At 62.8% G+C, this 123,622-nt stretch overlaps 16 non-coding genes across 16 annotated transcripts; all 16 read left to right on the plus strand.

Annotated features, from left to right (window-relative positions):
• Positions 1 to 1,630: 1,630 nt before the first annotated feature.
• Positions 1,631 to 1,749, plus strand: LOC131871296 (5S ribosomal RNA). Its single transcript, XR_009369554.1, has one exon. It is a non-coding gene; the product is annotated as a 5S ribosomal RNA (ribosomal RNA).
• A 7,804-nt stretch (positions 1,750 to 9,553) lies between these two features.
• LOC131871297 (5S ribosomal RNA) lies at positions 9,554 to 9,672 on the plus strand. The gene has a single exon (XR_009369555.1). It is a non-coding gene; the product is annotated as a 5S ribosomal RNA (ribosomal RNA).
• A 7,804-nt stretch (positions 9,673 to 17,476) lies between these two features.
• LOC131871298 (5S ribosomal RNA) lies at positions 17,477 to 17,595 on the plus strand. The gene has a single exon (XR_009369556.1). It is a non-coding gene; the product is annotated as a 5S ribosomal RNA (ribosomal RNA).
• Positions 17,596 to 25,399: 7,804 nt separating this feature from the next.
• LOC131871282 (5S ribosomal RNA) lies at positions 25,400 to 25,518 on the plus strand. The gene has a single exon (XR_009369540.1). It is a non-coding gene; the product is annotated as a 5S ribosomal RNA (ribosomal RNA).
• Positions 25,519 to 33,325: 7,807 nt separating this feature from the next.
• LOC131871295 (5S ribosomal RNA) lies at positions 33,326 to 33,444 on the plus strand. Its single transcript, XR_009369553.1, has one exon. It is a non-coding gene; the product is annotated as a 5S ribosomal RNA (ribosomal RNA).
• A 7,810-nt stretch (positions 33,445 to 41,254) lies between these two features.
• On the plus strand, positions 41,255 to 41,373 carry LOC131871283 (5S ribosomal RNA). The gene has a single exon (XR_009369541.1). It is a non-coding gene; the product is annotated as a 5S ribosomal RNA (ribosomal RNA).
• Positions 41,374 to 49,179: 7,806 nt separating this feature from the next.
• On the plus strand, positions 49,180 to 49,298 carry LOC131871284 (5S ribosomal RNA). The gene has a single exon (XR_009369542.1). It is a non-coding gene; the product is annotated as a 5S ribosomal RNA (ribosomal RNA).
• Positions 49,299 to 57,102: 7,804 nt separating this feature from the next.
• On the plus strand, positions 57,103 to 57,221 carry LOC131871285 (5S ribosomal RNA). Its single transcript, XR_009369543.1, has one exon. It is a non-coding gene; the product is annotated as a 5S ribosomal RNA (ribosomal RNA).
• A 7,804-nt stretch (positions 57,222 to 65,025) lies between these two features.
• Positions 65,026 to 65,144, plus strand: LOC131871286 (5S ribosomal RNA). The gene has a single exon (XR_009369544.1). It is a non-coding gene; the product is annotated as a 5S ribosomal RNA (ribosomal RNA).
• A 7,792-nt stretch (positions 65,145 to 72,936) lies between these two features.
• On the plus strand, positions 72,937 to 73,055 carry LOC131871287 (5S ribosomal RNA). Its single transcript, XR_009369545.1, has one exon. It is a non-coding gene; the product is annotated as a 5S ribosomal RNA (ribosomal RNA).
• A 7,804-nt stretch (positions 73,056 to 80,859) lies between these two features.
• Positions 80,860 to 80,978, plus strand: LOC131871288 (5S ribosomal RNA). Its single transcript, XR_009369546.1, has one exon. It is a non-coding gene; the product is annotated as a 5S ribosomal RNA (ribosomal RNA).
• A 7,804-nt stretch (positions 80,979 to 88,782) lies between these two features.
• LOC131871289 (5S ribosomal RNA) lies at positions 88,783 to 88,901 on the plus strand. Its single transcript, XR_009369547.1, has one exon. It is a non-coding gene; the product is annotated as a 5S ribosomal RNA (ribosomal RNA).
• A 7,804-nt stretch (positions 88,902 to 96,705) lies between these two features.
• Positions 96,706 to 96,824, plus strand: LOC131871290 (5S ribosomal RNA). The gene has a single exon (XR_009369548.1). It is a non-coding gene; the product is annotated as a 5S ribosomal RNA (ribosomal RNA).
• A 7,805-nt stretch (positions 96,825 to 104,629) lies between these two features.
• LOC131871291 (5S ribosomal RNA) lies at positions 104,630 to 104,748 on the plus strand. Its single transcript, XR_009369549.1, has one exon. It is a non-coding gene; the product is annotated as a 5S ribosomal RNA (ribosomal RNA).
• Positions 104,749 to 112,552: 7,804 nt separating this feature from the next.
• Positions 112,553 to 112,671, plus strand: LOC131871293 (5S ribosomal RNA). Its single transcript, XR_009369551.1, has one exon. It is a non-coding gene; the product is annotated as a 5S ribosomal RNA (ribosomal RNA).
• A 7,804-nt stretch (positions 112,672 to 120,475) lies between these two features.
• On the plus strand, positions 120,476 to 120,594 carry LOC131871294 (5S ribosomal RNA). The gene has a single exon (XR_009369552.1). It is a non-coding gene; the product is annotated as a 5S ribosomal RNA (ribosomal RNA).
• The last annotated feature ends 3,028 nt before the right edge of the window (positions 120,595 to 123,622 follow it).

The following is a 123,622-nucleotide window of genomic DNA, read 5'->3' on the forward strand; positions in this document are numbered from 1 at the left end:
GGCAAACCGGGCTCCGACTTCGTGCACGCCGCACCTTGGAGCACACTTCAGAGCGCTCCTTGGTACGCACCAGGGCGCGCAACCCAGCCAAGGTGCTCACCCCGGCGAAGGTGCACGCGAGGTGCGCACCCGGGGCAAACCGGGCTCGGACTTCGTGCACGCCGCACCTTGGAGCACACATCGGAGCGCTCCCGGGTTCGCACCAGCATTGCGCACCTTTGATGCGCTGCCTTCACTAATTTCCAGAAAAGGCAAAAAAAAGAAAAAAATGAGATTTTAAAATTTCCGTTTTGAAAGATAGTGAAAAAAACGGAACGCGGGTGCCATCTTGAGCCCGCCCTGGTGTGCAGCCCAGGCAAGTTGTGCGCACCAAGGCACCCACCCTGGCCAAGGTGGGTCACGGGGTGGGTCCTAGGGTGGGTAACGGGGTGGGTACTAAGGTGCGTGCCAAGGTGGGTCATAGGGTGGGTGCCAAGGTGGGCACCAGGGTGGGTGTGCACCAACCCTAGCCAGGGTAGGTCACGGGGTGGTTGTCGGGGTGGGCGTCAAGGAGCCAAGGTGGGTGGCAAGTAGCCAAGTTGCGTGCCAAGGTGGGTGTCGGGGTGGGTGCCAAGGATCCAAGGTGGGTGCCAAGGAACCAAGGTGGGTGTCTGGGTGGGTGCCGAGGTGGGAGCCAGGGTGGGTCCCAAGGTGAGTGCAAAGGTGGGTGCCAGGGTCAAGGTGAGTGCCAATGTGGGTTCCAAGGTGCCAGGGTCAGGGTGAGTGCCAATGTGGGTTCAAAGGTGCTAAGTTGGGTGCGAGGTTGGGTGCGAGGGTGGGTGGGTGCCAAGGTGTGCTAGGTGGAAGCCCGGGTGGGTCGGCATCCCATGGGTGTCGAGTTGGGTGCCTGATGGGTGCTTCTTGTCAAGTTTTAGTCGTCGGGACTCATTTCGAGCCTTAGAGGTCGTTTCTTGTCCGGTTGCCCTGTCTTCGACCTGGGAACCCAATTTTGGTCCTCGGGTCCCATTTTTTTTTGTCTCGCATCCCACTTTTGGCCTGTGGCCTTTTCGGGGTCGATTCTCGTTTTGGGCATCAAGAGCATGTTTCTTCTCCTAAAACCCAATATTTGTTTATTAAGTCTCGGAACACATTTTTGTTCTCGTGGACCCATCATGGGTCTTGGAACGCATTTGTGGTCCTTGGGTCCCATTTTGCATCCCGAAACTTGTGTTTTGGTGCTTGATCCCTATTTTGGGTGCCCACCTTGCACCAAGTGCGCACCCGGGGCAAACCGAGCGCCTTGGTGCACCGGGGCAAGATCGAGCGTGCACCCGAGGCGCCCCGAACATGCACCAAGGTGCACTCGGCCCACATGTGAGCGCAGGTCGTTGCGCCCGAGGTGGTGTGTGGGCACCGCGTTGCAGACGGGACACTGCACGCACACGACGCCCCCTCCAGGTGCACGCACGTAGGCCGGGCCGGGTGCACACCCGACGCCCTAGCAAGGTGCGCGCACCCGGGCAGGGCTCACACTTGGCGAACGGGGCGCACTTCGCGAGGGAGGGTGTGCACCTCGACGGGGGTGGGTGGCCGGGGTGGATTCGCACGTGGGTCGCGGTTTGCTAAGTACACACTGCGACAAGCTCATAACGGGTGCGATCATACCAGCGTTAGTGCACCGGATCCCATCAGAACTCCGCAGTTAAGCGCGCTTGGGCCGGAGTAGTACTGGGATGGGTGACCTCCCGGGAAGTCCCGGTGTTGCACCCTTTTTTAGTTTTTCGCCGGGCGTCGCAATGCTATTTGAATAAACCTTTTGCCCGTTTGCGTTCTCGTCGGGGCCGGGCCGGGCCGGGGTGCGCTGCCCGCACTACCGCGCGCGCGGGGGCGACACCGAGCGCGCACCCGAGGCGCCCCGAGCACACAGGCCACGGTGCAACCCGGGCGTTGTGCGCGCACCCCGGTGCGCCCGAGGTGCTGCGCGCGCACCCAGGTGAAATCGGTGTGCACCTCGGCCAGTGCGCGCTCGGTCGAGTCGCGCACGTTGGCCAAGGTGCACGGTGATGTTTCTTACTCTAAGGTTCCGCACCAGACGCCCGGGACAGGTGAGCGAAGCTGGGCGGGGCCGGGTGCGCGGCCGGGGCAGGTGCACGCAGCTGGAGAGAGCTTTGGAGCACACTTCGGAGCGCACCAATGATGCGCTCCATTCAAAAGTTTCCTGAAAAGGCAAAAAAAGTTGAGATTATAGAATTTCCCACTTGAGAGATTGTAAAAAAAAAAAATTTAAAATGAAGGAAACGCGGGTGCCAAGGTGTGCGCAGCCCAGCCAAGGTGTGCGCACCAAGGCGCCCACCCTGGCGAAGGTGCACGCAAGGTGCGCACCCGAGGCAAACCGGACAATTAACCCAACTTTCGACTTCGCGCGCACCTTGGAGCGCACTTCGGAGCGCTCCTTGGTGCGCACCAATCTTGGGCACCTCGGAGTGCACCATGGCGCCCACCAAGGTGCGCACCCGGGGCAAACCGAGCTCCGACTTCGTGCGCACCTTGGAGCGCACGAAAGGTGCGCACCATGGCGCCCACCAAGGTGCGCAGCCCAGCCAAGGCGTGCGCATCAAGGTGCGCACCCTGGCGAAGGTGCGCACCCGGGGCAAACCGAGCTCCGACTTCGTGCGCACCTTGGAGCGCACAAAAGGTGCGCAACCCAGCCAAGGTGTGCGCACCCCGGTCAAACCGAGCTCCGAATCGTGCGCACCAGAGGTGCACGCCATCGTGCGCACCTTGGAGCACACTTCGGAGCCCTCCTTGGTGCGCGCCGATGTTGCGCACCTCGGAGCGCACCCGGGGAAAACAATGCAATTAACCCGACTTTCGACTTCGTGGGCACCTCGGAGCGCTCTCGGGTTCGCACCTCGGAGCACACCGAGGTGCGCACCTTTGATGCGCTGCCTTCACCAATTTCCAGAAAAGGCAAGAAAACATTGAGAAGGTGTGCGCACCGAGGTGCCCACCCTGGCGAAGGTGCACGCGAGGTGCGCACCCGGGGCAAACCGGGCTCCGACTTCGTGCACGCCGCACCTTGGAGCACACTTCGGAGCGCTCCTTGGTGCGCACCAGGGCGCGCAACCCAGCCGAGGTGCCCACCCCGGCGAAGGTGCACGCGAGGTGCGCACCCGGGGCAAACCGGGCTCCGACTTCGTGCACGCCATGGTGCCCACCGCGGCGAAGGTGCACGCGAGGTGCGCACCCGGGGCAAACCGGGCTCCGACTTCGTGCACGCCGCACCTTGGAGCACACTTCGGAGCGCTCCTTGGTGCGCACCATGGTGCCCACCAGGGCGCGCAACCCCGCCGAAGGTGCACGCGAGGTGCGCACCCGGGGCAAACCGGGCTCCGACTTCGTGCACGCCGCACCTTGGAGCACACTTCGGAGCGCTCCTTGGTGCGCACCATGGTGCCCACCAGGGCGCGCAACCCCGCCGAAGGTGCACGCGAGGTGCGCACCCGGGGCAAACCGGGCTCCGACTTCGTGCACGCCATGGTGCGCACCGCGGCGAAGGTGCGCACCCGGGGCAAACCGGGCTCCGACTTCGTGCACGCCGCACCTTGGAGCACACTTCGGAGCGCTCCTTGGTGCGCACCAGGGCGCGCAACCCAGCCGAGGTGCCCACCCCGGCGAAGGTGCACGCGAGGTGCGTACCCGGGGCAAACCGGGCTCCGACTTCGTGCACGCCGCACCTTGGAGCACACTTCGGAGCGCTCCTTGGTGCGCACCATGGTGCCCACCAGGCCGCGCAACCCAGCCAAGGTGTGCGCACCAAGGTGCACGCGAGGTGCGCACCCGGGGCAAACCGGGGTCCGACTTCGTGCACGCCGCACCTTGGAGCACACATCGGGGCGCTCCCGGGTTCGCACCGGCGTTGCGCACCGTGGTGGGCACCTCGGAGCACACCAAGGTGGGCAGCGAGGTGCGCACCTTTGATGCGATGCCTTCACTAATTTCCATAAAAGGCAAAAAAAAAACGAGATTTTAAAATTTCCGTTTTGAAAGATAGTGAGAAAAAGGGAATGCTGGTGCCATCTTGAGCCCGCCCTGGTGCGCAGCCCAGCCAAGGTGTGCGCACCAAGGTGCCCACCCTGGCGAAGGTGCGCGCCCGGGCAATTAACCCAACTTCCAACTTCGCGCGCGCCAGGGTGGGAGCGCACCCAACAACCGGGCCTGGGAAGAGCCAATGCGAGAAACCCCACCAAACGCTCTGACAAAAAAAGAGGGGGCGCTCCAGTAACCCCGCTTCGGAGCGCACCCTGGGCAAACCCAGCCAAGGTGCCCACCCCGGCCAAGGTGCAGGCGAGGTGCGCACCCGGGGCAAACCGGGCTCCGACAACGTGCACGCCGCACCTTGGAGCACACTTCGTAGCGCTCCCGGGTGCGCACCTCAGAGCACACCAAGGTGGGCAGCGAGGTGCGCACCTTTGATGCGCTGCCTTCACTAATTTCCAGAAAAGGCAAAAAAAAAAGGAGATTTTAAAATTTCCGTTTTGAAAGATAGTGAAAAAAACGGAACGCGCGTGCCATCTTGAGCCCGCCCTGGTGCGCAGCCCAGGTAAGGTGCCCACCCTGGCAAAGGTGCGCACCCGGGCAATTAACCCTACTTCCGACTTCGTGCGCGCCAGGGTGGCAACCGGGCCTCGGAAGAGCCAATGCGAGAAACCCCACCAAACGCTCCGACAAAAAAAGAGGCGGCGCTCCAATAACCCCGCTTCGGAGCGCAGCCGGGGCAAACCCAGCCAAGGTGCCCACCCCGACGAAGGTGCACGCGAGGTGCGCACCCGGGGCAAACCGGGCTCCGACAACGTGCACGCAGCACCTTGGAGCACACTTCGAAGCACTCCCGGGTGCCCACCGGCGTTGCGCACCGTGGTGGGCAGCGAGGTGCGCACCTTTGATGCGCTGCCTTCACTAATTTCCAGAAAAAGGCAAAAAAAAATGAGATTTTAAAATTTCCGTTTTGAAAGATAGTGAAAAAAAAGGAACGCGGGTGCCATCTTGAGCCCGCCCTGGTGCGCAGCCCAGGCAAGGCATGCGCACCAAGGTGCCCACCCGAGGTGCACACCCGGGGCAAACCGGGCTCCGACTTCGTGCAGGCCGCACCTTGGAGCACACTTCGGAGCGCTCCTTGGTGCGCACCATGGTGCCCACCAGGGCGCGCAACCCAGCCAAGGTCTGCACACTAAGGTGCCCACCCCGGCGAAGGTGCACGCGAGGTGCGCACCCGGGGCAAACCGGGCTCCGACTTCGTGCACGCCATGGTGCCCACCGCGGCGAAGGTGCACGCGAGGTGCGCACCCGGGGCAAACCGGGCTCCGACTTCGTGCACGCCGCACCTTGGAGCACACTTCGGAGCGCTCCTTGGTGCGCACCATGGTGCCCACCAGGGCGCGCAACCCAGCCAAGGTGTGCGCACCAAGGTGCACGCGAGGTGCGCACCCGGGGCAAACCGGGGTCCGACTTCGTGCACGCCGCACCTTGGAGCACACATCGGAGCGCTCCCAGGTTCGCACCAGCGTTGCGCACCTTTGATGCGCTGCCTTCACTAATTTCCAGAAAAGGCAAAAAAAAACGATATTTTAAAATTTCCGTTCTGAAAGATAGTGAAAAAAACGGAACGCGGGTGCCATCTTGAGCCCTTCCTGGTGCGCAGCCCAGGCAAGTTGTGCGCACCAAGGTGCCCACCCTGGCGGAGGTGCGCGCCCGGGGCAAACCGGGCTCCGACTTCGTGCACTGCATGGTGCCCACCAAGGCGCGCAACCCAGCCAAGGTGCCCACCGCAGCGAAGGTGCACGCGAGGTGCACACCCGGGGCAAACCGGGCTCCGACTTCGTGCACGCCGCACCTTGGAGCACACTTCAGAGCGCTCCTTGGTGCGCACCAGGGCGCGCAACCCAGCCGAGGTGCCCACCCCGGCGAAGGTGCACGCGAGGTGCGCACCCGGGGCAAACCGGGCTCCGACTTCGTGCACGCCATGGTGCCCACCGCGGCGAAGGTGCGCACCCGGGGCAAACCGGGCTCCGACTTCGTGCACGCCGCACCTTGGAGCACACTTCGGAGCGCTCCTTGGTGCGCACCATGGTGCCCACCAGGCCGCGCAACCCAGCCAAGGTGTGCGCACCAAGGTGCACGCGAGGTGCGCACCCGGGGCAAACCGGGGTCCGACTTCGTGCACGCCGCACCTTGGAGCACACATCGGGGCGCTCCCGGGTTCGCACCGGCGTTGCGCACCGTGGTGGGCACCTCGGAGCACACCAAGGTGGGCAGCGAGGTGCGCACCTTTGATGCGATGCCTTCACTAATTTCCATAAAAGGCAAAAAAAAAACGAGATTTTAAAATTTCCGTTTTGAAAGATAGTGAGAAAAAGGGAATGCTGGTGCCATCTTGAGCCCGCCCTGGTGCGCAGCCCAGCCAAGGTTTGCGCACCAAGGTGCCCACCCTGGCGAAGGTGCGCGCCCGGGCAATTAACCCAACTTCCAACTTCGCGCGCGCCAGGGTGGGAGCGCACCCAACAACCGGGCCTGGGAAGAGCCAATGCGAGAAACCCCACCAAACTCTCTGACAAAAAAAGAGGGGGCGCTCCAGTAACCCCGCTTCGGAGCGCACCCTGGGCAAACCCAGCCAAGGTGCCCACCCCGGCCAAGGTGCAGGCGAGGTGCGCACCCGGGGCAAACCGGGCTCCGACAACGTGCACGCCGCACCTTGGAGCACACTTCGTAGCGCTCCCGGGTGCGCACCTCAGAGCACACCAAGGTGGGCAGCGAGGTGCGCACCTTTGATGCGCTGCCTTCACTAATTTCCAGAAAAGGCAAAAAAAAAAGGAGATTTTAAAATTTCCGTTTTGAAAGATAGTGAAAAAAACGGAACGCGCGTGCCATCTTGAGCCCGCCCTGGTGCGCAGCCCAGGTAAGGTGCCACCCTGGCAAAGGTGCGCACCCGGGCAATTAACCCTACTTCCGACTTCGTGCGCGCCAGGGTGGCAACCGGGCCTCGGAAGAGCCAATGCGAGAAACCCCACCAAACGCTCCGACAAAAAAAGAGGCGGCGCTCCAATAACCCCGCTTCGGAGCGCAGCCGGGGCAAACCAAGCCAAGGTGCCCACCCCGACGAAGGTGCACGCGAGGTGCGCACCCGGGGCAAACCGGGCTCCGACAACGTGCACGCAGCACCTTGGAGCACACTTCGAAGCACTCCCGGGTGCCCACCGGCGTTGCGCACCGTGGTGGGCAGCGAGGTGCGCACCTTTGATGCGCTGCCTTCACTAATTTCCAGAAAAAGGCAAAAAAAAATGAGATTTTAAAATTTCCGTTTTGAAAGATAGTGAAAAAAAAGGAACGCGGGTGCCATCTTGAGCCCGCCCTGGTGCGCAGCCCAGGCAAGGCATGCGCACCAAGGTGCCCACCCGAGGTGCACACCCGGGGCAAACCGGGCTCCGACTTCGTGCAGGCCGCACCTTGGAGCACACTTCGGAGCGCTCCTTGGTGCGCACCATGGTGCCCACCAGGGCGCACCCGAGGCAAACCGGGCTCCGACTTCGTGCACGCCGCACCTTGGAGCACACATCGGAGCGCTCCCAGGTTCGCACCAGCGTTGCGCACCTTTGATGCGCTGCCTTCACTAATTTCCAGAAAAGGCAAAAAAAAACGATATTTTAAAATTTCCGTTCTGAAAGATAGTGAAAAAAACGGAACGCGGGTGCCATCTTGAGCCCTTCCTGATGCGCAGCCCAGGCAAGTTGTGCGCACCAAGGTGCCCACCCTGGCGGAGGTGCGCGCCCGGGGCAAACCGGGCTCCGACTTCGTGCACTGCATGGTGCCCACCAAGGCGCGCAACCCAGCCAAGGTGCCCACCGCAGCGAAGGTGCACGCGAGGTGCGCACCCGAGGTGCACACCCGGGGCAAACCGGGCTCCGACTTCGTGCACGCCGCACCTTGGAGCACACTTCAGAGCGCTCCTTGGTACGCACCAGGGCGCGCAACCCAGCCAAGGTGCTCACCCCGGCGAAGGTGCACGCGAGGTGCGCACCCGGGGCAAACCGGGCTCGGACTTCGTGCACGCCGCACCTTGGAGCACACATCGGAGCGCTCCCGGGTTCGCACCAGCATTGCGCACCTTTGATGCGCTGCCTTCACTAATTTCCAGAAAAGGCAAAAAAAAGAAAAAAATGAGATTTTAAAATTTCCGTTTTGAAAGATAGTGAAAAAAACGGAACGCGGGTGCCATCTTGAGCCCGCCCTGGTGTGCAGCCCAGGCAAGTTGTGCGCACCAAGGCACCCACCCTGGCCAAGGTGGGTCACGGGGTGGGTCCTAGGGTGGGTAACGGGGTGGGTACTAAGGTGCGTGCCAAGGTGGGTCATAGGGTGGGTGCCAAGGTGGGCACCAGGGTGGGTGTGCACCAACCCTAGCCAGGGTAGGTCACGGGGTGGTTGTCGGGGTGGGCGTCAAGGAGCCAAGGTGGGTGGCAAGTAGCCAAGTTGCGTGCCAAGGTGGGTGTCGGGGTGGGTGCCAAGGATCCAAGGTGGGTGCCAAGGAACCAAGGTGGGTGTCTGGGTGGGTGCCGAGGTGGGAGCCAGGGTGGGTCCCAAGGTGAGTGCAAAGGTGGGTGCCAGGGTCAAGGTGAGTGCCAATGTGGGTTCCAAGGTGCCAGGGTCAGGGTGAGTGCCAATGTGGGTTCAAAGGTGCTAAGTTGGGTGCGAGGTTGGGTGCGAGGGTGGGTGGGTGCCAAGGTGTGCTAGGTGGAAGCCCGGGTGGGTCGGCATCCCATGGGTGTCGAGTTGGGTGCCTGATGGGTGCTTCTTGTCAAGTTTTAGTCGTCGGGACTCATTTCGAGCCTTAGAGGTCGTTTCTTGTCCGGTTGCCCTGTCTTCGACCTGGGAACCCAATTTTGGTCCTCGGGTCCCATTTTTTTTTGTCTCGCATCCCACTTTTGGCCTGTGGCCTTTTCGGGGTCGATTCTCGTTTTGGGCATCAGAGCATGTTTCTTCTCCTAAAACCCAATATTTGTTTATTAAGTCTCGGAACACATTTTTGTTCTCGTGGACCCATCATGGGTCTTGGAACGCATTTGTGGTCCTTGGGTCCCATTTTGCATCCCGAAACTTGTGTTTTGGTGCTTGATCCCTATTTTGGGTGCCCACCTTGCACCAAGTGCGCACCCGGGGCAAACCGAGCGCCTTGGTGCACCGGGGCAAGATCGAGCGTGCACCCGAGGCGCCCCGAACATGCACCAAGGTGCACTCGGCCCACATGTGAGCGCAGGTCGTTGCGCCCGAGGTGGTGTGTGGGCACCGCGTTGCAGACGGGACACTGCACGCACACGACGCCCCCTCCAGGTGCACGCACGTAGGCCGGGCCGGGTGCACACCCGACGCCCTAGCAAGGTGCGCGCACCCGGGCAGGGCTCACACTTGGCGAACGGGGCGCACTTCGCGAGGGAGGGTGTGCACCTCGACGGGGGTGGGTGGCCGGGGTGGATTCGCACGTGGGTCGCGGTTTGCTAAGTACACACTGCGACAAGCTCATAACGGGTGCGATCATACCAGCGTTAGTGCACCGGATCCCATCAGAACTCCGCAGTTAAGCGCGCTTGGGCCGGAGTAGTACTGGGATGGGTGACCTCCCGGGAAGTCCCGGTGTTGCACCCTTTTTTAGTTTTTCGCCGGGCGTCGCAATGCTATTTGAATAAACCTTTTGCCCGTTTGCGTTCTCGTCGGGGCCGGGCCGGGCCGGGGTGCGCTGCCCGCACTACCGCGCGCGCGGGGGCGACACCGAGCGCGCACCCGAGGCGCCCCGAGCACACAGGCCACGGTGCAACCCGGGCGTTGTGCGCGCACCCCGGTGCGCCCGAGGTGCTGCGCGCGCACCCAGGTGAAATCGGTGTGCACCTCGGCCAGTGCGCGCTCGGTCGAGTCGCGCACGTTGGCCAAGGTGCACGGTGATGTTTCTTACTCTAAGGTTCCGCACCAGACGCCCGGGACAGGTGAGCGAAGCTGGGCGGGGCCGGGTGCGCGGCCGGGGCAGGTGCACGCAGCTGGAGAGAGCTTTGGAGCACACTTCGGAGCGCACCAATGATGCGCTCCATTCAAAAGTTTCCTGAAAAGGCAAAAAAAGTTGAGATTATAGAATTTCCCACTTGAGAGATTGTAAAAAAAAAAAATTTAAAATGAAGGAAACGCGGGTGCCAAGGTGTGCGCAGCCCAGCCAAGGTGTGCGCACCAAGGCGCCCACCCTGGCGAAGGTGCACGCAAGGTGCGCACCCGAGGCAAACCGGACAATTAACCCAACTTTCGACTTCGCGCGCACCTTGGAGCGCACTTCGGAGCGCTCCTTGGTGCGCACCAATCTTGGGCACCTCGGAGTGCACCATGGCGCCCACCAAGGTGCGCACCCGGGGCAAACCGAGCTCCGACTTCGTGCGCACCTTGGAGCGCACGAAAGGTGCGCACCATGGCGCCCACCAAGGTGCGCAGCCCAGCCAAGGCGTGCGCATCAAGGTGCGCACCCTGGCGAAGGTGCGCACCCGGGGCAAACCGAGCTCCGACTTCGTGCGCACCTTGGAGCGCACAAAAGGTGCGCAACCCAGCCAAGGTGTGCGCACCCCGGTCAAACCGAGCTCCGAATCGTGCGCACCAGAGGTGCACGCCATCGTGCGCACCTTGGAGCACACTTCGGAGCCCTCCTTGGTGCGCGCCGATGTTGCGCACCTCGGAGCGCACCCGGGGAAAACAATGCAATTAACCCGACTTTCGACTTCGTGGGCACCTCGGAGCGCTCTCGGGTTCGCACCTCGGAGCACACCGAGGTGCGCACCTTTGATGCGCTGCCTTCACCAATTTCCAGAAAAGGCAAGAAAACATTGAGAAGGTGTGCGCACCGAGGTGCCCACCCTGGCGAAGGTGCACGCGAGGTGCGCACCCGGGGCAAACCGGGCTCCGACTTCGTGCACGCCGCACCTTGGAGCACACTTCGGAGCGCTCCTTGGTGCGCACCAGGGCGCGCAACCCAGCCGAGGTGCCCACCCCGGCGAAGGTGCACGCGAGGTGCGCACCCGGGGCAAACCGGGCTCCGACTTCGTGCACGCCATGGTGCCCACCGCGGCGAAGGTGCACGCGAGGTGCGCACCCGGGGCAAACCGGGCTCCGACTTCGTGCACGCCGCACCTTGGAGCACACTTCGGAGCGCTCCTTGGTGCGCACCATGGTGCCCACCAGGGCGCGCAACCCCGCCGAAGGTGCACGCGAGGTGCGCACCCGGGGCAAACCGGGCTCCGACTTCGTGCACGCCGCACCTTGGAGCACACTTCGGAGCGCTCCTTGGTGCGCACCATGGTGCCCACCAGGGCGCGCAACCCCGCCGAAGGTGCACGCGAGGTGCGCACCCGGGGCAAACCGGGCTCCGACTTCGTGCACGCCATGGTGCGCACCGCGGCGAAGGTGCGCACCCGGGGCAAACCGGGCTCCGACTTCGTGCACGCCGCACCTTGGAGCACACTTCGGAGCGCTCCTTGGTGCGCACCAGGGCGCGCAACCCAGCCGAGGTGCCCACCCCGGCGAAGGTGCATGCGAGGTGCGTACCCGGGGCAAACCGGGCTCCGACTTCGTGCACGCCGCACCTTGGAGCACACTTCGGAGCGCTCCTTGGTGCGCACCATGGTGCCCACCAGGCCGCGCAACCCAGCCAAGGTGTGCGCACCAAGGTGCACGCGAGGTGCGCACCCGGGGCAAACCGGGGTCCGACTTCGTGCACGCCGCACCTTGGAGCACACATCGGGGCGCTCCCGGGTTCGCACCGGCGTTGCGCACCGTGGTGGGCACCTCGGAGCACACCAAGGTGGGCAGCGAGGTGCGCACCTTTGATGCGATGCCTTCACTAATTTCCATAAAAGGCAAAAAAAAAACGAGATTTTAAAATTTCCGTTTTGAAAGATAGTGAGAAAAAGGGAATGCTGGTGCCATCTTGAGCCCGCCCTGGTGCGCAGCCCAGCCAAGGTGTGCGCACCAAGGTGCCCACCCTGGCGAAGGTGCGCGCCCGGGCAATTAACCCAACTTCCAACTTCGCGCGCGCCAGGGTGGGAGCGCACCCAACAACCGGGCCTGGGAAGAGCCAATGCGAGAAACCCCACCAAACGCTCTGACAAAAAAAGAGGGGGCGCTCCAGTAACCCCGCTTCGGAGCGCACCCTGGGCAAACCCAGCCAAGGTGCCCACCCCGGCCAAGGTGCAGGCGAGGTGCGCACCCGGGGCAAACCGGGCTCCGACAACGTGCACGCCGCACCTTGGAGCACACTTCGTAGCGCTCCCGGGTGCGCACCTCAGAGCACACCAAGGTGGGCAGCGAGGTGCGCACCTTTGATGCGCTGCCTTCACTAATTTCCAGAAAAGGCAAAAAAAAAAGGAGATTTTAAAATTTCCGTTTTGAAAGATAGTGAAAAAAACGGAACGCGCGTGCCATCTTGAGCCCGCCCTGGTGCGCAGCCCAGGTAAGGTGCCCACCCTGGCAAAGGTGCGCACCCGGGCAATTAACCCTACTTCCGACTTCGTGCGCGCCAGGGTGGCAACCGGGCCTCGGAAGAGCCAATGCGAGAAACCCCACCAAACGCTCCGACAAAAAAAGAGGCGGCGCTCCAATAACCCCGCTTCGGAGCGCAGCCGGGGCAAACCCAGCCAAGGTGCCCACCCCGACGAAGGTGCACGCGAGGTGCGCACCCGGGGCAAACCGGGCTCCGACAACGTGCACGCAGCACCTTGGAGCACACTTCGAAGCACTCCCGGGTGCCCACCGGCGTTGCGCACCGTGGTGGGCAGCGAGGTGCGCACCTTTGATGCGCTGCCTTCACTAATTTCCAGAAAAAGGCAAAAAAAAATGAGATTTTAAAATTTCCGTTTTGAAAGATAGTGAAAAAAAAGGAACGCGGGTGCCATCTTGAGCCCGCCCTGGTGCGCAGCCCAGGCAAGGCATGCGCACCAAGGTGCCCACCCGAGGTGCACACCCGGGGCAAACCGGGCTCCGACTTCGTGCAGGCCGCACCTTGGAGCACACTTCGGAGCGCTCCTTGGTGCGCACCATGGTGCCCACCAGGGCGCGCAACCCAGCCAAGGTCTGCACACTAAGGTGCCCACCCCGGCGAAGGTGCACGCGAGGTGCGCACCCGGGGCAAACCGGGCTCCGACTTCGTGCACGCCATGGTGCCCACCGCGGCGAAGGTGCACGCGAGGTGCGCACCCGGGGCAAACCGGGCTCCGACTTCGTGCACGCCGCACCTTGGAGCACACTTCGGAGCGCTCCTTGGTGCGCACCATGGTGCCCACCAGGGCGCGCAACCCAGCCAAGGTGTGCGCACCAAGGTGCACGCGAGGTGCGCACCCGGGGCAAACCGGGGTCCGACTTCGTGCACGCCGCACCTTGGAGCACACATCGGAGCGCTCCCAGGTTCGCACCAGCGTTGCGCACCTTTGATGCGCTGCCTTCACTAATTTCCAGAAAAGGCAAAAAAAAACGATATTTTAAAATTTCCGTTCTGAAAGATAGTGAAAAAAACGGAACGCGGGTGCCATCTTGAGCCCTTCCTGGTGCGCAGCCCAGGCAAGTTGTGCGCACCAAGGTGCCCACCCTGGCGGAGGTGCGCGCCCGGGGCAAACCGGGCTCCGACTTCGTGCACTGCATGGTGCCCACCAAGGCGCGCAACCCAGCCAAGGTGCCCACCGCAGCGAAGGTGCACGCGAGGTGCACACCCGGGGCAAACCGGGCTCCGACTTCGTGCACGCCGCACCTTGGAGCACACTTCAGAGCGCTCCTTGGTGCGCACCAGGGCGCGCAACCCAGCCGAGGTGCCCACCCCGGCGAAGGTGCACGCGAGGTGCGCACCCGGGGCAAACCGGGCTCCGACTTCGTGCACGCCATGGTGCCCACCGCGGCGAAGGTGCGCACCCGGGGCAAACCGGGCTCCGACTTCGTGCACGCCGCACCTTGGAGCACACTTCGGAGCGCTCCTTGGTGCGCACCATGGTGCCCACCAGGCCGCGCAACCCAGCCAAGGTGTGCGCACCAAGGTGCACGCGAGGTGCGCACCCGGGGCAAACCGGGGTCCGACTTCGTGCACGCCGCACCTTGGAGCACACATCGGGGCGCTCCCGGGTTCGCACCGGCGTTGCGCACCGTGGTGGGCACCTCGGAGCACACCAAGGTGGGCAGCGAGGTGCGCACCTTTGATGCGATGCCTTCACTAATTTCCATAAAAGGCAAAAAAAAAACGAGATTTTAAAATTTCCGTTTTGAAAGATAGTGAGAAAAAGGGAATGCTGGTGCCATCTTGAGCCCGCCCTGGTGCGCAGCCCAGCCAAGGTTTGCGCACCAAGGTGCCCACCCTGGCGAAGGTGCGCGCCCGGGCAATTAACCCAACTTCCAACTTCGCGCGCGCCAGGGTGGGAGCGCACCCAACAACCGGGCCTGGGAAGAGCCAATGCGAGAAACCCCACCAAACTCTCTGACAAAAAAAGAGGGGGCGCTCCAGTAACCCCGCTTCGGAGCGCACCCTGGGCAAACCCAGCCAAGGTGCCCACCCCGGCCAAGGTGCAGGCGAGGTGCGCACCCGGGGCAAACCGGGCTCCGACAACGTGCACGCCGCACCTTGGAGCACACTTCGTAGCGCTCCCGGGTGCGCACCTCAGAGCACACCAAGGTGGGCAGCGAGGTGCGCACCTTTGATGCGCTGCCTTCACTAATTTCCAGAAAAGGCAAAAAAAAAAGGAGATTTTAAAATTTCCGTTTTGAAAGATAGTGAAAAAAACGGAACGCGCGTGCCATCTTGAGCCCGCCCTGGTGCGCAGCCCAGGTAAGGTGCCACCCTGGCAAAGGTGCGCACCCGGGCAATTAACCCTACTTCCGACTTCGTGCGCGCCAGGGTGGCAACCGGGCCTCGGAAGAGCCAATGCGAGAAACCCCACCAAACGCTCCGACAAAAAAAGAGGCGGCGCTCCAATAACCCCGCTTCGGAGCGCAGCCGGGGCAAACCAAGCCAAGGTGCCCACCCCGACGAAGGTGCACGCGAGGTGCGCACCCGGGGCAAACCGGGCTCCGACAACGTGCACGCAGCACCTTGGAGCACACTTCGAAGCACTCCCGGGTGCCCACCGGCGTTGCGCACCGTGGTGGGCAGCGAGGTGCGCACCTTTGATGCGCTGCCTTCACTAATTTCCAGAAAAAGGCAAAAAAAAATGAGATTTTAAAATTTCCGTTTTGAAAGATAGTGAAAAAAAAGGAACGCGGGTGCCATCTTGAGCCCGCCCTGGTGCGCAGCCCAGGCAAGGCATGCGCACCAAGGTGCCCACCCGAGGTGCACACCCGGGGCAAACCGGGCTCCGACTTCGTGCAGGCCGCACCTTGGAGCACACTTCGGAGCGCTCCTTGGTGCGCACCATGGTGCCCACCAGGGCGCACCCGAGGCAAACCGGGCTCCGACTTCGTGCACGCCGCACCTTGGAGCACACATCGGAGCGCTCCCAGGTTCGCACCAGCGTTGCGCACCTTTGATGCGCTGCCTTCACTAATTTCCAGAAAAGGCAAAAAAAAACGATATTTTAAAATTTCCGTTCTGAAAGATAGTGAAAAAAACGGAACGCGGGTGCCATCTTGAGCCCTTCCTGATGCGCAGCCCAGGCAAGTTGTGCGCACCAAGGTGCCCACCCTGGCGGAGGTGCGCGCCCGGGGCAAACCGGGCTCCGACTTCGTGCACTGCATGGTGCCCACCAAGGCGCGCAACCCAGCCAAGGTGCCCACCGCAGCGAAGGTGCACGCGAGGTGCGCACCCGAGGTGCACACCCGGGGCAAACCGGGCTCCGACTTCGTGCACGCCGCACCTTGGAGCACACTTCAGAGCGCTCCTTGGTACGCACCAGGGCGCGCAACCCAGCCAAGGTGCTCACCCCGGCGAAGGTGCACGCGAGGTGCGCACCCGGGGCAAACCGGGCTCGGACTTCGTGCACGCCGCACCTTGGAGCACACATCGGAGCGCTCCCGGGTTCGCACCAGCATTGCGCACCTTTGATGCGCTGCCTTCACTAATTTCCAGAAAAGGCAAAAAAAAGAAAAAAATGAGATTTTAAAATTTCCGTTTTGAAAGATAGTGAAAAAAACGGAACGCGGGTGCCATCTTGAGCCCGCCCTGGTGTGCAGCCCAGGCAAGTTGTGCGCACCAAGGCACCCACCCTGGCCAAGGTGGGTCACGGGGTGGGTCCTAGGGTGGGTAACGGGGTGGGTACTAAGGTGCGTGCCAAGGTGGGTCATAGGGTGGGTGCCAAGGTGGGCACCAGGGTGGGTGTGCACCAACCCTAGCCAGGGTAGGTCACGGGGTGGTTGTCGGGGTGGGCGTCAAGGAGCCAAGGTGGGTGGCAAGTAGCCAAGTTGCGTGCCAAGGTGGGTGTCGGGGTGGGTGCCAAGGATCCAAGGTGGGTGCCAAGGAACCAAGGTGGGTGTCTGGGTGGGTGCCGAGGTGGGAGCCAGGGTGGGTCCCAAGGTGAGTGCAAAGGTGGGTGCCAGGGTCAAGGTGAGTGCCAATGTGGGTTCCAAGGTGCCAGGGTCAGGGTGAGTGCCAATGTGGGTTCAAAGGTGCTAAGTTGGGTGCGAGGTTGGGTGCGAGGGTGGGTGGGTGCCAAGGTGTGCTAGGTGGAAGCCCGGGTGGGTCGGCATCCCATGGGTGTCGAGTTGGGTGCCTGATGGGTGCTTCTTGTCAAGTTTTAGTCGTCGGGACTCATTTCGAGCCTTAGAGGTCGTTTCTTGTCCGGTTGCCCTGTCTTCGACCTGGGAACCCAATTTTGGTCCTCGGGTCCCATTTTTTTTTGTCTCGCATCCCACTTTTGGCCTGTGGCCTTTTCGGGGTCGATTCTCGTTTTGGGCATCAGAGCATGTTTCTTCTCCTAAAACCCAATATTTGTTTATTAAGTCTCGGAACACATTTTTGTTCTCGTGGACCCATCATGGGTCTTGGAACGCATTTGTGGTCCTTGGGTCCCATTTTGCATCCCGAAACTTGTGTTTTGGTGCTTGATCCCTATTTTGGGTGCCCACCTTGCACCAAGTGCGCACCCGGGGCAAACCGAGTGCCTTGGTGCACCGGGGCAAGATCGAGCGTGCACCCGAGGCGCCCCGAACATGCACCAAGGTGCACTCGGCCCACATGTGAGCGCAGGTCGTTGCGCCCGAGGTGGTGTGTGGGCACCGCGTTGCAGACGGGACACTGCACGCACACGACGCCCCCTCCAGGTGCACGCACGTAGGCCGGGCCGGGTGCACACCCGACGCCCTAGCAAGGTGCGCGCACCCGGGCAGGGCTCACACTTGGCGAACGGGGCGCACTTCGCGAGGGAGGGTGTGCACCTCGACGGGGGTGGGTGGCCGGGGTGGATTCGCACGTGGGTCGCGGTTTGCTAAGTACACACTGCGACAAGCTCATAACGGGTGCGATCATACCAGCGTTAGTGCACCGGATCCCATCAGAACTCCGCAGTTAAGCGCGCTTGGGCCGGAGTAGTACTGGGATGGGTGACCTCCCGGGAAGTCCCGGTGTTGCACCCTTTTTTAGTTTTTCGCCGGGCGTCGCAATGCTATTTGAATAAACCTTTTGCCCGTTTGCGTTCTCGTCGGGGCCGGGCCGGGCCGGGGTGCGCTGCCCGCACTACCGCGCGCGCGGGGGCGACACCGAGCGCGCACCCGAGGCGCCCCGAGCACACAGGCCACGGTGCAACCCGGGCGTTGTGCGCGCACCCCGGTGCGCCCGAGGTGCTGCGCGCGCACCCAGGTGAAATCGGTGTGCACCTCGGCCAGTGCGCGCTCGGTCGAGTCGCGCACGTTGGCCAAGGTGCACGGTGATGTTTCTTACTCTAAGGTTCCGCACCAGACGCCCGGGACAGGTGAGCGAAGCTGGGCGGGGCCGGGTGCGCGGCCGGGGCAGGTGCACGCAGCTGGAGAGAGCTTTGGAGCACACTTCGGAGCGCACCAATGATGCGCTCCATTCAAAAGTTTCCTGAAAAGGCAAAAAAAGTTGAGATTATAGAATTTCCCACTTGAGAGATTGTAAAAAAAAAAAATTTAAAATGAAGGAAACGCGGGTGCCAAGGTGTGCGCAGCCCAGCCAAGGTGTGCGCACCAAGGCGCCCACCCTGGCGAAGGTGCACGCAAGGTGCGCACCCGAGGCAAACCGGACAATTAACCCAACTTTCGACTTCGCGCGCACCTTGGAGCGCACTTCGGAGCGCTCCTTGGTGCGCACCAATCTTGGGCACCTCGGAGTGCACCATGGCGCCCACCAAGGTGCGCACCCGGGGCAAACCGAGCTCCGACTTCGTGCGCACCTTGGAGCGCACGAAAGGTGCGCACCATGGCGCCCACCAAGGTGCGCAGCCCAGCCAAGGCGTGCGCATCAAGGTGCGCACCCTGGCGAAGGTGCGCACCCGGGGCAAACCGAGCTCCGACTTCGTGCGCACCTTGGAGCGCACAAAAGGTGCGCAACCCAGCCAAGGTGTGCGCACCCCGGTCAAACCGAGCTCCGAATCGTGCGCACCAGAGGTGCACGCCATCGTGCGCACCTTGGAGCACACTTCGGAGCCCTCCTTGGTGCGCGCCGATGTTGCGCACCTCGGAGCGCACCCGGGGAAAACAATGCAATTAACCCGACTTTCGACTTCGTGGGCACCTCGGAGCGCTCTCGGGTTCGCACCTCGGAGCACACCGAGGTGCGCACCTTTGATGCGCTGCCTTCACCAATTTCCAGAAAAGGCAAGAAAACATTGAGAAGGTGTGCGCACCGAGGTGCCCACCCTGGCGAAGGTGCACGCGAGGTGCGCACCCGGGGCAAACCGGGCTCCGACTTCGTGCACGCCGCACCTTGGAGCACACTTCGGAGCGCTCCTTGGTGCGCACCAGGGCGCGCAACCCAGCCGAGGTGCCCACCCCGGCGAAGGTGCACGCGAGGTGCGCACCCGGGGCAAACCGGGCTCCGACTTCGTGCACGCCATGGTGCCCACCGCGGCGAAGGTGCACGCGAGGTGCGCACCCGGGGCAAACCGGGCTCCGACTTCGTGCACACCGCACCTTGGAGCACACTTCGGAGCGCTCCTTGGTGCGCACCATGGTGCCCACCAGGGCGCGCAACCCCGCCGAAGGTGCACGCGAGGTGCGCACCCGGGGCAAACCGGGCTCCGACTTCGTGCACGCCGCACCTTGGAGCACACTTCGGAGCGCTCCTTGGTGCGCACCATGGTGCCCACCAGGGCGCGCAACCCCGCCGAAGGTGCACGCGAGGTGCGCACCCGGGGCAAACCGGGCTCCGACTTCGTGCACGCCATGGTGCGCACCGCGGCGAAGGTGCGCACCCGGGGCAAACCGGGCTCCGACTTCGTGCACGCCGCACCTTGGAGCACACTTCGGAGCGCTCCTTGGTGCGCACCAGGGCGCGCAACCCAGCCGAGGTGCCCACCCCGGCGAAGGTGCATGCGAGGTGCGTACCCGGGGCAAACCGGGCTCCGACTTCGTGCACGCCGCACCTTGGAGCACACTTCGGAGCGCTCCTTGGTGCGCACCATGGTGCCCACCAGGCCGCGCAACCCAGCCAAGGTGTGCGCACCAAGGTGCACGCGAGGTGCGCACCCGGGGCAAACCGGGGTCCGACTTCGTGCACGCCGCACCTTGGAGCACACATCGGGGCGCTCCCGGGTTCGCACCGGCGTTGCGCACCGTGGTGGGCACCTCGGAGCACACCAAGGTGGGCAGCGAGGTGCGCACCTTTGATGCGATGCCTTCACTAATTTCCATAAAAGGCAAAAAAAAAACGAGATTTTAAAATTTCCGTTTTGAAAGATAGTGAGAAAAAGGGAATGCTGGTGCCATCTTGAGCCCGCCCTGGTGCGCAGCCCAGCCAAGGTGTGCGCACCAAGGTGCCCACCCTGGCGAAGGTGCGCGCCCGGGCAATTAACCCAACTTCCAACTTCGCGCGCGCCAGGGTGGGAGCGCACCCAACAACCGGGCCTGGGAAGAGCCAATGCGAGAAACCCCACCAAACGCTCTGACAAAAAAAGAGGGGGCGCTCCAGTAACCCCGCTTCGGAGCGCACCCTGGGCAAACCCAGCCAAGGTGCCCACCCCGGCCAAGGTGCAGGCGAGGTGCGCACCCGGGGCAAACCGGGCTCCGACAACGTGCACGCCGCACCTTGGAGCACACTTCGTAGCGCTCCCGGGTGCGCACCTCAGAGCACACCAAGGTGGGCAGCGAGGTGCGCACCTTTGATGCGCTGCCTTCACTAATTTCCAGAAAAGGCAAAAAAAAAAGGAGATTTTAAAATTTCCGTTTTGAAAGATAGTGAAAAAAACGGAACGCGCGTGCCATCTTGAGCCCGCCCTGGTGCGCAGCCCAGGTAAGGTGCCCACCCTGGCAAAGGTGCGCACCCGGGCAATTAACCCTACTTCCGACTTCGTGCGCGCCAGGGTGGCAACCGGGCCTCGGAAGAGCCAATGCGAGAAACCCCACCAAACGCTCCGACAAAAAAAGAGGCGGCGCTCCAATAACCCCGCTTCGGAGCGCAGCCGGGGCAAACCCAGCCAAGGTGCCCACCCCGACGAAGGTGCACGCGAGGTGCGCACCCGGGGCAAACCGGGCTCCGACAACGTGCACGCAGCACCTTGGAGCACACTTCGAAGCACTCCCGGGTGCCCACCGGCGTTGCGCACCGTGGTGGGCAGCGAGGTGCGCACCTTTGATGCGCTGCCTTCACTAATTTCCAGAAAAAGGCAAAAAAAAATGAGATTTTAAAATTTCCGTTTTGAAAGATAGTGAAAAAAAAGGAACGCGGGTGCCATCTTGAGCCCGCCCTGGTGCGCAGCCCAGGCAAGGCATGCGCACCAAGGTGCCCACCCGAGGTGCACACCCGGGGCAAACCGGGCTCCGACTTCGTGCAGGCCGCACCTTGGAGCACACTTCGGAGCGCTCCTTGGTGCGCACCATGGTGCCCACCAGGGCGCGCAACCCAGCCAAGGTCTGCACACTAAGGTGCCCACCCCGGCGAAGGTGCACGCGAGGTGCGCACCCGGGGCAAACCGGGCTCCGACTTCGTGCACGCCATGGTGCCCACCGCGGCGAAGGTGCACGCGAGGTGCGCACCCGGGGCAAACCGGGCTCCGACTTCGTGCACGCCGCACCTTGGAGCACACTTCGGAGCGCTCCTTGGTGCGCACCATGGTGCCCACCAGGGCGCGCAACCCAGCCAAGGTGTGCGCACCAAGGTGCACGCGAGGTGCGCACCCGGGGCAAACCGGGGTCCGACTTCGTGCACGCCGCACCTTGGAGCACACATCGGAGCGCTCCCAGGTTCGCACCAGCGTTGCGCACCTTTGATGCGCTGCCTTCACTAATTTCCAGAAAAGGCAAAAAAAAACGATATTTTAAAATTTCCGTTCTGAAAGATAGTGAAAAAAACGGAACGCGGGTGCCATCTTGAGCCCTTCCTGGTGCGCAGCCCAGGCAAGTTGTGCGCACCAAGGTGCCCACCCTGGCGGAGGTGCGCGCCCGGGGCAAACCGGGCTCCGACTTCGTGCACTGCATGGTGCCCACCAAGGCGCGCAACCCAGCCAAGGTGCCCACCGCAGCGAAGGTGCACGCGAGGTGCACACCCGGGGCAAACCGGGCTCCGACTTCGTGCACGCCGCACCTTGGAGCACACTTCAGAGCGCTCCTTGGTGCGCACCAGGGCGCGCAACCCAGCCGAGGTGCCCACCCCGGCGAAGGTGCACGCGAGGTGCGCACCCGGGGCAAACCGGGCTCCGACTTCGTGCACGCCATGGTGCCCACCGCGGCGAAGGTGCGCACCCGGGGCAAACCGGGCTCCGACTTCGTGCACGCCGCACCTTGGAGCACACTTCGGAGCGCTCCTTGGTGCGCACCATGGTGCCCACCAGGCCGCGCAACCCAGCCAAGGTGTGCGCACCAAGGTGCACGCGAGGTGCGCACCCGGGGCAAACCGGGGTCCGACTTCGTGCACGCCGCACCTTGGAGCACACATCGGGGCGCTCCCGGGTTCGCACCGGCGTTGCGCACCGTGGTGGGCACCTCGGAGCACACCAAGGTGGGCAGCGAGGTGCGCACCTTTGATGCGATGCCTTCACTAATTTCCATAAAAGGCAAAAAAAAAACGAGATTTTAAAATTTCCGTTTTGAAAGATAGTGAGAAAAAGGGAATGCTGGTGCCATCTTGAGCCCGCCCTGGTGCGCAGCCCAGCCAAGGTTTGCGCACCAAGGTGCCCACCCTGGCGAAGGTGCGCGCCCGGGCAATTAACCCAACTTCCAACTTCGCGCGCGCCAGGGTGGGAGCGCACCCAACAACCGGGCCTGGGAAGAGCCAATGCGAGAAACCCCACCAAACTCTCTGACAAAAAAAGAGGGGGCGCTCCAGTAACCCCGCTTCGGAGCGCACCCTGGGCAAACCCAGCCAAGGTGCCCACCCCGGCCAAGGTGCAGGCGAGGTGCGCACCCGGGGCAAACCGGGCTCCGACAACGTGCACGCCGCACCTTGGAGCACACTTCGTAGCGCTCCCGGGTGCGCACCTCAGAGCACACCAAGGTGGGCAGCGAGGTGCGCACCTTTGATGCGCTGCCTTCACTAATTTCCAGAAAAGGCAAAAAAAAAAGGAGATTTTAAAATTTCCGTTTTGAAAGATAGTGAAAAAAACGGAACGCGCGTGCCATCTTGAGCCCGCCCTGGTGCGCAGCCCAGGTAAGGTGCCACCCTGGCAAAGGTGCGCACCCGGGCAATTAACCCTACTTCCGACTTCGTGCGCGCCAGGGTGGCAACCGGGCCTCGGAAGAGCCAATGCGAGAAACCCCACCAAACGCTCCGACAAAAAAAGAGGCGGCGCTCCAATAACCCCGCTTCGGAGCGCAGCCGGGGCAAACCAAGCCAAGGTGCCCACCCCGACGAAGGTGCACGCGAGGTGCGCACCCGGGGCAAACCGGGCTCCGACAACGTGCACGCAGCACCTTGGAGCACACTTCGAAGCACTCCCGGGTGCCCACCGGCGTTGCGCACCGTGGTGGGCAGCGAGGTGCGCACCTTTGATGCGCTGCCTTCACTAATTTCCAGAAAAAGGCAAAAAAAAATGAGATTTTAAAATTTCCGTTTTGAAAGATAGTGAAAAAAAAGGAACGCGGGTGCCATCTTGAGCCCGCCCTGGTGCGCAGCCCAGGCAAGGCATGCGCACCAAGGTGCCCACCCGAGGTGCACACCCGGGGCAAACCGGGCTCCGACTTCGTGCAGGCCGCACCTTGGAGCACACTTCGGAGCGCTCCTTGGTGCGCACCATGGTGCCCACCAGGGCGCACCCGAGGCAAACCGGGCTCCGACTTCGTGCACGCCGCACCTTGGAGCACACATCGGAGCGCTCCCAGGTTCGCACCAGCGTTGCGCACCTTTGATGCGCTGCCTTCACTAATTTCCAGAAAAGGCAAAAAAAAACGATATTTTAAAATTTCCGTTCTGAAAGATAGTGAAAAAAACGGAACGCGGGTGCCATCTTGAGCCCTTCCTGATGCGCAGCCCAGGCAAGTTGTGCGCACCAAGGTGCCCACCCTGGCGGAGGTGCGCGCCCGGGGCAAACCGGGCTCCGACTTCGTGCACTGCATGGTGCCCACCAAGGCGCGCAACCCAGCCAAGGTGCCCACCGCAGCGAAGGTGCACGCGAGGTGCGCACCCGAGGTGCACACCCGGGGCAAACCGGGCTCCGACTTCGTGCACGCCGCACCTTGGAGCACACTTCAGAGCGCTCCTTGGTACGCACCAGGGCGCGCAACCCAGCCAAGGTGCTCACCCCGGCGAAGGTGCACGCGAGGTGCGCACCCGGGGCAAACCGGGCTCGGACTTCGTGCACGCCGCACCTTGGAGCACACATCGGAGCGCTCCCGGGTTCGCACCAGCATTGCGCACCTTTGATGCGCTGCCTTCACTAATTTCCAGAAAAGGCAAAAAAAAGAAAAAAATGAGATTTTAAAATTTCCGTTTTGAAAGATAGTGAAAAAAACGGAACGCGGGTGCCATCTTGAGCCCGCCCTGGTGTGCAGCCCAGGCAAGTTGTGCGCACCAAGGCACCCACCCTGGCCAAGGTGGGTCACGGGGTGGGTCCTAGGGTGGGTAACGGGGTGGGTACTAAGGTGCGTGCCAAGGTGGGTCATAGGGTGGGTGCCAAGGTGGGCACCAGGGTGGGTGTGCACCAACCCTAGCCAGGGTAGGTCACGGGGTGGTTGTCGGGGTGGGCGTCAAGGAGCCAAGGTGGGTGGCAAGTAGCCAAGTTGCGTGCCAAGGTGGGTGTCGGGGTGGGTGCCAAGGATCCAAGGTGGGTGCCAAGGAACCAAGGTGGGTGTCTGGGTGGGTGCCGAGGTGGGAGCCAGGGTGGGTCCCAAGGTGAGTGCAAAGGTGGGTGCCAGGGTCAAGGTGAGTGCCAATGTGGGTTCCAAGGTGCCAGGGTCAGGGTGAGTGCCAATGTGGGTTCAAAGGTGCTAAGTTGGGTGCGAGGTTGGGTGCGAGGGTGGGTGGGTGCCAAGGTGTGCTAGGTGGAAGCCCGGGTGGGTCGGCATCCCATGGGTGTCGAGTTGGGTGCCTGATGGGTGCTTCTTGTCAAGTTTTAGTCGTCGGGACTCATTTCGAGCCTTAGAGGTCGTTTCTTGTCCGGTTGCCCTGTCTTCGACCTGGGAACCCAATTTTGGTCCTCGGGTCCCATTTTTTTTTGTCTCGCATCCCACTTTTGGCCTGTGGCCTTTTCGGGGTCGATTCTCGTTTTGGGCATCAGAGCATGTTTCTTCTCCTAAAACCCAATATTTGTTTATTAAGTCTCGGAACACATTTTTGTTCTCGTGGACCCATCATGGGTCTTGGAACGCATTTGTGGTCCTTGGGTCCCATTTTGCATCCCGAAACTTGTGTTTTGGTGCTTGATCCCTATTTTGGGTGCCCACCTTGCACCAAGTGCGCACCCGGGGCAAACCGAGCGCCTTGGTGCACCGGGGCAAGATCGAGCGTGCACCCGAGGCGCCCCGAACATGCACCAAGGTGCACTCGGCCCACATGTGAGCGCAGGTCGTTGCGCCCGAGGTGGTGTGTGGGCACCGCGTTGCAGACGGGACACTGCACGCACACGACGCCCCCTCCAGGTGCACGCACGTAGGCCGGGCCGGGTGCACACCCGACGCCCTAGCAAGGTGCGCGCACCCGGGCAGGGCTCACACTTGGCGAACGGGGCGCACTTCGCGAGGGAGGGTGTGCACCTCGACGGGGGTGGGTGGCCGGGGTGGATTCGCACGTGGGTCGCGGTTTGCTAAGTACACACTGCGACAAGCTCATAACGGGTGCGATCATACCAGCGTTAGTGCACCGGATCCCATCAGAACTCCGCAGTTAAGCGCGCTTGGGCCGGAGTAGTACTGGGATGGGTGACCTCCCGGGAAGTCCCGGTGTTGCACCCTTTTTTAGTTTTTCGCCGGGCGTCGCAATGCTATTTGAATAAACCTTTTGCCCGTTTGCGTTCTCGTCGGGGCCGGGCCGGGCCGGGGTGCGCTGCCCGCACTACCGCGCGCGCGGGGGCGACACCGAGCGCGCACCCGAGGCGCCCCGAGCACACAGGCCACGGTGCAACCCGGGCGTTGTGCGCGCACCCCGGTGCGCCCGAGGTGCTGCGCGCGCACCCAGGTGAAATCGGTGTGCACCTCGGCCAGTGCGCGCTCGGTCGAGTCGCGCACGTTGGCCAAGGTGCACGGTGATGTTTCTTACTCTAAGGTTCCGCACCAGACGCCCGGGACAGGTGAGCGAAGCTGGGCGGGGCCGGGTGCGCGGCCGGGGCAGGTGCACGCAGCTGGAGAGAGCTTTGGAGCACACTTCGGAGCGCACCAATGATGCGCTCCATTCAAAAGTTTCCTGAAAAGGCAAAAAAAGTTGAGATTATAGAATTTCCCACTTGAGAGATTGTAAAAAAAAAAAATTTAAAATGAAGGAAACGCGGGTGCCAAGGTGTGCGCAGCCCAGCCAAGGTGTGCGCACCAAGGCGCCCACCCTGGCGAAGGTGCACGCAAGGTGCGCACCCGAGGCAAACCGGACAATTAACCCAACTTTCGACTTCGCGCGCACCTTGGAGCGCACTTCGGAGCGCTCCTTGGTGCGCACCAATCTTGGGCACCTCGGAGTGCACCATGGCGCCCACCAAGGTGCGCACCCGGGGCAAACCGAGCTCCGACTTCGTGCGCACCTTGGAGCGCACGAAAGGTGCGCACCATGGCGCCCACCAAGGTGCGCAGCCCAGCCAAGGCGTGCGCATCAAGGTGCGCACCCTGGCGAAGGTGCGCACCCGGGGCAAACCGAGCTCCGACTTCGTGCGCACCTTGGAGCGCACAAAAGGTGCGCAACCCAGCCAAGGTGTGCGCACCCCGGTCAAACCGAGCTCCGAATCGTGCGCACCAGAGGTGCACGCCATCGTGCGCACCTTGGAGCACACTTCGGAGCCCTCCTTGGTGCGCGCCGATGTTGCGCACCTCGGAGCGCACCCGGGGAAAACAATGCAATTAACCCGACTTTCGACTTCGTGGGCACCTCGGAGCGCTCTCGGGTTCGCACCTCGGAGCACACCGAGGTGCGCACCTTTGATGCGCTGCCTTCACCAATTTCCAGAAAAGGCAAGAAAACATTGAGAAGGTGTGCGCACCGAGGTGCCCACCCTGGCGAAGGTGCACGCGAGGTGCGCACCCGGGGCAAACCGGGCTCCGACTTCGTGCACGCCGCACCTTGGAGCACACTTCGGAGCGCTCCTTGGTGCGCACCAGGGCGCGCAACCCAGCCGAGGTGCCCACCCCGGCGAAGGTGCACGCGAGGTGCGCACCCGGGGCAAACCGGGCTCCGACTTCGTGCACGCCATGGTGCCCACCGCGGCGAAGGTGCACGCGAGGTGCGCACCCGGGGAAAACCGGGCTCCGACTTCGTGCACGCCGCACCTTGGAGCACACTTCGGAGCGCTCCTTGGTGCGCACCATGGTGCCCACCAGGGCGCGCAACCCCGCCGAAGGTGCACGCGAGGTGCGCACCCGGGGCAAACCGGGCTCCGACTTCGTGCACGCCGCACCTTGGAGCACACTTCGGAGCGCTCCTTGGTGCGCACCATGGTGCCCACCAGGGCGCGCAACCCCGCCGAAGGTGCACGCGAGGTGCGCACCCGGGGCAAACCGGGCTCCGACTTCGTGCACGCCATGGTGCGCACCGCGGCGAAGGTGCGCACCCGGGGCAAACCGGGCTCCGACTTCGTGCACGCCGCACCTTGGAGCACACTTCGGAGCGCTCCTTGGTGCGCACCAGGGCGCGCAACCCAGCCGAGGTGCCCACCCCGGCGAAGGTGCACGCGAGGTGCGTACCCGGGGCAAACCGGGCTCCGACTTCGTGCACGCCGCACCTTGGAGCACACTTCGGAGCGCTCCTTGGTGCGCACCATGGTGCCCACCAGGCCGCGCAACCCAGCCAAGGTGTGCGCACCAAGGTGCACGCGAGGTGCGCACCCGGGGCAAACCGGGGTCCGACTTCGTGCACGCCGCACCTTGGAGCACACATCGGGGCGCTCCCGGGTTCGCACCGGCGTTGCGCACCGTGGTGGGCACCTCGGAGCACACCAAGGTGGGCAGCGAGGTGCGCACCTTTGATGCGATGCCTTCACTAATTTCCATAAAAGGCAAAAAAAAAACGAGATTTTAAAATTTCCGTTTTGAAAGATAGTGAGAAAAAGGGAATGCTGGTGCCATCTTGAGCCCGCCCTGGTGCGCAGCCCAGCCAAGGTGTGCGCACCAAGGTGCCCACCCTGGCGAAGGTGCGCGCCCGGGCAATTAACCCAACTTCCAACTTCGCGCGCGCCAGGGTGGGAGCGCACCCAACAACCGGGCCTGGGAAGAGCCAATGCGAGAAACCCCACCAAACGCTCTGACAAAAAAAGAGGGGGCGCTCCAGTAACCCCGCTTCGGAGCGCACCCTGGACAAACCCAGCCAAGGTGCCCACCCCGGCCAAGGTGCAGGCGAGGTGCGCACCCGGGGCAAACCGGGCTCCGACAACGTGCACGCCGCACCTTGGAGCACACTTCGTAGCGCTCCCGGGTGCGCACCTCAGAGCACACCAAGGTGGGCAGCGAGGTGCGCACCTTTGATGCGCTGCCTTCACTAATTTCCAGAAAAGGCAAAAAAAAAAGGAGATTTTAAAATTTCCGTTTTGAAAGATAGTGAAAAAAACGGAACGCGCGTGCCATCTTGAGCCCGCCCTGGTGCGCAGCCCAGGTAAGGTGCCCACCCTGGCAAAGGTGCGCACCCGGGCAATTAACCCTACTTCCGACTTCGTGCGCGCCAGGGTGGCAACCGGGCCTCGGAAGAGCCAATGCGAGAAACCCCACCAAACGCTCCGACAAAAAAAGAGGCGGCGCTCCAATAACCCCGCTTCGGAGCGCAGCCGGGGCAAACCCAGCCAAGGTGCCCACCCCGACGAAGGTGCACGCGAGGTGCGCACCCGGGGCAAACCGGGCTCCGACAACGTGCACGCAGCACCTTGGAGCACACTTCGAAGCACTCCCGGGTGCCCACCGGCGTTGCGCACCGTGGTGGGCAGCGAGGTGCGCACCTTTGATGCGCTGCCTTCACTAATTTCCAGAAAAAGGCAAAAAAAAATGAGATTTTAAAATTTCCGTTTTGAAAGATAGTGAAAAAAAAGGAACGCGGGTGCCATCTTGAGCCCGCCCTGGTGCGCAGCCCAGGCAAGGCATGCGCACCAAGGTGCCCACCCGAGGTGCACACCCGGGGCAAACCGGGCTCCGACTTCGTGCAGGCCGCACCTTGGAGCACACTTCGGAGCGCTCCTTGGTGCGCACCATGGTGCCCACCAGGGCGCGCAACCCAGCCAAGGTCTGCACACTAAGGTGCCCACCCCGGCGAAGGTGCACGCGAGGTGCGCACCCGGGGCAAACCGGGCTCCGACTTCGTGCACGCCATGGTGCCCACCGCGGCGAAGGTGCACGCGAGGTGCGCACCCGGGGCAAACCGGGCTCCGACTTCGTGCACGCCGCACCTTGGAGCACACTTCGGAGCGCTCCTTGGTGCGCACCATGGTGCCCACCAGGGCGCGCAACCCAGCCAAGGTGTGCGCACCAAGGTGCACGCGAGGTGCGCACCCGGGGCAAACCGGGGTCCGACTTCGTGCACGCCGCACCTTGGAGCACACATCGGAGCGCTCCCAGGTTCGCACCAACGTTGCGCACCTTTGATGCGCTGCCTTCACTAATTTCCAGAAAAGGCAAAAAAAAACGATATTTTAAAATTTCCGTTCTGAAAGATAGTGAAAAAAACGGAACGCGGGTGCCATCTTGAGCCCTTCCTGGTGCGCAGCCCAGGCAAGTTGTGCGCACCAAGGTGCCCACCCTGGCGGAGGTGCGCGCCCGGGGCAAACCGGGCTCCGACTTCGTGCACTGCATGGTGCCCACCAAGGCGCGCAACCCAGCCAAGGTGCCCACCGCAGCGAAGGTGCACGCGAGGTGCACACCCGGGGCAAACCGGGCTCCGACTTCGTGCACGCCGCACCTTGGAGCACACTTCAGAGCGCTCCTTGGTGCGCACCAGGGCGCGCAACCCAGCCGAGGTGCCCACCCCGGCGAAGGTGCACGCGAGGTGCGCACCCGGGGCAAACCGGGCTCCGACTTCGTGCACGCCATGGTGCCCACCGCGGCGAAGGTGCGCACCCGGGGCAAACCGGGCTCCGACTTCGTGCACGCCGCACCTTGGAGCACACTTCGGAGCGCTCCTTGGTGCGCACCATGGTGCCCACCAGGCCGCGCAACCCAGCCAAGGTGTGCGCACCAAGGTGCACGCGAGGTGCGCACCCGGGGCAAACCGGGGTCCGACTTCGTGCACGCCGCACCTTGGAGCACACATCGGGGTGCTCCCGGGTTCGCACCGGCGTTGCGCACCGTGGTGGGCACCTCGGAGCACACCAAGGTGGGCAGCGAGGTGCGCACCTTTGATGCGATGCCTTCACTAATTTCCATAAAAGGCAAAAAAAAAACGAGATTTTAAAATTTCCGTTTTGAAAGATAGTGAGAAAAAGGGAATGCTGGTGCCATCTTGAGCCCGCCCTGGTGCGCAGCCCAGCCAAGGTTTGCGCACCAAGGTGCCCACCCTGGCGAAGGTGCGCGCCCGGGCAATTAACCCAACTTCCAACTTCGCGCGCGCCAGGGTGGGAGCGCACCCAACAACCGGGCCTGGGAAGAGCCAATGCGAGAAACCCCACCAAACTCTCTGACAAAAAAAGAGGGGGCGCTCCAGTAACCCCGCTTCGGAGCGCACCCTGGGCAAACCCAGCCAAGGTGCCCACCCCGGCCAAGGTGCAGGCGAGGTGCGCACCCGGGGCAAACCGGGCTCCGACAACGTGCACGCCGCACCTTGGAGCACACTTCGTAGCGCTCCCGGGTGCGCACCTCAGAGCACACCAAGGTGGGCAGCGAGGTGCGCACCTTTGATGCGCTGCCTTCACTAATTTCCAGAAAAGGCAAAAAAAAAAGGAGATTTTAAAATTTCCGTTTTGAAAGATAGTGAAAAAAACGGAACGCGCGTGCCATCTTGAGCCCGCCCTGGTGCGCAGCCCAGGTAAGGTGCCACCCTGGCAAAGGTGCGCACCCGGGCAATTAACCCTACTTCCGACTTCGTGCGCGCCAGGGTGGCAACCGGGCCTCGGAAGAGCCAATGCGAGAAACCCCACCAAACGCTCCGACAAAAAAAGAGGCGGCGCTCCAATAACCCCGCTTCGGAGCGCAGCCGGGGCAAACCAAGCCAAGGTGCCCACCCCGACGAAGGTGCACGCGAGGTGCGCACCCGGGGCAAACCGGGCTCCGACAACGTGCACGCAGCACCTTGGAGCACACTTCGAAGCACTCCCGGGTGCCCACCGGCGTTGCGCACCGTGGTGGGCAGCGAGGTGCGCACCTTTGATGCGCTGCCTTCACTAATTTCCAGAAAAAGGCAAAAAAAAATGAGATTTTAAAATTTCCGTTTTGAAAGATAGTGAAAAAAAAGGAACGCGGGTGCCATCTTGAGCCCGCCCTGGTGCGCAGCCCAGGCAAGGCATGCGCACCAAGGTGCCCACCCGAGGTGCACACCCGGGGCAAACCGGGCTCCGACTTCGTGCAGGCCGCACCTTGGAGCACACTTCGGAGCGCTCCTTGGTGCGCACCATGGTGCCCACCAGGGCGCACCCGAGGCAAACCGGGCTCCGACTTCGTGCACGCCGCACCTTGGAGCACACATCGGAGCGCTCCCAGGTTCGCACCAGCGTTGCGCACCTTTGATGCGCTGCCTTCACTAATTTCCAGAAAAGGCAAAAAAAAACGATATTTTAAAATTTCCGTTCTGAAAGATAGTGAAAAAAACGGAACGCGGGTGCCATCTTGAGCCCTTCCTGATGCGCAGCCCAGGCAAGTTGTGCGCACCAAGGTGCCCACCCTGGCGGAGGTGCGCGCCCGGGGCAAACCGGGCTCCGACTTCGTGCACTGCATGGTGCCCACCAAGGCGCGCAACCCAGCCAAGGTGCCCACCGCAGCGAAGGTGCACGCGAGGTGCGCACCCGAGGTGCACACCCGGGGCAAACCGGGCTCCGACTTCGTGCACGCCGCACCTTGGAGCACACTTCAGAGCGCTCCTTGGTACGCACCAGGGCGCGCAACCCAGCCAAGGTGCTCACCCCGGCGAAGGTGCACGCGAGGTGCGCACCCGGGGCAAACCGGGCTCGGACTTCGTGCACGCCGCACCTTGGAGCACACATCGGAGCGCTCCCGGGTTCGCACCAGCATTGCGCACCTTTGATGCGCTGCCTTCACTAATTTCCAGAAAAGGCAAAAAAAAGAAAAAAATGAGATTTTAAAATTTCCGTTTTGAAAGATAGTGAAAAAAACGGAACGCGGGTGCCATCTTGAGCCCGCCCTGGTGTGCAGCCCAGGCAAGTTGTGCGCACCAAGGCACCCACCCTGGCCAAGGTGGGTCACGGGGTGGGTCCTAGGGTGGGTAACGGGGTGGGTACTAAGGTGCGTGCCAAGGTGGGTCATAGGGTGGGTGCCAAGGTGGGCACCAGGGTGGGTGTGCACCAACCCTAGCCAGGGTAGGTCACGGGGTGGTTGTCGGGGTGGGCGTCAAGGAGCCAAGGTGGGTGGCAAGTAGCCAAGTTGCGTGCCAAGGTGGGTGTCGGGGTGGGTGCCAAGGATCCAAGGTGGGTGCCAAGGAACCAAGGTGGGTGTCTGGGTGGGTGCCGAGGTGGGAGCCAGGGTGGGTCCCAAGGTGAGTGCAAAGGTGGGTGCCAGGGTCAAGGTGAGTGCCAATGTGGGTTCCAAGGTGCCAGGGTCAGGGTGAGTGCCAATGTGGGTTCAAAGGTGCTAAGTTGGGTGCGAGGTTGGGTGCGAGGGTGGGTGGGTGCCAAGGTGTGCTAGGTGGAAGCCCGGGTGGGTCGGCATCCCATGGGTGTCGAGTTGGGTGCCTGATGGGTGCTTCTTGTCAAGTTTTAGTCGTCGGGACTCATTTCGAGCCTTAGAGGTCGTTTCTTGTCCGGTTGCCCTGTCTTCGACCTGGGAACCCAATTTTGGTCCTCGGGTCCCATTTTTTTTTGTCTCGCATCCCACTTTTGGCCTGTGGCCTTTTCGGGGTCGATTCTCGTTTTGGGCATCAGAGCATGTTTCTTCTCCTAAAACCCAATATTTGTTTATTAAGTCTCGGAACACATTTTTGTTCTCGTGGACCCATCATGGGTCTTGGAACGCATTTGTGGTCCTTGGGTCCCATTTTGCATCCCGAAACTTGTGTTTTGGTGCTTGATCCCTATTTTGGGTGCCCACCTTTGCACCAAGTGCGCACCCGGGGCAAACCGAGCGCCTTGGTGCACCGGGGCAAGATCGAGCGTGCACCCGAGGCGCCCCGAACATGCACCAAGGTGCACTCGGCCCACATGTGAGCGCAGGTCGTTGCGCCCGAGGTGGTGTGTGGGCACCGCGTTGCAGACGGGACACTGCACGCACACGACGCCCCCTCCAGGTGCACGCACGTAGGCCGGGCCGGGGTGCACACCCGACGCCCTAGCAAGGGGCGCGCACCCGGGCAGGGCTCACACTTGGCGAACGGGGCGCACTTCGCGAGGGAGGGTGTGCACCTCGACGGGGGGTGGGTGGCCGGGGTGGATTCGCACGTGGGTCGCGGTTTGCTAAGTACACACTGCGACAAGCTCATAACGGGTGCGATCATACCAGCGTTAGTGCACCGGATCCCATCAGAACTCCGCAGTAAGCGCGCTTGGGCCGGAGTAGTACTGGGATGGGTGACCTCCCGGGAAGATCCCGGTGTTGCACCCTTTTTAGTTTTTCGCCGGGCGTCGCAATGCTATTTGAATAAACCTTTTGCCGTTTGCGTTCTCGTCGGGGCCGGGCCGGGCCGGGGTGCGCTGCCCGCACTACCGCGCGCGCGGGGGCGACACCGAGCGCGCACCCGAGGCGCCCCGAGCACACAGGCCACGGTGCAACCCGGGCGTTGTGCGCGCACCCCGGTGCGCCCGAGGTGCTGCGCGCGCACCCAGGTGAAATCGGTGTGCACCTCGGCCAGTGCGCGCTCGGTCGATGTCGCGCACGTTGGCCAAGGTGCACGGTGATGTTTCTTACTCTAAGGTTCCGCACCAGACGCCCGGGACAGGTGAGCGAAGCTGGGCGGGGCCGGGTGCGCGGCCGGGGCAGGTGCACGCAGCTGGAGAGAGCTTTGGAGCACACTTCGGAGCGCACCAATGATGCGCTCCATTCAAAAGTTTCCTGAAAAGGCAAAAAAAGTTGAGATTATAGAATTTCCCACTTGAGAGATTGTAAAAAAAAAAAATTTAAAATGAAGGAAACGCGGGTGCCAAGGTGTGCGCAGCCCAGCCAAGGTGTGCGCACCAAGGCGCCCACCCTGGCGAAGGTGCACGCAAGGTGCGCACCCGAGGCAAACCGGACAATTAACCCAACTTTCGACTTCGCGCGCACCTTGGAGCGCACTTCGGAGCGCTCCTTGGTGCGCACCAATCTTGGGCACCTCGGAGTGCACCATGGCGCCCACCAAGGTGCGCACCCGGGGCAAACCGAGCTCCGACTTCGTGCGCACCTTGGAGCGCACGAAAGGTGCGCACCATGGCGCCCACCAAGGTGCGCAGCCCAGCCAAGGCGTGCGCATCAAGGTGCGCACCCTGGCGAAGGTGCGCACCCGGGGCAAACCGAGCTCCGACTTCGTGCGCACCTTGGAGCGCACAAAAGGTGCGCAACCCAGCCAAGGTGTGCGCACCCCGGTCAAACCGAGCTCCGAATCGTGCGCACCAGAGGTGCACGCCATCGTGCGCACCTTGGAGCACACTTCGGAGCCCTCCTTGGTGCGCGCCGATGTTGCGCACCTCGGAGCGCACCCGGGGAAAACAATGCAATTAACCCGACTTTCGACTTCGTGGGCACCTCGGAGCGCTCTCGGGTTCGCACCTCGGAGCACACCGAGGTGCGCACCTTTGATGCGCTGCCTTCACCAATTTCCAGAAAAGGCAAGAAAACATTGAGAAGGTGGTGCGCACCGAGGTGCCCACCCTGGCGAAGGTGCACGCGAGGGTGCGCACCCGGGGCAAACCGGGCTCCGACTTCGTGCACGCCGCACCTTGGAGCACACTTCGGAGCGCTCCTTGGTGCGCACCAGGGCGCGCAACCCAGCCGAGGTGCCCACCCCGGCGAAGGTGCACGCGAGGTGCGCACCCGGGGCAAACCGGGCTCCGACTTCGTGCACGCCATGGTGCCCACCGCGGCGAAGGTGCACGCGAGGTGCGCACCCGGGGCAAACCGGGCTCCGACTTCGTGCACGCCGCACCTTGGAGCACACTTCGGAGCGCTCCTTGGTGCGCACCATGGTGCCCACCAGGGCGCGCAACCCCGCCGAAGGTGCACGCGAGGTGCGCACCCGGGGCAAACCGGGGCTCCGACTTCGTGCACGCCGCACCTTGGAGCACACTTCGGAGCGCTCCTTGGTGCGCACCATGGTGCCCACCAGGGCGCGCAACCCCGCCGAAGGTGCACGCGAGGTGCGCACCCGGGGCAAACCGGGCTCCGACTTCGTGCACGCCATGGTGCGCACCGCGGCGAAGGTGCGCACCCGGGGCAAACCGGGCTCCGACTTCGTGCACGCCGCACCTTGGAGCACACTTCGGAGCGCTCCTTGGTGCGCACCAGGGCGCGCAACCCAGCCGAGGTGCCCACCCCGGCGAAGGGTGCACGCGAGGTGCGTACCCGGGGCAAACCGGGCTCCGACTTCGTGCACGCCGCACCTTGGAGCACACTTCGGAGCGCTCCTTGGTGCGCACCATGGTGCCCACCAGGCCGCGCAACCCAGCCAAGGTGTGCGCACCAAGGTGCACGCGAGGTGCGCACCCGGGGCAAACCGGGGTCCGACTTCGTGCACGCCGCACCTTGGAGCACACATCGGGGCGCTCCCGGGTTCGCACCGGCGTTGCGCACCGTGGTGGGCACCTCGGAGCACACCAAGGTGGGCAGCGAGGTGCGCACCTTTGATGCGATGCCTTCACTAATTTCCATAAAAGGCAAAAAAAAAACGAGATTTTAAAATTTCCGTTTTTGAAAGATAGTGAGAAAAGGGAATGCTGGTGCCATCTTGAGCCCGCCCTGGTGCGCAGCCCCAGCCAAGGTGTGCGCACAAGGTGCCCACCCTGGCGAAGGTGCGCGCCCGGGCAATTAACCCAACTTCCAACTTCGCGCGCGCCAGGGTGGGAGCGCACCCAACAACCGGGCCTGGGAAGAGCCAATGCGAGAAACCCCACCAAACGCTCTGACAAAAAAAGAGGGGGCGCTCCAGTAACCCCGCTTCGGAGCGCACCCTGGGCAAACCCAGCCAAGGTGCCCACCCCGGCCAAGGTGCAGGCGAGGTGCGCACCCGGGGCAAACCGGGCTCCGACAACGTGCACGCCGCACCTTGGAGCACACTTCGTAGCGCTCCCGGGTGCGCACCTCAGAGCACACCAAGGTGGGCAGCGAGGTGCGCACCTTTGATGCGCTGCCTTCACTAATTTCCAGAAAAGGCAAAAAAAAAAGGAGATTTTAAAATTTCCGTTTTGAAAGATAGTGAAAAAAACGGAACGCGCGTGCCATCTTGAGCCCGCCCTGGTGCGCAGCCCAGGTAAGGTGCCCACCCAGGCAAAGGTGCGCACCCGGGCAATTAACCCTACTTCCGACTTCGTGCGCGCCAGGGGTGGCAACCGGGCCTCGGAAGAGCCAATGCGAGAAACCCCACCAACGCTCCGACAAAAAAAGAGGCGGCGCTCCAATAACCCCGCTTCGGAGCGCAGCCGGGGCAAACCCAGCCAAGGTGGCCCACCCCGGACGAAGGTGCACGCGAGGTGCGCACCCGGGGCAAACCGGGGCTCCGACAACGTGCACGCAGCACCTTGGAGCACACTTCGAAGCACTCCCGGGTGCCCACCGGCGTTGCGCACCGTGGTGGGCAGCGAGGTGCGCACCTTTGATGCGCTGCCTTCACTAATTTCCAGAAAAAGGCAAAAAAAAATGAGATTTTAAAATTTCCGTTTTGAAAGATAGTGAAAAAAAAGGAACGCGGGTGCCATCTTGAGCCCGCCCTGGTGCGCAGCCCAGGCAAGGCATGCGCACCAAGGTGCCCACCCGAGGTGCACACCCGGGGCAAACCGGGCTCCGACTTCGTGCAGGCCGCACCTTGGAGCACACTTCGGAGCGCTCCTTGGTGCGCACCATGGTGCCCCACCAGGGCGCGCAACCCAGCCAAGGTCTGCACACTAAGGTGCCCACCCGGCGAAGGTGCACGCGAGGTGCGCACCCGGGGCAAACCGGGCTCCGACTTCGTGCACGCCATGGTGCCCACCGCGGCGAAGGTGCACGCGAGGTGCGCACCCGGGGCAAACCGGGGCTCCGACTTCGTGCACGCCGCACCTTGGAGCACACTTCGGAGCGCTCCTTGGTGCGCACCATGGTGCCCACCAGGGCGCGCAACCCAGCCAAGGTGTGCGCACCAAGGTGCACGCGAGGTGCGCACCCGGGGCAAACCGGGGTCCGACTTCGTGCACGCCGCACCTTGGAGCACACATCGGAGCGCTCCCAGGTTCGCACCAGCGTTGCGCACCTTTGATGCGCTGCCTTCACTAATTTCCAGAAAAGGCAAAAAAAAACGATATTTTAAAATTTCCGTTCTGAAAGATAGTGAAAAAAACGGAACGCGGGTGCCATCTTGAGCCCTTCCTGGTGCGCAGCCCAGGCAAGTTGTGCGCACCAAGGTGCCCACCCTGGCGGAGGTGCGCGCCCGGGGCAAACCGGGCTCCGACTTCGTGCACTGCATGGTGCCCACCAAGGCGCGCAACCCAGCCAAGGTGCCCACCGCAGCGAAGGTGCACGCGAGGTGCACACCCGGGGCAAACCGGGCTCCGACTTCGTGCACGCCGCACCTTGGAGCACACTTCAGAGCGCTCCTTGGTGCGCACCAGGGCGCGCAACCCAGCCGAGGTGCCCACCCCGGCGAAGGTGCACGCGAGGTGCGCACCCGGGGCAAACCGGGCTCCGACTTCGTGCACGCCATGGTGCCCACCGCGGCGAAGGTGCGCACCCGGGGCAAACCGGGCTCCGACTTCGTGCACGCCGCACCTTGGAGCACACTTCGGAGCGCTCCTTGGTGCGCACCATGGTGCCCACCAGGCCGCGCAACCCAGCCAAGGTGTGCGCACCAAGGTGCACGCGAGGTGCGCACCCGGGGCAAACCGGGGTCCGACTTCGTGCACGCCGCACCTTGGAGCACACATCGGGGCGCTCCCGGGTTCGCACCGGCGTTGCGCACCGTGGTGGGCACCTCGGAGCACACCAAGGTGGGCAGCGAGGTGCGCACCTTTGATGCGATGCCTTCACTAATTTCCATAAAAGGCAAAAAAAAAACGAGATTTTAAAATTTCCGTTTTGAAAGATAGTGAGAAAAAGGGAATGCTGGTGCCATCTTGAGCCCGCCCTGGTGCGCAGCCCAGCCAAGGTTTGCGCACCAAGGTGCCCACCCTGGCGAAGGTGCGCGCCCGGGCAATTAACCCAACTTCCAACTTCGCGCGCGCCAGGGTGGGAGCGCACCCAACAACCGGGCCTGGGAAGAGCCAATGCGAGAAACCCCACCAAACTCTCTGACAAAAAAAGAGGGGGCGCTCCAGTAACCCCGCTTCGGAGCGCACCCTGGGCAAACCCAGCCAAGGTGCCCACCCCGGCCAAGGTGCAGGCGAGGTGCGCACCCGGGGCAAACCGGGCTCCGACAACGTGCACGCCGCACCTTGGAGCACACTTCGTAGCGCTCCCGGGTGCGCACCTCAGAGCACACCAAGGTGGGCAGCGAGGTGCGCACCTTTGATGCGCTGCCTTCACTAATTTCCAGAAAAGGCAAAAAAAAAAGGAGATTTTAAAATTTCCGTTTTGAAAGATAGTGAAAAAAACGGAACGCGCGTGCCATCTTGAGCCCGCCCTGGTGCGCAGCCCAGGTAAGGTGCCACCCTGGCAAAGGTGCGCACCCGGGCAATTAACCCTACTTCCGACTTCGTGCGCGCCAGGGTGGCAACCGGGCCTCGGAAGAGCCAATGCGAGAAACCCCACCAAACGCTCCGACAAAAAAAGAGGCGGCGCTCCAATAACCCCGCTTCGGAGCGCAGCCGGGGCAAACCAAGCCAAGGTGCCCACCCCGACGAAGGTGCACGCGAGGTGCGCACCCGGGGCAAACCGGGCTCCGACAACGTGCACGCAGCACCTTGGAGCACACTTCGAAGCACTCCCGGGTGCCCACCGGCGTTGCGCACCGTGGTGGGCAGCGAGGTGCGCACCTTTGATGCGCTGCCTTCACTAATTTCCAGAAAAAGGCAAAAAAAAATGAGATTTTAAAATTTCCGTTTTGAAAGATAGTGAAAAAAAAGGAACGCGGGTGCCATCTTGAGCCCGCCCTGGTGCGCAGCCCAGGCAAGGCATGCGCACCAAGGTGCCCACCCGAGGTGCACACCCGGGGCAAACCGGGCTCCGACTTCGTGCAGGCCGCACCTTGGAGCACATTCGGAGCGCTCCTTGGTGCGCACCATGGTGCCCACCAGGGCGCACCCGAGGCAAACCGGGCTCCGACTTCGTGCACGCCGCACCTTGGAGCACACATCGGAGCGCTCCCAGGTTCGCACCAGCGTTGCGCACCTTTGATGCGCTGCCTTCACTAATTTCCAGAAAAGGCAAAAAAAAACGATATTTTAAAATTTCCGTTCTGAAAGATAGTGAAAAAAACGGAACGCGGGTGCCATCTTGAGCCCTTCCTGATGCGCAGCCCAGGCAAGTTGTGCGCACCAAGGTGCCCACCCTGGCGGAGGTGCGCGCCCGGGGCAAACCGGGCTCCGACTTCGTGCACTGCATGGTGCCCACCAAGGCGCGCAACCCAGCCAAGGTGCCCACCGCAGCGAAGGTGCACGCGAGGTGCGCACCCGAGGTGCACACCCGGGGCAAACCGGGCTCCGACTTCGTGCACGCCGCACCTTGGAGCACACTTCAGAGCGCTCCTTGGTACGCACCAGGGCGCGCAACCCAGCCAAGGTGCTCACCCCGGCGAAGGTGCACGCGAGGTGCGCACCCGGGGCAAACCGGGCTCGGACTTCGTGCACGCCGCACCTTGGAGCACACATCGGAGCGCTCCCGGGTTCGCACCAGCATTGCGCACCTTTGATGCGCTGCCTTCACTAATTTCCAGAAAAGGCAAAAAAAAGAAAAAAATGAGATTTTAAAATTTCCGTTTTGAAAGATAGTGAAAAAAACGGAACGCGGGTGCCATCTTGAGCCCGCCCTGGTGTGCAGCCCAGGCAAGTTGTGCGCACCAAGGCACCCACCCTGGCCAAGGTGGGTCACGGGGTGGGTCCTAGGGTGGGTAACGGGGTGGGTACTAAGGTGCGTGCCAAGGTGGGTCATAGGGTGGGTGCCAAGGTGGGCACCAGGGTGGGTGTGCACCAACCCTAGCCAGGGTAGGTCACGGGGTGGTTGTCGGGGTGGGCGTCAAGGAGCCAAGGTGGGTGGCAAGTAGCCAAGTTGCGTGCCAAGGTGGGTGTCGGGGTGGGTGCCAAGGATCCAAGGTGGGTGCCAAGGAACCAAGGTGGGTGTCTGGGTGGGTGCCGAGGTGGGAGCCAGGGTGGGTCCCAAGGTGAGTGCAAAGGTGGGTGCCAGGGTCAAGGTGAGTGCCAATGTGGGTTCCAAGGTGCCAGGGTCAGGGTGAGTGCCAATGTGGGTTCAAAGGTGCTAAGTTGGGTGCGAGGTTGGGTGCGAGGGTGGGTGGGTGCCAAGGTGTGCTAGGTGGAAGCCCGGGTGGGTCGGCATCCCATGGGTGTCGAGTTGGGTGCCTGATGGGTGCTTCTTGTCAAGTTTTAGTCGTCGGGACTCATTTCGAGCCTTAGAGGTCGTTTCTTGTCCGGTTGCCCTGTCTTCGACCTGGGAACCCAATTTTGGTCCTCGGGTCCCATTTTTTTTTGTCTCGCATCCCACTTTTGGCCTGTGGCCTTTTCGGGGTCGATTCTCGTTTTGGGCATCAGAGCATGTTTCTTCTCCTAAAACCCAATATTTGTTTATTAAGTCTCGGAACACATTTTTGTTCTCGTGGACCCATCATGGGTCTTGGAACGCATTTGTGGTCCTTGGGTCCCATTTTGCATCCCGAAACTTGTGTTTTGGTGCTTGATCCCTATTTTGGGTGCCCACCTTGCACCAAGTGCGCACCCGGGGCAAACCGAGCGCCTTGGTGCACCGGGGCAAGATCGAGCGTGCACCCGAGGCGCCCCGAACATGCACCAAGGTGCACTCGGCCCACATGTGAGCGCAGGTCGTTGCGCCCGAGGTGGTGTGTGGGCACCGCGTTGCAGACGGGACACTGCACGCACACGACGCCCCCTCCAGGTGCACGCACGTAGGCCGGGCCGGGTGCACACCCGACGCCCTAGCAAGGTGCGCGCACCCGGGCAGGGCTCACACTTGGCGAACGGGGCGCACTTCGCGAGGGAGGGTGTGCACCTCGACGGGGGTGGGTGGCCGGGGTGGATTCGCACGTGGGTCGCGGTTTGCTAAGTACACACTGCGACAAGCTCATAACGGGTGCGATCATACCAGCGTTAGTGCACCGGATCCCATCAGAACTCCGCAGTTAAGCGCGCTTGGGCCGGAGTAGTACTGGGATGGGTGACCTCCCGGGAAGTCCCGGTGTTGCACCCTTTTTTAGTTTTTCGCCGGGCGTCGCAATGCTATTTGAATAAACCTTTTGCCCGTTTGCGTTCTCGTCGGGGCCGGGCCGGGCCGGGGTGCGCTGCCCGCACTACCGCGCGCTAGCGGGGGCGACACCGAGCGCGCACCCGAGGCGCCCCGAGCACACAGGCCACGGTGCAACCCGGGCGTTGTGCGCGCACCCCGGTGCGCCCGAGGTGCTGCGCGCGCACCCAGGTGAAATCGGTGTGCACCTCGGCCAGTGCGCGCTCGGTCGAGTCGCGCACGTTGGCCAAGGTGCACGGTGATGTTTCTTACTCTAAGGTTCCGCACCAGACGCCCGGGACAGGTGAGCGAAGCTGGGCGGGGCCGGGTGCGCGGCCGGGGCAGGTGCACGCAGCTGGAGAGAGCTTTGGAGCACACTTCGGAGCGCACCAATGATGCGCTCCATTCAAAAGTTTCCTGAAAAGGCAAAAAAAGTTGAGATTATAGAATTTCCCACTTGAGAGATTGTAAAAAAAAAAAATTTAAAATGAAGGAAACGCGGGTGCCAAGGTGTGCGCAGCCCAGCCAAGGTGTGCGCACCAAGGCGCCCACCCTGGCGAAGGTGCACGCAAGGTGCGCACCCGAGGCAAACCGGACAATTAACCCAACTTTCGACTTCGCGCGCACCTTGGAGCGCACTTCGGAGCGCTCCTTGGTGCGCACCAATCTTGGGCACCTCGGAGTGCACCATGGCGCCCACCAAGGTGCGCACCCGGGGCAAACCGAGCTCCGACTTCGTGCGCACCTTGGAGCGCACGAAAGGTGCGCACCATGGCGCCCACCAAGGTGCGCAGCCCAGCCAAGGCGTGCGCATCAAGGTGCGCACCCTGGCGAAGGTGCGCACCCGGGGCAAACCGAGCTCCGACTTCGTGCGCACCTTGGAGCGCACAAAAGGTGCGCAACCCAGCCAAGGTGTGCGCACCCCGGTCAAACCGAGCTCCGAATCGTGCGCACCAGAGGTGCACGCCATCGTGCGCACCTTGGAGCACACTTCGGAGCCCTCCTTGGTGCGCGCCGATGTTGCGCACCTCGGAGCGCACCCGGGGAAAACAATGCAATTAACCCGACTTTCGACTTCGTGGGCACCTCGGAGCGCTCTCGGGTTCGCACCTCGGAGCACACCGAGGTGCGCACCTTTGATGCGCTGCCTTCACCAATTTCCAGAAAAGGCAAGAAAACATTGAGAAGGTGTGCGCACCGAGGTGCCCACCCTGGCGAAGGTGCACGCGAGGTGCGCACCCGGGGCAAACCGGGCTCCGACTTCGTGCACGCCGCACCTTGGAGCACACTTCGGAGCGCTCCTTGGTGCGCACCAGGGCGCGCAACCCAGCCGAGGTGCCCACCCCGGCGAAGGTGCACGCGAGGTGCGCACCCGGGGCAAACCGGGCTCCGACTTCGTGCACGCCATGGTGCCCACCGCGGCGAAGGTGCACGCGAGGTGCGCACCCGGGGCAAACCGGGCTCCGACTTCGTGCACGCCGCACCTTGGAGCACACTTCGGAGCGCTCCTTGGTGCGCACCATGGTGCCCACCAGGGCGCGCAACCCCGCCGAAGGTGCACGCGAGGTGCGCACCCGGGGCAAACCGGGCTCCGACTTCGTGCACGCCGCACCTTGGAGCACACTTCGGAGCGCTCCTTGGTGCGCACCATGGTGCCCACCAGGGCGCGCAACCCCGCCGAAGGTGCACGCGAGGTGCGCACCCGGGGCAAACCGGGCTCCGACTTCGTGCACGCCATGGTGCGCACCGCGGCGAAGGTGCGCACCCGGGGCAAACCGGGCTCCGACTTCGTGCACGCCGCACCTTGGAGCACACTTCGGAGCGCTCCTTGGTGCGCACCAGGGCGCGCAACCCAGCCGAGGTGCCCACCCCGGCGAAGGTGCACGCGAGGTGCGTACCCGGGGCAAACCGGGCTCCGACTTCGTGCACGCCGCACCTTGGAGCACACTTCGGAGCGCTCCTTGGTGCGCACCATGGTGCCCACCAGGCCGCGCAACCCAGCCAAGGTGTGCGCACCAAGGTGCACGCGAGGTGCGCACCCGGGGCAAACCGGGGTCCGACTTCGTGCACGCCGCACCTTGGAGCACACATCGGGGCGCTCCCGGGTTCGCACCGGCGTTGCGCACCGTGGTGGGCACCTCGGAGCACACCAAGGTGGGCAGCGAGGTGCGCACCTTTGATGCGATGCCTTCACTAATTTCCATAAAAGGCAAAAAAAAAACGAGATTTTAAAATTTCCGTTTTGAAAGATAGTGAGAAAAAGGGAATGCTGGTGCCATCTTGAGCCCGCCCTGGTGCGCAGCCCAGCCAAGGTGTGCGCACCAAGGTGCCCACCCTGGCGAAGGTGCGCGCCCGGGCAATTAACCCAACTTCCAACTTCGCGCGCGCCAGGGTGGGAGCGCACCCAACAACCGGGCCTGGGAAGAGCCAATGCGAGAAACCCCACCAAACGCTCTGACAAAAAAAGAGGGGGCGCTCCAGTAACCCCGCTTCGGAGCGCACCCTGGGCAAACCCAGCCAAGGTGCCCACCCCGGCCAAGGTGCAGGCGAGGTGCGCACCCGGGGCAAACCGGGCTCCGACAACGTGCACGCCGCACCTTGGAGCACACTTCGTAGCGCTCCCGGGTGCGCACCTCAGAGCACACCAAGGTGGGCAGCGAGGTGCGCACCTTTGATGCGCTGCCTTCACTAATTTCCAGAAAAGGCAAAAAAAAAAGGAGATTTTAAAATTTCCGTTTTGAAAGATAGTGAAAAAAACGGAACGCGCGTGCCATCTTGAGCCCGCCCTGGTGCGCAGCCCAGGTAAGGTGCCCACCCTGGCAAAGGTGCGCACCCGGGCAATTAACCCTACTTCCGACTTCGTGCGCGCCAGGGTGGCAACCGGGCCTCGGAAGAGCCAATGCGAGAAACCCCACCAAACGCTCCGACAAAAAAAGAGGCGGCGCTCCAATAACCCCGCTTCGGAGCGCAGCCGGGGCAAACCCAGCCAAGGTGCCCACCCCGACGAAGGTGCACGCGAGGTGCGCACCCGGGGCAAACCGGGCTCCGACAACGTGCACGCAGCACCTTGGAGCACACTTCGAAGCACTCCCGGGTGCCCACCGGCGTTGCGCACCGTGGTGGGCAGCGAGGTGCGCACCTTTGATGCGCTGCCTTCACTAATTTCCAGAAAAAGGCAAAAAAAAATGAGATTTTAAAATTTCCGTTTTGAAAGATAGTGAAAAAAAAGGAACGCGGGTGCCATCTTGAGCCCGCCCTGGTGCGCAGCCCAGGCAAGGCATGCGCACCAAGGTGCCCACCCGAGGTGCACACCCGGGGCAAACCGGGCTCCGACTTCGTGCAGGCCGCACCTTGGAGCACACTTCGGAGCGCTCCTTGGTGCGCACCATGGTGCCCACCAGGGCGCGCAACCCAGCCAAGGTCTGCACACTAAGGTGCCCACCCCGGCGAAGGTGCACGCGAGGTGCGCACCCGGGGCAAACCGGGCTCCGACTTCGTGCACGCCATGGTGCCCACCGCGGCGAAGGTGCACGCGAGGTGCGCACCCGGGGCAAACCGGGCTCCGACTTCGTGCACGCCGCACCTTGGAGCACACTTCGGAGCGCTCCTTGGTGCGCACCATGGTGCCCACCAGGGCGCGCAACCCAGCCAAGGTGTGCGCACCAAGGTGCACGCGAGGTGCGCACCCGGGGCAAACCGGGGTCCGACTTCGTGCACGCCGCACCTTGGAGCACACATCGGAGCGCTCCCAGGTTCGCACCAGCGTTGCGCACCTTTGATGCGCTGCCTTCACTAATTTCCAGAAAAGGCAAAAAAAAACGATATTTTAAAATTTCCGTTCTGAAAGATAGTGAAAAAAACGGAACGCGGGTGCCATCTTGAGCCCTTCCTGGTGCGCAGCCCAGGCAAGTTGTGCGCACCAAGGTGCCCACCCTGGCGGAGGTGCGCGCCCGGGGCAAACCGGGCTCCGACTTCGTGCACTGCATGGTGCCCACCAAGGCGCGCAACCCAGCCAAGGTGCCCACCGCAGCGAAGGTGCACGCGAGGTGCACACCCGGGGCAAACCGGGCTCCGACTTCGTGCACGCCGCACCTTGGAGCACACTTCAGAGCGCTCCTTGGTGCGCACCAGGGCGCGCAACCCAGCCGAGGTGCCCACCCCGGCGAAGGTGCACGCGAGGTGCGCACCCGGGGCAAACCGGGCTCCGACTTCGTGCACGCCATGGTGCCCACCGCGGCGAAGGTGCGCACCCGGGGCAAACCGGGCTCCGACTTCGTGCACGCCGCACCTTGGAGCACACTTCGGAGCGCTCCTTGGTGCGCACCATGGTGCCCACCAGGCCGCGCAACCCAGCCAAGGTGTGCGCACCAAGGTGCACGCGAGGTGCGCACCCGGGGCAAACCGGGGTCCGACTTCGTGCACGCCGCACCTTGGAGCACACATCGGGGCGCTCCCGGGTTCGCACCGGCGTTGCGCACCGTGGTGGGCACCTCGGAGCACACCAAGGTGGGCAGCGAGGTGCGCACCTTTGATGCGATGCCTTCACTAATTTCCATAAAAGGCAAAAAAAAAACGAGATTTTAAAATTTCCGTTTTGAAAGATAGTGAGAAAAAGGGAATGCTGGTGCCATCTTGAGCCCGCCCTGGTGCGCAGCCCAGCCAAGGTTTGCGCACCAAGGTGCCCACCCTGGCGAAGGTGCGCGCCCGGGCAATTAACCCAACTTCCAACTTCGCGCGCGCCAGGGTGGGAGCGCACCCAACAACCGGGCCTGGGAAGAGCCAATGCGAGAAACCCCACCAAACTCTCTGACAAAAAAAGAGGGGGCGCTCCAGTAACCCCGCTTCGGAGCGCACCCTGGGCAAACCCAGCCAAGGTGCCCACCCCGGCCAAGGTGCAGGCGAGGTGCGCACCCGGGGCAAACCGGGCTCCGACAACGTGCACGCCGCACCTTGGAGCACACTTCGTAGCGCTCCCGGGTGCGCACCTCAGAGCACACCAAGGTGGGCAGCGAGGTGCGCACCTTTGATGCGCTGCCTTCACTAATTTCCAGAAAAGGCAAAAAAAAAAGGAGATTTTAAAATTTCCGTTTTGAAAGATAGTGAAAAAAACGGAACGCGCGTGCCATCTTGAGCCCGCCCTGGTGCGCAGCCCAGGTAAGGTGCCACCCTGGCAAAGGTGCGCACCCGGGCAATTAACCCTACTTCCGACTTCGTGCGCGCCAGGGTGGCAACCGGGCCTCGGAAGAGCCAATGCGAGAAACCCCACCAAACGCTCCGACAAAAAAAGAGGCGGCGCTCCAATAACCCCGCTTCGGAGCGCAGCCGGGGCAAACCAAGCCAAGGTGCCCACCCCGACGAAGGTGCACGCGAGGTGCGCACCCGGGGCAAACCGGGCTCCGACAACGTGCACGCAGCACCTTGGAGCACACTTCGAAGCACTCCCGGGTGCCCACCGGCGTTGCGCACCGTGGTGGGCAGCGAGGTGCGCACCTTTGATGCGCTGCCTTCACTAATTTCCAGAAAAAGGCAAAAAAAAATGAGATTTTAAAATTTCCGTTTTGAAAGATAGTGAAAAAAAAGGAACGCGGGTGCCATCTTGAGCCCGCCCTGGTGCGCAGCCCAGGCAAGGCATGCGCACCAAGGTGCCCACCCGAGGTGCACACCCGGGGCAAACCGGGCTCCGACTTCGTGCAGGCCGCACCTTGGAGCACACTTCGGAGCGCTCCTTGGTGCGCACCATGGTGCCCACCAGGGCGCACCCGAGGCAAACCGGGCTCCGACTTCGTGCACGCCGCACCTTGGAGCACACATCGGAGCGCTCCCAGGTTCGCACCAGCGTTGCGCACCTTTGATGCGCTGCCTTCACTAATTTCCAGAAAAGGCAAAAAAAAACGATATTTTAAAATTTCCGTTCTGAAAGATAGTGAAAAAAACGGAACGCGGGTGCCATCTTGAGCCCTTCCTGATGCGCAGCCCAGGCAAGTTGTGCGCACCAAGGTGCCCACCCTGGCGGAGGTGCGCGCCCGGGGCAAACCGGGCTCCGACTTCGTGCACTGCATGGTGCCCACCAAGGCGCGCAACCCAGCCAAGGTGCCCACCGCAGCGAAGGTGCACGCGAGGTGCGCACCCGAGGTGCACACCCGGGGCAAACCGGGCTCCGACTTCGTGCACGCCGCACCTTGGAGCACACTTCAGAGCGCTCCTTGGTACGCACCAGGGCGCGCAACCCAGCCAAGGTGCTCACCCCGGCGAAGGTGCACGCGAGGTGCGCACCCGGGGCAAACCGGGCTCGGACTTCGTGCACGCCGCACCTTGGAGCACACATCGGAGCGCTCCCGGGTTCGCACCAGCATTGCGCACCTTTGATGCGCTGCCTTCACTAATTTCCAGAAAAGGCAAAAAAAAGAAAAAAATGAGATTTTAAAATTTCCGTTTTGAAAGATAGTGAAAAAAACGGAACGCGGGTGCCATCTTGAGCCCGCCCTGGTGTGCAGCCCAGGCAAGTTGTGCGCACCAAGGCACCCACCCTGGCCAAGGTGGGTCACGGGGTGGGTCCTAGGGTGGGTAACGGGGTGGGTACTAAGGTGCGTGCCAAGGTGGGTCATAGGGTGGGTGCCAAGGTGGGCACCAGGGTGGGTGTGCACCAACCCTAGCCAGGGTAGGTCACGGGGTGGTTGTCGGGGTGGGCGTCAAGGAGCCAAGGTGGGTGGCAAGTAGCCAAGTTGCGTGCCAAGGTGGGTGTCGGGGTGGGTGCCAAGGATCCAAGGTGGGTGCCAAGGAACCAAGGTGGGTGTCTGGGTGGGTGCCGAGGTGGGAGCCAGGGTGGGTCCCAAGGTGAGTGCAAAGGTGGGTGCCAGGGTCAAGGTGAGTGCCAATGTGGGTTCCAAGGTGCCAGGGTCAGGGTGAGTGCCAATGTGGGTTCAAAGGTGCTAAGTTGGGTGCGAGGTTGGGTGCGAGGGTGGGTGGGTGCCAAGGTGTGCTAGGTGGAAGCCCGGGTGGGTCGGCATCCCATGGGTGTCGAGTTGGGTGCCTGATGGGTGCTTCTTGTCAAGTTTTAGTCGTCGGGACTCATTTCGAGCCTTAGAGGTCGTTTCTTGTCCGGTTGCCCTGTCTTCGACCTGGGAACCCAATTTTGGTCCTCGGGTCCCATTTTTTTTTGTCTCGCATCCCACTTTTGGCCTGTGGCCTTTTCGGGGTCGATTCTCGTTTTGGGCATCAGAGCATGTTTCTTCTCCTAAAACCCAATATTTGTTTATTAAGTCTCGGAACACATTTTTGTTCTCGTGGACCCATCATGGGTCTTGGAACGCATTTGTGGTCCTTGGGTCCCATTTTGCATCCCGAAACTTGTGTTTTGGTGCTTGATCCCTATTTTGGGTGCCCACCTTGCACCAAGTGCGCACCCGGGGCAAACCGAGCGCCTTGGTGCACCGGGGCAAGATCGAGCGTGCACCCGAGGCGCCCCGAACATGCACCAAGGTGCACTCGGCCCACATGTGAGCGCAGGTCGTTGCGCCCGAGGTGGTGTGTGGGCACCGCGTTGCAGACGGGACACTGCACGCACACGACGCCCCCTCCAGGTGCACGCACGTAGGCCGGGCCGGGTGCACACCCGACGCCCTAGCAAGGTGCGCGCACCCGGGCAGGGCTCACACTTGGCGAACGGGGCGCACTTCGCGAGGGAGGGTGTGCACCTCGACGGGGGTGGGTGGCCGGGGTGGATTCGCACGTGGGTCGCGGTTTGCTAAGTACACACTGCGACAAGCTCATAACGGGTGCGATCATACCAGCGTTAGTGCACCGGATCCCATCAGAACTCCGCAGTTAAGCGCGCTTGGGCCGGAGTAGTACTGGGATGGGTGACCTCCCGGGAAGTCCCGGTGTTGCACCCTTTTTTAGTTTTTCGCCGGGCGTCGCAATGCTATTTGAATAAACCTTTTGCCCGTTTGCGTTCTCGTCGGGGCCGGGCCGGGCCGGGGTGCGCTGCCCGCACTACCGCGCGCGCGGGGGCGACACCGAGCGCGCACCCGAGGCGCCCCGAGCACACAGGCCACGGTGCAACCCGGGCGTTGTGCGCGCACCCCGGTGCGCCCGAGGTGCTGCGCGCGCACCCAGGTGAAATCGGTGTGCACCTCGGCCAGTGCGCGCTCGGTCGAGTCGCGCACGTTGGCCAAGGTGCACGGTGATGTTTCTTACTCTAAGGTTCCGCACCAGACGCCCGGGACAGGTGAGCGAAGCTGGGCGGGGCCGGGTGCGCGGCCGGGGCAGGTGCACGCAGCTGGAGAGAGCTTTGGAGCACACTTCGGAGCGCACCAATGATGCGCTCCATTCAAAAGTTTCCTGAAAAGGCAAAAAAAGTTGAGATTATAGAATTTCCCACTTGAGAGATTGTAAAAAAAAAAAATTTAAAATGAAGGAAACGCGGGTGCCAAGGTGTGCGCAGCCCAGCCAAGGTGTGCGCACCAAGGCGCCCACCCTGGCGAAGGTGCACGCAAGGTGCGCACCCGAGGCAAACCGGACAATTAACCCAACTTTCGACTTCGCGCGCACCTTGGAGCGCACTTCGGAGCGCTCCTTGGTGCGCACCAATCTTGGGCACCTCGGAGTGCACCATGGCGCCCACCAAGGTGCGCACCCGGGGCAAACCGAGCTCCGACTTCGTGCGCACCTTGGAGCGCACGAAAGGTGCGCACCATGGCGCCCACCAAGGTGCGCAGCCCAGCCAAGGCGTGCGCATCAAGGTGCGCACCCTGGCGAAGGTGCGCACCCGGGGCAAACCGAGCTCCGACTTCGTGCGCACCTTGGAGCGCACAAAAGGTGCGCAACCCAGCCAAGGTGTGCGCACCCCGGTCAAACCGAGCTCCGAATCGTGCGCACCAGAGGTGCACGCCATCGTGCGCACCTTGGAGCACACTTCGGAGCCCTCCTTGGTGCGCGCCGATGTTGCGCACCTCGGAGCGCACCCGGGGAAAACAATGCAATTAACCCGACTTTCGACTTCGTGGGCACCTCGGAGCGCTCTCGGGTTCGCACCTCGGAGCACACCGAGGTGCGCACCTTTGATGCGCTGCCTTCACCAATTTCCAGAAAAGGCAAGAAAACATTGAGAAGGTGTGCGCACCGAGGTGCCCACCCTGGCGAAGGTGCACGCGAGGTGCGCACCCGGGGCAAACCGGGCTCCGACTTCGTGCACGCCGCACCTTGGAGCACACTTCGGAGCGCTCCTTGGTGCGCACCAGGGCGCGCAACCCAGCCGAGGTGCCCACCCCGGCGAAGGTGCACGCGAGGTGCGCACCCGGGGCAAACCGGGCTCCGACTTCGTGCACGCCATGGTGCCCACCGCGGCGAAGGTGCACGCGAGGTGCGCACCCGGGGCAAACCGGGCTCCGACTTCGTGCACGCCGCACCTTGGAGCACACTTCGGAGCGCTCCTTGGTGCGCACCATGGTGCCCACCAGGGCGCGCAACCCCGCCGAAGGTGCACGCGAGGTGCGCACCCGGGGCAAACCGGGCTCCGACTTCGTGCACGCCGCACCTTGGAGCACACTTCGGAGCGCTCCTTGGTGCGCACCATGGTGCCCACCAGGGCGCGCAACCCCGCCGAAGGTGCACGCGAGGTGCGCACCCGGGGCAAACCGGGCTCCGACTTCGTGCACGCCATGGTGCGCACCGCGGCGAAGGTGCGCACCCGGGGCAAACCGGGCTCCGACTTCGTGCACGCCGCACCTTGGAGCACACTTCGGAGCGCTCCTTGGTGCGCACCAGGGCGCGCAACCCAGCCGAGGTGCCCACCCCGGCGAAGGTGCACGCGAGGTGCGTACCCGGGGCAAACCGGGCTCCGACTTCGTGCACGCCGCACCTTGGAGCACACTTCGGAGCGCTCCTTGGTGCGCACCATGGTGCCCACCAGGCCGCGCAACCCAGCCAAGGTGTGCGCACCAAGGTGCACGCGAGGTGCGCACCCGGGGCAAACCGGGGTCCGACTTCGTGCACGCCGCACCTTGGAGCACACATCGGGGCGCTCCCGGGTTCGCACCGGCGTTGCGCACCGTGGTGGGCACCTCGGAGCACACCAAGGTGGGCAGCGAGGTGCGCACCTTTGATGCGATGCCTTCACTAATTTCCATAAAAGGCAAAAAAAAAACGAGATTTTAAAATTTCCGTTTTGAAAGATAGTGAGAAAAAGGGAATGCTGGTGCCATCTTGAGCCCGCCCTGGTGCGCAGCCCAGCCAAGGTGTGCGCACCAAGGTGCCCACCCTGGCGAAGGTGCGCGCCCGGGCAATTAACCCAACTTCCAACTTCGCGCGCGCCAGGGTGGGAGCGCACCCAACAACCGGGCCTGGGAAGAGCCAATGCGAGAAACCCCACCAAACGCTCTGACAAAAAAAGAGGGGGCGCTCCAGTAACCCCGCTTCGGAGCGCACCCTGGGCAAACCCAGCCAAGGTGCCCACCCCGGCCAAGGTGCAGGCGAGGTGCGCACCCGGGGCAAACCGGGCTCCGACAACGTGCACGCCGCACCTTGGAGCACACTTCGTAGCGCTCCCGGGTGCGCACCTCAGAGCACACCAAGGTGGGCAGCGAGGTGCGCACCTTTGATGCGCTGCCTTCACTAATTTCCAGAAAAGGCAAAAAAAAAAGGAGATTTTAAAATTTCCGTTTTGAAAGATAGTGAAAAAAACGGAACGCGCGTGCCATCTTGAGCCCGCCCTGGTGCGCAGCCCAGGTAAGGTGCCCACCCTGGCAAAGGTGCGCACCCGGGCAATTAACCCTACTTCCGACTTCGTGCGCGCCAGGGTGGCAACCGGGCCTCGGAAGAGCCAATGCGAGAAACCCCACCAAACGCTCCGACAAAAAAAGAGGCGGCGCTCCAATAACCCCGCTTCGGAGCGCAGCCGGGGCAAACCCAGCCAAGGTGCCCACCCCGACGAAGGTGCACGCGAGGTGCGCACCCGGGGCAAACCGGGCTCCGACAACGTGCACGCAGCACCTTGGAGCACACTTCGAAGCACTCCCGGGTGCCCACCGGCGTTGCGCACCGTGGTGGGCAGCGAGGTGCGCACCTTTGATGCGCTGCCTTCACTAATTTCCAGAAAAAGGCAAAAAAAAATGAGATTTTAAAATTTCCGTTTTGAAAGATAGTGAAAAAAAAGGAACGCAGGTGCCATCTTGAGCCCGCCCTGGTGCGCAGCCCAGGCAAGGCATGCGCACCAAGGTGCCCACCCGAGGTGCACACCCGGGGCAAACCGGGCTCCGACTTCGTGCAGGCCGCACCTTGGAGCACACTTCGGAGCGCTCCTTGGTGCGCACCATGGTGCCCACCAGGGCGCGCAACCCAGCCAAGGTCTGCACACTAAGGTGCCCACCCCGGCGAAGGTGCACGCGAGGTGCGCACCCGGGGCAAACCGGGCTCCGACTTCGTGCACGCCATGGTGCCCACCGCGGCGAAGGTGCACGCGAGGTGCGCACCCGGGGCAAACCGGGCTCCGACTTCGTGCACGCCGCACCTTGGAGCACACTTCGGAGCGCTCCTTGGTGCGCACCATGGTGCCCACCAGGGCGCGCAACCCAGCCAAGGTGTGCGCACCAAGGTGCACGCGAGGTGCGCACCCGGGGCAAACCGGGGTCCGACTTCGTGCACGCCGCACCTTGGAGCACACATCGGAGCGCTCCCAGGTTCGCACCAGCGTTGCGCACCTTTGATGCGCTGCCTTCACTAATTTCCAGAAAAGGCAAAAAAAAACGATATTTTAAAATTTCCGTTCTGAAAGATAGTGAAAAAAACGGAACGCGGGTGCCATCTTGAGCCCTTCCTGGTGCGCAGCCCAGGCAAGTTGTGCGCACCAAGGTGCCCACCCTGGCGGAGGTGCGCGCCCGGGGCAAACCGGGCTCCGACTTCGTGCACTGCATGGTGCCCACCAAGGCGCGCAACCCAGCCAAGGTGCCCACCGCAGCGAAGGTGCACGCGAGGTGCACACCCGGGGCAAACCGGGCTCCGACTTCGTGCACGCCGCACCTTGGAGCACACTTCAGAGCGCTCCTTGGTGCGCACCAGGGCGCGCAACCCAGCCGAGGTGCCCACCCCGGCGAAGGTGCACGCGAGGTGCGCACCCGGGGCAAACCGGGCTCCGACTTCGTGCACGCCATGGTGCCCACCGCGGCGAAGGTGCGCACCCGGGGCAAACCGGGCTCCGACTTCGTGCACGCCGCACCTTGGAGCACACTTCGGAGCGCTCCTTGGTGCGCACCATGGTGCCCACCAGGCCGCGCAACCCAGCCAAGGTGTGCGCACCAAGGTGCACGCGAGGTGCGCACCCGGGGCAAACCGGGGTCCGACTTCGTGCACGCCGCACCTTGGAGCACACATCGGGGCGCTCCCGGGTTCGCACCGGCGTTGCGCACCGTGGTGGGCACCTCGGAGCACACCAAGGTGGGCAGCGAGGTGCGCACCTTTGATGCGATGCCTTCACTAATTTCCATAAAAGGCAAAAAAAAAACGAGATTTTAAAATTTCCGTTTTGAAAGATAGTGAGAAAAAGGGAATGCTGGTGCCATCTTGAGCCCGCCCTGGTGCGCAGCCCAGCCAAGGTTTGCGCACCAAGGTGCCCACCCTGGCGAAGGTGCGCGCCCGGGCAATTAACCCAACTTCCAACTTCGCGCGCGCCAGGGTGGGAGCGCACCCAACAACCGGGCCTGGGAAGAGCCAATGCGAGAAACCCCACCAAACTCTCTGACAAAAAAAGAGGGGGCGCTCCAGTAACCCCGCTTCGGAGCGCACCCTGGGCAAACCCAGCCAAGGTGCCCACCCCGGCCAAGGTGCAGGCGAGGTGCGCACCCGGGGCAAACCGGGCTCCGACAACGTGCACGCCGCACCTTGGAGCACACTTCGTAGCGCTCCCGGGTGCGCACCTCAGAGCACACCAAGGTGGGCAGCGAGGTGCGCACCTTTGATGCGCTGCCTTCACTAATTTCCAGAAAAGGCAAAAAAAAAAGGAGATTTTAAAATTTCCGTTTTGAAAGATAGTGAAAAAAACGGAACGCGCGTGCCATCTTGAGCCCGCCCTGGTGCGCAGCCCAGGTAAGGTGCCACCCTGGCAAAGGTGCGCACCCGGGCAATTAACCCTACTTCCGACTTCGTGCGCGCCAGGGTGGCAACCGGGCCTCGGAAGAGCCAATGCGAGAAACCCCACCAAACGCTCCGACAAAAAAAGAGGCGGCGCTCCAATAACCCCGCTTCGGAGCGCAGCCGGGGCAAACCAAGCCAAGGTGCCCACCCCGACGAAGGTGCACGCGAGGTGCGCACCCGGGGCAAACCGGGCTCCGACAACGTGCACGCAGCACCTTGGAGCACACTTCGAAGCACTCCCGGGTGCCCACCGGCGTTGCGCACCGTGGTGGGCAGCGAGGTGCGCACCTTTGATGCGCTGCCTTCACTAATTTCCAGAAAAAGGCAAAAAAAAATGAGATTTTAAAATTTCCGTTTTGAAAGATAGTGAAAAAAAAGGAACGCGGGTGCCATCTTGAGCCCGCCCTGGTGCGCAGCCCAGGCAAGGCATGCGCACCAAGGTGCCCACCCGAGGTGCACACCCGGGGCAAACCGGGCTCCGACTTCGTGCAGGCCGCACCTTGGAGCACACTTCGGAGCGCTCCTTGGTGCGCACCATGGTGCCCACCAGGGCGCACCCGAGGCAAACCGGGCTCCGACTTCGTGCACGCCGCACCTTGGAGCACACATCGGAGCGCTCCCAGGTTCGCACCAGCGTTGCGCACCTTTGATGCGCTGCCTTCACTAATTTCCAGAAAAGGCAAAAAAAAACGATATTTTAAAATTTCCGTTCTGAAAGATAGTGAAAAAAACGGAACGCGGGTGCCATCTTGAGCCCTTCCTGATGCGCAGCCCAGGCAAGTTGTGCGCACCAAGGTGCCCACCCTGGCGGAGGTGCGCGCCCGGGGCAAACCGGGCTCCGACTTCGTGCACTGCATGGTGCCCACCAAGGCGCGCAACCCAGCCAAGGTGCCCACCGCAGCGAAGGTGCACGCGAGGTGCGCACCCGAGGTGCACACCCGGGGCAAACCGGGCTCCGACTTCGTGCACGCCGCACCTTGGAGCACACTTCAGAGCGCTCCTTGGTACGCACCAGGGCGCGCAACCCAGCCAAGGTGCTCACCCCGGCGAAGGTGCACGCGAGGTGCGCACCCGGGGCAAACCGGGCTCGGACTTCGTGCACGCCGCACCTTGGAGCACACATCGGAGCGCTCCCGGGTTCGCACCAGCATTGCGCACCTTTGATGCGCTGCCTTCACTAATTTCCAGAAAAGGCAAAAAAAAGAAAAAAATGAGATTTTAAAATTTCCGTTTTGAAAGATAGTGAAAAAAACGGAACGCGGGTGCCATCTTGAGCCCGCCCTGGTGTGCAGCCCAGGCAAGTTGTGCGCACCAAGGCACCCACCCTGGCCAAGGTGGGTCACGGGGTGGGTCCTAGGGTGGGTAACGGGGTGGGTACTAAGGTGCGTGCCAAGGTGGGTCATAGGGTGGGTGCCAAGGTGGGCACCAGGGTGGGTGTGCACCAACCCTAGCCAGGGTAGGTCACGGGGTGGTTGTCGGGGTGGGCGTCAAGGAGCCAAGGTGGGTGGCAAGTAGCCAAGTTGCGTGCCAAGGTGGGTGTCGGGGTGGGTGCCAAGGATCCAAGGTGGGTGCCAAGGAACCAAGGTGGGTGTCTGGGTGGGTGCCGAGGTGGGAGCCAGGGTGGGTCCCAAGGTGAGTGCAAAGGTGGGTGCCAGGGTCAAGGTGAGTGCCAATGTGGGTTCCAAGGTGCCAGGGTCAGGGTGAGTGCCAATGTGGGTTCAAAGGTGCTAAGTTGGGTGCGAGGTTGGGTGCGAGGGTGGGTGGGTGCCAAGGTGTGCTAGGTGGAAGCCCGGGTGGGTCGGCATCCCATGGGTGTCGAGTTGGGTGCCTGATGGGTGCTTCTTGTCAAGTTTTAGTCGTCGGGACTCATTTCGAGCCTTAGAGGTCGTTTCTTGTCCGGTTGCCCTGTCTTCGACCTGGGAACCCAATTTTGGTCCTCGGGTCCCATTTTTTTTTGTCTCGCATCCCACTTTTGGCCTGTGGCCTTTTCGGGGTCGATTCTCGTTTTGGGCATCAGAGCATGTTTCTTCTCCTAAAACCCAATATTTGTTTATTAAGTCTCGGAACACATTTTTGTTCTCGTGGACCCATCATGGGTCTTGGAACGCATTTGTGGTCCTTGGGTCCCATTTTGCATCCCGAAACTTGTGTTTTGGTGCTTGATCCCTATTTTGGGTGCCCACCTTGCACCAAGTGCGCACCCGGGGCAAACCGAGCGCCTTGGTGCACCGGGGCAAGATCGAGCGTGCACCCGAGGCGCCCCGAACATGCACCAAGGTGCACTCGGCCCACATGTGAGCGCAGGTCGTTGCGCCCGAGGTGGTGTGTGGGCACCGCGTTGCAGACGGGACACTGCACGCACACGACGCCCCCTCCAGGTGCACGCACGTAGGCCGGGCCGGGTGCACACCCGACGCCCTAGCAAGGTGCGCGCACCCGGGCAGGGCTCACACTTGGCGAACGGGGCGCACTTCGCGAGGGAGGGTGTGCACCTCGACGGGGGTGGGTGGCCGGGGTGGATTCGCACGTGGGTCGCGGTTTGCTAAGTACACACTGCGACAAGCTCATAACGGGTGCGATCATACCAGCGTTAGTGCACCGGATCCCATCAGAACTCCGCAGTTAAGCGCGCTTGGGCCGGAGTAGTACTGGGATGGGTGACCTCCCGGGAAGTCCCGGTGTTGCACCCTTTTTTAGTTTTTCGCCGGGCGTCGCAATGCTATTTGAATAAACCTTTTGCCCGTTTGCGTTCTCGTCGGGGCCGGGCCGGGCCGGGGTGCGCTGCCCGCACTACCGCGCGCGCGGGGGCGACACCGAGCGCGCACCCGAGGCGCCCCGAGCACACAGGCCACGGTGCAACCCGGGCGTTGTGCGCGCACCCCGGTGCGCCCGAGGTGCTGCGCGCGCACCCAGGTGAAATCGGTGTGCACCTCGGCCAGTGCGCGCTCGGTCGAGTCGCGCACGTTGGCCAAGGTGCACGGTGATGTTTCTTACTCTAAGGTTCCGCACCAGACGCCCGGGACAGGTGAGCGAAGCTGGGCGGGGCCGGGTGCGCGGCCGGGGCAGGTGCACGCAGCTGGAGAGAGCTTTGGAGCACACTTCGGAGCGCACCAATGATGCGCTCCATTCAAAAGTTTCCTGAAAAGGCAAAAAAAGTTGAGATTATAGAATTTCCCACTTGAGAGATTGTAAAAAAAAAAAATTTAAAATGAAGGAAACGCGGGTGCCAAGGTGTGCGCAGCCCAGCCAAGGTGTGCGCACCAAGGCGCCCACCCTGGCGAAGGTGCACGCAAGGTGCGCACCCGAGGCAAACCGGACAATTAACCCAACTTTCGACTTCGCGCGCACCTTGGAGCGCACTTCGGAGCGCTCCTTGGTGCGCACCAATCTTGGGCACCTCGGAGTGCACCATGGCGCCCACCAAGGTGCGCACCCGGGGCAAACCGAGCTCCGACTTCGTGCGCACCTTGGAGCGCACGAAAGGTGCGCACCATGGCGCCCACCAAGGTGCGCAGCCCAGCCAAGGCGTGCGCATCAAGGTGCGCACCCTGGCGAAGGTGCGCACCCGGGGCAAACCGAGCTCCGACTTCGTGCGCACCTTGGAGCGCACAAAAGGTGCGCAACCCAGCCAAGGTGTGCGCACCCCGGTCAAACCGAGCTCCGAATCGTGCGCACCAGAGGTGCACGCCATCGTGCGCACCTTGGAGCACACTTCGGAGCCCTCCTTGGTGCGCGCCGATGTTGCGCACCTCGGAGCGCACCCGGGGAAAACAATGCAATTAACCCGACTTTCGACTTCGTGGGCACCTCGGAGCGCTCTCGGGTTCGCACCTCGGAGCACACCGAGGTGCGCACCTTTGATGCGCTGCCTTCACCAATTTCCAGAAAAGGCAAGAAAACATTGAGAAGGTGTGCGCACCGAGGTGCCCACCCTGGCGAAGGTGCACGCGAGGTGCGCACCCGGGGCAAACCGGGCTCCGACTTCGTGCACGCCGCACCTTGGAGCACACTTCGGAGCGCTCCTTGGTGCGCACCAGGGCGCGCAACCCAGCCGAGGTGCCCACCCCGGCGAAGGTGCACGCGAGGTGCGCACCCGGGGCAAACCGGGCTCCGACTTCGTGCACGCCATGGTGCCCACCGCGGCGAAGGTGCACGCGAGGTGCGCACCCGGGGCAAACCGGGCTCCGACTTCGTGCACGCCGCACCTTGGAGCACACTTCGGAGCGCTCCTTGGTGCGCACCATGGTGCCCACCAGGGCGCGCAACCCCGCCGAAGGTGCACGCGAGGTGCGCACCCGGGGCAAACCGGGCTCCGACTTCGTGCACGCCGCACCTTGGAGCACACTTCGGAGCGCTCCTTGGTGCGCACCATGGTGCCCACCAGGGCGCGCAACCCCGCCGAAGGTGCACGCGAGGTGCGCACCCGGGGCAAACCGGGCTCCGACTTCGTGCACGCCATGGTGCGCACCGCGGCGAAGGTGCGCACCCGGGGCAAACCGGGCTCCGACTTCGTGCACGCCGCACCTTGGAGCACACTTCGGAGCGCTCCTTGGTGCGCACCAGGGCGCGCAACCCAGCCGAGGTGCCCACCCCGGCGAAGGTGCACGCGAGGTGCGTACCCGGGGCAAACCGGGCTCCGACTTCGTGCACGCCGCACCTTGGAGCACACTTCGGAGCGCTCCTTGGTGCGCACCATGGTGCCCACCAGGCCGCGCAACCCAGCCAAGGTGTGCGCACCAAGGTGCACGCGAGGTGCGCACCCGGGGCAAACCGGGGTCCGACTTCGTGCACGCCGCACCTTGGAGCACACATCGGGGCGCTCCCGGGTTCGCACCGGCGTTGCGCACCGTGGTGGGCACCTCGGAGCACACCAAGGTGGGCAGCGAGGTGCGCACCTTTGATGCGATGCCTTCACTAATTTCCATAAAAGGCAAAAAAAAAACGAGATTTTAAAATTTCCGTTTTGAAAGATAGTGAGAAAAAGGGAATGCTGGTGCCATCTTGAGCCCGCCCTGGTGCGCAGCCCAGCCAAGGTGTGCGCACCAAGGTGCCCACCCTGGCGAAGGTGCGCGCCCGGGCAATTAACCCAACTTCCAACTTCGCGCGCGCCAGGGTGGGAGCGCACCCAACAACCGGGCCTGGGAAGAGCCAATGCGAGAAACCCCACCAAACGCTCTGACAAAAAAAGAGGGGGCGCTCCAGTAACCCCGCTTCGGAGCGCACCCTGGGCAAACCCAGCCAAGGTGCCCACCCCGGCCAAGGTGCAGGCGAGGTGCGCACCCGGGGCAAACCGGGCTCCGACAACGTGCACGCCGCACCTTGGAGCACACTTCGTAGCGCTCCCGGGTGCGCACCTCAGAGCACACCAAGGTGGGCAGCGAGGTGCGCACCTTTGATGCGCTGCCTTCACTAATTTCCAAAAAAGGCAAAAAAAAAAGGAGATTTTAAAATTTCCGTTTTGAAAGATAGTGAAAAAAACGGAACGCGCGTGCCATCTTGAGCCCGCCCTGGTGCGCAGCCCAGGTAAGGTGCCCACCCTGGCAAAGGTGCGCACCCGGGCAATTAACCCTACTTCCGACTTCGTGCGCGCCAGGGTGGCAACCGGGCCTCGGAAGAGCCAATGCGAGAAACCCCACCAAACGCTCCGACAAAAAAAGAGGCGGCGCTCCAATAACCCCGCTTCGGAGCGCAGCCGGGGCAAACCCAGCCAAGGTGCCCACCCCGACGAAGGTGCACGCGAGGTGCGCACCCGGGGCAAACCGGGCTCCGACAACGTGCACGCAGCACCTTGGAGCACACTTCGAAGCACTCCCGGGTGCCCACCGGCGTTGCGCACCGTGGTGGGCAGCGAGGTGCGCACCTTTGATGCGCTGCCTTCACTAATTTCCAGAAAAAGGCAAAAAAAAATGAGATTTTAAAATTTCCGTTTTGAAAGATAGTGAAAAAAAAGGAACGCGGGTGCCATCTTGAGCCCGCCCTGGTGCGCAGCCCAGGCAAGGCATGCGCACCAAGGTGCCCACCCGAGGTGCACACCCGGGGCAAACCGGGCTCCGACTTCGTGCAGGCCGCACCTTGGAGCACACTTCGGAGCGCTCCTTGGTGCGCACCATGGTGCCCACCAGGGCGCGCAACCCAGCCAAGGTCTGCACACTAAGGTGCCCACCCCGGCGAAGGTGCACGCGAGGTGCGCACCCGGGGCAAACCGGGCTCCGACTTCGTGCACGCCATGGTGCCCACCGCGGCGAAGGTGCACGCGAGGTGCGCACCCGGGGCAAACCGGGCTCCGACTTCGTGCACGCCGCACCTTGGAGCACACTTCGGAGCGCTCCTTGGTGCGCACCATGGTGCCCACCAGGGCGCGCAACCCAGCCAAGGTGTGCGCACCAAGGTGCACGCGAGGTGCGCACCCGGGGCAAACCGGGGTCCGACTTCGTGCACGCCGCACCTTGGAGCACACATCGGAGCGCTCCCAGGTTCGCACCAGCGTTGCGCACCTTTGATGCGCTGCCTTCACTAATTTCCAGAAAAGGCAAAAAAAAACGATATTTTAAAATTTCCGTTCTGAAAGATAGTGAAAAAAACGGAACGCGGGTGCCATCTTGAGCCCTTCCTGGTGCGCAGCCCAGGCAAGTTGTGCGCACCAAGGTGCCCACCCTGGCGGAGGTGCGCGCCCGGGGCAAACCGGGCTCCGACTTCGTGCACTGCATGGTGCCCACCAAGGCGCGCAACCCAGCCAAGGTGCCCACCGCAGCGAAGGTGCACGCGAGGTGCACACCCGGGGCAAACCGGGCTCCGACTTCGTGCACGCCGCACCTTGGAGCACACTTCAGAGCGCTCCTTGGTGCGCACCAGGGCGCGCAACCCAGCCGAGGTGCCCACCCCGGCGAAGGTGCACGCGAGGTGCGCACCCGGGGCAAACCGGGCTCCGACTTCGTGCACGCCATGGTGCCCACCGCGGCGAAGGTGCGCACCCGGGGCAAACCGGGCTCCGACTTCGTGCACGCCGCACCTTGGAGCACACTTCGGAGCGCTCCTTGGTGCGCACCATGGTGCCCACCAGGCCGCGCAACCCAGCCAAGGTGTGCGCACCAAGGTGCACGCGAGGTGCGCACCCGGGGCAAACCGGGGTCCGACTTCGTGCACGCCGCACCTTGGAGCACACATCGGGGCGCTCCCGGGTTCGCACCGGCGTTGCGCACCGTGGTGGGCACCTCGGAGCACACCAAGGTGGGCAGCGAGGTGCGCACCTTTGATGCGATGCCTTCACTAATTTCCATAAAAGGCAAAAAAAAAACGAGATTTTAAAATTTCCGTTTTGAAAGATAGTGAGAAAAAGGGAATGCTGGTGCCATCTTGAGCCCGCCCTGGTGCGCAGCCCAGCCAAGGTTTGCGCACCAAGGTGCCCACCCTGGCGAAGGTGCGCGCCCGGGCAATTAACCCAACTTCCAACTTCGCGCGCGCCAGGGTGGGAGCGCACCCAACAACCGGGCCTGGGAAGAGCCAATGCGAGAAACCCCACCAAACTCTCTGACAAAAAAAGAGGGGGCGCTCCAGTAACCCCGCTTCGGAGCGCACCCTGGGCAAACCCAGCCAAGGTGCCCACCCCGGCCAAGGTGCAGGCGAGGTGCGCACCCGGGGCAAACCGGGCTCCGACAACGTGCACGCCGCACCTTGGAGCACACTTCGTAGCGCTCCCGGGTGCGCACCTCAGAGCACACCAAGGTGGGCAGCGAGGTGCGCACCTTTGATGCGCTGCCTTCACTAATTTCCAGAAAAGGCAAAAAAAAAAGGAGATTTTAAAATTTCCGTTTTGAAAGATAGTGAAAAAAACGGAACGCGCGTGCCATCTTGAGCCCGCCCTGGTGCGCAGCCCAGGTAAGGTGCCACCCTGGCAAAGGTGCGCACCCGGGCAATTAACCCTACTTCCGACTTCGTGCGCGCCAGGGTGGCAACCGGGCCTCGGAAGAGCCAATGCGAGAAACCCCACCAAACGCTCCGACAAAAAAAGAGGCGGCGCTCCAATAACCCCGCTTCGGAGCGCAGCCGGGGCAAACCAAGCCAAGGTGCCCACCCCGACGAAGGTGCACGCGAGGTGCGCACCCGGGGCAAACCGGGCTCCGACAACGTGCACGCAGCACCTTGGAGCACACTTCGAAGCACTCCCGGGTGCCCACCGGCGTTGCGCACCGTGGTGGGCAGCGAGGTGCGCACCTTTGATGCGCTGCCTTCACTAATTTCCAGAAAAAGGCAAAAAAAAATGAGATTTTAAAATTTCCGTTTTGAAAGATAGTGAAAAAAAAGGAACGCGGGTGCCATCTTGAGCCCGCCCTGGTGCGCAGCCCAGGCAAGGCATGCGCACCAAGGTGCCCACCCGAGGTGCACACCCGGGGCAAACCGGGCTCCGACTTCGTGCAGGCCGCACCTTGGAGCACACTTCGGAGCGCTCCTTGGTGCGCACCATGGTGCCCACCAGGGCGCACCCGAGGCAAACCGGGCTCCGACTTCGTGCACGCCGCACCTTGGAGCACACATCGGAGCGCTCCCAGGTTCGCACCAGCGTTGCGCACCTTTGATGCGCTGCCTTCACTAATTTCCAGAAAAGGCAAAAAAAAACGATATTTTAAAATTTCCGTTCTGAAAGATAGTGAAAAAAACGGAACGCGGGTGCCATCTTGAGCCCTTCCTGATGCGCAGCCCAGGCAAGTTGTGCGCACCAAGGTGCCCACCCTGGCGGAGGTGCGCGCCCGGGGCAAACCGGGCTCCGACTTCGTGCACTGCATGGTGCCCACCAAGGCGCGCAACCCAGCCAAGGTGCCCACCGCAGCGAAGGTGCACGCGAGGTGCGCACCCGAGGTGCACACCCGGGGCAAACCGGGCTCCGACTTCGTGCACGCCGCACCTTGGAGCACACTTCAGAGCGCTCCTTGGTACGCACCAGGGCGCGCAACCCAGCCAAGGTGCTCACCCCGGCGAAGGTGCACGCGAGGTGCGCACCCGGGGCAAACCGGGCTCGGACTTCGTGCACGCCGCACCTTGGAGCACACATCGGAGCGCTCCCGGGTTCGCACCAGCATTGCGCACCTTTGATGCGCTGCCTTCACTAATTTCCAGAAAAGGCAAAAAAAAGAAAAAAATGAGATTTTAAAATTTCCGTTTTGAAAGATAGTGAAAAAAACGGAACGCGGGTGCCATCTTGAGCCCGCCCTGGTGTGCAGCCCAGGCAAGTTGTGCGCACCAAGGCACCCACCCTGGCCAAGGTGGGTCACGGGGTGGGTCCTAGGGTGGGTAACGGGGTGGGTACTAAGGTGCGTGCCAAGGTGGGTCATAGGGTGGGTGCCAAGGTGGGCACCAGGGTGGGTGTGCACCAACCCTAGCCAGGGTAGGTCACGGGGTGGTTGTCGGGGTGGGCGTCAAGGAGCCAAGGTGGGTGGCAAGTAGCCAAGTTGCGTGCCAAGGTGGGTGTCGGGGTGGGTGCCAAGGATCCAAGGTGGGTGCCAAGGAACCAAGGTGGGTGTCTGGGTGGGTGCCGAGGTGGGAGCCAGGGTGGGTCCCAAGGTGAGTGCAAAGGTGGGTGCCAGGGTCAAGGTGAGTGCCAATGTGGGTTCCAAGGTGCCAGGGTCAGAGTGAGTGCCAATGTGGGTTCAAAGGTGCTAAGTTGGGTGCGAGGTTGGGTGCGAGGGTGGGTGGGTGCCAAGGTGTGCTAGGTGGAAGCCCGGGTGGGTCGGCATCCCATGGGTGTCGAGTTGGGTGCCTGATGGGTGCTTCTTGTCAAGTTTTAGTCGTCGGGACTCATTTCGAGCCTTAGAGGTCGTTTCTTGTCCGGTTGCCCTGTCTTCGACCTGGGAACCCAATTTTGGTCCTCGGGTCCCATTTTTTTTTGTCTCGCATCCCACTTTTGGCCTGTGGCCTTTTCGGGGTCGATTCTCGTTTTGGGCATCAGAGCATGTTTCTTCTCCTAAAACCCAATATTTGTTTATTAAGTCTCGGAACACATTTTTGTTCTCGTGGACCCATCATGGGTCTTGGAACGCATTTGTGGTCCTTGGGTCCCATTTTGCATCCCGAAACTTGTGTTTTGGTGCTTGATCCCTATTTTGGGTGCCCACCTTGCACCAAGTGCGCACCCGGGGCAAACCGAGCGCCTTGGTGCACCGGGGCAAGATCGAGCGTGCACCCGAGGCGCCCCGAACATGCACCAAGGTGCACTCGGCCCACATGTGAGCGCAGGTCGTTGCGCCCGAGGTGGTGTGTGGGCACCGCGTTGCAGACGGGACACTGCACGCACACGACGCCCCCTCCAGGTGCACGCACGTAGGCCGGGCCGGGTGCACACCCGACGCCCTAGCAAGGTGCGCGCACCCGGGCAGGGCTCACACTTGGCGAACGGGGCGCACTTCGCGAGGGAGGGTGTGCACCTCGACGGGGGTGGGTGGCCGGGGTGGATTCGCACGTGGGTCGCGGTTTGCTAAGTACACACTGCGACAAGCTCATAACGGGTGCGATCATACCAGCGTTAGTGCACCGGATCCCATCAGAACTCCGCAGTTAAGCGCGCTTGGGCCGGAGTAGTACTGGGATGGGTGACCTCCCGGGAAGTCCCGGTGTTGCACCCTTTTTTAGTTTTTCGCCGGGCGTCGCAATGCTATTTGAATAAACCTTTTGCCCGTTTGCGTTCTCGTCGGGGCCGGGCCGGGCCGGGGTGCGCTGCCCGCACTACCGCGCGCGCGGGGGCGACACCGAGCGCGCACCCGAGGCGCCCCGAGCACACAGGCCACGGTGCAACCCGGGCGTTGTGCGCGCACCCCGGTGCGCCCGAGGTGCTGCGCGCGCACCCAGGTGAAATCGGTGTGCACCTCGGCCAGTGCGCGCTCGGTCGAGTCGCGCACGTTGGCCAAGGTGCACGGTGATGTTTCTTACTCTAAGGTTCCGCACCAGACGCCCGGGACAGGTGAGCGAAGCTGGGCGGGGCCGGGTGCGCGGCCGGGGCAGGTGCACGCAGCTGGAGAGAGCTTTGGAGCACACTTCGGAGCGCACCAATGATGCGCTCCATTCAAAAGTTTCCTGAAAAGGCAAAAAAAGTTGAGATTATAGAATTTCCCACTTGAGAGATTGTAAAAAAAAAAAATTTAAAATGAAGGAAACGCGGGTGCCAAGGTGTGCGCAGCCCAGCCAAGGTGTGCGCACCAAGGCGCCCACCCTGGCGAAGGTGCACGCAAGGTGCGCACCCGAGGCAAACCGGACAATTAACCCAACTTTCGACTTCGCGCGCACCTTGGAGCGCACTTCGGAGCGCTCCTTGGTGCGCACCAATCTTGGGCACCTCGGAGTGCACCATGGCGCCCACCAAGGTGCGCACCCGGGGCAAACCGAGCTCCGACTTCGTGCGCACCTTGGAGCGCACGAAAGGTGCGCACCATGGCGCCCACCAAGGTGCGCAGCCCAGCCAAGGCGTGCGCATCAAGGTGCGCACCCTGGCGAAGGTGCGCACCCGGGGCAAACCGAGCTCCGACTTCGTGCGCACCTTGGAGCGCACAAAAGGTGCGCAACCCAGCCAAGGTGTGCGCACCCCGGTCAAACCGAGCTCCGAATCGTGCGCACCAGAGGTGCACGCCATCGTGCGCACCTTGGAGCACACTTCGGAGCCCTCCTTGGTGCGCGCCGATGTTGCGCACCTCGGAGCGCACCCGGGGAAAACAATGCAATTAACCCGACTTTCGACTTCGTGGGCACCTCGGAGCGCTCTCGGGTTCGCACCTCGGAGCACACCGAGGTGCGCACCTTTGATGCGCTGCCTTCACCAATTTCCAGAAAAGGCAAGAAAACATTGAGAAGGTGTGCGCACCGAGGTGCCCACCCTGGCGAAGGTGCACGCGAGGTGCGCACCCGGGGCAAACCGGGCTCCGACTTCGTGCACGCCGCACCTTGGAGCACACTTCGGAGCGCTCCTTGGTGCGCACCAGGGCGCGCAACCCAGCCGAGGTGCCCACCCCGGTGAAGGTGCACGCGAGGTGCGCACCCGGGGCAAACCGGGCTCCGACTTCGTGCACGCCATGGTGCCCACCGCGGCGAAGGTGCACGCGAGGTGCGCACCCGGGGCAAACCGGGCTCCGACTTCGTGCACGCCGCACCTTGGAGCACACTTCGGAGCGCTCCTTGGTGCGCACCATGGTGCCCACCAGGGCGCGCAACCCCGCCGAAGGTGCACGCGAGGTGCGCACCCGGGGCAAACCGGGCTCCGACTTCGTGCACGCCGCACCTTGGAGCACACTTCGGAGCGCTCCTTGGTGCGCACCATGGTGCCCACCAGGGCGCGCAACCCCGCCGAAGGTGCACGCGAGGTGCGCACCCGGGGCAAACCGGGCTCCGACTTCGTGCACGCCATGGTGCGCACCGCGGCGAAGGTGCGCACCCGGGGCAAACCGGGCTCCGACTTCGTGCACGCCGCACCTTGGAGCACACTTCGGAGCGCTCCTTGGTGCGCACCAGGGCGCGCAACCCAGCCGAGGTGCCCACCCCGGCGAAGGTGCACGCGAGGTGCGTACCCGGGGCAAACCGGGCTCCGACTTCGTGCACGCCGCACCTTGGAGCACACTTCGGAGCGCTCCTTGGTGCGCACCATGGTGCCCACCAGGCCGCGCAACCCAGCCAAGGTGTGCGCACCAAGGTGCACGCGAGGTGCGCACCCGGGGCAAACCGGGGTCCGACTTCGTGCACGCCGCACCTTGGAGCACACATCGGGGCGCTCCCGGGTTCGCACCGGCGTTGCGCACCGTGGTGGGCACCTCGGAGCACACCAAGGTGGGCAGCGAGGTGCGCACCTTTGATGCGATGCCTTCACTAATTTCCATAAAAGGCAAAAAAAAAACGAGATTTTAAAATTTCCGTTTTGAAAGATAGTGAGAAAAAGGGAATGCTGGTGCCATCTTGAGCCCGCCCTGGTGCGCAGCCCAGCCAAGGTGTGCGCACCAAGGTGCCCACCCTGGCGAAGGTGCGCGCCCGGGCAATTAACCCAACTTCCAACTTCGCGCGCGCCAGGGTGGGAGCGCACCCAACAACCGGGCCTGGGAAGAGCCAATGCGAGAAACCCCACCAAACGCTCTGACAAAAAAAGAGGGGGCGCTCCAGTAACCCCGCTTCGGAGCGCACCCTGGGCAAACCCAGCCAAGGTGCCCACCCCGGCCAAGGTGCAGGCGAGGTGCGCACCCGGGGCAAACCGGGCTCCGACAACGTGCACGCCGCACCTTGGAGCACACTTCGTAGCGCTCCCGGGTGCGCACCTCAGAGCACACCAAGGTGGGCAGCGAGGTGCGCACCTTTGATGCGCTGCCTTCACTAATTTCCAGAAAAGGCAAAAAAAAAAGGAGATTTTAAAATTTCCGTTTTGAAAGATAGTGAAAAAAACGGAACGCGCGTGCCATCTTGAGCCCGCCCTGGTGCGCAGCCCAGGTAAGGTGCCCACCCTGGCAAAGGTGCGCACCCGGGCAATTAACCCTACTTCCGACTTCGTGCGCGCCAGGGTGGCAACCGGGCCTCGGAAGAGCCAATGCGAGAAACCCCACCAAACGCTCCGACAAAAAAAGAGGCGGCGCTCCAATAACCCCGCTTCGGAGCGCAGCCGGGGCAAACCCAGCCAAGGTGCCCACCCCGACGAAGGTGCACGCGAGGTGCGCACCCGGGGCAAACCGGGCTCCGACAACGTGCACGCAGCACCTTGGAGCACACTTCGAAGCACTCCCGGGTGCCCACCGGCGTTGCGCACCGTGGTGGGCAGCGAGGTGCGCACCTTTGATGCGCTGCCTTCACTAATTTCCAGAAAAAGGCAAAAAAAAATGAGATTTTAAAATTTCCGTTTTGAAAGATAGTGAAAAAAAAGGAACGCGGGTGCCATCTTGAGCCCGCCCTGGTGCGCAGCCCAGGCAAGGCATGCGCACCAAGGTGCCCACCCGAGGTGCACACCCGGGGCAAACCGGGCTCCGACTTCGTGCAGGCCGCACCTTGGAGCACACTTCGGAGCGCTCCTTGGTGCGCACCATGGTGCCCACCAGGGCGCGCAACCCAGCCAAGGTCTGCACACTAAGGTGCCCACCCCGGCGAAGGTGCACGCGAGGTGCGCACCCGGGGCAAACCGGGCTCCGACTTCGTGCACGCCATGGTGCCCACCGCGGCGAAGGTGCACGCGAGGTGCGCACCCGGGGCAAACCGGGCTCCGACTTCGTGCACGCCGCACCTTGGAGCACACTTCGGAGCGCTCCTTGGTGCGCACCATGGTGCCCACCAGGGCGCGCAACCCAGCCAAGGTGTGCGCACCAAGGTGCACGCGAGGTGCGCACCCGGGGCAAACCGGGGTCCGACTTCGTGCACGCCGCACCTTGGAGCACACATCGGAGCGCTCCCAGGTTCGCACCAGCGTTGCGCACCTTTGATGCGCTGCCTTCACTAATTTCCAGAAAAGGCAAAAAAAAACGATATTTTAAAATTTCCGTTCTGAAAGATAGTGAAAAAAACGGAACGCGGGTGCCATCTTGAGCCCTTCCTGGTGCGCAGCCCAGGCAAGTTGTGCGCACCAAGGTGCCCACCCTGGCGGAGGTGCGCGCCCGGGGCAAACCGGGCTCCGACTTCGTGCACTGCATGGTGCCCACCAAGGCGCGCAACCCAGCCAAGGTGCCCACCGCAGCGAAGGTGCACGCGAGGTGCACACCCGGGGCAAACCGGGCTCCGACTTCGTGCACGCCGCACCTTGGAGCACACTTCAGAGCGCTCCTTGGTGCGCACCAGGGCGCGCAACCCAGCCGAGGTGCCCACCCCGGCGAAGGTGCACGCGAGGTGCGCACCCGGGGCAAACCGGGCTCCGACTTCGTGCACGCCATGGTGCCCACCGCGGCGAAGGTGCGCACCCGGGGCAAACCGGGCTCCGACTTCGTGCACGCCGCACCTTGGAGCACACTTCGGAGCGCTCCTTGGTGCGCACCATGGTGCCCACCAGGCCGCGCAACCCAGCCAAGGTGTGCGCACCAAGGTGCACGCGAGGTGCGCACCCGGGGCAAACCGGGGTCCGACTTCGTGCACGCCGCACCTTGGAGCACACATCGGGGCGCTCCCGGGTTCGCACCGGCGTTGCGCACCGTGGTGGGCACCTCGGAGCACACCAAGGTGGGCAGCGAGGTGCGCACCTTTGATGCGATGCCTTCACTAATTTCCATAAAAGGCAAAAAAAAAACGAGATTTTAAAATTTCCGTTTTGAAAGATAGTGAGAAAAAGGGAATGCTGGTGCCATCTTGAGCCCGCCCTGGTGCGCAGCCCAGCCAAGGTTTGCGCACCAAGGTGCCCACCCTGGCGAAGGTGCGCGCCCGGGCAATTAACCCAACTTCCAACTTCGCGCGCGCCAGGGTGGGAGCGCACCCAACAACCGGGCCTGGGAAGAGCCAATGCGAGAAACCCCACCAAACTCTCTGACAAAAAAAGAGGGGGCGCTCCAGTAACCCCGCTTCGGAGCGCACCCTGGGCAAACCCAGCCAAGGTGCCCACCCCGGCCAAGGTGCAGGCGAGGTGCGCACCCGGGGCAAACCGGGCTCCGACAACGTGCACGCCGCACCTTGGAGCACACTTCGTAGCGCTCCCGGGTGCGCACCTCAGAGCACACCAAGGTGGGCAGCGAGGTGCGCACCTTTGATGCGCTGCCTTCACTAATTTCCAGAAAAGGCAAAAAAAAAAGGAGATTTTAAAATTTCCGTTTTGAAAGATAGTGAAAAAAACGGAACGCGCGTGCCATCTTGAGCCCGCCCTGGTGCGCAGCCCAGGTAAGGTGCCACCCTGGCAAAGGTGCGCACCCGGGCAATTAACCCTACTTCCGACTTCGTGCGCGCCAGGGTGGCAACCGGGCCTCGGAAGAGCCAATGCGAGAAACCCCACCAAACGCTCCGACAAAAAAAGAGGCGGCGCTCCAATAACCCCGCTTCGGAGCGCAGCCGGGGCAAACCAAGCCAAGGTGCCCACCCCGACGAAGGTGCACGCGAGGTGCGCACCCGGGGCAAACCGGGCTCCGACAACGTGCACGCAGCACCTTGGAGCACACTTCGAAGCACTCCCGGGTGCCCACCGGCGTTGCGCACCGTGGTGGGCAGCGAGGTGCGCACCTTTGATGCGCTGCCTTCACTAATTTCCAGAAAAAGGCAAAAAAAAATGAGATTTTAAAATTTCCGTTTTGAAAGATAGTGAAAAAAAAGGAACGCGGGTGCCATCTTGAGCCCGCCCTGGTGCGCAGCCCAGGCAAGGCATGCGCACCAAGGTGCCCACCCGAGGTGCACACCCGGGGCAAACCGGGCTCCGACTTCGTGCAGGCCGCACCTTGGAGCACACTTCGGAGCGCTCCTTGGTGCGCACCATGGTGCCCACCAGGGCGCACCCGAGGCAAACCGGGCTCCGACTTCGTGCACGCCGCACCTTGGAGCACACATCGGAGCGCTCCCAGGTTCGCACCAGCGTTGCGCACCTTTGATGCGCTGCCTTCACTAATTTCCAGAAAAGGCAAAAAAAAATGATATTTTAAAATTTCCGTTCTGAAAGATAGTGAAAAAAACGGAACGCGGGTGCCATCTTGAGCCCTTCCTGATGCGCAGCCCAGGCAAGTTGTGCGCACCAAGGTGCCCACCCTGGCGGAGGTGCGCGCCCGGGGCAAACCGGGCTCCGACTTCGTGCACTGCATGGTGCCCACCAAGGCGCGCAACCCAGCCAAGGTGCCCACCGCAGCGAAGGTGCACGCGAGGTGCGCACCCGAGGTGCACACCCGGGGCAAACCGGGCTCCGACTTCGTGCACGCCGCACCTTGGAGCACACTTCAGAGCGCTCCTTGGTACGCACCAGGGCGCGCAACCCAGCCAAGGTGCTCACCCCGGCGAAGGTGCACGCGAGGTGCGCACCCGGGGCAAACCGGGCTCGGACTTCGTGCACGCCGCACCTTGGAGCACACATCGGAGCGCTCCCGGGTTCGCACCAGCATTGCGCACCTTTGATGCGCTGCCTTCACTAATTTCCAGAAAAGGCAAAAAAAAGAAAAAAATGAGATTTTAAAATTTCCGTTTTGAAAGATAGTGAAAAAAACGGAACGCGGGTGCCATCTTGAGCCCGCCCTGGTGTGCAGCCCAGGCAAGTTGTGCGCACCAAGGCACCCACCCTGGCCAAGGTGGGTCACGGGGTGGGTCCTAGGGTGGGTACTAAGGTGCGTGCCAAGGTGGGTCATAGGGTGGGTGCCAAGGTGGGCACCAGGGTGGGTGTGCACCAACCCTAGCCAGGGTAGGTCACGGGGTGGTTGTCGGGGTGGGCGTCAAGGAGCCAAGGTGGGTGGCAAGTAGCCAAGTTGCGTGCCAAGGTGGGTGTCGGGGTGGGTGCCAAGGATCCAAGGTGGGTGCCAAGGAACCAAGGTGGGTGTCTGGGTGGGTGCCGAGGTGGGAGCCAGGGTGGGTCCCAAGGTGAGTGCAAAGGTGGGTGCCAGGGTCAAGGTGAGTGCCAATGTGGGTTCCAAGGTGCCAGGGTCAGGGTGAGTGCCAATGTGGGTTCAAAGGTGCTAAGTTGGGTGCGAGGTTGGGTGCGAGGGTGGGTGGGTGCCAAGGTGTGCTAGGTGGAAGCCCGGGTGGGTCGGCATCCCATGGGTGTCGAGTTGGGTGCCTGATGGGTGCTTCTTGTCAAGTTTTAGTCGTCGGGACTCATTTCGAGCCTTAGAGGTCGTTTCTTGTCCGGTTGCCCTGTCTTCGACCTGGGAACCCAATTTTGGTCCTCGGGTCCCATTTTTTTTTGTCTCGCATCCCACTTTTGGCCTGTGGCCTTTTCGGGGTCGATTCTCGTTTTGGGCATCAGAGCATGTTTCTTCTCCTAAAACCCAATATTTGTTTATTAAGTCTCGGAACACATTTTTGTTCTCGTGGACCCATCATGGGTCTTGGAACGCATTTGTGGTCCTTGGGTCCCATTTTGCATCCCGAAACTTGTGTTTTGGTGCTTGATCCCTATTTTGGGTGCCCACCTTGCACCAAGTGCGCACCCGGGGCAAACCGAGCGCCTTGGTGCACCGGGGCAAGATCGAGCGTGCACCCGAGGCGCCCCGAACATGCACCAAGGTGCACTCGGCCCACATGTGAGCGCAGGTCGTTGCGCCCGAGGTGGTGTGTGGGCACCGCGTTGCAGACGGGACACTGCACGCACACGACGCCCCCTCCAGGTGCACGCACGTAGGCCGGGCCGGGTGCACACCCGACGCCCTAGCAAGGTGCGCGCACCCGGGCAGGGCTCACACTTGGCGAACGGGGCGCACTTCGCGAGGGAGGGTGTGCACCTCGACGGGGGTGGGTGGCCGGGGTGGATTCGCACGTGGGTCGCGGTTTGCTAAGTACACACTGCGACAAGCTCATAACGGGTGCGATCATACCAGCGTTAGTGCACCGGATCCCATCAGAACTCCGCAGTTAAGCGCGCTTGGGCCGGAGTAGTACTGGGATGGGTGACCTCCCGGGAAGTCCCGGTGTTGCACCCTTTTTTAGTTTTTCGCCGGGCGTCGCAATGCTATTTGAATAAACCTTTTGCCCGTTTGCGTTCTCGTCGGGGCCGGGCCGGGCCGGGGTGCGCTGCCCGCACTACCGCGCGCGCGGGGGCGACACCGAGCGCGCACCCGAGGCGCCCCGAGCACACAGGCCACGGTGCAACCCGGGCGTTGTGCGCGCACCCCGGTGCGCCCGAGGTGCTGCGCGCGCACCCAGGTGAAATCGGTGTGCACCTCGGCCAGTGCGCGCTCGGTCGAGTCGCGCACGTTGGCCAAGGTGCACGGTGATGTTTCTTACTCTAAGGTTCCGCACCAGACGCCCGGGACAGGTGAGCGAAGCTGGGCGGGGCCGGGTGCGCGGCCGGGGCAGGTGCACGCAGCTGGAGAGAGCTTTGGAGCACACTTCGGAGCGCACCAATGATGCGCTCCATTCAAAAGTTTCCTGAAAAGGCAAAAAAAGTTGAGATTATAGAATTTCCCACTTGAGAGATTGTAAAAAAAAAAAATTTAAAATGAAGGAAACGCGGGTGCCAAGGTGTGCGCAGCCCAGCCAAGGTGTGCGCACCAAGGCGCCCACCCTGGCGAAGGTGCACGCAAGGTGCGCACCCGAGGCAAACCGGACAATTAACCCAACTTTCGACTTCGCGCGCACCTTGGAGCGCACTTCGGAGCGCTCCTTGGTGCGCACCAATCTTGGGCACCTCGGAGTGCACCATGGCGCCCACCAAGGTGCGCACCCGGGGCAAACCGAGCTCCGACTTCGTGCGCACCTTGGAGCGCACGAAAGGTGCGCACCATGGCGCCCACCAAGGTGCGCAGCCCAGCCAAGGCGTGCGCATCAAGGTGCGCACCCTGGCGAAGGTGCGCACCCGGGGCAAACCGAGCTCCGACTTCGTGCGCACCTTGGAGCGCACAAAAGGTGCGCAACCCAGCCAAGGTGTGCGCACCCCGGTCAAACCGAGCTCCGAATCGTGCGCACCAGAGGTGCACGCCATCGTGCGCACCTTGGAGCACACTTCGGAGCCCTCCTTGGTGCGCGCCGATGTTGCGCACCTCGGAGCGCACCCGGGGAAAACAATGCAATTAACCCGACTTTCGACTTCGTGGGCACCTCGGAGCGCTCTCGGGTTCGCACCTCGGAGCACACCGAGGTGCGCACCTTTGATGCGCTGCCTTCACCAATTTCCAGAAAAGGCAAGAAAACATTGAGAAGGTGTGCGCACCGAGGTGCCCACCCTGGCGAAGGTGCACGCGAGGTGCGCACCCGGGGCAAACCGGGCTCCGACTTCGTGCACGCCGCACCTTGGAGCACACTTCGGAGCGCTCCTTGGTGCGCACCAGGGCGCGCAACCCAGCCGAGGTGCCCACCCCGGCGAAGGTGCACGCGAGGTGCGCACCCGGGGCAAACCGGGCTCCGACTTCGTGCACGCCATGGTGCCCACCGCGGCGAAGGTGCACGCGAGGTGCGCACCCGGGGCAAACCGGGCTCCGACTTCGTGCACGCCGCACCTTGGAGCACACTTCGGAGCGCTCCTTGGTGCGCACCATGGTGCCCACCAGGGCGCGCAACCCCGCCGAAGGTGCACGCGAGGTGCGCACCCGGGGCAAACCGGGCTCCGACTTCGTGCACGCCGCACCTTGGAGCACACTTCGGAGCGCTCCTTGGTGCGCACCATGGTGCCCACCAGGGCGCGCAACCCCGCCGAAGGTGCACGCGAGGTGCGCACCCGGGGCAAACCGGGCTCCGACTTCGTGCACGCCATGGTGCGCACCGCGGCGAAGGTGCGCACCCGGGGCAAACCGGGCTCCGACTTCGTGCACGCCGCACCTTGGAGCACACTTCGGAGCGCTCCTTGGTGCGCACCAGGGCGCGCAACCCAGCCGAGGTGCCCACCCCGGCGAAGGTGCACGCGAGGTGCGTACCCGGGGCAAACCGGGCTCCGACTTCGTGCACGCCGCACCTTGGAGCACACTTCGGAGCGCTCCTTGGTGCGCACCATGGTGCCCACCAGGCCGCGCAACCCAGCCAAGGTGTGCGCACCAAGGTGCACGCGAGGTGCGCACCCGGGGCAAACCGGGGTCCGACTTCGTGCACGCCGCACCTTGGAGCACACATCGGGGCGCTCCCGGGTTCGCACCGGCGTTGCGCACCGTGGTGGGCACCTCGGAGCACACCAAGGTGGGCAGCGAGGTGCGCACCTTTGATGCGATGCCTTCACTAATTTCCATAAAAGGCAAAAAAAAAACGAGATTTTAAAATTTCCGTTTTGAAAGATAGTGAGAAAAAGGGAATGCTGGTGCCATCTTGAGCCCGCCCTGGTGCGCAGCCCAGCCAAGGTGTGCGCACCAAGGTGCCCACCCTGGCGAAGGTGCGCGCCCGGGCAATTAACCCAACTTCCAACTTCGCGCGCGCCAGGGTGGGAGCGCACCCAACAACCGGGCCTGGGAAGAGCCAATGCGAGAAACCCCACCAAACGCTCTGACAAAAAAAGAGGGGGCGCTCCAGTAACCCCGCTTCGGAGCGCACCCTGGGCAAACCCAGCCAAGGTGCCCACCCCGGCCAAGGTGCAGGCGAGGTGCGCACCCGGGGCAAACCGGGCTCCGACAACGTGCACGCCGCACCTTGGAGCACACTTCGTAGCGCTCCCGGGTGCGCACCTCAGAGCACACCAAGGTGGGCAGCGAGGTGCGCACCTTTGATGCGCTGCCTTCACTAATTTCCAGAAAAGGCAAAAAAAAAAGGAGATTTTAAAATTTCCGTTTTGAAAGATAGTGAAAAAAACGGAACGCGCGTGCCATCTTGAGCCCGCCCTGGTGCGCAGCCCAGGTAAGGTGCCCACCCTGGCAAAGGTGCGCACCCGGGCAATTAACCCTACTTCCGACTTCGTGCGCGCCAGGGTGGCAACCGGGCCTCGGAAGAGCCAATGCGAGAAACCCCACCAAACGCTCCGACAAAAAAAGAGGCGGCGCTCCAATAACCCCGCTTCGGAGCGCAGCCGGGGCAAACCCAGTCAAGGTGCCCACCCCGACGAAGGTGCACGCGAGGTGCGCACCCGGGGCAAACCGGGCTCCGACAACGTGCACGCAGCACCTTGGAGCACACTTCGAAGCACTCCCGGGTGCCCACCGGCGTTGCGCACCGTGGTGGGCAGCGAGGTGCGCACCTTTGATGCGCTGCCTTCACTAATTTCCAGAAAAAGGCAAAAAAAAATGAGATTTTAAAATTTCCGTTTTGAAAGATAGTGAAAAAAAAGGAACGCGGGTGCCATCTTGAGCCCGCCCTGGTGCGCAGCCCAGGCAAGGCATGCGCACCAAGGTGCCCACCCGAGGTGCACACCCGGGGCAAACCGGGCTCCGACTTCGTGCAGGCCGCACCTTGGAGCAAACTTCGGAGCGCTCCTTGGTGCGCACCATGGTGCCCACCAGGGCGCGCAACCCAGCCAAGGTCTGCACACTAAGGTGCCCACCCCGGCGAAGGTGCACGCGAGGTGCGCACCCGGGGCAAACCGGGCTCCGACTTCGTGCACGCCATGGTGCCCACCGCGGCGAAGGTGCACGCGAGGTGCGCACCCGGGGCAAACCGGGCTCCGACTTCGTGCACGCCGCACCTTGGAGCACACTTCGGAGCGCTCCTTGGTGCGCACCATGGTGCCCACCAGGGCGCGCAACCCAGCCAAGGTGTGCGCACCAAGGTGCACGCGAGGTGCGCACCCGGGGCAAACCGGGGTCCGACTTCGTGCACGCCGCACCTTGGAGCACACATCGGAGCGCTCCCAGGTTCGCACCAGCGTTGCGCACCTTTGATGCGCTGCCTTCACTAATTTCCAGAAAAGGCAAAAAAAAACGATATTTTAAAATTTCCGTTCTGAAAGATAGTGAAAAAAACGGAACGCGGGTGCCATCTTGAGCCCTTCCTGGTGCGCAGCCCAGGCAAGTTGTGCGCACCAAGGTGCCCACCCTGGCGGAGGTGCGCGCCCGGGGCAAACCGGGCTCCGACTTCGTGCACTGCATGGTGCCCACCAAGGCGCGCAACCCAGCCAAGGTGCCCACCGCAGCGAAGGTGCACGCGAGGTGCACACCCGGGGCAAACCGGGCTCCGACTTCGTGCACGCCGCACCTTGGAGCACACTTCAGAGCGCTCCTTGGTGCGCACCAGGGCGCGCAACCCAGCCGAGGTGCCCACCCCGGCGAAGGTGCACGCGAGGTGCGCACCCGGGGCAAACCGGGCTCCGACTTCGTGCACGCCATGGTGCCCACCGCGGCGAAGGTGCGCACCCGGGGCAAACCGGGCTCCGACTTCGTGCACGCCGCACCTTGGAGCACACTTCGGAGCGCTCCTTGGTGCGCACCATGGTGCCCACCAGGCCGCGCAACCCAGCCAAGGTGTGCGCACCAAGGTGCACGCGAGGTGCGCACCCGGGGCAAACCGGGGTCCGACTTCGTGCACGCCGCACCTTGGAGCACACATCGGGGCGCTCCCGGGTTCGCACCGGCGTTGCGCACCGTGGTGGGCACCTCGGAGCACACCAAGGTGGGCAGCGAGGTGCGCACCTTTGATGCGATGCCTTCACTAATTTCCATAAAAGGCAAAAAAAAAATGAGATTTTAAAATTTCCGTTTTGAAAGATAGTGAGAAAAAGGGAATGCTGGTGCCATCTTGAGCCCGCCCTGGTGCGCAGCCCAGCCAAGGTTTGCGCACCAAGGTGCCCACCCTGGCGAAGGTGCGCGCCCGGGCAATTAACCCAACTTCCAACTTCGCGCGCGCCAGGGTGGGAGCGCACCCAACAACCGGGCCTGGGAAGAGCCAATGCGAGAAACCCCACCAAACTCTCTGACAAAAAAAGAGGGGGCGCTCCAGTAACCCCGCTTCGGAGCGCACCCTGGGCAAACCCAGCCAAGGTGCCCACCCCGGCCAAGGTGCAGGCGAGGTGCGCACCCGGGGCAAACCGGGCTCCGACAACGTGCACGCCGCACCTTGGAGCACACTTCGTAGCGCTCCCGGGTGCGCACCTCAGAGCACACCAAGGTGGGCAGCGAGGTGCGCACCTTTGATGCGCTGCCTTCACTAATTTCCAGAAAAGGCAAAAAAAAAAGGAGATTTTAAAATTTCCGTTTTGAAAGATAGTGAAAAAAACGGAACGCGCGTGCCATCTTGAGCCCGCCCTGGTGCGCAGCCCAGGTAAGGTGCCACCCTGGCAAAGGTGCGCACCCGGGCAATTAACCCTACTTCCGACTTCGTGCGCGCCAGGGTGGCAACCGGGCCTCGGAAGAGCCAATGCGAGAAACCCCACCAAACGCTCCGACAAAAAAAGAGGCGGCGCTCCAATAACCCCGCTTCGGAGCGCAGCCGGGGCAAACCAAGCCAAGGTGCCCACCCCGACGAAGGTGCACGCGAGGTGCGCACCCGGGGCAAACCGGGCTCCGACAACGTGCACGCAGCACCTTGGAGCACACTTCGAAGCACTCCCGGGTGCCCACCGGCGTTGCGCACCGTGGTGGGCAGCGAGGTGCGCACCTTTGATGCGCTGCCTTCACTAATTTCCAGAAAAAGGCAAAAAAAAATGAGATTTTAAAATTTCCGTTTTGAAAGATAGTGAAAAAAAAGGAACGCGGGTGCCATCTTGAGCCCGCCCTGGTGCGCAGCCCAGGCAAGGCATGCGCACCAAGGTGCCCACCCGAGGTGCACACCCGGGGCAAACCGGGCTCCGACTTCGTGCAGGCCGCACCTTGGAGCACACTTCGGAGCGCTCCTTGGTGCGCACCATGGTGCCCACCAGGGCGCACCCGAGGCAAACCGGGCTCCGACTTCGTGCACGCCGCACCTTGGAGCACACATCGGAGCGCTCCCAGGTTCGCACCAGCGTTGCGCACCTTTGATGCGCTGCCTTCACTAATTTCCAGAAAAGGCAAAAAAAAACGATATTTTAAAATTTCCGTTCTGAAAGATAGTGAAAAAAACGGAACGCGGGTGCCATCTTGAGCCCTTCCTGATGCGCAGCCCAGGCAAGTTGTGCGCACCAAGGTGCCCACCCTGGCGGAGGTGCGCGCCCGGGGCAAACCGGGCTCCGACTTCGTGCACTGCATGGTGCCCACCAAGGCGCGCAACCCAGCCAAGGTGCCCACCGCAGCGAAGGTGCACGCGAGGTGCGCACCCGAGGTGCACACCCGGGGCAAACCGGGCTCCGACTTCGTGCACGCCGCACCTTGGAGCACACTTCAGAGCGCTCCTTGGTACGCACCAGGGCGCGCAACCCAGCCAAGGTGCTCACCCCGGCGAAGGTGCACGCGAGGTGCGCACCCGGGGCAAACCGGGCTCGGACTTCGTGCACGCCGCACCTTGGAGCACACATCGGAGCGCTCCCGGGTTCGCACCAGCATTGCGCACCTTTGATGCGCTGCCTTCACTAATTTCCAGAAAAGGCAAAAAAAAGAAAAAAATGAGATTTTAAAATTTCCGTTTTGAAAGATAGTGAAAAAAACGGAACGCGGGTGCCATCTTGAGCCCGCCCTGGTGTGCAGCCCAGGCAAGTTGTGCGCACCAAGGCACCCACCCTGGCCAAGGTGGGTCACGGGGTGGGTCCTAGGGTGGGTAACGGGGTGGGTACTAAGGTGCGTGCCAAGGTGGGTCATAGGGTGGGTGCCAAGGTGGGCACCAGGGTGGGTGTGCACCAACCCTAGCCAGGGTAGGTCACGGGGTGGTTGTCGGGGTGGGCGTCAAGGAGCCAAGGTGGGTGGCAAGTAGCCAAGTTGCGTGCCAAGGTGGGTGTCGGGGTGGGTGCCAAGGATCCAAGGTGGGTGCCAAGGAACCAAGGTGGGTGTCTGGGTGGGTGCCGAGGTGGGAGCCAGGGTGGGTCCCAAGGTGAGTGCAAAGGTGGGTGCCAGGGTCAAGGTGAGTGCCAATGTGGGTTCCAAGGTGCCAGGGTCAGGGTGAGTGCCAATGTGGGTTCAAAGGTGCTAAGTTGGGTGCGAGGTTGGGTGCGAGGGTGGGTGGGTGCCAAGGTGTGCTAGGTGGAAGCCCGGGTGGGTCGGCATCCCATGGGTGTCGAGTTGGGTGCCTGATGGGTGCTTCTTGTCAAGTTTTAGTCGTCGGGACTCATTTCGAGCCTTAGAGGTCGTTTCTTGTCCGGTTGCCCTGTCTTCGACCTGGGAACCCAATTTTGGTCCTCGGGTCCCATTTTTTTTTGTCTCGCATCCCACTTTTGGCCTGTGGCCTTTTCGGGGTCGATTCTCGTTTTGGGCATCAGAGCATGTTTCTTCTCCTAAAACCCAATATTTGTTTATTAAGTCTCGGAACACATTTTTGTTCTCGTGGACCCATCATGGGTCTTGGAACGCATTTGTGGTCCTTGGGTCCCATTTTGCATCCCGAAACTTGTGTTTTGGTGCTTGATCCCTATTTTGGGTGCCCACCTTGCACCAAGTGCGCACCCGGGGCAAACCGAGCGCCTTGGTGCACCGGGGCAAGATCGAGCGTGCACCCGAGGCGCCCCGAACATGCACCAAGGTGCACTCGGCCCACATGTGAGCGCAGGTCGTTGCGCCCGAGGTGGTGTGTGGGCACCGCGTTGCAGACGGGACACTGCACGCACACGACGCCCCCTCCAGGTGCACGCACGTAGGCCGGGCCGGGTGCACACCCGACGCCCTAGCAAGGTGCGCGCACCCGGGCAGGGCTCACACTTGGCGAACGGGGCGCACTTCGCGAGGGAGGGTGTGCACCTCGACGGGGGTGGGTGGCCGGGGTGGATTCGCACGTGGGTCGCGGTTTGCTAAGTACACACTGCGACAAGCTCATAACGGGTGCGATCATACCAGCGTTAGTGCACCGGATCCCATCAGAACTCCGCAGTTAAGCGCGCTTGGGCCGGAGTAGTACTGGGATGGGTGACCTCCCGGGAAGTCCCGGTGTTGCACCCTTTTTTAGTTTTTCGCCGGGCGTCGCAATGCTATTTGAATAAACCTTTTGCCCGTTTGCGTTCTCGTCGGGGCCGGGCCGGGCCGGGGTGCGCTGCCCGCACTACCGCGCGCGCGGGGGCGACACCGAGCGCGCACCCGAGGCGCCCCGAGCACACAGGCCACGGTGCAACCCGGGCGTTGTGCGCGCACCCCGGTGCGCCCGAGGTGCTGCGCGCGCACCCAGGTGAAATCGGTGTGCACCTCGGCCAGTGCGCGCTCGGTCGAGTCGCGCACGTTGGCCAAGGTGCACGGTGATGTTTCTTACTCTAAGGTTCCGCACCAGACGCCCGGGACAGGTGAGCGAAGCTGGGCGGGGCCGGGTGCGCGGCCGGGGCAGGTGCACGCAGCTGGAGAGAGCTTTGGAGCACACTTCGGAGCGCACCAATGATGCGCTCCATTCAAAAGTTTCCTGAAAAGGCAAAAAAAGTTGAGATTATAGAATTTCCCACTTGAGAGATTGTAAAAAAAAAAAATTTAAAATGAAGGAAACGCGGGTGCCAAGGTGTGCGCAGCCCAGCCAAGGTGTGCGCACCAAGGCGCCCACCCTGGCGAAGGTGCACGCAAGGTGCGCACCCGAGGCAAACCGGACAATTAACCCAACTTTCGACTTCGCGCGCACCTTGGAGCGCACTTCGGAGCGCTCCTTGGTGCGCACCAATCTTGGGCACCTCGGAGTGCACCATGGCGCCCACCAAGGTGCGCACCCGGGGCAAACCGAGCTCCGACTTCGTGCGCACCTTGGAGCGCACGAAAGGTGCGCACCATGGCGCCCACCAAGGTGCGCAGCCCAGCCAAGGCGTGCGCATCAAGGTGCGCACCCTGGCGAAGGTGCGCACCCGGGGCAAACCGAGCTCCGACTTCGTGCGCACCTTGGAGCGCACAAAAGGTGCGCAACCCAGCCAAGGTGTGCGCACCCCGGTCAAACCGAGCTCCGAATCGTGCGCACCAGAGGTGCACGCCATCGTGCGCACCTTGGAGCACACTTCGGAGCCCTCCTTGGTGCGCGCCGATGTTGCGCACCTCGGAGCGCACCCGGGGAAAACAATGCAATTAACCCGACTTTCGACTTCGTGGGCACCTCGGAGCGCTCTCGGGTTCGCACCTCGGAGCACACCGAGGTGCGCACCTTTGATGCGCTGCCTTCACCAATTTCCAGAAAAGGCAAGAAAACATTGAGAAGGTGTGCGCACCGAGGTGCCCACCCTGGCGAAGGTGCACGCGAGGTGCGCACCCGGGGCAAACCGGGCTCCGACTTCGTGCACGCCGCACCTTGGAGCACACTTCGGAGCGCTCCTTGGTGCGCACCAGGGCGCGCAACCCAGCCGAGGTGCCCACCCCGGCGAAGGTGCACGCGAGGTGCGCACCCGGGGCAAACCGGGCTCCGACTTCGTGCACGCCATGGTGCCCACCGCGGCGAAGGTGCACGCGAGGTGCGCACCCGGGGCAAACCGGGCTCCGACTTCGTGCACACCGCACCTTGGAGCACACTTCGGAGCGCTCCTTGGTGCGCACCATGGTGCCCACCAGGGCGCGCAACCCCGCCGAAGGTGCACGCGAGGTGCGCACCCGGGGCAAACCGGGCTCCGACTTCGTGCACGCCGCACCTTGGAGCACACTTCGGAGCGCTCCTTGGTGCGCACCATGGTGCCCACCAGGGCGCGCAACCCCGCCGAAGGTGCACGCGAGGTGCGCACCCGGGGCAAACCGGGCTCCGACTTCGTGCACGCCATGGTGCGCACCGCGGCGAAGGTGCGCACCCGGGGCAAACCGGGCTCCGACTTCGTGCACGCCGCACCTTGGAGCACACTTCGGAGCGCTCCTTGGTGCGCACCAGGGCGCGCAACCCAGCCGAGGTGCCCACCCCGGCGAAGGTGCATGCGAGGTGCGTACCCGGGGCAAACCGGGCTCCGACTTCGTGCACGCCGCACCTTGGAGCACACTTCGGAGCGCTCCTTGGTGCGCACCATGGTGCCCACCAGGCCGCGCAACCCAGCCAAGGTGTGCGCACCAAGGTGCACGCGAGGTGCGCACCCGGGGCAAACCGGGGTCCGACTTCGTGCACGCCGCACCTTGGAGCACACATCGGGGCGCTCCCGGGTTCGCACCGGCGTTGCGCACCGTGGTGGGCACCTCGGAGCACACCAAGGTGGGCAGCGAGGTGCGCACCTTTGATGCGATGCCTTCACTAATTTCCATAAAAGGCAAAAAAAAAACGAGATTTTAAAATTTCCGTTTTGAAAGATAGTGAGAAAAAGGGAATGCTGGTGCCATCTTGAGCCCGCCCTGGTGCGCAGCCCAGCCAAGGTGTGCGCACCAAGGTGCCCACCCTGGCGAAGGTGCGCGCCCGGGCAATTAACCCAACTTCCAACTTCGCGCGCGCCAGGGTGGGAGCGCACCCAACAACCGGGCCTGGGAAGAGCCAATGCGAGAAACCCCACCAAACGCTCTGACAAAAAAAGAGGGGGCGCTCCAGTAACCCCGCTTCGGAGCGCACCCTGGGCAAACCCAGCCAAGGTGCCCACCCCGGCCAAGGTGCAGGCGAGGTGCGCACCCGGGGCAAACCGGGCTCCGACAACGTGCACGCCGCACCTTGGAGCACACTTCGTAGCGCTCCCGGGTGCGCACCTCAGAGCACACCAAGGTGGGCAGCGAGGTGCGCACCTTTGATGCGCTGCCTTCACTAATTTCCAGAAAAGGCAAAAAAAAAAGGAGATTTTAAAATTTCCGTTTTGAAAGATAGTGAAAAAAACGGAACGCGCGTGCCATCTTGAGCCCGCCCTGGTGCGCAGCCCAGGTAAGGTGCCCACCCTGGCAAAGGTGCGCACCCGGGCAATTAACCCTACTTCCGACTTCGTGCGCGCCAGGGTGGCAACCGGGCCTCGGAAGAGCCAATGCGAGAAACCCCACCAAACGCTCCGACAAAAAAAGAGGCGGCGCTCCAATAACCCCGCTTCGGAGCGCAGCCGGGGCAAACCCAGCCAAGGTGCCCACCCCGACGAAGGTGCACGCGAGGTGCGCACCCGGGGCAAACCGGGCTCCGACAACGTGCACGCAGCACCTTGGAGCACACTTCGAAGCACTCCCGGGTGCCCACCGGCGTTGCGCACCGTGGTGGGCAGCGAGGTGCGCACCTTTGATGCGCTGCCTTCACTAATTTCCAGAAAAAGGCAAAAAAAAATGAGATTTTAAAATTTCCGTTTTGAAAGATAGTGAAAAAAAAGGAACGCGGGTGCCATCTTGAGCCCGCCCTGGTGCGCAGCCCAGGCAAGGCATGCGCACCAAGGTGCCCACCCGAGGTGCACACCCGGGGCAAACCGGGCTCCGACTTCGTGCAGGCCGCACCTTGGAGCACACTTCGGAGCGCTCCTTGGTGCGCACCATGGTGCCCACCAGGGCGCGCAACCCAGCCAAGGTCTGCACACTAAGGTGCCCACCCCGGCGAAGGTGCACGCGAGGTGCGCACCCGGGGCAAACCGGGCTCCGACTTCGTGCACGCCATGGTGCCCACCGCGGCGAAGGTGCACGCGAGGTGCGCACCCGGGGCAAACCGGGCTCCGACTTCGTGCACGCCGCACCTTGGAGCACACTTCGGAGCGCTCCTTGGTGCGCACCATGGTGCCCACCAGGGCGCGCAACCCAGCCAAGGTGTGCGCACCAAGGTGCACGCGAGGTGCGCACCCGGGGCAAACCGGGGTCCGACTTCGTGCACGCCGCACCTTGGAGCACACATCGGAGCGCTCCCAGGTTCGCACCAGCGTTGCGCACCTTTGATGCGCTGCCTTCACTAATTTCCAGAAAAGGCAAAAAAAAACGATATTTTAAAATTTCCGTTCTGAAAGATAGTGAAAAAAACGGAACGCGGGTGCCATCTTGAGCCCTTCCTGGTGCGCAGCCCAGGCAAGTTGTGCGCACCAAGGTGCCCACCCTGGCGGAGGTGCGCGCCCGGGGCAAACCGGGCTCCGACTTCGTGCACTGCATGGTGCCCACCAAGGCGCGCAACCCAGCCAAGGTGCCCACCGCAGCGAAGGTGCACGCGAGGTGCACACCCGGGGCAAACCGGGCTCCGACTTCGTGCACGCCGCACCTTGGAGCACACTTCAGAGCGCTCCTTGGTGCGCACCAGGGCGCGCAACCCAGCCGAGGTGCCCACCCCGGCGAAGGTGCACGCGAGGTGCGCACCCGGGGCAAACCGGGCTCCGACTTCGTGCACGCCATGGTGCCCACCGCGGCGAAGGTGCGCACCCGGGGCAAACCGGGCTCCGACTTCGTGCACGCCGCACCTTGGAGCACACTTCGGAGCGCTCCTTGGTGCGCACCATGGTGCCCACCAGGCTGCGCAACCCAGCCAAGGTGTGCGCACCAAGGTGCACGCGAGGTGCGCACCCGGGGCAAACCGGGGTCCGACTTCGTGCACGCCGCACCTTGGAGCACACATCGGGGCGCTCCCGGGTTCGCACCGGCGTTGCGCACCGTGGTGGGCACCTCGGAGCACACCAAGGTGGGCAGCGAGGTGCGCACCTTTGATGCGATGCCTTCACTAATTTCCATAAAAGGCAAAAAAAAAACGAGATTTTAAAATTTCCGTTTTGAAAGATAGTGAGAAAAAGGGAATGCTGGTGCCATCTTGAGCCCGCCCTGGTGCGCAGCCCAGCCAAGGTTTGCGCACCAAGGTGCCCACCCTGGCGAAGGTGCGCGCCCGGGCAATTAACCCAACTTCCAACTTCGCGCGCGCCAGGGTGGGAGCGCACCCAACAACCGGGCCTGGGAAGAGCCAATGCGAGAAACCCCACCAAACTCTCTGACAAAAAAAGAGGGGGCGCTCCAGTAACCCCGCTTCGGAGCGCACCCTGGGCAAACCCAGCCAAGGTGCCCACCCCGGCCAAGGTGCAGGCGAGGTGCGCACCCGGGGCAAACCGGGCTCCGACAACGTGCACGCCGCACCTTGGAGCACACTTCGTAGCGCTCCCGGGTGCGCACCTCAGAGCACACCAAGGTGGGCAGCGAGGTGCGCACCTTTGATGCGCTGCCTTCACTAATTTCCAGAAAAGGCAAAAAAAAAAGGAGATTTTAAAATTTCCGTTTTGAAAGATAGTGAAAAAAACGGAACGCGCGTGCCATCTTGAGCCCGCCCTGGTGCGCAGCCCAGGTAAGGTGCCACCCTGGCAAAGGTGCGCACCCGGGCAATTAACCCTACTTCCGACTTCGTGCGCGCCAGGGTGGCAACCGGGCCTCGGAAGAGCCAATGCGAGAAACCCCACCAAACGCTCCGACAAAAAAAGAGGCGGCGCTCCAATAACCCCGCTTCGGAGCGCAGCCGGGGCAAACCAAGCCAAGGTGCCCACCCCGACGAAGGTGCACGCGAGGTGCGCACCCGGGGCAAACCGGGCTCCGACAACGTGCACGCAGCACCTTGGAGCACACTTCGAAGCACTCCCGGGTGCCCACCGGCGTTGCGCACCGTGGTGGGCAGCGAGGTGCGCACCTTTGATGCGCTGCCTTCACTAATTTCCAGAAAAAGGCAAAAAAAAATGAGATTTTAAAATTTCCGTTTTGAAAGATAGTGAAAAAAAAGGAACGCGGGTGCCATCTTGAGCCCGCCCTGGTGCGCAGCCCAGGCAAGGCATGCGCACCAAGGTGCCCACCCGAGGTGCACACCCGGGGCAAACCGGGCTCCGACTTCGTGCAGGCCGCACCTTGGAGCACACTTCGGAGCGCTCCTTGGTGCGCACCATGGTGCCCACCAGGGCGCACCCGAGGCAAACCGGGCTCCGACTTCGTGCACGCCGCACCTTGGAGCACACATCGGAGCGCTCCCAGGTTCGCACCAGCGTTGCGCACCTTTGATGCGCTGCCTTCACTAATTTCCAGAAAAGGCAAAAAAAAACGATATTTTAAAATTTCCGTTCTGAAAGATAGTGAAAAAAACGGAACGCGGGTGCCATCTTGAGCCCTTCCTGATGCGCAGCCCAGGCAAGTTGTGCGCACCAAGGTGCCCACCCTGGCGGAGGTGCGCGCCCGGGGCAAACCGGGCTCCGACTTCGTGCACTGCATGGTGCCCACCAAGGCGCGCAACCCAGCCAAGGTGCCCACCGCAGCGAAGGTGCACGCGAGGTGCGCACCCGAGGTGCACACCCGGGGCAAACCGGGCTCCGACTTCGTGCACGCCGCACCTTGGAGCACACTTCAGAGCGCTCCTTGGTACGCACCAGGGCGCGCAACCCAGCCAAGGTGCTCACCCCGGCGAAGGTGCACGCGAGGTGCGCACCCGGGGCAAACCGGGCTCGGACTTCGTGCACGCCGCACCTTGGAGCACACATCGGAGCGCTCCCGGGTTCGCACCAGCATTGCGCACCTTTGATGCGCTGCCTTCACTAATTTCCAGAAAAGGCAAAAAAAAGAAAAAAATGAGATTTTAAAATTTCCGTTTTGAAAGATAGTGAAAAAAACGGAACGCGGGTGCCATCTTGAGCCCGCCCTGGTGTGCAGCCCAGGCAAGTTGTGCGCACCAAGGCACCCACCCTGGCCAAGGTGGGTCACGGGGTGGGTCCTAGGGTGGGTAACGGGGTGGGTACTAAGGTGCGTGCCAAGGTGGGTCATAGGGTGGGTGCCAAGGTGGGCACCAGGGTGGGTGTGCACCAACCCTAGCCAGGGTAGGTCACGGGGTGGTTGTCGGGGTGGGCGTCAAGGAGCCAAGGTGGGTGGCAAGTAGCCAAGTTGCGTGCCAAGGTGGGTGTCGGGGTGGGTGCCAAGGATCCAAGGTGGGTGCCAAGGAACCAAGGTGGGTGTCTGGGTGGGTGCCGAGGTGGGAGCCAGGGTGGGTCCCAAGGTGAGTGCAAAGGTGGGTGCCAGGGTCAAGGTGAGTGCCAATGTGGGTTCCAAGGTGCCAGGGTCAGGGTGAGTGCCAATGTGGGTTCAAAGGTGCTAAGTTGGGTGCGAGGTTGGGTGCGAGGGTGGGTGGGTGCCAAGGTGTGCTAGGTGGAAGCCCGGGTGGGTCGGCATCCCATGGGTGTCGAGTTGGGTGCCTGATGGGTGCTTCTTGTCAAGTTTTAGTCGTCGGGACTCATTTCGAGCCTTAGAGGTCGTTTCTTGTCCGGTTGCCCTGTCTTCGACCTGGGAACCCAATTTTGGTCCTCGGGTCCCATTTTTTTTTGTCTCGCATCCCACTTTTGGCCTGTGGCCTTTTCGGGGTCGATTCTCGTTTTGGGCATCAGAGCATGTTTCTTCTCCTAAAACCCAATATTTGTTTATTAAGTCTCGGAACACATTTTTGTTCTCGTGGACCCATCATGGGTCTTGGAACGCATTTGTGGTCCTTGGGTCCCATTTTGCATCCCGAAACTTGTGTTTTGGTGCTTGATCCCTATTTTGGGTGCCCACCTTGCACCAAGTGCGCACCCGGGGCAAACCGAGCGCCTTGGTGCACCGGGGCAAGATCGAGCGTGCACCCGAGGCGCCCCGAACATGCACCAAGGTGCACTCGGCCCACATGTGAGCGCAGGTCGTTGCGCCCGAGGTGGTGTGTGGGCACCGCGTTGCAGACGGGACACTGCACGCACACGACGCCCCCTCCAGGTGCACGCACGTAGGCCGGGCCGGGTGCACACCCGACGCCCTAGCAAGGTGCGCGCACCCGGGCAGGGCTCACACTTGGCGAACGGGGCGCACTTCGCGAGGGAGGGTGTGCACCTCGACGGGGGTGGGTGGCCGGGGTGGATTCGCACGTGGGTCGCGGTTTGCTAAGTACACACTGCGACAAGCTCATAACGGGTGCGATCATACCAGCGTTAGTGCACCGGATCCCATCAGAACTCCGCAGTTAAGCGCGCTTGGGCCGGAGTAGTACTGGGATGGGTGACCTCCCGGGAAGTCCCGGTGTTGCACCCTTTTTTAGTTTTTCGCCGGGCGTCGCAATGCTATTTGAATAAACCTTTTGCCCGTTTGCGTTCTCGTCGGGGCCGGGCCGGGCCGGGGTGCGCTGCCCGCACTACCGCGCGCGCGGGGGCGACACCGAGCGCGCACCCGAGGCGCCCCGAGCACACAGGCCACGGTGCAACCCGGGCGTTGTGCGCGCACCCCGGTGCGCCCGAGGTGCTGCGCGCGCACCCAGGTGAAATCGGTGTGCACCTCGGCCAGTGCGCGCTCGGTCGAGTCGCGCACGTTGGCCAAGGTGCACGGTGATGTTTCTTACTCTAAGGTTCCGCACCAGACGCCCGGGACAGGTGAGCGAAGCTGGGCGGGGCCGGGTGCGCGGCCGGGGCAGGTGCACGCAGCTGGAGAGAGCTTTGGAGCACACTTCGGAGCGCACCAATGATGCGCTCCATTCAAAAGTTTCCTGAAAAGGCAAAAAAAGTTGAGATTATAGAATTTCCCACTTGAGAGATTGTAAAAAAAAAAAATTTAAAATGAAGGAAACGCGGGTGCCAAGGTGTGCGCAGCCCAGCCAAGGTGTGCGCACCAAGGCGCCCACCCTGGCGAAGGTGCACGCAAGGTGCGCACCCGAGGCAAACCGGACAATTAACCCAACTTTCGACTTCGCGCGCACCTTGGAGCGCACTTCGGAGCGCTCCTTGGTGCGCACCAATCTTGGGCACCTCGGAGTGCACCATGGCGCCCACCAAGGTGCGCACCCGGGGCAAACCGAGCTCCGACTTCGTGCGCACCTTGGAGCGCACGAAAGGTGCGCACCATGGCGCCCACCAAGGTGCGCAGCCCAGCCAAGGCGTGCGCATCAAGGTGCGCACCCTGGCGAAGGTGCGCACCCGGGGCAAACCGAGCTCCGACTTCGTGCGCACCTTGGAGCGCACAAAAGGTGCGCAACCCAGCCAAGGTGTGCGCACCCCGGTCAAACCGAGCTCCGAATCGTGCGCACCAGAGGTGCACGCCATCGTGCGCACCTTGGAGCACACTTCGGAGCCCTCCTTGGTGCGCGCCGATGTTGCGCACCTCGGAGCGCACCCGGGGAAAACAATGCAATTAACCCGACTTTCGACTTCGTGGGCACCTCGGAGCGCTCTCGGGTTCGCACCTCGGAGCACACCGAGGTGCGCACCTTTGATGCGCTGCCTTCACCAATTTCCAGAAAAGGCAAGAAAACATTGAGAAGGTGTGCGCACCGAGGTGCCCACCCTGGCGAAGGTGCACGCGAGGTGCGCACCCGGGGCAAACCGGGCTCCGACTTCGTGCACGCCGCACCTTGGAGCACACTTCGGAGCGCTCCTTGGTGCGCACCAGGGCGCGCAACCCAGCCGAGGTGCCCACCCCGGCGAAGGTGCACGCGAGGTGCGCACCCGGGGCAAACCGGGCTCCGACTTCGTGCACGCCATGGTGCCCACCGCGGCGAAGGTGCACGCGAGGTGCGCACCCGGGGCAAACCGGGCTCCGACTTCGTGCACGCCGCACCTTGGAGCACACTTCGGAGCGCTCCTTGGTGCGCACCATGGTGCCCACCAGGGCGCGCAACCCCGCCGAAGGTGCACGCGAGGTGCGCACCCGGGGCAAACCGGGCTCCGACTTCGTGCACGCCGCACCTTGGAGCACACTTCGGAGCGCTCCTTGGTGCGCACCATGGTGCCCACCAGGGCGCGCAACCCCGCCGAAGGTGCACGCGAGGTGCGCACCCGGGGCAAACCGGGCTCCGACTTCGTGCACGCCATGGTGCGCACCGCGGCGAAGGTGCGCACCCGGGGCAAACCGGGCTCCGACTTCGTGCACGCCGCACCTTGGAGCACACTTCGGAGCGCTCCTTGGTGCGCACCAGGGCGCGCAACCCAGCCGAGGTGCCCACCCCGGCGAAGGTGCACGCGAGGTGCGTACCCGGGGCAAACCGGGCTCCGACTTCGTGCACGCCGCACCTTGGAGCACACTTCGGAGCGCTCCTTGGTGCGCACCATGGTGCCCACCAGGCCGCGCAACCCAGCCAAGGTGTGCGCACCAAGGTGCACGCGAGGTGCGCACCCGGGGCAAACCGGGGTCCGACTTCGTGCACGCCGCACCTTGGAGCACACATCGGGGCGCTCCCGGGTTCGCACCGGCGTTGCGCACCGTGGTGGGCACCTCGGAGCACACCAAGGTGGGCAGCGAGGTGCGCACCTTTGATGCGATGCCTTCACTAATTTCCATAAAAGGCAAAAAAAAAACGAGATTTTAAAATTTCCGTTTTGAAAGATAGTGAGAAAAAGGGAATGCTGGTGCCATCTTGAGCCCGCCCTGGTGCGCAGCCCAGCCAAGGTGTGCGCACCAAGGTGCCCACCCTGGCGAAGGTGCGCGCCCGGGCAATTAACCCAACTTCCAACTTCGCGCGCGCCAGGGTGGGAGCGCACCCAACAACCGGGCCTGGGAAGAGCCAATGCGAGAAACCCCACCAAACGCTCTGACAAAAAAAGAGGGGGCGCTCCAGTAACCCCGCTTCGGAGCGCACCCTGGGCAAACCCAGCCAAGGTGCCCACCCCGGCCAAGGTGCAGGCGAGGTGCGCACCCGGGGCAAACCGGGCTCCGACAACGTGCACGCCGCACCTTGGAGCACACTTCGTAGCGCTCCCGGGTGCGCACCTCAGAGCACACCAAGGTGGGCAGCGAGGTGCGCACCTTTGATGCGCTGCCTTCACTAATTTCCAGAAAAGGCAAAAAAAAAAGGAGATTTTAAAATTTCCGTTTTGAAAGATAGTGAAAAAAACGGAACGCGCGTGCCATCTTGAGCCCGCCCTGGTGCGCAGCCCAGGTAAGGTGCCCACCCTGGCAAAGGTGCGCACCCGGGCAATTAACCCTACTTCCGACTTCGTGCGCGCCAGGGTGGCAACCGGGCCTCGGAAGAGCCAATGCGAGAAACCCCACCAAACGCTCCGACAAAAAAAGAGGCGGCGCTCCAATAACCCCGCTTCGGAGCGCAGCCGGGGCAAACCCAGCCAAGGTGCCCACCCCGACGAAGGTGCACGCGAGGTGCGCACCCGGGGCAAACCGGGCTCCGACAACGTGCACGCAGCACCTTGGAGCACACTTCGAAGCACTCCCGGGTGCCCACCGGCGTTGCGCACCGTGGTGGGCAGCGAGGTGCGCACCTTTGATGCGCTGCCTTCACTAATTTCCAGAAAAAGGCAAAAAAAAATGAGATTTTAAAATTTCCGTTTTGAAAGATAGTGAAAAAAAAGGAACGCGGGTGCCATCTTGAGCCCGCCCTGGTGCGCAGCCCAGGCAAGGCATGCGCACCAAGGTGCCCACCCGAGGTGCACACCCGGGGCAAACCGGGCTCCGACTTCGTGCAGGCCGCACCTTGGAGCACACTTCGGAGCGCTCCTTGGTGCGCACCATGGTGCCCACCAGGGCGCGCAACCCAGCCAAGGTCTGCACACTAAGGTGCCCACCCCGGCGAAGGTGCACGCGAGGTGCGCACCCGGGGCAAACCGGGCTCCGACTTCGTGCACGCCATGGTGCCCACCGCGGCGAAGGTGCACGCGAGGTGCGCACCCGGGGCAAACCGGGCTCCGACTTCGTGCACGCCGCACCTTGGAGCACACTTCGGAGCGCTCCTTGGTGCGCACCATGGTGCCCACCAGGGCGCGCAACCCAGCCAAGGTGTGCGCACCAAGGTGCACGCGAGGTGCGCACCCGGGGCAAACCGGGGTCCGACTTCGTGCACGCCGCACCTTGGAGCACACATCGGAGTGCTCCCAGGTTCGCACCAACGTTGCGCACCTTTGATGCGCTGCCTTCACTAATTTCCAGAAAAGGCAAAAAAAAACGATATTTTAAAATTTCCGTTCTGAAAGATAGTGAAAAAAACGGAACGCGGGTGCCATCTTGAGCCCTTCCTGGTGCGCAGCCCAGGCAAGTTGTGCGCACCAAGGTGCCCACCCTGGCGGAGGTGCGCGCCCGGGGCAAACCGGGCTCCGACTTCGTGCACTGCATGGTGCCCACCAAGGCGCGCAACCCAGCCAAGGTGCCCACCGCAGCGAAGGTGCACGCGAGGTGCACACCCGGGGCAAACCGGGCTCCGACTTCGTGCACGCCGCACCTTGGAGCACACTTCAGAGCGCTCCTTGGTGCGCACCAGGGCGCGCAACCCAGCCGAGGTGCCCACCCCGGCGAAGGTGCACGCGAGGTGCGCACCCGGGGCAAACCGGGCTCCGACTTCGTGCACGCCATGGTGCCCACCGCGGCGAAGGTGCGCACCCGGGGCAAACCGGGCTCCGACTTCGTGCACGCCGCACCTTGGAGCACACTTCGGAGCGCTCCTTGGTGCGCACCATGGTGCCCACCAGGCCGCGCAACCCAGCCAAGGTGTGCGCACCAAGGTGCACGCGAGGTGCGCACCCGGGGCAAACCGGGGTCCGACTTCGTGCACGCCGCACCTTGGAGCACACATCGGGGCGCTCCCGGGTTCGCACCGGCGTTGCGCACCGTGGTGGGCACCTCGGAGCACACCAAGGTGGGCAGCGAGGTGCGCACCTTTGATGCGATGCCTTCACTAATTTCCATAAAAGGCAAAAAAAAAACGAGATTTTAAAATTTCCGTTTTGAAAGATAGTGAGAAAAAGGGAATGCTGGTGCCATCTTGAGCCCGCCCTGGTGCGCAGCCCAGCCAAGGTTTGCGCACCAAGGTGCCCACCCTGGCGAAGGTGCGCGCCCGGGCAATTAACCCAACTTCCAACTTCGCGCGCGCCAGGGTGGGAGCGCACCCAACAACCGGGCCTGGGAAGAGCCAATGCGAGAAACCCCACCAAACTCTCTGACAAAAAAAGAGGGGGCGCTCCAGTAACCCCGCTTCGGAGCGCACCCTGGGCAAACCCAGCCAAGGTGCCCACCCCGGCCAAGGTGCAGGCGAGGTGCGCACCCGGGGCAAACCGGGCTCCGACAACGTGCACGCCGCACCTTGGAGCACACTTCGTAGCGCTCCCGGGTGCGCACCTCAGAGCACACCAAGGTGGGCAGCGAGGTGCGCACCTTTGATGCGCTGCCTTCACTAATTTCCAGAAAAGGCAAAAAAAAAAGGAGATTTTAAAATTTCCGTTTTGAAAGATAGTGAAAAAAACGGAACGCGCGTGCCATCTTGAGCCCGCCCTGGTGCGCAGCCCAGGTAAGGTGCCACCCTGGCAAAGGTGCGCACCCGGGCAATTAACCCTACTTCCGACTTCGTGCGCGCCAGGGTGGCAACCGGGCCTCGGAAGAGCCAATGCGAGAAACCCCACCAAACGCTCCGACAAAAAAAGAGGCGGCGCTCCAATAACCCCGCTTCGGAGCGCAGCCGGGGCAAACCAAGCCAAGGTGCCCACCCCGACGAAGGTGCACGCGAGGTGCGCACCCGGGGCAAACCGGGCTCCGACAACGTGCACGCAGCACCTTGGAGCACACTTCGAAGCACTCCCGGGTGCCCACCGGCGTTGCGCACCGTGGTGGGCAGCGAGGTGCGCACCTTTGATGCGCTGCCTTCACTAATTTCCAGAAAAAGGCAAAAAAAAATGAGATTTTAAAATTTCCGTTTTGAAAGATAGTGAAAAAAAAGGAACGCGGGTGCCATCTTGAGCCCGCCCTGGTGCGCAGCCCAGGCAAGGCATGCGCACCAAGGTGCCCACCCGAGGTGCACACCCGGGGCAAACCGGGCTCCGACTTCGTGCAGGCCGCACCTTGGAGCACACTTCGGAGCGCTCCTTGGTGCGCACCATGGTGCCCACCAGGGCGCACCCGAGGCAAACCGGGCTCCGACTTCGTGCACGCCGCACCTTGGAGCACACATCGGAGCGCTCCCAGGTTCGCACCAGCGTTGCGCACCTTTGATGCGCTGCCTTCACTAATTTCCAGAAAAGGCAAAAAAAAACGATATTTTAAAATTTCCGTTCTGAAAGATAGTGAAAAAAACGGAACGCGGGTGCCATCTTGAGCCCTTCCTGATGCGCAGCCCAGGCAAGTTGTGCGCACCAAGGTGCCCACCCTGGCGGAGGTGCGCGCCCGGGGCAAACCGGGCTCCGACTTCGTGCACTGCATGGTGCCCACCAAGGCGCGCAACCCAGCCAAGGTGCCCACCGCAGCGAAGGTGCACGCGAGGTGCGCACCCGAGGTGCACACCCGGGGCAAACCGGGCTCCGACTTCGTGCACGCCGCACCTTGGAGCACACTTCAGAGCGCTCCTTGGTACGCACCAGGGCGCGCAACCCAGCCAAGGTGCTCACCCCGGCGAAGGTGCACGCGAGGTGCGCACCCGGGGCAAACCGGGCTCGGACTTCGTGCACGCCGCACCTTGGAGCACACATCGGAGCGCTCCCGGGTTCGCACCAGCATTGCGCACCTTTGATGCGCTGCCTTCACTAATTTCCAGAAAAGGCAAAAAAAAGAAAAAAATGAGATTTTAAAATTTCCGTTTTGAAAGATAGTGAAAAAAACGGAACGCGGGTGCCATCTTGAGCCCGCCCTGGTGTGCAGCCCAGGCAAGTTGTGCGCACCAAGGCACCCACCCTGGCCAAGGTGGGTCACGGGGTGGGTCCTAGGGTGGGTAACGGGGTGGGTACTAAGGTGCGTGCCAAGGTGGGTCATAGGGTGGGTGCCAAGGTGGGCACCAGGGTGGGTGTGCACCAACCCTAGCCAGGGTAGGTCACGGGGTGGTTGTCGGGGTGGGCGTCAAGGAGCCAAGGTGGGTGGCAAGTAGCCAAGTTGCGTGCCAAGGTGGGTGTCGGGGTGGGTGCCAAGGATCCAAGGTGGGTGCCAAGGAACCAAGGTGGGTGTCTGGGTGGGTGCCGAGGTGGGAGCCAGGGTGGGTCCCAAGGTGAGTGCAAAGGTGGGTGCCAGGGTCAAGGTGAGTGCCAATGTGGGTTCCAAGGTGCCAGGGTCAGGGTGAGTGCCAATGTGGGTTCAAAGGTGCTAAGTTGGGTGCGAGGTTGGGTGCGAGGGTGGGTGGGTGCCAAGGTGTGCTAGGTGGAAGCCCGGGTGGGTCGGCATCCCATGGGTGTCGAGTTGGGTGCCTGATGGGTGCTTCTTGTCAAGTTTTAGTCGTCGGGACTCATTTCGAGCCTTAGAGGTCGTTTCTTGTCCGGTTGCCCTGTCTTCGACCTGGGAACCCAATTTTGGTCCTCGGGTCCCATTTTTTTTTGTCTCGCATCCCACTTTTGGCCTGTGGCCTTTTCGGGGTCGATTCTCGTTTTGGGCATCAGAGCATGTTTCTTCTCCTAAAACCCAATATTTGTTTATTAAGTCTCGGAACACATTTTTGTTCTCGTGGACCCATCATGGGTCTTGGAACGCATTTGTGGTCCTTGGGTCCCATTTTGCATCCCGAAACTTGTGTTTTGGTGCTTGATCCCTATTTTGGGTGCCCACCTTGCACCAAGTGCGCACCCGGGGCAAACCGAGCGCCTTGGTGCACCGGGGCAAGATCGAGCGTGCACCCGAGGCGCCCCGAACATGCACCAAGGTGCACTCGGCCCACATGTGAGCGCAGGTCGTTGCGCCCGAGGTGGTGTGTGGGCACCGCGTTGCAGACGGGACACTGCACGCACACGACGCCCCCTCCAGGTGCACGCACGTAGGCCGGGCCGGGTGCACACCCGACGCCCTAGCAAGGTGCGCGCACCCGGGCAGGGCTCACACTTGGCGAACGGGGCGCACTTCGCGAGGGAGGGTGTGCACCTCGACGGGGGTGGGTGGCCGGGGTGGATTCGCACGTGGGTCGCGGTTTGCTAAGTACACACTGCGACAAGCTCATAACGGGTGCGATCATACCAGCGTTAGTGCACCGGATCCCATCAGAACTCCGCAGTTAAGCGCGCTTGGGCCGGAGTAGTACTGGGATGGGTGACCTCCCGGGAAGTCCCGGTGTTGCACCCTTTTTTAGTTTTTCGCCGGGCGTCGCAATGCTATTTGAATAAACCTTTTGCTCGTTTGCGTTCTCGTCGGGGCCGGGCCGGGCCGGGGTGCGCTGCCCGCACTACCGCGCGCGCGGGGGGCGACACCGAGCGCGCACCCGAGGCGCCCCGAGCACACAGGCCACGGTGCAACCCGGGCGTTGTGCGCGCACCCCGGTGCGCCCGAGGTGCTGCGCGCGCACCCAGGTGAAATCGGTGTGCACCTCGGCCAGTGCGCGCTCGGTCGAGTCGCGCACGTTGGCCAAGGTGCACGGTGATGTTTCTTACTCTAAGGTTCCGCACCAGACGCCCGGGACAGGTGAGCGAAGCTGGGCGGGGCCGGGTGCGCGGCCGGGGCAGGTGCACGCAGCTGGAGAGAGCTTTGGAGCACACTTCGGAGCGCACCAATGATGCGCTCCATTCAAAAGTTTCCTGAAAAGGCAAAAAAAGTTGAGATTATAGAATTTCCCACTTGAGAGATTGTAAAAAAAAAAAATTTAAAATGAAGGAAACGCGGGTGCCAAGGTGTGCGCAGCCCAGCCAAGGTGTGCGCACCAAGGCGCCCACCCTGGCGAAGGTGCACGCAAGGTGCGCACCCGAGGCAAACCGGACAATTAACCCAACTTTCGACTTCGCGCGCACCTTGGAGCGCACTTCGGAGCGCTCCTTGGTGCGCACCAATCTTGGGCACCTCGGAGTGCACCATGGCGCCCACCAAGGTGCGCACCCGGGGCAAACCGAGCTCCGACTTCGTGCGCACCTTGGAGCGCACGAAAGGTGCGCACCATGGCGCCCACCAAGGTGCGCAGCCCAGCCAAGGCGTGCGCATCAAGGTGCGCACCCTGGCGAAGGTGCGCACCCGGGGCAAACCGAGCTCCGACTTCGTGCGCACCTTGGAGCGCACAAAAGGTGCGCAACCCAGCCAAGGTGTGCGCACCCCGGTCAAACCGAGCTCCGAATCGTGCGCACCAGAGGTGCACGCCATCGTGCGCACCTTGGAGCACACTTCGGAGCCCTCCTTGGTGCGCGCCGATGTTGCGCACCTCGGAGCGCACCCGGGGAAAACAATGCAATTAACCCGACTTTCGACTTCGTGGGCACCTCGGAGCGCTCTCGGGTTCGCACCTCGGAGCACACCGAGGTGCGCACCTTTGATGCGCTGCCTTCACCAATTTCCAGAAAAGGCAAGAAAACATTGAGAAGGTGTGCGCACCGAGGTGCCCACCCTGGCGAAGGTGCACGCGAGGTGCGCACCCGGGGCAAACCGGGCTCCGACTTCGTGCACGCCGCACCTTGGAGCACACTTCGGAGCGCTCCTTGGTGCGCACCAGGGCGCGCAACCCAGCCGAGGTGCCCACCCCGGCGAAGGTGCACGCGAGGTGCGCACCCGGGGCAAACCGGGCTCCGACTTCGTGCACGCCATGGTGCCCACCGCGGCGAAGGTGCACGCGAGGTGCGCACCCGGGGCAAACCGGGCTCCGACTTCGTGCACGCCGCACCTTGGAGCACACTTCGGAGCGCTCCTTGGTGCGCACCATGGTGCCCACCAGGGCGCGCAACCCCGCCGAAGGTGCACGCGAGGTGCGCACCCGGGGCAAACCGGGCTCCGACTTCGTGCACGCCGCACCTTGGAGCACACTTCGGAGCGCTCCTTGGTGCGCACCATGGTGCCCACCAGGGCGCGCAACCCCGCCGAAGGTGCACGCGAGGTGCGCACCCGGGGCAAACCGGGCTCCGACTTCGTGCACGCCATGGTGCGCACCGCGGCGAAGGTGCGCACCCGGGGCAAACCGGGCTCCGACTTCGTGCACGCCGCACCTTGGAGCACACTTCGGAGCGCTCCTTGGTGCGCACCAGGGCGCGCAACCCAGCCGAGGTGCCCACCCCGGCGAAGGTGCACGCGAGGTGCGTACCCGGGGCAAACCGGGCTCCGACTTCGTGCACGCCGCACCTTGGAGCACACTTCGGAGCGCTCCTTGGTGCGCACCATGGTGCCCACCAGGCCGCGCAACCCAGCCAAGGTGTGCGCACCAAGGTGCACGCGAGGTGCGCACCCGGGGCAAACCGGGGTCCGACTTCGTGCACGCCGCACCTTGGAGCACACATCGGGGCGCTCCCGGGTTCGCACCGGCGTTGCGCACCGTGGTGGGCACCTCGGAGCACACCAAGGTGGGCAGCGAGGTGCGCACCTTTGATGCGATGCCTTCACTAATTTCCATAAAAGGCAAAAAAAAAACGAGATTTTAAAATTTCCGTTTTGAAAGATAGTGAGAAAAAGGGAATGCTGGTGCCATCTTGAGCCCGCCCTGGTGCGCAGCCCAGCCAAGGTGTGCGCACCAAGGTGCCCACCCTGGCGAAGGTGCGCGCCCGGGCAATTAACCCAACTTCCAACTTCGCGCGCGCCAGGGTGGGAGCGCACCCAACAACCGGGCCTGGGAAGAGCCAATGCGAGAAACCCCACCAAACGCTCTGACAAAAAAAGAGGGGGCGCTCCAGTAACCCCGCTTCGGAGCGCACCCTGGGCAAACCCAGCCAAGGTGCCCACCCCGGCCAAGGTGCAGGCGAGGTGCGCACCCGGGGCAAACCGGGCTCCGACAACGTGCACGCCGCACCTTGGAGCACACTTCGTAGCGCTCCCGGGTGCGCACCTCAGAGCACACCAAGGTGGGCAGCGAGGTGCGCACCTTTGATGCGCTGCCTTCACTAATTTCCAGAAAAGGCAAAAAAAAAAGGAGATTTTAAAATTTCCGTTTTGAAAGATAGTGAAAAAAACGGAACGCGCGTGCCATCTTGAGCCCGCCCTGGTGCGCAGCCCAGGTAAGGTGCCCACCCTGGCAAAGGTGCGCACCCGGGCAATTAACCCTACTTCCGACTTCGTGCGCGCCAGGGTGGCAACCGGGCCTCGGAAGAGCCAATGCGAGAAACCCCACCAAACGCTCCGACAAAAAAAGAGGCGGCGCTCCAATAACCCCGCTTCGGAGCGCAGCCGGGGCAAACCCAGCCAAGGTGCCCACCCCGACGAAGGTGCACGCGAGGTGCGCACCCGGGGCAAACCGGGCTCCGACAACGTGCACGCAGCACCTTGGAGCACACTTCGAAGCACTCCCGGGTGCCCACCGGCGTTGCGCACCGTGGTGGGCAGCGAGGTGCGCACCTTTGATGCGCTGCCTTCACTAATTTCCAGAAAAAGGCAAAAAAAAATGAGATTTTAAAATTTCCGTTTTGAAAGATAGTGAAAAAAAAGGAACGCGGGTGCCATCTTGAGCCCGCCCTGGTGCGCAGCCCAGGCAAGGCATGCGCACCAAGGTGCCCACCCGAGGTGCACACCCGGGGCAAACCGGGCTCCGACTTCGTGCAGGCCGCACCTTGGAGCACACTTCGGAGCGCTCCTTGGTGCGCACCATGGTGCCCACCAGGGCGCGCAACCCAGCCAAGGTCTGCACACTAAGGTGCCCACCCCGGCGAAGGTGCACGCGAGGTGCGCACCCGGGGCAAACCGGGCTCCGACTTCGTGCACGCCATGGTGCCCACCGCGGCGAAGGTGCACGCGAGGTGCGCACCCGGGGCAAACCGGGCTCCGACTTCGTGCACGCCGCACCTTGGAGCACACTTCGGAGCGCTCCTTGGTGCGCACCATGGTGCCCACCAGGGCGCGCAACCCAGCCAAGGTGTGCGCACCAAGGTGCACGCGAGGTGCGCACCCGGGGCAAACCGGGGTCCGACTTCGTGCACGCCGCACCTTGGAGCACACATCGGAGCGCTCCCAGGTTCGCACCAGCGTTGCGCACCTTTGATGCGCTGCCTTCACTAATTTCCAGAAAAGGCAAAAAAAAACGATATTTTAAAATTTCCGTTCTGAAAGATAGTGAAAAAAACGGAACGCGGGTGCCATCTTGAGCCCTTCCTGGTGCGCAGCCCAGGCAAGTTGTGCGCACCAAGGTGCCCACCCTGGCGGAGGTGCGCGCCCGGGGCAAACCGGGCTCCGACTTCGTGCACTGCATGGTGCCCACCAAGGCGCGCAACCCAGCCAAGGTGCCCACCGCAGCGAAGGTGCACGCGAGGTGCACACCCGGGGCAAACCGGGCTCCGACTTCGTGCACGCCGCACCTTGGAGCACACTTCAGAGCGCTCCTTGGTGCGCACCAGGGCGCGCAACCCAGCCGAGGTGCCCACCCCGGCGAAGGTGCACGCGAGGTGCGCACCCGGGGCAAACCGGGCTCCGACTTCGTGCACGCCATGGTGCCCACCGCGGCGAAGGTGCGCACCCGGGGCAAACCGGGCTCCGACTTCGTGCACGCCGCACCTTGGAGCACACTTCGGAGCGCTCCTTGGTGCGCACCATGGTGCCCACCAGGCCGCGCAACCCAGCCAAGGTGTGCGCACCAAGGTGCACGCGAGGTGCGCACCCGGGGCAAACCGGGGTCCGACTTCGTGCACGCCGCACCTTGGAGCACACATCGGGGCGCTCCCGGGTTCGCACCGGCGTTGCGCACCGTGGTGGGCACCTCGGAGCACACCAAGGTGGGCAGCGAGGTGCGCACCTTTGATGCGATGCCTTCACTAATTTCCATAAAAGGCAAAAAAAAAACGAGATTTTAAAATTTCCGTTTTGAAAGATAGTGAGAAAAAGGGAATGCTGGTGCCATCTTGAGCCCGCCCTGGTGCGCAGCCCAGCCAAGGTTTGCGCACCAAGGTGCCCACCCTGGCGAAGGTGCGCGCCCGGGCAATTAACCCAACTTCCAACTTCGCGCGCGCCAGGGTGGGAGCGCACCCAACAACCGGGCCTGGGAAGAGCCAATGCGAGAAACCCCACCAAACTCTCTGACAAAAAAAGAGGGGGCGCTCCAGTAACCCCGCTTCGGAGCGCACCCTGGGCAAACCCAGCCAAGGTGCCCACCCCGGCCAAGGTGCAGGCGAGGTGCGCACCCGGGGCAAACCGGGCTCCGACAACGTGCACGCCGCACCTTGGAGCACACTTCGTAGCGCTCCCGGGTGCGCACCTCAGAGCACACCAAGGTGGGCAGCGAGGTGCGCACCTTTGATGCGCTGCCTTCACTAATTTCCAGAAAAGGCAAAAAAAAAAGGAGATTTTAAAATTTCCGTTTTGAAAGATAGTGAAAAAAACGGAACGCGCGTGCCATCTTGAGCCCGCCCTGGTGCGCAGCCCAGGTAAGGTGCCACCCTGGCAAAGGTGCGCACCCGGGCAATTAACCCTACTTCCGACTTCGTGCGCGCCAGGGTGGCAACCGGGCCTCGGAAGAGCCAATGCGAGAAACCCCACCAAACGCTCCGACAAAAAAAGAGGCGGCGCTCCAATAACCCCGCTTCGGAGCGCAGCCGGGGCAAACCAAGCCAAGGTGCCCACCCCGACGAAGGTGCACGCGAGGTGCGCACCCGGGGCAAACCGGGCTCCGACAACGTGCACGCAGCACCTTGGAGCACACTTCGAAGCACTCCCGGGTGCCCACCGGCGTTGCGCACCGTGGTGGGCAGCGAGGTGCGCACCTTTGATGCGCTGCCTTCACTAATTTCCAGAAAAAGGCAAAAAAAAATGAGATTTTAAAATTTCCGTTTTGAAAGATAGTGAAAAAAAAGGAACGCGGGTGCCATCTTGAGCCCGCCCTGGTGCGCAGCCCAGGCAAGGCATGCGCACCAAGGTGCCCACCCGAGGTGCACACCCGGGGCAAACCGGGCTCCGACTTCGTGCAGGCCGCACCTTGGAGCACACTTCGGAGCGCTCCTTGGTGCGCACCATGGTGCCCACCAGGGCGCACCCGAGGCAAACCGGGCTCCGACTTCGTGCACGCCGCACCTTGGAGCACACATCGGAGCGCTCCCAGGTTCGCACCAGCGTTGCGCACCTTTGATGCGCTGCCTTCACTAATTTCCAGAAAAGGCAAAAAAAAACGATATTTTAAAATTTCCGTTCTGAAAGATAGTGAAAAAAACGGAACGCGGGTGCCATCTTGAGCCCTTCCTGATGCGCAGCCCAGGCAAGTTGTGCGCACCAAGGTGCCCACCCTGGCGGAGGTGCGCGCCCGGGGCAAACCGGGCTCCGACTTCGTGCACTGCATGGTGCCCACCAAGGCGCGCAACCCAGCCAAGGTGCCCACCGCAGCGAAGGTGCACGCGAGGTGCGCACCCGAGGTGCACACCCGGGGCAAACCGGGCTCCGACTTCGTGCACGCCGCACCTTGGAGCACACTTCAGAGCGCTCCTTGGTACGCACCAGGGCGCGCAACCCAGCCAAGGTGCTCACCCCGGCGAAGGTGCACGCGAGGTGCGCACCCGGGGCAAACCGGGCTCGGACTTCGTGCACGCCGCACCTTGGAGCACACATCGGAGCGCTCCCGGGTTCGCACCAGCATTGCGCACCTTTGATGCGCTGCCTTCACTAATTTCCAGAAAAGGCAAAAAAAAGAAAAAAATGAGATTTTAAAATTTCCGTTTTGAAAGATAGTGAAAAAAACGGAACGCGGGTGCCATCTTGAGCCCGCCCTGGTGTGCAGCCCAGGCAAGTTGTGCGCACCAAGGCACCCACCCTGGCCAAGGTGGGTCACGGGGTGGGTCCTAGGGTGGGTAACGGGGTGGGTACTAAGGTGCGTGCCAAGGTGGGTCATAGGGTGGGTGCCAAGGTGGGCACCAGGGTGGGTGTGCACCAACCCTAGCCAGGGTAGGTCACGGGGTGGTTGTCGGGGTGGGCGTCAAGGAGCCAAGGTGGGTGGCAAGTAGCCAAGTTGCGTGCCAAGGTGGGTGTCGGGGTGGGTGCCAAGGATCCAAGGTGGGTGCCAAGGAACCAAGGTGGGTGTCTGGGTGGGTGCCGAGGTGGGAGCCAGGGTGGGTCCCAAGGTGAGTGCAAAGGTGGGTGCCAGGGTCAAGGTGAGTGCCAATGTGGGTTCCAAGGTGCCAGGGTCAGGGTGAGTGCCAATGTGGGTTCAAAGGTGCTAAGTTGGGTGCGAGGTTGGGTGCGAGGGTGGGTGGGTGCCAAGGTGTGCTAGGTGGAAGCCCGGGTGGGTCGGCATCCCATGGGTGTCGAGTTGGGTGCCTGATGGGTGCTTCTTGTCAAGTTTTAGTCGTCGGGACTCATTTCGAGCCTTAGAGGTCGTTTCTTGTCCGGTTGCCCTGTCTTCGACCTGGGAACCCAATTTTGGTCCTCGGGTCCCATTTTTTTTTGTCTCGCATCCCACTTTTGGCCTGTGGCCTTTTCGGGGTCGATTCTCGTTTTGGGCATCAGAGCATGTTTCTTCTCCTAAAACCCAATATTTGTTTATTAAGTCTCGGAACACATTTTTGTTCTCGTGGACCCATCATGGGTCTTGGAACGCATTTGTGGTCCTTGGGTCCCATTTTGCATCCCGAAACTTGTGTTTTGGTGCTTGATCCCTATTTTGGGTGCCCACCTTGCACCAAGTGCGCACCCGGGGCAAACCGAGCGCCTTGGTGCACCGGGGCAAGATCGAGCGTGCACCCGAGGCGCCCCGAACATGCACCAAGGTGCACTCGGCCCACATGTGAGCGCAGGTCGTTGCGCCCGAGGTGGTGTGTGGGCACCGCGTTGCAGACGGGACACTGCACGCACACGACGCCCCCTCCAGGTGCACGCACGTAGGCCGGGCCGGGTGCACACCCGACGCCCTAGCAAGGTGCGCGCACCCGGGCAGGGCTCACACTTGGCGAACGGGGCGCACTTCGCGAGGGAGGGTGTGCACCTCGACGGGGGTGGGTGGCCGGGGTGGATTCGCACGTGGGTCGCGGTTTGCTAAGTACACACTGCGACAAGCTCATAACGGGTGCGATCATACCAGCGTTAGTGCACCGGATCCCATCAGAACTCCGCAGTTAAGCGCGCTTGGGCCGGAGTAGTACTGGGATGGGTGACCTCCCGGGAAGTCCCGGTGTTGCACCCTTTTTTAGTTTTTCGCCGGGCGTCGCAATGCTATTTGAATAAACCTTTTGCCCGTTTGCGTTCTCGTCGGGGCCGGGCCGGGCCGGGGTGCGCTGCCCGCACTACCGCGCGCGCGGGGGCGACACCGAGCGCGCACCCGAGGCGCCCCGAGCACACAGGCCACGGTGCAACCCGGGCGTTGTGCGCGCACCCCGGTGCGCCCGAGGTGCTGCGCGCGCACCCAGGTGAAATCGGTGTGCACCTCGGCCAGTGCGCGCTCGGTCGAGTCGCGCACGTTGGCCAAGGTGCACGGTGATGTTTCTTACTCTAAGGTTCCGCACCAGACGCCCGGGACAGGTGAGCGAAGCTGGGCGGGGCCGGGTGCGCGGCCGGGGCAGGTGCACGCAGCTGGAGAGAGCTTTGGAGCACACTTCGGAGCGCACCAATGATGCGCTCCATTCAAAAGTTTCCTGAAAAGGCAAAAAAAGTTGAGATTATAGAATTTCCCACTTGAGAGATTGTAAAAAAAAAAAATTTAAAATGAAGGAAACGCGGGTGCCAAGGTGTGCGCAGCCCAGCCAAGGTGTGCGCACCAAGGCGCCCACCCTGGCGAAGGTGCACGCAAGGTGCGCACCCGAGGCAAACCGGACAATTAACCCAACTTTCGACTTCGCGCGCACCTTGGAGCGCACTTCGGAGCGCTCCTTGGTGCGCACCAATCTTGGGCACCTCGGAGTGCACCATGGCGCCCACCAAGGTGCGCACCCGGGGCAAACCGAGCTCCGACTTCGTGCGCACCTTGGAGCGCACGAAAGGTGCGCACCATGGCGCCCACCAAGGTGCGCAGCCCAGCCAAGGCGTGCGCATCAAGGTGCGCACCCTGGCGAAGGTGCGCACCCGGGGCAAACCGAGCTCCGACTTCGTGCGCACCTTGGAGCGCACAAAAGGTGCGCAACCCAGCCAAGGTGTGCGCACCCCGGTCAAACCGAGCTCCGAATCGTGCGCACCAGAGGTGCACGCCATCGTGCGCACCTTGGAGCACACTTCGGAGCCCTCCTTGGTGCGCGCCGATGTTGCGCACCTCGGAGCGCACCCGGGGAAAACAATGCAATTAACCCGACTTTCGACTTCGTGGGCACCTCGGAGCGCTCTCGGGTTCGCACCTCGGAGCACACCGAGGTGCGCACCTTTGATGCGCTGCCTTCACCAATTTCCAGAAAAGGCAAGAAAACATTGAGAAGGTGTGCGCACCGAGGTGCCCACCCTGGCGAAGGTGCACGCGAGGTGCGCACCCGGGGCAAACCGGGCTCCGACTTCGTGCACGCCGCACCTTGGAGCACACTTCGGAGCGCTCCTTGGTGCGCACCAGGGCGCGCAACCCAGCCGAGGTGCCCACCCCGGCGAAGGTGCACGCGAGGTGCGCACCCGGGGCAAACCGGGCTCCGACTTCGTGCACGCCATGGTGCCCACCGCGGCGAAGGTGCACGCGAGGTGCGCACCCGGGGCAAACCGGGCTCCGACTTCGTGCACGCCGCACCTTGGAGCACACTTCGGAGCGCTCCTTGGTGCGCACCATGGTGCCCACCAGGGCGCGCAACCCCGCCGAAGGTGCACGCGAGGTGCGCACCCGGGGCAAACCGGGCTCCGACTTCGTGCACGCCGCACCTTGGAGCACACTTCGGAGCGCTCCTTGGTGCGCACCATGGTGCCCACCAGGGCGCGCAACCCCGCCGAAGGTGCACGCGAGGTGCGCACCCGGGGCAAACCGGGCTCCGACTTCGTGCACGCCATGGTGCGCACCGCGGCGAAGGTGCGCACCCGGGGCAAACCGGGCTCCGACTTCGTGCACGCCGCACCTTGGAGCACACTTCGGAGCGCTCCTTGGTGCGCACCAGGGCGCGCAACCCAGCCGAGGTGCCCACCCCGGCGAAGGTGCACGCGAGGTGCGTACCCGGGGCAAACCGGGCTCCGACTTCGTGCACGCCGCACCTTGGAGCACACTTCGGAGCGCTCCTTGGTGCGCACCATGGTGCCCACCAGGCCGCGCAACCCAGCCAAGGTGTGCGCACCAAGGTGCACGCGAGGTGCGCACCCGGGGCAAACCGGGGTCCGACTTCGTGCACGCCGCACCTTGGAGCACACATCGGGGCGCTCCCGGGTTCGCACCGGCGTTGCGCACCGTGGTGGGCACCTCGGAGCACACCAAGGTGGGCAGCGAGGTGCGCACCTTTGATGCGATGCCTTCACTAATTTCCATAAAAGGCAAAAAAAAAACGAGATTTTAAAATTTCCGTTTTGAAAGATAGTGAGAAAAAGGGAATGCTGGTGCCATCTTGAGCCCGCCCTGGTGCGCAGCCCAGCCAAGGTGTGCGCACCAAGGTGCCCACCCTGGCGAAGGTGCGCGCCCGGGCAATTAACCCAACTTCCAACTTCGCGCGCGCCAGGGTGGGAGCGCACCCAACAACCGGGCCTGGGAAGAGCCAATGCGAGAAACCCCACCAAACGCTCTGACAAAAAAAGAGGGGGCGCTCCAGTAACCCCGCTTCGGAGCGCACCCTGGGCAAACCCAGCCAAGGTGCCCACCCCGGCCAAGGTGCAGGCGAGGTGCGCACCCGGGGCAAACCGGGCTCCGACAACGTGCACGCCGCACCTTGGAGCACACTTCGTAGCGCTCCCGGGTGCGCACCTCAGAGCACACCAAGGTGGGCAGCGAGGTGCGCACCTTTGATGCGCTGCCTTCACTAATTTCCAGAAAAGGCAAAAAAAAAAGGAGATTTTAAAATTTCCGTTTTGAAAGATAGTGAAAAAAACGGAACGCGCGTGCCATCTTGAGCCCGCCCTGGTGCGCAGCCCAGGTAAGGTGCCCACCCTGGCAAAGGTGCGCACCCGGGCAATTAACCCTACTTCCGACTTCGTGCGCGCCAGGGTGGCAACCGGGCCTCGGAAGAGCCAATGCGAGAAACCCCACCAAACGCTCCGACAAAAAAAGAGGCGGCGCTCCAATAACCCCGCTTCGGAGCGCAGCCGGGGCAAACCCAGCCAAGGTGCCCACCCCGACGAAGGTGCACGCGAGGTGCGCACCCGGGGCAAACCGGGCTCCGACAACGTGCACGCAGCACCTTGGAGCACACTTCGAAGCACTCCCGGGTGCCCACCGGCGTTGCGCACCGTGGTGGGCAGCGAGGTGTGCACCTTTGATGCGCTGCCTTCACTAATTTCCAGAAAAAGGCAAAAAAAAATGAGATTTTAAAATTTCCGTTTTGAAAGATAGTGAAAAAAAAGGAACGCAGGTGCCATCTTGAGCCCGCCCTGGTGCGCAGCCCAGGCAAGGCATGCGCACCAAGGTGCCCACCCGAGGTGCACACCCGGGGCAAACCGGGCTCCGACTTCGTGCAGGCCGCACCTTGGAGCACACTTCGGAGCGCTCCTTGGTGCGCACCATGGTGCCCACCAGGGCGCGCAACCCAGCCAAGGTCTGCACACTAAGGTGCCCACCCCGGCGAAGGTGCACGCGAGGTGCGCACCCGGGGCAAACCGGGCTCCGACTTCGTGCACGCCATGGTGCCCACCGCGGCGAAGGTGCACGCGAGGTGCGCACCCGGGGCAAACCGGGCTCCGACTTCGTGCACGCCGCACCTTGGAGCACACTTCGGAGCGCTCCTTGGTGCGCACCATGGTGCCCACCAGGGCGCGCAACCCAGCCAAGGTGTGCGCACCAAGGTGCACGCGAGGTGCGCACCCGGGGCAAACCGGGGTCCGACTTCGTGCACGCCGCACCTTGGAGCACACATCGGAGCGCTCCCAGGTTCGCACCAGCGTTGCGCACCTTTGATGCGCTGCCTTCACTAATTTCCAGAAAAGGCAAAAAAAAACGATATTTTAAAATTTCCGTTCTGAAAGATAGTGAAAAAAACGGAACGCGGGTGCCATCTTGAGCCCTTCCTGGTGCGCAGCCCAGGCAAGTTGTGCGCACCAAGGTGCCCACCCTGGCGGAGGTGCGCGCCCGGGGCAAACCGGGCTCCGACTTCGTGCACTGCATGGTGCCCACCAAGGCGCGCAACCCAGCCAAGGTGCCCACCGCAGCGAAGGTGCACGCGAGGTGCACACCCGGGGCAAACCGGGCTCCGACTTCGTGCACGCCGCACCTTGGAGCACACTTCAGAGCGCTCCTTGGTGCGCACCAGGGCGCGCAACCCAGCCGAGGTGCCCACCCCGGCGAAGGTGCACGCGAGGTGCGCACCCGGGGCAAACCGGGCTCCGACTTCGTGCACGCCATGGTGCCCACCGCGGCGAAGGTGCGCACCCGGGGCAAACCGGGCTCCGACTTCGTGCACGCCGCACCTTGGAGCACACTTCGGAGCGCTCCTTGGTGCGCACCATGGTGCCCACCAGGCCGCGCAACCCAGCCAAGGTGTGCGCACCAAGGTGCACGCGAGGTGCGCACCCGGGGCAAACCGGGGTCCGACTTCGTGCACGCCGCACCTTGGAGCACACATCGGGGCGCTCCCGGGTTCGCACCGGCGTTGCGCACCGTGGTGGGCACCTCGGAGCACACCAAGGTGGGCAGCGAGGTGCGCACCTTTGATGCGATGCCTTCACTAATTTCCATAAAAGGCAAAAAAAAAACGAGATTTTAAAATTTCCGTTTTGAAAGATAGTGAGAAAAAGGGAATGCTGGTGCCATCTTGAGCCCGCCCTGGTGCGCAGCCCAGCCAAGGTTTGCGCACCAAGGTGCCCACCCTGGCGAAGGTGCGCGCCCGGGCAATTAACCCAACTTCCAACTTCGCGCGCGCCAGGGTGGGAGCGCACCCAACAACCGGGCCTGGGAAGAGCCAATGCGAGAAACCCCACCAAACTCTCTGACAAAAAAAGAGGGGGCGCTCCAGTAACCCCGCTTCGGAGCGCACCCTGGGCAAACCCAGCCAAGGTGCCCACCCCGGCCAAGGTGCAGGCGAGGTGCGCACCCGGGGCAAACCGGGCTCCGACAACGTGCACGCCGCACCTTGGAGCACACTTCGTAGCGCTCCCGGGTGCGCACCTCAGAGCACACCAAGGTGGGCAGCGAGGTGCGCACCTTTGATGCGCTGCCTTCACTAATTTCCAGAAAAGGCAAAAAAAAAAGGAGATTTTAAAATTTCCGTTTTGAAAGATAGTGAAAAAAACGGAACGCGCGTGCCATCTTGAGCCCGCCCTGGTGCGCAGCCCAGGTAAGGTGCCACCCTGGCAAAGGTGCGCACCCGGGCAATTAACCCTACTTCCGACTTCGTGCGCGCCAGGGTGGCAACCGGGCCTCGGAAGAGCCAATGCGAGAAACCCCACCAAACGCTCCGACAAAAAAAGAGGCGGCGCTCCAATAACCCCGCTTCGGAGCGCAGCCGGGGCAAACCAAGCCAAGGTGCCCACCCCGACGAAGGTGCACGCGAGGTGCGCACCCGGGGCAAACCGGGCTCCGACAACGTGCACGCAGCACCTTGGAGCACACTTCGAAGCACTCCCGGGTGCCCACCGGCGTTGCGCACCGTGGTGGGCAGCGAGGTGCGCACCTTTGATGCGCTGCCTTCACTAATTTCCAGAAAAAGGCAAAAAAAAATGAGATTTTAAAATTTCCGTTTTGAAAGATAGTGAAAAAAAAGGAACGCGGGTGCCATCTTGAGCCCGCCCTGGTGCGCAGCCCAGGCAAGGCATGCGCACCAAGGTGCCCACCCGAGGTGCACACCCGGGGCAAACCGGGCTCCGACTTCGTGCAGGCCGCACCTTGGAGCACACTTCGGAGCGCTCCTTGGTGCGCACCATGGTGCCCACCAGGGCGCACCCGAGGCAAACCGGGCTCCGACTTCGTGCACGCCGCACCTTGGAGCACACATCGGAGCGCTCCCAGGTTCGCACCAGCGTTGCGCACCTTTGATGCGCTGCCTTCACTAATTTCCAGAAAAGGCAAAAAAAAACGATATTTTAAAATTTCCGTTCTGAAAGATAGTGAAAAAAACGGAACGCGGGTGCCATCTTGAGCCCTTCCTGATGCGCAGCCCAGGCAAGTTGTGCGCACCAAGGTGCCCACCCTGGCGGAGGTGCGCGCCCGGGGCAAACCGGGCTCCGACTTCGTGCACTGCATGGTGCCCACCAAGGCGCGCAACCCAGCCAAGGTGCCCACCGCAGCGAAGGTGCACGCGAGGTGCGCACCCGAGGTGCACACCCGGGGCAAACCGGGCTCCGACTTCGTGCACGCCGCACCTTGGAGCACACTTCAGAGCGCTCCTTGGTACGCACCAGGGCGCGCAACCCAGCCAAGGTGCTCACCCCGGCGAAGGTGCACGCGAGGTGCGCACCCGGGGCAAACCGGGCTCGGACTTCGTGCACGCCGCACCTTGGAGCACACATCGGAGCGCTCCCGGGTTCGCACCAGCATTGCGCACCTTTGATGCGCTGCCTTCACTAATTTCCAGAAAAGGCAAAAAAAAGAAAAAAATGAGATTTTAAAATTTCCGTTTTGAAAGATAGTGAAAAAAACGGAACGCGGGTGCCATCTTGAGCCCGCCCTGGTGTGCAGCCCAGGCAAGTTGTGCGCACCAAGGCACCCACCCTGGCCAAGGTGGGTCACGGGGTGGGTCCTAGGGTGGGTAACGGGGTGGGTACTAAGGTGCGTGCCAAGGTGGGTCATAGGGTGGGTGCCAAGGTGGGCACCAGGGTGGGTGTGCACCAACCCTAGCCAGGGTAGGTCACGGGGTGGTTGTCGGGGTGGGCGTCAAGGAGCCAAGGTGGGTGGCAAGTAGCCAAGTTGCGTGCCAAGGTGGGTGTCGGGGTGGGTGCCAAGGATCCAAGGTGGGTGCCAAGGAACCAAGGTGGGTGTCTGGGTGGGTGCCGAGGTGGGAGCCAGGGTGGGTCCCAAGGTGAGTGCAAAGGTGGGTGCCAGGGTCAAGGTGAGTGCCAATGTGGGTTCCAAGGTGCCAGGGTCAGGGTGAGTGCCAATGTGGGTTCAAAGGTGCTAAGTTGGGTGCGAGGTTGGGTGCGAGGGTGGGTGGGTGCCAAGGTGTGCTAGGTGGAAGCCCGGGTGGGTCGGCATCCCATGGGTGTCGAGTTGGGTGCCTGATGGGTGCTTCTTGTCAAGTTTTAGTCGTCGGGACTCATTTCGAGCCTTAGAGGTCGTTTCTTGTCCGGTTGCCCTGTCTTCGACCTGGGAACCCAATTTTGGTCCTCGGGTCCCATTTTTTTTTGTCTCGCATCCCACTTTTGGCCTGTGGCCTTTTCGGGGTCGATTCTCGTTTTGGGCATCAGAGCATGTTTCTTCTCCTAAAACCCAATATTTGTTTATTAAGTCTCGGAACACATTTTTGTTCTCGTGGACCCATCATGGGTCTTGGAACGCATTTGTGGTCCTTGGGTCCCATTTTGCATCCCGAAACTTGTGTTTTGGTGCTTGATCCCTATTTTGGGTGCCCACCTTGCACCAAGTGCGCACCCGGGGCAAACCGAGCGCCTTGGTGCACCGGGGCAAGATCGAGCGTGCACCCGAGGCGCCCCGAACATGCACCAAGGTGCACTCGGCCCACATGTGAGCGCAGGTCGTTGCGCCCGAGGTGGTGTGTGGGCACCGCGTTGCAGACGGGACACTGCACGCACACGACGCCCCCTCCAGGTGCACGCACGTAGGCCGGGCCGGGTGCACACCCGACGCCCTAGCAAGGTGCGCGCACCCGGGCAGGGCTCACACTTGGCGAACGGGGCGCACTTCGCGAGGGAGGGTGTGCACCTCGACGGGGGTGGGTGGCCGGGGTGGATTCGCACGTGGGTCGCGGTTTGCTAAGTACACACTGCGACAAGCTCATAACGGGTGCGATCATACCAGCGTTAGTGCACCGGATCCCATCAGAACTCCGCAGTTAAGCGCGCTTGGGCCGGAGTAGTACTGGGATGGGTGACCTCCCGGGAAGTCCCGGTGTTGCACCCTTTTTTAGTTTTTCGCCGGGCGTCGCAATGCTATTTGAATAAACCTTTTGCCCGTTTGCGTTCTCGTCGGGGCCGGGCCGGGCCGGGGTGCGCTGCCCGCACTACCGCGCGCGCGGGGGCGACACCGAGCGCGCACCCGAGGCGCCCCGAGCACACAGGCCACGGTGCAACCCGGGCGTTGTGCGCGCACCCCGGTGCGCCCGAGGTGCTGCGCGCGCACCCAGGTGAAATCGGTGTGCACCTCGGCCAGTGCGCGCTCGGTCGAGTCGCGCACGTTGGCCAAGGTGCACGGTGATGTTTCTTACTCTAAGGTTCCGCACCAGACGCCCGGGACAGGTGAGCGAAGCTGGGCGGGGCCGGGTGCGCGGCCGGGGCAGGTGCACGCAGCTGGAGAGAGCTTTGGAGCACACTTCGGAGCGCACCAATGATGCGCTCCATTCAAAAGTTTCCTGAAAAGGCAAAAAAAGTTGAGATTATAGAATTTCCCACTTGAGAGATTGTAAAAAAAAAAAATTTAAAATGAAGGAAACGCGGGTGCCAAGGTGTGCGCAGCCCAGCCAAGGTGTGCGCACCAAGGCGCCCACCCTGGCGAAGGTGCACGCAAGGTGCGCACCCGAGGCAAACCGGACAATTAACCCAACTTTCGACTTCGCGCGCACCTTGGAGCGCACTTCGGAGCGCTCCTTGGTGCGCACCAATCTTGGGCACCTCGGAGTGCACCATGGCGCCCACCAAGGTGCGCACCCGGGGCAAACCGAGCTCCGACTTCGTGCGCACCTTGGAGCGCACGAAAGGTGCGCACCATGGCGCCCACCAAGGTGCGCAGCCCAGCCAAGGCGTGCGCATCAAGGTGCGCACCCTGGCGAAGGTGCGCACCCGGGGCAAACCGAGCTCCGACTTCGTGCGCACCTTGGAGCGCACAAAAGGTGCGCAACCCAGCCAAGGTGTGCGCACCCCGGTCAAACCGAGCTCCGAATCGTGCGCACCAGAGGTGCACGCCATCGTGCGCACCTTGGAGCACACTTCGGAGCCCTCCTTGGTGCGCGCCGATGTTGCGCACCTCGGAGCGCACCCGGGGAAAACAATGCAATTAACCCGACTTTCGACTTCGTGGGCACCTCGGAGCGCTCTCGGGTTCGCACCTCGGAGCACACCGAGGTGCGCACCTTTGATGCGCTGCCTTCACCAATTTCCAGAAAAGGCAAGAAAACATTGAGAAGGTGTGCGCACCGAGGTGCCCACCCTGGCGAAGGTGCACGCGAGGTGCGCACCCGGGGCAAACCGGGCTCCGACTTCGTGCACGCCGCACCTTGGAGCACACTTCGGAGCGCTCCTTGGTGCGCACCAGGGCGCGCAACCCAGCCGAGGTGCCCACCCCGGCGAAGGTGCACGCGAGGTGCGCACCCGGGGCAAACCGGGCTCCGACTTCGTGCACGCCATGGTGCCCACCGCGGCGAAGGTGCACGCGAGGTGCGCACCCGGGGCAAACCGGGCTCCGACTTCGTGCACGCCGCACCTTGGAGCACACTTCGGAGCGCTCCTTGGTGCGCACCATGGTGCCCACCAGGGCGCGCAACCCCGCCGAAGGTGCACGCGAGGTGCGCACCCGGGGCAAACCGGGCTCCGACTTCGTGCACGCCGCACCTTGGAGCACACTTCGGAGCGCTCCTTGGTGCGCACCATGGTGCCCACCAGGGCGCGCAACCCCGCCGAAGGTGCACGCGAGGTGCGCACCCGGGGCAAACCGGGCTCCGACTTCGTGCACGCCATGGTGCGCACCGCGGCGAAGGTGCGCACCCGGGGCAAACCGGGCTCCGACTTCGTGCACGCCGCACCTTGGAGCACACTTCGGAGCGCTCCTTGGTGCGCACCAGGGCGCGCAACCCAGCCGAGGTGCCCACCCCGGCGAAGGTGCACGCGAGGTGCGTACCCGGGGCAAACCGGGCTCCGACTTCGTGCACGCCGCACCTTGGAGCACACTTCGGAGCGCTCCTTGGTGCGCACCATGGTGCCCACCAGGCCGCGCAACCCAGCCAAGGTGTGCGCACCAAGGTGCACGCGAGGTGCGCACCCGGGGCAAACCGGGGTCCGACTTCGTGCACGCCGCACCTTGGAGCACACATCGGGGCGCTCCCGGGTTCGCACCGGCGTTGCGCACCGTGGTGGGCACCTCGGAGCACACCAAGGTGGGCAGCGAGGTGCGCACCTTTGATGCGATGCCTTCACTAATTTCCATAAAAGGCAAAAAAAAAACGAGATTTTAAAATTTCCGTTTTGAAAGATAGTGAGAAAAAGGGAATGCTGGTGCCATCTTGAGCCCGCCCTGGTGCGCAGCCCAGCCAAGGTGTGCGCACCAAGGTGCCCACCCTGGCGAAGGTGCGCGCCCGGGCAATTAACCCAACTTCCAACTTCGCGCGCGCCAGGGTGGGAGCGCACCCAACAACCGGGCCTGGGAAGAGCCAATGCGAGAAACCCCACCAAACGCTCTGACAAAAAAAGAGGGGGCGCTCCAGTAACCCCGCTTCGGAGCGCACCCTGGGCAAACCCAGCCAAGGTGCCCACCCCGGCCAAGGTGCAGGCGAGGTGCGCACCCGGGGCAAACCGGGCTCCGACAACGTGCACGCCGCACCTTGGAGCACACTTCGTAGCGCTCCCGGGTGCGCACCTCAGAGCACACCAAGGTGGGCAGCGAGGTGCGCACCTTTGATGCGCTGCCTTCACTAATTTCCAGAAAAGGCAAAAAAAAAAGGAGATTTTAAAATTTCCGTTTTGAAAGATAGTGAAAAAAACGGAACGCGCGTGCCATCTTGAGCCCGCCCTGGTGCGCAGCCCAGGTAAGGTGCCCACCCTGGCAAAGGTGCGCACCCGGGCAATTAACCCTACTTCCGACTTCGTGCGCGCCAGGGTGGCAACCGGGCCTCGGAAGAGCCAATGCGAGAAACCCCACCAAACGCTCCGACAAAAAAAGAGGCGGCGCTCCAATAACCCCGCTTCGGAGCGCAGCCGGGGCAAACCCAGCCAAGGTGCCCACCCCGACGAAGGTGCACGCGAGGTGCGCACCCGGGGCAAACCGGGCTCCGACAACGTGCACGCAGCACCTTGGAGCACACTTCGAAGCACTCCCGGGTGCCCACCGGCGTTGCGCACCGTGGTGGGCAGCGAGGTGCGCACCTTTGATGCGCTGCCTTCACTAATTTCCAGAAAAAGGCAAAAAAAAATGAGATTTTAAAATTTCCGTTTTGAAAGATAGTGAAAAAAAAGGAACGCGGGTGCCATCTTGAGCCCGCCCTGGTGCGCAGCCCAGGCAAGGCATGCGCACCAAGGTGCCCACCCGAGGTGCACACCCGGGGCAAACCGGGCTCCGACTTCGTGCAGGCCGCACCTTGGAGCACACTTCGGAGCGCTCCTTGGTGCGCACCATGGTGCCCACCAGGGCGCGCAACCCAGCCAAGGTCTGCACACTAAGGTGCCCACCCCGGCGAAGGTGCACGCGAGGTGCGCACCCGGGGCAAACCGGGCTCCGACTTCGTGCACGCCATGGTGCCCACCGCGGCGAAGGTGCACGCGAGGTGCGCACCCGGGGCAAACCGGGCTCCGACTTCGTGCACGCCGCACCTTGGAGCACACTTCGGAGCGCTCCTTGGTGCGCACCATGGTGCCCACCAGGGCGCGCAACCCAGCCAAGGTGTGCGCACCAAGGTGCACGCGAGGTGCGCACCCGGGGCAAACCGGGGTCCGACTTCGTGCACGCCGCACCTTGGAGCACACATCGGAGCGCTCCCAGGTTCGCACCAGCGTTGCGCACCTTTGATGCGCTGCCTTCACTAATTTCCAGAAAAGGCAAAAAAAAACGATATTTTAAAATTTCCGTTCTGAAAGATAGTGAAAAAAACGGAACGCGGGTGCCATCTTGAGCCCTTCCTGGTGCGCAGCCCAGGCAAGTTGTGCGCACCAAGGTGCCCACCCTGGCGGAGGTGCGCGCCCGGGGCAAACCGGGCTCCGACTTCGTGCACTGCATGGTGCCCACCAAGGCGCGCAACCCAGCCAAGGTGCCCACCGCAGCGAAGGTGCACGCGAGGTGCACACCCGGGGCAAACCGGGCTCCGACTTCGTGCACGCCGCACCTTGGAGCACACTTCAGAGCGCTCCTTGGTGCGCACCAGGGCGCGCAACCCAGCCGAGGTGCCCACCCCGGCGAAGGTGCACGCGAGGTGCGCACCCGGGGCAAACCGGGCTCCGACTTCGTGCACGCCATGGTGCCCACCGCGGCGAAGGTGCGCACCCGGGGCAAACCGGGCTCCGACTTCGTGCACGCCGCACCTTGGAGCACACTTCGGAGCGCTCCTTGGTGCGCACCATGGTGCCCACCAGGCCGCGCAACCCAGCCAAGGTGTGCGCACCAAGGTGCACGCGAGGTGCGCACCCGGGGCAAACCGGGGTCCGACTTCGTGCACGCCGCACCTTGGAGCACACATCGGGGCGCTCCCGGGTTCGCACCGGCGTTGCGCACCGTGGTGGGCACCTCGGAGCACACCAAGGTGGGCAGCGAGGTGCGCACCTTTGATGCGATGCCTTCACTAATTTCCATAAAAGGCAAAAAAAAAACGAGATTTTAAAATTTCCGTTTTGAAAGATAGTGAGAAAAAGGGAATGCTGGTGCCATCTTGAGCCCGCCCTGGTGCGCAGCCCAGCCAAGGTTTGCGCACCAAGGTGCCCACCCTGGCGAAGGTGCGCGCCCGGGCAATTAACCCAACTTCCAACTTCGCGCGCGCCAGGGTGGGAGCGCACCCAACAACCGGGCCTGGGAAGAGCCAATGCGAGAAACCCCACCAAACTCTCTGACAAAAAAAGAGGGGGCGCTCCAGTAACCCCGCTTCGGAGCGCACCCTGGGCAAACCCAGCCAAGGTGCCCACCCCGGCCAAGGTGCAGGCGAGGTGCGCACCCGGGGCAAACCGGGCTCCGACAACGTGCACGCCGCACCTTGGAGCACACTTCGTAGCGCTCCCGGGTGCGCACCTCAGAGCACACCAAGGTGGGCAGCGAGGTGCGCACCTTTGATGCGCTGCCTTCACTAATTTCCAGAAAAGGCAAAAAAAAAAGGAGATTTTAAAATTTCCGTTTTGAAAGATAGTGAAAAAAACGGAACGCGCGTGCCATCTTGAGCCCGCCCTGGTGCGCAGCCCAGGTAAGGTGCCACCCTGGCAAAGGTGCGCACCCGGGCAATTAACCCTACTTCCGACTTCGTGCGCGCCAGGGTGGCAACCGGGCCTCGGAAGAGCCAATGCGAGAAACCCCACCAAACGCTCCGACAAAAAAAGAGGCGGCGCTCCAATAACCCCGCTTCGGAGCGCAGCCGGGGCAAACCAAGCCAAGGTGCCCACCCCGACGAAGGTGCACGCGAGGTGCGCACCCGGGGCAAACCGGGCTCCGACAACGTGCACGCAGCACCTTGGAGCACACTTCGAAGCACTCCCGGGTGCCCACCGGCGTTGCGCACCGTGGTGGGCAGCGAGGTGCGCACCTTTGATGCGCTGCCTTCACTAATTTCCAGAAAAAGGCAAAAAAAAATGAGATTTTAAAATTTCCGTTTTGAAAGATAGTGAAAAAAAAGGAACGCGGGTGCCATCTTGAGCCCGCCCTGGTGCGCAGCCCAGGCAAGGCATGCGCACCAAGGTGCCCACCCGAGGTGCACACCCGGGGCAAACCGGGCTCCGACTTCGTGCAGGCCGCACCTTGGAGCACACTTCGGAGCGCTCCTTGGTGCGCACCATGGTGCCCACCAGGGCGCACCCGAGGCAAACCGGGCTCCGACTTCGTGCACGCCGCACCTTGGAGCACACATCGGAGCGCTCCCAGGTTCGCACCAGCGTTGCGCACCTTTGATGCGCTGCCTTCACTAATTTCCAGAAAAGGCAAAAAAAAACGATATTTTAAAATTTCCGTTCTGAAAGATAGTGAAAAAAACGGAACGCGGGTGCCATCTTGAGCCCTTCCTGATGCGCAGCCCAGGCAAGTTGTGCGCACCAAGGTGCCCACCCTGGCGGAGGTGCGCGCCCGGGGCAAACCGGGCTCCGACTTCGTGCACTGCATGGTGCCCACCAAGGCGCGCAACCCAGCCAAGGTGCCCACCGCAGCGAAGGTGCACGCGAGGTGCGCACCCGAGGTGCACACCCGGGGCAAACCGGGCTCCGACTTCGTGCACGCCGCACCTTGGAGCACACTTCAGAGCGCTCCTTGGTACGCACCAGGGCGCGCAACCCAGCCAAGGTGCTCACCCCGGCGAAGGTGCACGCGAGGTGCGCACCCGGGGCAAACCGGGCTCGGACTTCGTGCACGCCGCACCTTGGAGCACACATCGGAGCGCTCCCGGGTTCGCACCAGCATTGCGCACCTTTGATGCGCTGCCTTCACTAATTTCCAGAAAAGGCAAAAAAAAGAAAAAAATGAGATTTTAAAATTTCCGTTTTGAAAGATAGTGAAAAAAACGGAACGCGGGTGCCATCTTGAGCCCGCCCTGGTGTGCAGCCCAGGCAAGTTGTGCGCACCAAGGCACCCACCCTGGCCAAGGTGGGTCACGGGGTGGGTCCTAGGGTGGGTAACGGGGTGGGTACTAAGGTGCGTGCCAAGGTGGGTCATAGGGTGGGTGCCAAGGTGGGCACCAGGGTGGGTGTGCACCAACCCTAGCCAGGGTAGGTCACGGGGTGGTTGTCGGGGTGGGCGTCAAGGAGCCAAGGTGGGTGGCAAGTAGCCAAGTTGCGTGCCAAGGTGGGTGTCGGGGTGGGTGCCAAGGATCCAAGGTGGGTGCCAAGGAACCAAGGTGGGTGTCTGGGTGGGTGCCGAGGTGGGAGCCAGGGTGGGTCCCAAGGTGAGTGCAAAGGTGGGTGCCAGGGTCAAGGTGAGTGCCAATGTGGGTTCCAAGGTGCCAGGGTCAGGGTGAGTGCCAATGTGGGTTCAAAGGTGCTAAGTTGGGTGCGAGGTTGGGTGCGAGGGTGGGTGGGTGCCAAGGTGTGCTAGGTGGAAGCCCGGGTGGGTCGGCATCCCATGGGTGTCGAGTTGGGTGCCTGATGGGTGCTTCTTGTCAAGTTTTAGTCGTCGGGACTCATTTCGAGCCTTAGAGGTCGTTTCTTGTCCGGTTGCCCTGTCTTCGACCTGGGAACCCAATTTTGGTCCTCGGGTCCCATTTTTTTTTGTCTCGCATCCCACTTTTGGCCTGTGGCCTTTTCGGGGTCGATTCTCGTTTTGGGCATCAGAGCATGTTTCTTCTCCTAAAACCCAATATTTGTTTATTAAGTCTCGGAACACATTTTTGTTCTCGTGGACCCATCATGGGTCTTGGAACGCATTTGTGGTCCTTGGGTCCCATTTTGCATCCCGAAACTTGTGTTTTGGTGCTTGATCCCTATTTTGGGTGCCCACCTTGCACCAAGTGCGCACCCGGGGCAAACCGAGCGCCTTGGTGCACCGGGGCAAGATCGAGCGTGCACCCGAGGCGCCCCGAACATGCACCAAGGTGCACTCGGCCCACATGTGAGCGCAGGTCGTTGCGCCCGAGGTGGTGTGTGGGCACCGCGTTGCAGACGGGACACTGCACGCACACGACGCCCCCTCCAGGTGCACGCACGTAGGCCGGGCCGGGTGCACACCCGACGCCCTAGCAAGGTGCGCGCACCCGGGCAGGGCTCACACTTGGCGAACGGGGCGCACTTCGCGAGGGAGGGTGTGCACCTCGACGGGGGTGGGTGGCCGGGGTGGATTCGCACGTGGGTCGCGGTTTGCTAAGTACACACTGCGACAAGCTCATAACGGGTGCGATCATACCAGCGTTAGTGCACCGGATCCCATCAGAACTCCGCAGTTAAGCGCGCTTGGGCCGGAGTAGTACTGGGATGGGTGACCTCCCGGGAAGTCCCGGTGTTGCACCCTTTTTTAGTTTTTCGCCGGGCGTCGCAATGCTATTTGAATAAACCTTTTGCCCGTTTGCGTTCTCGTCGGGGCCGGGCCGGGCCGGGGTGCGCTGCCCGCACTACCGCGCGCGCGGGGGCGACACCGAGCGCGCACCCGAGGCGCCCCGAGCACACAGGCCACGGTGCAACCCGGGCGTTGTGCGCGCACCCCGGTGCGCCCGAGGTGCTGCGCGCGCACCCAGGTGAAATCGGTGTGCACCTCGGCCAGTGCGCGCTCGGTCGAGTCGCGCACGTTGGCCAAGGTGCACGGTGATGTTTCTTACTCTAAGGTTCCGCACCAGACGCCCGGGACAGGTGAGCGAAGCTGGGCGGGGCCGGGTGCGCGGCCGGGGCAGGTGCACGCAGCTGGAGAGAGCTTTGGAGCACACTTCGGAGCGCACCAATGATGCGCTCCATTCAAAAGTTTCCTGAAAAGGCAAAAAAAGTTGAGATTATAGAATTTCCCACTTGAGAGATTGTAAAAAAAAAAAATTTAAAATGAAGGAAACGCGGGTGCCAAGGTGTGCGCAGCCCAGCCAAGGTGTGCGCACCAAGGCGCCCACCCTGGCGAAGGTGCACGCAAGGTGCGCACCCGAGGCAAACCGGACAATTAACCCAACTTTCGACTTCGCGCGCACCTTGGAGCGCACTTCGGAGCGCTCCTTGGTGCGCACCAATCTTGGGCACCTCGGAGTGCACCATGGCGCCCACCAAGGTGCGCACCCGGGGCAAACCGAGCTCCGACTTCGTGCGCACCTTGGAGCGCACGAAAGGTGCGCACCATGGCGCCCACCAAGGTGCGCAGCCCAGCCAAGGCGTGCGCATCAAGGTGCGCACCCTGGCGAAGGTGCGCACCCGGGGCAAACCGAGCTCCGACTTCGTGCGCACCTTGGAGCGCACAAAAGGTGCGCAACCCAGCCAAGGTGTGCGCACCCCGGTCAAACCGAGCTCCGAATCGTGCGCACCAGAGGTGCACGCCATCGTGCGCACCTTGGAGCACACTTCGGAGCCCTCCTTGGTGCGCGCCGATGTTGCGCACCTCGGAGCGCACCCGGGGAAAACAATGCAATTAACCCGACTTTCGACTTCGTGGGCACCTCGGAGCGCTCTCGGGTTCGCACCTCGGAGCACACCGAGGTGCGCACCTTTGATGCGCTGCCTTCACCAATTTCCAGAAAAGGCAAGAAAACATTGAGAAGGTGTGCGCACCGAGGTGCCCACCCTGGCGAAGGTGCACGCGAGGTGCGCACCCGGGGCAAACCGGGCTCCGACTTCGTGCACGCCGCACCTTGGAGCACACTTCGGAGCGCTCCTTGGTGCGCACCAGGGCGCGCAACCCAGCCGAGGTGCCCACCCCGGCGAAGGTGCACGCGAGGTGCGCACCCGGGGCAAACCGGGCTCCGACTTCGTGCACGCCATGGTGCCCACCGCGGCGAAGGTGCACGCGAGGTGCGCACCCGGGGCAAACCGGGCTCCGACTTCGTGCACGCCGCACCTTGGAGCACACTTCGGAGCGCTCCTTGGTGCGCACCATGGTGCCCACCAGGGCGCGCAACCCCGCCGAAGGTGCACGCGAGGTGCGCACCCGGGGCAAACCGGGCTCCGACTTCGTGCACGCCGCACCTTGGAGCACACTTCGGAGCGCTCCTTGGTGCGCACCATGGTGCCCACCAGGGCGCGCAACCCCGCCGAAGGTGCACGCGAGGTGCGCACCCGGGGCAAACCGGGCTCCGACTTCGTGCACGCCATGGTGCGCACCGCGGCGAAGGTGCGCACCCGGGGCAAACCGGGCTCCGACTTCGTGCACGCCGCACCTTGGAGCACACTTCGGAGCGCTCCTTGGTGCGCACCAGGGCGCGCAACCCAGCCGAGGTGCCCACCCCGGCGAAGGTGCACGCGAGGTGCGTACCCGGGGCAAACCGGGCTCCGACTTCGTGCACGCCGCACCTTGGAGCACACTTCGGAGCGCTCCTTGGTGCGCACCATGGTGCCCACCAGGCCGCGCAACCCAGCCAAGGTGTGCGCACCAAGGTGCACGCGAGGTGCGCACCCGGGGCAAACCGGGGTCCGACTTCGTGCACGCCGCACCTTGGAGCACACATCGGGGCGCTCCCGGGTTCGCACCGGCGTTGCGCACCGTGGTGGGCACCTCGGAGCACACCAAGGTGGGCAGCGAGGTGCGCACCTTTGATGCGATGCCTTCACTAATTTCCATAAAAGGCAAAAAAAAAACGAGATTTTAAAATTTCCGTTTTGAAAGATAGTGAGAAAAAGGGAATGCTGGTGCCATCTTGAGCCCGCCCTGGTGCGCAGCCCAGCCAAGGTGTGCGCACCAAGGTGCCCACCCTGGCGAAGGTGCGCGCCCGGGCAATTAACCCAACTTCCAACTTCGCGCGCGCCAGGGTGGGAGCGCACCCAACAACCGGGCCTGGGAAGAGCCAATGCGAGAAACCCCACCAAACGCTCTGACAAAAAAAGAGGGGGCGCTCCAGTAACCCCGCTTCGGAGCGCACCCTGGGCAAACCCAGCCAAGGTGCCCACCCCGGCCAAGGTGCAGGCGAGGTGCGCACCCGGGGCAAACCGGGCTCCGACAACGTGCACGCCGCACCTTGGAGCACACTTCGTAGCGCTCCCGGGTGCGCACCTCAGAGCACACCAAGGTGGGCAGCGAGGTGCGCACCTTTGATGCGCTGCCTTCACTAATTTCCAGAAAAGGCAAAAAAAAAAGGAGATTTTAAAATTTCCGTTTTGAAAGATAGTGAAAAAAACGGAACGCGCGTGCCATCTTGAGCCCGCCCTGGTGCGCAGCCCAGGTAAGGTGCCCACCCTGGCAAAGGTGCGCACCCGGGCAATTAACCCTACTTCCGACTTCGTGCGCGCCAGGGTGGCAACCGGGCCTCGGAAGAGCCAATGCGAGAAACCCCACCAAACGCTCCGACAAAAAAAGAGGCGGCGCTCCAATAACCCCGCTTCGGAGCGCAGCCGGGGCAAACCCAGCCAAGGTGCCC

This window comes from Cryptomeria japonica, unplaced genomic scaffold (genome assembly GCF_030272615.1).
Source record: "Cryptomeria japonica unplaced genomic scaffold, Sugi_1.0 HiC_scaffold_390, whole genome shotgun sequence".
Taxonomy (NCBI): Eukaryota; Viridiplantae; Streptophyta; class Pinopsida; order Cupressales; family Cupressaceae; genus Cryptomeria; species Cryptomeria japonica.